Consider the following 116120-nt stretch of genomic DNA (forward strand, 5'->3'; position numbering starts at 1 on the left):
CTCTTCAATTTTTGTGCAGATTAAACAGCAGAGATGTTATGTGTTAATTAGCGAGCTTTAGGTGGATTTTGTTACCTTAGGACAGAACCAGGCTAGCTGTTTCTCCCTGTCTCCAGTCGTTATGCTAAGCTAAGCTAATTGTTTGCTGGTGGTATCCTTATTATAAATGGACAGATATAGAGCAGTATTAATCTTCTCATCTAACTCTCTGCCGGAAAGCAAAAAAGGTGTATTTACCAAAATGTCAAAACTATTCCATTAAACAAACATACACACTCCCTTTACATGGAGAAAAAAATCCAATCAATAATTTGGCAATTGTTTTGGACACAGCTGGGTAAGTGTGTCACACTGTTGGTTACAGAAGCACACTTGAAAACTGAATGTTGACTTTTCATATGCCGAAGATTAAGAATCTGTGCGAGGAAAATCGATGTGTCACGCTCTCCCTTCCTTAAGACTACTGTTGGGACGTTGCATCCTCTCCAGGATACTAACTGCCCTTCCTTTGGGGGCACGTACACAGTCCGATACACACCCCAAAAGGAAGCTTCATTTAAACGGAGAACAAACACATTCATCAGGGATGATTTGTTGGCAGTTATTTTGGAACAACTGCACCTCCGTCTATTCACTACAATGATGCAGAATGGAAAATCACTAGAGGTTCGGGAAGTGTAAGAGGCGGTGGTACCCTGATAGTAAGAAAGTCTGGGACATAGACCCTCTTGAGCAAAGCAAGAAGACAGTTCAACTTGGGTTTTTAAGTGATTTGGATGTGTTGCGTGAGAAGGGTGAAATCCCTTCACCAAATCCCCCGCCTTAACAGTTTTTTTTCTTGAACACATCCTACCTCTGTTGCTCTTACTTTCTGCATGAACAGAATTATTATCCCTGCCAGTGCAGATAAAAGAGCACAGTCCTCTGTAGCTAATGCCCGAGCTGCCGTTTGATCCTGATAAAAAAACACCCGGGCTAGATAACAAACACACTTACACACCCACCCTCTCTACCAGCGGCAGGAAGTTATTCATTCATTCTCATAAACAGACCAATGCCACCGCTCCCTGCTTCTCCCTATCTATGGTATGTGGTGGAAAGTAAAGGAAGTGTTAAGGAAAAGAGTTGCTTTACAAAACGGTGTACTTAAAATGATCAGCTGCAAAAAAGGTTTAGATTTTTTTAACAGCACTCTCATTTTTCTTTATATATATATATATAAATAAATAATCACCATGAATTCGGTGCAACTTGCAATTTTGACCAATCACCGCAACTTTACCGCAAATTTGACCATTATGACCATAATATGAACCATTTTCATATTATACCAACATTTGCAGCATCCTGAGCCTTTTTGGTAAGGTTACTAGGAAAACTCAGCTCAGAGTAGTTTGATTCACAAGTTTCCTCTTTATATTTAAAGTATACCCAAAAAAAATCGGAACTTTTTTTTGGCAATTTTCACTGTCTCTCGCAACTTCATTGCAACTAAAATACAAAAGACATCGCAACTTATATCGCATTTTTTTTACAAAAGCTTTTTGGGCCGCAACAATCTCAAAAAAAGGTTGCGAAATCCTGGAGGGACTGATATATATAAACTTAGCACAAAAAGTAAGGAAATTTCTGTTTGGTAGATTATTTCTCTGTGGTAACAATGGGCCTCATTCACCAATATCTAAGTTTTCTCTTAAAAATGTTCTTAAGAAAGTCCCTAAGAAATGTCTACGTCGGAAAAGTACAAATAACCAGAGACATATTTACTTTAGTAAAAGTAGAAGATGTCCACTACCACAAACAAGGCCTGGCTTTTAAAAGAAGTTCCTATCCTAACCAGCATAAAACAGAAATATGTTGTTAGAATCGGAATGCGTTTTATTCATGGATGTATTTTAAGACGGTTTTATTTTCTTTAACCATGCAAGTAAGCAAATAAAGTGTATGAAGCAGCGAAAATGGGGAGATGTGAAGAGGTCCAGCCAAATAAATAAGATATGAACGCGTCTTACGCTGCCTAGCGGAGGAGTAAACAACGCTGTGGAGAGGCAACTATGATTTAAAAACGGGAATAATAAAAAACAACACTTTTACCGGAGGCTGTATTACCGAAGGTCAGCAGCGCTGCGCCTGAGCTCTGGAGCACCGGAGCCGGCTTGGAAGCCGATGAAGGATCGGCGATGCCCCCCATATATCTATGGCAACCAAACTTCACTGGTGAGACAAACGTGTGATGGTCAGGAAGATGTTTTGGCAGGGGGAATAACTGATCAGAAAATGTAATGAACGTTGTAGAAATGTAGTGGAGCAGAAAGTATAGATAATTGCTGCAAAATGTAACGAAGTAAAAGTCAAAAGTATTCACTATTGATTCTACTTAAGTAAAGTACAGATACGTGAAAAATGTACTTAAGTACAGTAACGAAGAATTTGTACTTTGTTACATTCCACCACTGCATTTTGGCTCTATAAATAGCGCAATCAATCACCAAATAACATTTAATCAGTTTAATTGCTGATGTAAATTGCAGTGTTAGTGTTTCTATGCATACTATGATTTTCTTTTTTCAACAAATGATCAGAAATACATTACAATATAATACTATCATTGTAAGCAACTGTAGAATTAAATAAAATGCAGTAACCAATTATTTGGAGCAAATTGTCATCACTCAAATGTGCGTAAGAGTGCTCTTGAGTGTTCGTAGATTTTGTTCTTAGCTAAGAACAAATCCAAGATAAGAAAACATTAGTGAATGTCAGAATCTTCGTAAAAAGTGCGTAAGTGGGGTTTAAGAACACGTTTCTTCATAAGAACGGTTGGTGTGAGGCCCAATGCTTTTTGGCAATAAATCTTATACCGTTGGAAAGCCTGTTTAGTTCCCTTTCAAATTGTAAGGAACATGCATTTGTGGGATGAGTATGTGGGTTGCGCCCATGACAAATTTGCCAAATCTTCTCTGCCGATGCCAAACAGCTTATTCTGCCATTGACTCATTTGATGGATTGGATGATTGAAGTTTGAAGAAACAAGACATATTGGCAATTTAACAATTGATTCATTTCACAAACAGGAGCCTCAGTAGCGTGTGGAAGAACCATACATAGCCACAACAGCCTGGCACCTCGTCCTCATGCTGGTCACCAGCCTGGTCACACACTGCTGTGGGATGGCATCCCATTCTTCAACCAGCATTTGTCACAAGTCAGCCAACGTGGTTGCGTTGGCCACTCTGGCACGAACAGCACGCCCTAGCTGATTCCAGTGAGGGAGATGCCGCCCCACACCATCACACTGCCTCCACCAAAAGGTGTTACTCTATTGGTGTAGCAATCACCATAACGTTCTCTGCGTCTTCTCCACACTTTGACCCTACGATCCAACTGCCGTAGGCAGAATCTGGACTCATCACTGAACATAACGTTCCTGTGTCAAGTGACAAGTGTCAATAGCAACAGTAAAATAACCTGTTTGGCAATAGCAGAGAAGATATGCCAAATGTTTCATGGGTGCAACCCACATACTCAACGCTGCTGCTCATCCCACAAATGCATGTTCCTTACAAACAGGGCACCATTTGAAAGGGAACTAAACAGGCTTTCCAACGGTATAAGATTTATTGCCAAAAAGCATTGTTACCACAGAGAAATAATCTACCAAACACAAATTTCCTTACTTTTTGTGCTAAGTTTATATATCTTCTTCTGACAAAAGTATTCAAGACTGCATCTAAAATCATGGGGGTTCCACTTGAATCGCTCCAACACATTTACTGGAAACGCAGCACTAAGAAGGCACAAGGTATTATGCAGGATTCTAGTCATCCTGCATACAATCTCTTCTCCCACCTTCCATCAGTGAGGTATATGATTGATGCTGTGTAGCACTTTTTGTTCCTTTTTCTTTTATGTTCCTTTATTTGTTGTTTTTTTTAAAGATTTATTAATTCAGGTCCGGTTTAAAAGCTATGACTGTTCCTGTCACACCTGTTTAACATCTGCTATCTGTCAAATACTAAAATAGAAAAGTAAATAAAAGTGTAATTTTAGCATATATTACATGTTTCAGCATAAAGAAAAATGCATCATTTTTTTCATAAAAATGTTGTTTGCAGGTTTTTGGGAAGATGCGACTGGTAAAGGCAGAGCAGTTCAGATCATCACTGTTGTTGACCCTTCTCTTCTCCACATAAGACCCCTGGGCCCACCGGGCTCTGAACTTCGACCTGTACCTGTCGCCTCAGGGCCCGAGCAGCCTATCAGATCCCGCCCCTGAGGTGGGTCGTTGCTAAGGACATCAGTCACCTGACAGAGGTGAAGCCAATCACTTCTGTGATGACGCGAGAGACCCTCCCGCACTCACTCTCACACACACATCCTCACCTCTGATCTCGGCGTGTACACACCTGAACACCTGATACTGTTGAGTCGGGCCTTCGCTCTTTTCATCTCTTCACCTGTTTTTCTTTTTTCTTTTCCCATCTCTTTCTTTCTTTTTTTTTTTTATGAACGGCCTTAAGGGGTCGGGGAGAGTGAGACATTTGACAGCTCCTTTTGTGTTCTTACACTTTTATGAGACATAAACACAAGAAGAGGAGCCAAGTTTGAGCAGGCTCTTGGAAACACAGCTCTAAACTCTCTCACACACACACACACACACACACACACACACACACACACACACACACACACACAAAACTTCGATCAAACAAACGTCTACTGGAAAGAAAGAAAGACAGTAGCTCCCAAGACGGCGGCCGCCTGTATACGAGAACGCGACTGTCTTTATAATCTATCTTTTTAATAAACTGTCTGTACACTTACAAAGTTCTCAATGCTTTGGTTAACATTTAGGAACCCTCATTATTCTACCGTTGAAGTGTGGTGATATTTTGAACCTTTTTCGTGGTATAATAAGCGATTTGTTTTTACTTTCCCTGTGCCCCGAATACTAGCGTTGTAAGCTAATCAGCGGTCCGAACTACAAACACATTCAATTAGCATGAAAACATGTCCCAGAGAACGATCGAGTGGGTACACATCTGTTATTAACCCCTAGGTTCATTTTGCGCCGGAATTGTCCTTTAAGTATACTAGTACATATTGTACAGAGAGACAGAGAGAGAGAGAGAGAGAGAGAGAGACAGAGAGAGAGAGAGAGAGAGAGAGAGAGAGAGAGAGAGAGAGAGAGAGAGAGAGAGAGAGAGAGATAGTCTCTCTGGCTGTAAGTATCTTGTGCTGCTAAATTTAAACCGGGGCTCTAAGTGGGTCTCAGCTTTTTATGTCTATCACAGCTCTGTGTCGAGCGCAAAGTAGGTAACAAACACACACATCAACACACAGACTCTCTCACACACAAACACACAGGAACATGGTCCACTTGTGTGTGAATGATTAGGAGAAGGAGCCACTTGCTGGCGATGGGAATGTGGGCAGTGGTTTCCTAAGTGGAGCTATCTGGGTCACAGGGCCAAGGCTGCCGGGTCTCTATCTGTGAGTGTAACACTCTCCTCTGCTTCACATGGAAAAGATGCCAACATGGCAAACTCGATTTGGCCTTTAAAGGCATACTATGTAACTTTTCCCTCTTTGGTCCCCCTACAGGTTGTCTCATTGGAACTACAGCCGCGCGAGCTGATGTCTAAATTCTAAATCACAGCCTCCTCCCAACATGTCACTATGACATAAATATTTATGGAAAAAATAAAATGCTGAAAACACACTGTCTCTTATTTCGGATAAATAACTTTTTTTATGTAGTTTTTCTTCCAAAATCTCACAAGGCTGAAAGAAAATGAGGAATAAGAAAAAGTTCAAAGACACTCCCGTTCTCCCAAAAGTCACACTACCCTCCCTTCAGTGAAAAGAGAAAACACATAACCCTCCCCCTTTTCTGACTCCCCTTCCCACCAAATCATGTTTAAACAGTCCCTAATACATCAAACACCATCGCTAGAAAAGAACGTTTATGCTGGAAAATTCTGCAGAACCCATTGAATGACAATGTTTTTCTACAATATCTGCACACTGCAACTTGAGTACGGTTTATAGTTATGGTGAACATTAACTGCTGACTTGTGACAGGACAAGGTCCTTCCAGCACGATGACCTCCACACCCTCACACTAATCTTTGCATTGGATGTAAATCAGGACCTGCAGATGCAAGACTAAATGATTGTGTGATCATGTGTGTACTGATTTCACCTAAAATGTGTTTACAGCTTGCAAGCATTTTTTTAGGCTTGTAATTTAGTATTGACATGCAGATTAAAGTATGTTTGTTGTGGTGCTGCCTTTCCGAGCTAAATCTACCTAATCTACCATAAACACAACAAGATCACCTGGATAATTATATCAACAAAATACAGGATGTAATTAGATATATAATTTCCTTCATCTTGTGATAACCTTGAAGATGATCAACTAAACAGCTGCTAATAGAAACTGATTGCATTCAACTGTGATCATGTGTCAGGCAGATATTAAATTATACTGTAACCTGCTGACCAACAGACATAAATGTTGAACCTGAAGGAACAAAATACCAGTAATAAGTGTTTACTGTTTGGAAAAGTCTATACATTTCAAGTTTATATCTGTCTTTTTTACATTAAAACATTTCTCCAATAAATACTGGGTCATTGTACTTGTTAAAAAAAAGATACCGTTGGAGTTTGTTGCGCATCATCTCAAGTGCTGTGATTTCTAAGTAGACGAGGGCCTGTGAGGCGCTGCCAGCGATAAAAGTATGCGTCTGCCCTCGAGCAGAGCTCTGCATATTCACATGCATGTGGGGTTGAGTGACGGCTGTGTCGGGGCCGGGTGACAGGGACCCGTGTGAGTGGTGAATCATAGTGACAGTGCATTGGGGAGAAGAAGCGAATTCGCTCCTGTGGACGAGTGACCTCTGACCTTCGGTGTCAGAACTGAGGCATCCCAACAATAGCATGAAAACACTGAGATGCCGGCAAGTAGATTTAAAAAAATGGCTTGGGGTCTTCTCTGGCTTCCCTGATCCAGCTGTGGAGCCATATCACTGTGTCCATCTCTGACACTAATGCTGTCCTAATGAGCCTGTTGATAATGCCGGCTTAACCACGGGGATGTGCCAGGAGGGGCAAGGTGTCAGGGGTTAATGGGGAGCAGGGAAGAAGGATTTGGGTAACATCGGAATGACAGAGTGCAAGTATCAGAAGAACACAACTACAGGTGACTGTGTGTGTGTGTGTGTGTGTGTGTGTGTGTGCGTGCGTTTCGATTGCATTTTATCAAATCCACTTATGAGATCTGAATCCTTATAAAATCCTTAGCGAATCAACTTTTTTACATTTATAAATAAAACAACTCAGCAGCCATCACTGAAAATAAGATCAGCAATATTAGATATAAAATAAATTATACATGTTTTGTGAAAAAAAACATGCATAGCCTCCTTAAGGTGAAATTATACCGATGTAAGAATGTATGGCGATCTCTGGGGTAAAAACTGATTTATAGTTCAGCATTAGATTTCACCCATTGATCGACCACTGCAGCGCTTACAGTAGTAGTGACGTACGGTATGTGTCCTTCATTGGGAGGTGGTTTTGCGCTCTTATTACACGCAACAATTGTGTTTACTCTGTGATATAGAGCAACAATGTGAAGGTTTGCCTCATCTCAATACTGTATAGGAGACTACTGACGTGCAATCAATAGCCACAGTAATCCTGTTATTCATTCGGTAAGTTAAATGTGTTAAACAGCTGGCTGACAACTTCTTTGTACTCAAAACAGGTGCTCTCAACCAACCCTGCTATCTCATGTACAGCTATTCTAAGCATAGATCCATCAATTCCACATCAAAGTCTGTTTACATGTCTTAAGGAGTACTACTGTGTTGTATAAAGCCTTTTGTGGCTCCAAAGGGAGCTGCACAAAGTCTAATAAACCTCTGTAGCTCGCTCCTCATCTCTGCTTAATGCTAGCGGCCCCAGGCTACATTCGCCACTACTAGCATAACATACCTGAACTGTCAGCAGTCAAGTTGAATTGTGGGTAATGTAGGCCCCAGGTTTTGACATTGAAGAAGTATGCGTGGAATCAGAAAAAGATGATCTCTGGTTCTGCTGCGTACATTTTTTTAACTGTCCATTGAGAGTACATTAACTAGACTAGGAGTGCAAGGATTGTTAAAAGCTTCAATAAGAGATTTGTTACCAGGTTGCATGGAATGGACTACTGAAAAACAATGCTATATGTGTGCTTATACAGTACATCCCTCATATGCATTAAACATAAAGTCCATAAACACAACTTAGCATACCAAGGTTGAACTAAAGCAACCCGCCCTTTAAACCTTAACACTGCAGAATGACATGCAGTGACATTGTGTAAAAGGGCCTTTTTCACCTGTCTATCTTGGCCTCTGTGTGCTTAAAGCAAACTCATTGCTCAGCCTGGTATCTGCTCTGTCCACACAGTGCCTCTTTAAGCAGGGAGAGGCTCGCGAAGACAGACTCAGGGCTGGAGTATTGACTCACCGGCAGGCCCCTTATCACGGTGAGAATTTACACACATGACGAATGAGTCTATGGCGCGGCAGATAAGACGGCAGGTAAGCGGAAGGGTCACGGCTACAGAGGGTAGACTGCCTCGCAATAACTGCAATATAGAAAGGTGTGCATACATATCTGCTTTGTCTCACTTAGGTTTAGACAGAGGTCAGACAAGAGAGACTGACAGAGAAGGACGCAGAGAGGAAGCCTAAACTGGCTAATCTCCCTTTTAAGAGTCTGTTAACCACATACAAGCTGTCAGAAACGCGTCCAGGCACTCTGTAAGCCAACATGTGTGTGAGTGGAGAAAAGAGAGACACAGACACAGACACACACACACACACACACACACACACACACACACACTTCAAGGGGCCACTGAGTGCAGGGCAGTGGGTGTTAGATTACAGGAGCGGGGCCATCCAAAGCGCCGCCTGCTCCTATCTTTATTTAACCGCTGATTAGACCGACTCTTTGAAGGCCCCTTTAATTGCCGCAGTGATGGGGCTCTTAAAACTAGGAGGCTTTTTTCACCTCTTTTATTGATTTCTCCTCTCATGACACCAATAAAAACGCCCACACTACTGTTTCTCCCTCATTCGCCTTTTTTCTTTTCTTCCCTGTCGCTCTCTCTCCCTCTGCTGCTTGTTTTCTAGTTCACCCTCTCTTCACATTTCGTCACTTGTGATTTTTGATTCTGGTTTGCTCGTCAATGCTGAATTCATGCTTAAAACAAAAACGGGGATACAGCGAAGCCTCAAGGCAAAAACTCATCTAGTTTTGAGCCATCTTGTCGATTTCTATGGATCACATTTCATTAACTGTGTTTGAGATGAGACGTGTTCAAACAGAACTGAGAAGAAAGGGAAAGTAATGATAGATGGAGACAGACAGTGCTCTGTATTGACAGTGTAGAGTCTCAGTGCTGATCAGGTATTCTGGTGTTTGATTTAATTAGTGTCATCAGTGTGGATCATATGTTTCCCACACACCAGCCAGCGTTCACTGCGAGCAGCTCAGAGTCCGCTGTTTATTTGCAGCTGAATTGAATTTCTGTGTGAACATTTCCTGCCCTCTCTTTGCATATTCACAGATTTTTATCAAATAGAGTGAAGTCATTCATTTTTAAAGCCATTTTAACATTTGGTACATTACATAGCGTTTTACACAGCAACAAATACTCATAAAAAGAGAAAGAACTTCAAGTTGTTGCTGACAATAGAAAAACCACATCAAAGTATGACTGATTCTCATGCTGCTTTATTAATTTAAAAAAAACACACATACACAACCAGCTACGACTGCAGCTAACAATGTGTTTCATTATTGATTCATCTGTTAATTACTTTTTCAATTAATTGATTAGTAAGTTAGCCAAAATATATAGAAATAGTAAAACTACCACAGTTCCCTACAGCCTTCAAGTAGCTTTTTTGCCAAATCAACAATCCAAACCCCAAATTCACAATGAAATACAAGGTTAGAAAATCAGCTTACATTTGAGAAGCTGGTTCCAGCGAATGTTTGGCATTTCTACTTAGAAAATGACTTAACTGACTAATCAATTGTTAAAAAATGTTGTTCTTATGATCAACTAAGTGATTAATTGACCAATCATTTCGGTACTTACATCCCCAAACTGACAATGCCACTTTCTCCATTGGAAGCAAAATACTAAAAAAAAAGATTCTGTTCACTCCCCGACTACATTGTCGTTGACATACAGTACACTAACTTGGCCAACATACTGCAAGGTTCCTAAAAACTCTTTTAAAGACAAATGTCATTTGCATGTTCAGGTAAGAAATAGGCAGAAAAAGCTTATCTGATACATGTATTAAAATATTAGTAAATACTTTTTAAGTTAATCGATGAATCGTTTAAAAAAATTTCAGAAAACAGTAAAAAAAAATATATATATATATATATATATATATATATATAAATAAATCACTATTTCCCACAATCTTCAAAACAAAGGAAGAAACGAAATATCTGACCAAGAGTCCAAACCAAAAGATATTCAAATTGCAATAATGTAAAACAGAAAAAAAGCAGCAAATCCTCAGATTTGAGAAGCTCGGACTAGTGTTTGGCTTTTTTGCTGGCGATACATTTTCTGTCAACTAACTGATTAATAGTTTCGGCACTATAACATTCCATTACTACATTGACACAGACTGACACCTCACTGGTCATTGTCATAACAGGTCGCTATTGAGATTCTGCTAATGAAGGAAAGCGTTTACAGCTGTCTGGAGAGCAGAGGGCCACTGGACGAGGCCTTGACCCTTGACCTCACATCCTACTGGTCGTAACCCCTGCTGATTCAGCTGGCTTCTTCTGCCCGGCTGAAGATCATTTGCCCATGACCTCCGTCAAGGCTCAATTCCAAAGGCATGGTCCTCCCCTCGTGTCCCTCCTCTCAAAGAACTACACTTTTTTTTTCTCATTGATTACCCAATCGGGCATTAACACCACTCCCAGGAAAGCTTTGTGTTTCACGCATCATAAACTGACAGAGGAAATAAGGTTAAGACGCATCAACAGGTCTCTGTTGAGCTTTAGTTCCCTCTGCTGTCTTTTCTTATTTCCTATTATACTGTGAGAACAATGACTGGGAAAGTCAGCAGGTTATTTAGAAGTGAGGGATGAGTATTTTTGTGTATAAAGAAGGGAGGGGTTGGTTTGGTCCTTTATATTCCAGAAATCAAACCACACATAATAAAGCAGACATATATTTTGAACTGTATAACCCTTGAAAAACTTGCTCTGATTGATGACAAACGTCTCTAATACCAGCTGATTTGGTCAGACCATACCCCTGCATGAGAGCTGAAACCTTGGAGGGCCTTGTAGCGACGGTTGGTTCTGATCCCATTATAGACTCATTGATCCTCGTCTGACTCCCGTTCTGCAGCGTCAGCCCTGTTATTGTATTGATTCCAGGTAGAATCAACAGAAGCGCTGACCAGCCATCATTGACTGTCTAGGAGGATAAATACTGGGAAGCCGTGATGCTGTCAGGTGGAGAAAAACTCAATACAGTGGGCAATTTAACACTACTAATTGTTTGCTAACATCAATTATATCATTAAGCCATTGGGAGTCAACAATGTTATGAAATTAACTCAGCCCATGCTGAGACAAAAAAATTCCAGTGTCTGGAAAGTGTTCATTAAATGTTTAACACTGCATAACACAATTAAGGATAAACAAAATCATCTCGCATGAGGTCACACAAAACAAGCCTGTCCCTTAAAAACATTGCAAAGTTTATGTTTAACTTTTATTCCAGGATCCAAATGCTCAAGCCATTTTTCAAAGTATACCTCAACCTAGAACTCCTAAAACCCTCGCACTTCTTCTCCTGCCCATTCTCTCCCGCGCTCAAGGTAGCTGGCGAGACAACTAAGCTGGAGACTGGCACCCTGAGACAGATTAGAGGCATGTAATTAGGGATTTCTAAATAACTAATTTACAGCGCAATGCCTTGCATCCAGCAAGACCTCCGACCTGACCTAGAAAGCGGTACAGGGGGAGGGAGGGAGGTGTGTGTGTGTGTGTGTGTGTGTGGGTAATGAAGTCAAGCATAAAGGGGGAGCAGGATGTTAGAGTAGAGGGTTCGGGGGTCAAGGAGGAGAAGCAGGCTGATGTATGAACTTATGCCTGAAGCAAGCAAAACCGGGCACAGCGTTGAGCACTAGGGCGGGAAAATGTAAGCGTTAACGTATTAAGAATAACAGAAGTAGTGGGAATTACACTGAGGTAAGTAGTTAGTAAACTAATGCAAGGGAGGATGTAACAAGGCTTGGTTTAGTAATCCTACCAATGACCTGGTTTTATAAGGTCACTAATGATATTATGCCAGCTGACTGATCCTGCCAACACACACACACACACAAACCCCCCCCATTACTAACCGCATCAGCTGACTGACGTGACCCGCAAAATTAGCTGATGGACGCTAACCCATCACCCCTCTCAAGCTTCTGAGAGCTGACTGTCTAGCTCCCTCAACCTCCACCCCAACTGCTCACCCCAAATGAGTCAGGCAATTTCCTATCACTGGCAGCCCAAATACATATTTTTTTGTTCACAGCAAGGTTTCTAATGGCAGCAAGGTTGTTAACCCAAAATAACATCTCCCTGATGATTGCCGAGTAATCAGCGACTCAACCTTGACTTGAACATGCTCCAGGGTGAGACACAACACCCATTTAACCACCGTTTTATCCCCAGCTCAGCCAGGTTCAAATCTGAATGGTCATTTGGAGTGTCAGGTCTTGCATGCAATGTGGACATTCTTGCAGTGAAGACGGGATTAGAGGTAGAATCTGGGTTAAAGACACTACGCAGTCCATCTGTTGTTTTGGTTTTTCCCAACCAATGGCCACAAGCAACGTTACCCTCCCCCTGCCTTAAATCATTCCTCGTTTCAACGGAATAAACACGCAGGGTAAATACTGCCGCGGAGACAAGGAGAAAGAGACATGTGAGCTGATTATAGCAGCAGGAGAGACAAACACAGGAGAAAAATGGGACGTAGTGACAAACTTTGGGAATAAAAATAAGGTGTATCGCATGTTTTTGATCCAAACGCATTAACAAAATCTAAAAGTTGTAAGATTCATCATCTTTTATCTCTCCACACCAGACAGAAGAATATCTAATGGCTAATATTTCTTTGTCTCTTTTTTCTCTCTCCCTTTCTGTACCCCTTTGTCTTTATCTGTCTTCTGTGTATCTCAGTCGGTTCCAGTTTCCCAGGCTCCTAAAAGCTGATAACCCAGTTTAGTGATTTCCACACTCACACACTCAACCCTGGACACACACTCACACACAGCCACATGCAAACACACACACACACACACACACACACACACACACACACACACATATAAATACTCAATAAATGAATTACAATCAGATTAAGAGAACCCTCTCACAACCAAGGTTATAATCGTTAACAAAAATGAATGAAATAAAGAAAAATAGGTGGGAAAAAACATTGTCGTTAACTGAAATAAAAACAAAACCGAGGCATTACAAAAAAACGATAACTAAACTAAAACTGTAATGTTTGTTTGCAAAACCAACTAAAATAAAATAATCGAGTAAATGTCCTTAGTTTTCGTCTTTGTCAATGTCTTTCATAGAGCAAATAACGTTATATCTTTCCGACCATGACATTTCCCGTAGACATGTATAGTTTCCAACTGGGAACCCAGAAATTCAGACATTCCATGTCAAATTGAACACAACATGTCCGTGGCCCTCACCTAGTATCATAGTGGTACCAAAAGTCGGAAGAAAGCGGCAGAGTCCTATTTGATTATGACGGTGTCAGATAAAAGCAACACAGTCTTTGCAGTGGAAAGTGGTAAAATATGTGGACAATTTATTATAGGGAAAAATCCCACCAATTTGAAAGTACATTTGAGAAGTGCACACAAGCTAGGAGGCTAACCTAGCTTACCTTAACAAGGTAAAGGAGAAAGCAAAGCCTGCTTTCCCCGAAACAGAAGCTAACCCCGGTACAGGGCATGGATGTATGGATACAGGGCCAGGCAGCATGACAGAGACAACAGCAGGACAGAGAACATTGTAGGAGGGCTTTCACCGGCGACCCGATCGCTGCTGGTTAGTAAGGGACCATTCGGTATTTATGGAATGGACCACCGAAAGAAAATAGGGGAGGGTCATGTCTTTTATTCTTTGTTGAGGGGAGGGTCATCCAATTTTTTTTAGTCTGGGGGGAGGGTCACCCAACTTTTGTATTCGTAAGAACAGCAACATTTCAAAGTGGCTTGTTTGGTGCATATTTATCCATGTAGCTCCATGTAGCTCTCTCAGTCTTGGCCCCTATCGCTAGCAGATGGGTCCCTCCCTGTTTAGTCAGCCAGACAATTTGAACTGTAGCTTTAGAGACCGTGGGATTTCCCAAACTAAATAAATCCCGCTCACACATATAAACACAAAACTGCTTTGCTAGCTCCATCGTGTTGTAACTAAGACATCTGATGAAAAACAAATTGTATTCATTAGCATGATTGCTGTACTGTTTAGTTCAAAAACATCCCAAAAAACCATACGAAAACACAACGGACCAGACGCAAGCTTTTATTTTGAAAAGTCAAAGCTTGCGGACTGCACCAAGCCGGCAGGACATGAGACGGGAGGTCTCCAGGCTGCAGCCATACCCGACTCAAATATCCTTTCGGTCCCAGATAAACGACAGCCTTTTCAAGGCATTTGAGAAGGAAGGAGTGGTAGCATGCAAGCTCCCAAATTGACGCCCGTCTGAGAAATGGAGTTTTGGATAATGTTCAGCTTTGGCAGCTTTACCTATATGCTAAAATATACAATGACTGAGGAAGCCTAGTGACGAGTCCATAGCAACCAGTGTTGAATTACCCAGTGTGCTTTGCTAAATGGTCTCAATGTTTTATTGTTTTATTTCATGTGAATACTAGTTTACTAGATGAGTAACTTAGTATTTGAAGTAATGCAGTAATGCAGGAAGTGTGCATTTAGTTTCCATGCTTATTGTGTTTCCACAACAATGTTAGTGAGTAAATCTACTGAAATGGCCACCACACCATAACAGAGGAGTGTGATGTGTAAGATGAGAATGCAGAGGTTTAGTCACGTATGTCATGGCTGTAAAAAAAACAATAGCTATCTGTATCTTTGCCAAGCGCAAACCAGTACAGAAGGCATCAATAAATAGTTGACTAATGTCTTCTTTAGTCTGCTGGTTACTTAGTTTTTTTTCCTGGAACACGTCACTTACACATTTTGCACTTACTGCAGCGTCTTGTGTAGACTGTTTACACATTTATGACCATATGTAGGCTACATTTTATGTACTGGTGTTATTGTTGAATACATTGTGAATACATATTTCTAAAATTGTATGATGTTTTTGTTGAGTTATTATTACACAATACAAAAAAAAGACAAACTAACACTAAAACTTATAATAATAACTAAACTAAAACTAAGCATTTTGAAAAAATAAAAACTAAACTAGCAAACCCGCTTTAAAAACTAATTAAAACTAAACTGAATTTGAAAACAAAAAGTCAAAAAGAAATAAAAATAAAAAGTAATGAGAAATGCAAAACTATAATAACCTTGCTCACAACACTCAGAAATAGTCTAATCTTTTTAATCACATTAAGTAATAATTAGTGCTGTCAAACGATTAAAATATTTAATCGCGATTAATCGCATTAATGTCATAGTTAACTCGTAATTAATCTTTTTGTCCCATTATTTTTTCTCATTTTAATGCTCTTATCAACATGGAAAAGTGGATTGGCTTGCTTTGTGCTTTTGTCGCCTGGCTTTGATGAGGGGGCGGAGAATTGGCATTAGCTGTGTGCTTGGCCATCAAGTGGTATTTCAGACTGGCCGTGCTGCGATGATAGCTCAGTTCACAACGACAAAACACACAGAGCACTTTGGGCTTGTCAATGGAACCATTTGGCAACTTTTTAAAAGTAAACTTTCCATTCAGAATCTTATTGGCATCCATTTCGGTGTCTCGCGCTCATCATCCACTCAAAACGTAACGTTAGCCTACTAATCTTTGGCCGGCTCGCAAGCCCAAACAAGTGTGTGCGGCGTGCCTGTTGTTTTGTTTCCAGTCTAGCTAGATCCGGTGTGGTGTTGTAGTTTTTCTAACGTTTCTAGTTGTTGCAACAGCATGTGAAAAAAACTACAAAGTTTGCTATGCCAAAAAGAACGTTAATCTCGCGATAAAAAAAATTGACGGCGTTAAAATGGGTTTGCGTTAACGCCGTTAACGCGTTTAACTGACAGCACTACGAATAATCAATGTAAGCATAACCTGATTAACACATTCAGATATTTGTTCACTGGACTTATCTGGGCATGTAAACACATCATCTCATTTTACTTGGTGTGACTTTATGCATGCACCATAAAGGTCAGAGTGCAAATGTTTTCATTAAAAATCAACATGGTTTTCTACAAAAAAATAATGTTCTTCTATTTAGCCAAAGAAGCCAAAGTTCTGAAATAAAAAAAATAAACAATCAGTGAATAAACAAACAACATACATAGCGTATAATGCAAATCTGTGTCTTTCTGTCCTTGAACTATTTCCCATGGATTAGCTAATTGCGTTATTGCCAAAGTCACACAAGTTGCAGACAATTTAAGGAATACAAAACCCATGAGCACTGCATTTTTTTTGGAGAGATTGCTTCACTTGGAAGCATAAATCTGCTTTGACTGTCGGGATTGCAGTGTAATATACAGCGAAGAAGCACAATTTTCAAAATATTCTTTTTTCCACCTAGGGTGGACATAAACATGCAATTTTAATTTAGGTGAAAGGTACAAATTCCTATGAAATCTACATTTCACCTTTTAACTCAAGATAATGATGTCCCAACCATGTCATTTGCCAAGTTATTGCAGGCAAGACTCAAGTATGTTAAAGATCTTGTAATGTAATGTATAAATTGCTTACATCTGTGTTGGGAGCATAACATGCTCAACAGAGCCATGTGGCCCTTCAGCAAACGTGGCCCTCCCATGTGTCTGTTCAGGCACCCTGGACCCAACACAGAGGCAATCTTATACCACTGACACACAAAAAAACCAGAGGGAATGAGGGAGCAAGAGAAAGGATAAATCAAGCCGAAGAAAGACAAAGGCAACTGGCCAAGGGGGCCCAAAGTGTCATCTTGCCTCCACTTGGGGTGAAAAGAAGGGAGGGGAAAAAGAAAAAAGGAAGTCTAGAGTTTACCAGAGGAAAGTTCTCTTTCTTTTCCTGGACAGCTGAGTGTCTTATTATGGGATTAGATTCAACCAGTGCCCCTCTAGGAATGTGGAACAGAGGGCTGGTGGTAATGGGTGGAAGAGTTTGGAGGATGATGTGGGTCGGGTGCTGAGGCGTAGGGGTGGGCCTGGGTGTGGGGTGCTGTTAGGTGGTGGAAGGCCGGGTCAGGGAGGCAGTATGCGGGAGGGCTTGGCAGCGTTCCCAGGGTAGGGGGAAGCCACAGCGCTGGGGCCCAAGTGGACCCTTGCCAACAGTGCAATTACTCCCCATTCTGAACAGCTGGCACATAATGGGTATTCAGGCACTTGTAGTCCTTCGATAGGACATGGAGATCCCAGGTCGTCCCCCATCGCGTGCCTCAGTACAACATGGCAACCGGCGATCAACCCACCAAGGTGATGCTGAGGATGCCATCATGCCGATACACACACATCGAGGCGTTGTGATGCGATGGATAACACCAGGTAAAGATTTAATTAAAAATGACCTGTTGTGCCACTTTGGAAGTGTGAAAGCAAACTAAAAAGACAAACAAGTAGGTGCAAACACAACGCAAGCGCAGACACATACGCAGACACACACACACACACACACACACACACCAAAGTGCAAGAATAGGCCTCATCTGTGTTTGATCCACAGTAATACGCCAGCAGGCTGAGACCCGCGAGTTGAGTGTGGGGGAATTCTGTGTTTATAAATTCTGTCTGTTTGAAACTCATTCCAAGTTTATAATCCACCCACTGTGTGGCGGCTTTGTGCTTTTCCTCAAAGCGCTCACACAATGTAAACACAGCATTTAAAAGGGAGATTTTTTTTTAAATCTTAGGTCTAAAACAAAGGGAGCACAGGAAATGGACTTGGTCTTGAAGAGGAAAACAAACAGACGGTCTGTCAGTCAAGCTCATATGGCGCTGTGATGTCACGGAGGATGAGATGTGGGACCATGGAGTTCGTCGTGTATGTGTGTGTGTGTGTGTGTGTGTGTGTGTGTGTGTGTGTGTGTGTGTGTGTGTGTGTGTGTGTGTGTGTGTGTGTGTGTGTGTGTGTGTGTGTGTGTGTGTGTGTGTGTGTGTGTGTGTGTGTGTGTGTGTGTGTGCACGCACGCTCGGGCTACCGGTGTCGGTAGCACATGCCGAGTACATGTGCGGTCGTAATGTACACTACAATCCGTTAGAAATACAGCTGACATCCTGTGTGTGAATTCCTCTCTTTGTCAGGTGGTGATGATGATGATTGATGGCTTGTGTGCGGTGATGGAGCGGTGAATCAGCCTGGCTCCTAGGCAGCCTCGCCGCAACGACTCCAAGAGTCTTTGTGACATGCAGAAAGCCTCATCCTCAATTCCTCCCTCAGAGGATCACGCACAGGACGTGTGTAGACCATCAAAGAGGCTATGTAGGTTGAGATGATCATATCAATACTATTGTGTGCACGCATGTGTACGCACACATTACGCCTATGCAACTGTGTGGGGCACAAAACAGATGAGAGCCTTATGCTGAACATTATAAAACACTCAAGCCATCTGAGAGAGTTTAACTGGCGTGTTCCACTTCACTTAAGGAGCAGCAAACAAGGGGATCTCTATGTGCTGCTAAGTCAACACAGACTTTCCTCCACTGCACTTTAAATGTGATTAAAGATTTGTTTGTAGTTTACCTATCTGCTCTTCATTTAGGATGCTGTATAATCTCTCTATCACTAGTCTAATAAACCTCTCACAAATTCTCATACAGGATGAACATGTGTTAATCGTTTTTTTTTCTTTCACAAATGTTTATCCAGGGAAGGATTTATTTAGCAAACATACTGGCCAACCGTTGAGGAGCACTTCTGCATCACCTGGAGATTAAGTGCCTGTAAAAGTCCCTCAAAACCATCGACAGTAGAAGGGGAAACTTACTTCACTTTCACTGCTGAAATTATCTCAGTTGGTCCAACGATTCAAACTGGCAAGCTCATTGTGCCCACTCATACATCCTTTAACCTTTTCTTTGGACTCCAAAAGCAAATAGTCCCAGGAACTTAATATCAGGAGCTCAATAGGGAAGTTCCTTTAGTGCTTCTATGTTTGCATTTCCACTGTATCTGGACAACGACAAGGATTAGGCAAATTTGACCAACAGACGGAACAGTGATGTCTTTGTTTAACTTACACTTCTACACTAACAACACAATCAGCGTTGGAAAGGGGACATGCAGAGGTACAAAAGTTTGAAAATCTCAGAGGGCATGAGGCCTCTCTCCAACAAATGAAGGATGTGCCTTACCACATCAGTGCATTGTAACAAATAACCATTTCATTTGGTTTCTCTCTCTCTCTCTTGCTCAGCTTTCTTGTACGTTTCTTGTCTCGTCAGCATCATGAAGTTGATTTAACGTCAATAACATTACAAAAGTCTTTAAAATTATACTCATCACCTAGTGCTTGTTTACATTTTGAATGAATGAAAAAATCAAAGCTGAAACAATTACTTGATTAAAGTGGACTGTATTATGCTTTTTCGTCATATCTACATTGTTATGTCGGATTTTCATGTTAAACGTGGCCAAGACTTCAAACAATGAGGCAAAAGTATTTTAGACAAATCCCCGTGAGCTAATACATTCAGATTTCCAACTGTTCTGAACGCTCCGGTTTCAACAGTTTTTTTCCACTCTCGGCTGATCCATGGGCAGTATGAAAAAGAGAAAGTGTTTTTTGAACATTAAAGCATGTAAACATGTCCAAGTACAAACACAAAATACAAGAATTAACCTGAAATGCCATATAATAGTTCCCCTTTAATCTATCGGTTGACTGACAGAAAACTAATCATCATTCTGTGGTTTCAACTTCTCAAATGTGATGATGTCATATTTCAGTCGTGGCCAACCTGGGGGTCGGGAGACCCACAAGGGATTGCAAGGTAAATCTCAAGGGTCGTGAGATGACTAACAGTAGAAAATTAACACCAAAAGTTTTTTTCCAGGCATTCCTCTATTCTATTCTTCCTCTTCTTCTTTATCACTGGCTATTTTTACTTCTTCTGGGCTCTGAAAAATATATTCAAATGGAACATTAGGAAGAATCTCAACCAATAGAAATATAAAACCAGTGATGAGGGGTCACAGGTAGACATTGCTTCATCTTGTGGGGTCACAAAACAAAAAAAAGGCTGAGAACCACTGTTATATATGATAGTGAACTGAATATCTGTGGATGTTGTCTGTTGGTTGAATAAAACAAAACTGCCAGTTTATGAATGAAACTAATTGAAAGTTGCAGCAGTGTTTGACCAGTGAGTAACGTTCACTTCACAATGGCAAACTCATGCCTCAGTAGTTAATGGGCCATGAGAATGCCCTACCAAAGTAGCAAAGAATTTTGGGAAGGCAAAAACAACAGTCCTAGAACCAAAGATGGTGCTTAAGTCCTGCTGTTGACATGTAGGAAATGTTCCTAAAAAGGTTGCTGGAAAAATTCCTGTGATCAAAAGAATAGGCAGTGGCTTTAGGTCAACTCTAAACTACTCTAAAGTCTAATGAATTATCTTTCAAACACATGCAATTAGAACAAATATATATTTAATGAACTAGCAGTTCTTCGAGTGTAATGAATAAAAATAAAACCTCATCTCAACAGTTGTTTACATTCAAAAATCCCCATCATAGCTTCATTCCAGTGCAGAGCGCTGGTGGTGCAGTGCTGAGGTTAGAGCCTAACATGCGTATCAGCTGGGACCATGCCAAGAACATTAGCTTACGGCTGACTGTAATATGATTAGAACCACACAACACAAAGCACCGCCTGCCTGGGAGCATAACCATGACTCCCATGGCTAGGATTAAACTAATGTGAGGCTGCTTGTGTGTGTGTTGGTATGATAAAGAGGCAGAGTAAAGGAGATAAAAGGAAAATGCTACAGGACAAGTTTTTCTTGTCTGAACAGTAATGTTTTCTATCACTCCCATCCTCTATTGTCTTCTCACCTCTTTCTAGCTTTCTAGCACAACCCTGTCTGTAGCAGCCAGCAGAGGCTCAGCAGCCCGCTGATGTCAAAAAGACTATTTCATCTAAACCTGCTTCATTCAGCAACTCCACTCTTTGGCCTGCACTTTTACTCTGAGCCCTCTTTTGTGTGTGTGTGTGTGTGTGTGTGTGTGTGTGTGTGTGTGTGTGTGTGTGTGTGTGTGTGTGTGTGTGTGTATTTTTCCTCATAGGGTGGTCGTAAGTTAAGACATACACCTGTTGTTAGCAGTAAAGGAGCACAGACGTCCTGTCTGGGTCACAAAAGACGGGTTCAGAGAGAGGAGCTGCCAGGATGACAGAACCCAGCCTTTATAAAAGCAGCAGGAGCCCTAGTGATCATTGTAAACATTTGAAAATTACATTTAAATGTAGCCCAGGTCCAATATTATTACTAAATATGGGACATTTCTCTGAGATGCAATTTTAGCTTCATTACAAGAGACTTTCAACGATTTTGTTCTTGATAGCCTCTTCTTAGTTTTAAATAGGATTGAGTCGGTTTTACCCAAATGTATGGAATGCTTGTTTTCTACAAGCCACTCTCCTACCCTTTCTAATACATAGAGTGTTTTCAATCCCAATGACATCGCTGTACTGCAGGGCTGTTGACTTCTCAGCACAAAAATAAATGAGAATGTGTCTAATAGATAATGCAAAAATTCCCCGCTTTTCACATGCTGGTCTGAATAACTTGCTAGATTTGGCTTTAGTCGCTCTTTAGAAATAAAGTTGCTATGAGAGTCTGAAAAGAAGCTAAATCCAATTCATATATAACCACAATTCAAACACGCCCTTTCTTATTGCCTCCTACGACCTATATGAAACACAAGACATGATACAAGGAATTACTCTGCTACTTATTTTTCTTTGTCTGTCGGTTTGACCATAAGCCGATATCTCAACAAAAACAAAATGAAAAGACTTTCATGAAATGGGCCTTCTGCCATTACAAATTGATGGACATCCAGATATGGGATAACTGCCACTATGCTAATAGTGATGTCCATAATAACAAAAATAAAAAATAAATTAAAACAAGAGATATAAAGACTTCCACATCCAAGATTATGCAAAAAAAATATAATACAGTACACAAAGTCAAGAATCCATTCAAACTTCAGGAATCATTTCTCAGTGTTGGCAGAGGTTTGCACCGTTCAAGTGTCTTTTAATTTTATGATTTATATGACGATGATTTACAGTGGAGACGGTACGATACAATGATACGACCAAAGAACCCTGTCATTACGTGGGATTAGTTCTAGGTTTGTCTGAGACGTCAGGACGCCTCAATTGAATTGCCATCAAATCTTCACATAAATCAATACTGATTCAGAATTTTAAAAATGACGTATTTCCGTTGTCATAGATTAGTGGTACTCAAGGACGTCTTCACTCTTTAAAGTCATAGGAACTGAAAGACAGGGTTGACCCACGGGTGCACCCCCACCCCTTCATGCACCAAAACAGCTGCTCCTGTTCACACTGATTATCCCTGGCCTTGGTGTCAGAAATCAGCATCTAAAACAAAGCCGTTATTTGTTAACCGTTAATCACTCAGATTTTTAGTTATCCGGCTCCTGAGGTTAGTCTTTGTTTGTGCCACGCTAACGACCCAGAGACGTCCACCGAAGGGTCAGAGAGGCCAAGCCCGACACTGACTCTCAGTGTCTGGGGACATTTATGATGTCTGGGTCCCTGAGCAGGGGTGGCTGCCATGACTTACAGCACTAATCTGAGGGGTTACTCAACGCCTTGGAGCTTACAACCATACAGGCTTTGATGTTGTATACTGTTATGGCATCTAACCGCATTCTATGGCTCAGAGACGTGATTGGATTGTGTTGTTCGCTGCACATCTGTGTGTTTGCCAGGCAGGATTAATGGCTTGTTGACCGCAGTTCAGTCTGGGTGTTTTTCTATTTCCGACTCGAGTGGATTTCACATCATAAGAATCTCTGTCAATCAGACAGACTTGTAATCTATACTGCGTTTAATGTCATTCGGTCTTCAGTGCAGCTTCTATACTATTCTACATTATCAGATCATACACTCCCACAGACATGCAGGCTTGTGTTTGAGCTCGTCACACCATGACTATTTCGGGGCAGGCAAACTGGAAGTGTGAGAGACCTTGTCACCCCTGTCACAGGTGACAGGGTGCTTTCATCACATGTTCAATGTCAACTTCGTTGTGTAATGCCTCAGCTGTCATGTCGAGACGCAGTGTGTCGGCCCGACATTTTTCACCTCGCTGCCGTGCTGTTCTCCGCCTGGTGGCACAGAAACATGGGAACTCATTTCCATATCGCTCCCCAAGGAATTGTAATTAAATTTCATAATTACTTTGGGGATCTCAACTCCGCCGCTTCGGCCAAAACAGTGGGAAAGTAGGCTTTTGTGTGTGTGTGTGTGTGTGTGTGTGTGTGTGTGTGTGTGTGTGTGTGTGTGTGTGTGTGTGCGTGTGTGTGTGTGTGTGTGTGTAAGATAAAACCTTTACATTTGTTTTTTACCAACACTCCCTCTGCTCCCACTTCCTTTTCCTCTCATCTTTCTGCCTTTCCTTTTGCATCACGCTTACTTCTCTCGCTCTCTTTCCGACTCATAAAATCATAGACCTTGGGGAGTTCCACTTCTTTACCATATCCCTGGTGTTTCATTGCACCCCATTGTGCATACACTCTGCAGGTCAAAGGTCACAACAGTAGGTCACGGCGCAGCGAATGTGTCCAGACGGCTCACTTTAACGCTTTTTATTGGGGGATTCTTGAGTCTTTATGGGGCCAATGTCAGAAAATGATACGTATCATACTAGGATTAAATGGTTTTATTGCCATTACAGCGTCACGAAATTACCAAGCACTTCCAGAGAATAAAAATGATATATGAACACGAGAATTTAATACGAGTTTAACAGCAGCAAGTTAGGAAAAAGAAGCTTAGATGAATTAAATAACACTCTATCTTCATTACCAGCCCTGGAGGTGTACTTGAGTTAGGCGCTTTAGCCTCAAAATGCCCAGTGGTGCTGTTCAGTGACCACTGAAGTGTGTGTGTTAGTACCATATAGACGTGAAACATGATGGTGATGAGAAAGCGCTTGTGTTCTCAGCAAAACATTCCCCAGGACGTAAAGATATTCTACTACCCCTGAATCCCCGGTTGATGTGCAGCTGGCGGTGCGGAGGTGCCAGCGAAAGGAAGGGGAAGTGCTGGCGCAGTCGGGGCTCTACTAGATTTCCCTGTATTGAAGTAGAAAGCAACAGGGAAGTGATATAATCCTCCTCTGGACATCCGCCAACATCTTCCATCCTGTGAACAATACCTCCCCAACACCTTTCCGCGCTGTGCACGTGCGTATTGTGTGCATCTGTCGGTGTCTTCCTCTTGTGCCTGCCTTTGTGACAAGCAGGGATCATAGGGTTATATAAGAAAGATGAGGAATCATTAGAGGGAGGGTGGGCGACATTGGAGGGGGTAACCCCAAGGGACTGGGCTGCATTCCACCACTTTTTCCTCCTACCCCCCCCCCACACACACACACACACACACACACACACACACACACACACTCCTCTCAGCCAGCACGTGACAGGTACTGATTTAAGAGCTCCTCTCATGCCTCCTCACACATCCACTTGTGCCCCCTTTATGCCCATTACAACATGCACTGCCACCACCCTACCCCAAACCACTCTTTGGCTCCTCTTTTTAAACACACACGCTTCATAAACATACCTGGGCATGGAGTTGTGTTTTCATAACCACACACACACACACACACACACACACACACACACACACACACACACACACACACACACACACACACACACACACACACACACACACACACACACACCTATCCATGGCCAGCTGTTGTCAGATTGGTAGATTTATGTGCTCTGCATTATGCTCACATATATAAATATATATAAATACAAAACACTTAATTTCAGGCACACCACTGTTTCCTCCTTTACTTTCTCTGCCTTTCTTCATCTCTTCTTTCCTTTCTATTGTATTCTCACCTCATCTGTCTTCATATCAGCCTCTTGTCTTTGTTTTTCTATATTTGTCTTTCCTTGCCAGTCCCTTTCCTTAAATCCTTTTCCTAAATCCCTCAAGGTCCCAGAGCATCCTATTGTGTCTCTCTCCATTTTTCTCACTTACTTCATCATTCTATACATTACCTCCTCCTCCTCTGCATTACATTTTCCTTCTCTCCTCTTTCTTTGTCCTTTTTTTCCCTGCACACACTCTCTCTCTCTCTCTCTCTCTCTCTTTCTCTCTCAGCCAGTGCCAGACTGTTGTAGAGAGAGAGCGCTGCGGACTCAAGGCAGTTGGTGTTCCTGCCAGCCGTTAGAGAGAGACACACACACACACACACACACACACACACACACACACACACACACCAAGGACAATGTGTCTGGGCTGTGGGGGGGGGGGACGCATGGCTGCACTGCCACCCTGAGGCGACTGGGGGTATAGCTGCAACTGGGGTCATCGAGGGGAGACAGAGGATGATGAAATACTGGCAGCTTTTCAGTAACGGCTGAGCCCAGCCGGGGCTGGGTGGGCGGGGTGAGCTGCTGTGAGCTCACTGCTGCCGCTACTAGCTCACGGCCAAAGCAGCTATTATGCAAGAGAAAGAAGGGAGGGAGAGAGAGGGGAGCAATGTGAACAACAGCAGGTTCAGTGAGGATAATGCACTCGGTGAGGTGATGTACAGAATGTCATCAGTGCCGGCGCTTTAAATCTCTCCGACACGTACATGCAGACTTGGGTTTTCACGGCTCCTTTGTCTCCAAAAGTGGAGACTCCTTTCTTTAGACGGCATTCCAGTGAAGACTAGTGAGATTTCCCCTTCTGCCCTGAACAGTAATCATCACAAAGACAAATGGTCCTTAGGCACAGCAAGGACCTTTAGCAGATAAATGGCTTTAATTAATCTTGTTGAACATAGCTCCAAGATGTGTTAATCGATGAAATATGATGAGAATATCCTTAGTTAAATAGATATGCAAATAGTCAACTGCGAAGCAAATTCATTCAAATTTGCATTGTTTCTCCACATTGAGCGAAAGTTCAAAGGGGGACAATTTATCGCATGCAGAGACACCTAGGAAAACACAAGGTGACCCAGACAGGGTAGCTCACAGAATTTAAAAGGCTGTGCTGAAGTGGAAAGATTACCACGTTTGCTTCGTCGCAGCTTCCCACTCAATATCCATTTTTAAGTGATGATCTAAGATGATTAGAGTGATGGAGATGGAGATGAAGAGAGTGACAGTCAAGGACGCCCCAACACTGTGAGGGTGGTGTTACACAACTCTGACGAAGACCCTGATGGAGGCTGAACGTTATGCTGAAGGGTTCACGAGGGACAAAGCTTTGCTCCTGTTCCTCTGTGACAGTTTGTTCTCTCACAGACGAAAATGCATGCTCTTAAGTCAATAACGTTCTTCAAAATTCAAAAAGTGGGCATTCACGTATTGTCATATTAGAGAACATGAAGAATAAAAGCATGAAGTGATTGCAATCCTGAGTAATGATGCATGGAAAATGTATTCGCCCTGACTCTGGAGCTCATGCACTCCTGTCTCGTTTGCCTTTTATTTGTACCTACTCTTCATTTCTATCTCTCTCCACTTTGCACCATACTAACCCCTCCCCTGTACACACACCTGCTCTCAGGACTACTGAATGCTGAGGTGACCTTCAGGATACAGGAAGTGGAACACATGCATCTTTTCATTTCCATGTATTTATTTACCTTTCAATAGGCATTGTGAGAAATGCAAGCAAGTCTTTCTACCTTTCTGTATTTACTTAATATAAAGCCACAGCTTTACAAGCACCAAATAAAAAAATATATTTTGCACAGTGTGTGGATCTTAGTTAGACTCTGGAATCTAAGTCCGTTTGTTTTCAGATATCAAATCTTGTTACCTCTAACACAGGTGTCAAATCGGCTTTGTGTTTGTTTGTTCCTGTTCATGTACCTTCCCAGAGCCCTGTCCATCCAATCAGCACACAGTCCATCAGGAGCATGGGAAAATTGGTGATGAATATGAACCTGAAAGCACCATCAATTAGAAGACAATCAAGGACTGTGAGGACAAAAGTGTAAAGACAAAAAAGGAGAAACATTTTCTTTTCACAGCCATCTACAAGACGGTTTAGACGTGTAAAGTTTCGTGGAATTGAGGTCGACAGGCTCCTTCGAGCCCAGTGGGGTACTTATAATTTGTTGGGGGAGTAAGGGAGGGAGGGAGATGGAGAACAATGGCATTGTCCCTGTTGCACTGGAAGCCTGGGCCGCCGCCACTGCCGGCCTGCCTGCAGATTGTTAGTAGTAATTTGCTTTATGTTGAGTGGAAGCAGGATCAGGGATGAAGTGAGGCGTGCATTAATTCCTCTGCAGGGATCACATGCCCTTATCGGTCTCCAATCATAACTCCATCAGCGGGGGTTACATAACCCTTGGTACACTGTCACGGCGACCACCCAGGGCTGGTCTGCACCTCTGCCCAATTGGTGAGATTACAAGCAACTGGCATCATATACAGTAATCTGCCAGAAGCAGCATTCATGCTCGATCGGTACACAGGATCAATATGTATTGCAGGAGCAGACGGGGTCAGACTGCATCTTGGCCAGTTCTCCTGCAATGTTCAAATTACTCTTTCGTCTTTCCCGCAGCAGCAAGACAAGAAGGATTGATTATGCCTGGCTGTGATCAATAGCAGACAAACAATTGTCTCAGCGTGGCGTGGGCAAAGCAAAACCTTAATCCAACATTCAGTTAGAAAGAGCTCACATGAAATATCAAATTAATTCACGTGAGATCAATAATGGACAGTTTGTCCACTCGTGTCCAGTTAACGGACAACCTCCAGCTTCATTCAGCATGACAGCAGTAATGACAGCGGCTGGGGAAGAAGAGACAGAGAGATAGAGAGAGAAAGCAAAATAAAAATTAGACACAGCTAATGCAGCAGGACAGTAGCTTTGTACTAGTCATTGTGCTGTCCACTGTGTGATAGCTTCCCTCAGGCCTCTGTGCCCTTCGTTGGCGGTAATTTGCTGTTGTCACATTTGGTTTGTATCAAGCCTATTCTACAGGCTACATCATACGAAAAGACTTCTACAGTTTCCCTATGCTTTCCCGTGGCTCCTGGTCAGAGGCCCAGCAGAGGGGCTCAATGGTTGAGGCAGCCCAGGGTGACAGATCTCCGTTTTTGGGGAGGGCGGCTTGGTGGGGTCCTGGAGCCTCCGAAGGTTCTCAGCTGTGAGGGGGCCCGAAGACAAGAGGTGGAGGGCCGGTGGAGAGGAAGCGCATTTTTCGTTGAAGGGTGTATTGTCACCACCCATCATCTCTCATTGCCCCGTCGAGAGTTGAGGGCCTCGACTCACATTTTTCTTTTCAATTGCTTTCCTCCCTTCTCCTATATCACAGGAAAAGTTTGCAGATTCACGAGAATCTGTGTTGTAGTCCTGAAAATACCAAACGCATATGGCCACTCACACACAGCAGCCACTCATGCACTAATGCTCTCATCAACTGTGTCTATTAACTCCATATTTGAGAAATCGGGGACTCTTGGGATTTTCTTCTGTCCCTAAACACTTCAGGCTCATCATTGATATCGCAGGCCAGACACATTTAGACACAGCCGTCCATTCTCCTGTATCCCACTGGCTTTGATCTTCCATTTTCTCCTCTGCCACGATTGATATTTACATTACATTACCGGGGAAACACACACGCATGAGAGACCATATGTGCACACACACACACACACACACACACACACACACACACACACACACACACACACAATCACAGTGTTGTACTGACATCTCCCAGTGGGGTCCTAGTGGCTGTGAACATCCTGTACATCAAGACTGCAGGGTCGTTGTTATTAGTGCACTATATGGCGAAGAGCAGGCTCCATCACTCAACTAACTGTCGTGAGAGACAGGAAGAGGAGAGAGATGTGTGTGTGCCAAGGCATAGAGGGATTAAGAGACCAAGAAGGGGCACGTGTGTGTGTGTGTGTGTGTGTGTGTGTGTGTGTGTGTGTGTGTGTGTGTGTGTGTGTGTGTGGTGGGTGGGGGTAGAAAAAGAGAGAGATGGTGAGAAAAAAATAGAGGGATAGCAGAAGAAATGTGAGAGTGAAAACAAAAGAAACAAAGACAAAGCAACAAAGAAAGGTAGGTTGCAAGACAAAGGCACAAAGAGAGTTGGGGGTGAGAGAGATAGAGACAAAGGAAGATGATCCACTACCTATGCAGACTATAGCAGGAAAATCCGTCTGGCCTCCCCTCCCCTCCCCGAGCGCCGGGCTATTACAGTAATGAGTGCAACTGCCGGGGTGACGTCATGTATCTATAGCATTACTGCATTCACTGATGTATAGGACAAAGAGTGAGAAAAGCAAGGAAAGAGAGGGAGGCAGGGATAAAGAGACGGAGAAAGACGGAGAAAGACGGCGCTGAGGAGAGATTTGAGAGAGTACAGGGATGCAGGGGGATTGCAGGGGCAAGAGGAAGTACGGAATACATGAATGAGAAATATAAAGGGTTAAAGACAAAGAAAACAGCAATGGGAAATTAATTTGAGATGGTCCCTCCCTCATTTGACTTGCTTGGCTTTGTTACATCTGCAGGTGGAAAAATCAGCTTATTAGATAACAGCACCAACCCCTCCACCCTCACCTCCCCTTCTCTCCCTCATCACACACCAACATTAAATTCCCCTCCATAGTCCAGTTCACAAAAACAATCAAACACTTATTGCACACATATGCATGTTGGGGGCTCCTCCACCCGACATAATTAGGATAATGAACGCAGTGACAAAGGAGACCACCAATTATCTGGTTCTTCAATCCTAATTGGCTGGAGATTACTATCATGCTCTAATCTGATGTACAATGCTTCCAAACCGCAGCGCACAGTTAGAATGAAATCTTGTGCTTGTGGTGAAATTTTGTGACAATCAAGCTTATCCTGTATTCATGTATGGAAAGTAATTGAGGCACGCTTGAGCACATTCCCACAGTTCCATGCATTGACAACTGGGAGCTGCCCAGTACAACCAGTCCTCATTTATTGGCCACTGAGCAACTCTGAGCAGCTGGTGGTTAAGTGCCTTGTTCAAGGGCACCTTGATGGTACACTGCAAAAGCTAAATATTGGGCAATGTAGAGAAAAGTTCCCATATCAAATTAAAAAAAAAGCATGCCAATGGAGTAAGCAAAAATGACTTAAATAAAAATCATGCTGCTAGAAACATGCCTGACCTTAAAACTAAACATATGAGCAATAAAAAAAAATAAAAAATCAATATAAAAGGTTTTTTAACCTGATGGCGAGGAGCTTCACCAGGAGACTGTACTGTGAACTACAAACAAAAGGTAAGTTTATTAAGATTTCCCTTGATAGATGTCAAGGTTTTGAGTGTGACAATTATGAAACTTGTTTCTAGTAAGCCTGGGAAAACCCTGACGAACTTCTGGCAAATTTGAGATTTGCTCTGCAAGTCAGTCTGGCCAAGAGCCCATTCAAGCCCATTTCCAATTTTTCCAAATCGAGGCACCAATCACAACCGTTGAGGCGGGCTTGTGATGACGATAGCGCAGCGACGGCAAGCAGCTTTTTGTTTACATTCAACATAACGGCCACCGAAGCGCAGCGACCCGTTGATGCCGCTGTAGCTGCTACATCACCCAGATTGTTGGTGTGATTGGTTGAAGGACTATCCAATTGCGCCCAGAGGCATTTGAGCGGCGTCCATTGGTGTCGCCCCTTTGGAAATGGGCTGTGAATGAAGCTTGCCCAGACCCACTCTCAGTTACAAATGAGAAGGGTCTGGTGTCAACCAGGCTAGTTTCTAGTCAGCTCAGGCTAAAAAAAAGATTGAATATCTTAATTTGAAAAATAGGAGACCGGATATCTGGAAACACATTTGACAAGATTATTTATCATGGATAAGAAAAAATAAGACAGAATCATCCTTAAATGAGATAAAAGAACTTTCTTGAATTGCCTTTTTGCAGTTAATTCTGTCTGTAATCTTTAGGCTACTGAAATGCAAATATCTATACGTTTATTTTAAGACTTCCAGACAAACTTTATAGGAGCCTTTATTATTATTTTTTAAACATCTTAATTTTGTACATATAGACGTGTACACCATTAAAAGTTATGGTCAATGTCCGTGTTGGCAGTTGAAACACAAGCTACTTGGCTGAAATATATCACTGATATTTCCAGAGCACAAAGACAGAGAGGCTCTTTATTTTCGGCAGGCATGGCAGGGGGCGACCTGAGGAGCTATGAAACAGGGGGCCTCTTGAGTGCGACCACCCCAAAGACAGCCCGCTGCTGGGGCTGACACTGTGAGAGCTGCACAGGAATTTACCGTGACAGCGGAAACAGCCTCTCCTCAGGTGGACGTTCATAAAGATAGAGCCAGGGCGCGCACGCACACGCACACGCACACGCACACAAACACACACACAGACCTTGGTAGTGAACCCTGCCAAAACTCAACTCTCTGTTACCTCGCTGGTGGGATTCTTGGAAAATCTAAGCCTTTCCTCACCTTTTGATCCTCAAAATGTTCTCAGCATCCCCTGTACAGGGCAGCCCTGTCAACACAGTGTCAGATTAACACTTGTATTATCATATTTCTCAAAGAGCAAACATGTACACTATCTATTAAGTCTGATGTCTGCCTTCCTGCAACTTTCAGCGTCCAAACAAGGCATTTCTAAGTTGAGTTGAATGTTTATGTATGAGTGCAACCAGTTGGTTCCGAGAAGCCACGTTTCACGAGGGCATAATTAGTGGGGGATAAACACTTCCTGTTACAAGAACAAGTATTTCAAAAGTAGTGCTATTGGGGCCTTGGTATGGACCGAGACATGGCTGTTTACATCATGGTACTGTTGCTTTGTTGAGAGACCAAAAAAATGTCACGTGGCAAAAATGAAACCAAGGGAGCCATTATAACATCCAGTGGCTGTCGTCAAACTAAAGACAGGGTTAGAAGCCAGGGCAGGCCTGTGCTTGATCAGCAGGGCCCCTTAAGCAGGCGTCCAGAGCCAACCTGGTTGTGCATTAGTAACCAACTCAATCTACTGTACCTAAGGGCTGAACCATTCCGTTCCAATCCAGATCAATCAGCGAGGTATGCCTGTGAACAAAGTCTGAACTCTGATGACCTGGCTGCGCAGGATAAAACAACATGCATCCTGGCTCCCACTTCCAGGTATTTCCGGAGTGCACCTTGGGCCTATTTTACAGTGAACCACCATATCGGCTTTCAAACTGAAAGTAAGTGAATTTGTGTGGATAAGCGCACATGTATGTTGCTCACGTATGTACTATCCGCACACATGTGTTTCTGATGAGTCAATATAGATCTGCATTTCAAATAAAGATAATGGGAAGCAGAGCAAGAGTGAATGAAAGGGAGAGGGGGTGGAGTATGGTATCCATAGGTGGGGGGGGGGGCACATTCCTGGTGCCTGATGTCTGAGGTAAATTAAAAATATCCCCGGCTGCTTGGAGGGGGTCCAGGACGGCTGACACACACCGCTCAGTCAGGGAGCTCGCTGCTGATCCAGTAAGCGCTCACTCACGGCCAATTATGCTTCCTGTGATGTGTGTTCAACCCCCCTACAACACCCCCGCCACCCTGCCTCCCTGCCTTTACCCCTCTAGCAACACCAGCCAGAGAGAGAAAGCTGTCAAAGGGCCGGGATCAAACCTCCAATCAAACGCTGGCTGTCACACACCCAGGTGATGATTAATGGCTTATATTCTCTGACCCAGAGAAGAAAGGAGAACAGAGAGCGAGCTACAGATGGGAGTTTTCAACTCATTACAAAGCACATGTGTGGATAAGACCAGGCATCCTCCGTGTGTTCATGCAGCCCAGCAACTAGCAATGGCAGGCAATTACGGTGTTGAGTGATGAAAGCTTCACAGTATTAAAAAAGTAAGGTTGTCAAGGTTTTTCCTTTGCCGCCAGGCAAATTAACAAATTAGATACAAGGGGTTTGCCATTCACCTGTGTCTCACTCTCTTGTACAGATGACCAGAGGTTCGCCTTTCTCCCACACACACACACACACACTCGCAGTAAGGGTCTCGCCACTGGCATCCAACCATGTTCTGCGGTGGAAACCAAACACTGGCCTGTTTTGACTGGATGTGATCCTTGTTTCCGGGCGGAACGCTGCCAGAGGCGGATTGATGGCTCTCAACCAGAGGAGGACGTTTACAGGAAAATCTTCCTGGCTGGAATTCTCCTTCTTTTTTATATTTGACTCCAAACACAGGGTCGCAGTCATGGCTGTGCCCGGGGCAAAGTGTTCCCCAAGTGATAATGAAGGGAATGTTGTTGTTGTTGTTGCACGCACACACACACACACACACACACACACACACACACACACGATTGTACTGCTGTACTTCTGAGGGCTGTCATTGACATGATGCAGTCTCTAACCACTAACCTTAACAATCACAACTACATGCTTAACCCTACTAGTTAATCTAACCTTGACCTGCACAAGACCTAAAGTACAGTTCTGGTTTATTACAACTATGTTATTTTTTAATAGTTTTGGCCATCATATCTATTGATTATAATGACAGTGTTCACACACTTTGTGTAGCTCGGCAACATCACTACAACAAAGACCAACAGGTCAAGACACATGAGTGACCAACAGTGTAGGCAGTTTATAGTCTCTAAACCACTTTATTTGTAGATGAACTAGTAAAGTGTAATATAGGATTACAACTGACAGCTTGGGTAATAACTGTCGGCTTTGTTTTCTTTTCCAAATACGCTAACCTGGGGGTTTGCTCAAAACATGTATGATTATCTGGGTGCCCCATCTGACTTTTTTGCAATGTCATTGCATTCCCAGATATAAACTGATGTTAATATAAGTATGGCCGAAACTATAAAAATAAGTCCTAATTTTTAATTAAGCTTTAACCATAATCCTAAAACTAAGTATTAACCCTCAAATGGCTCTTTAGAAAAGTGGGCCAAAAGACAGATGTACACAAAGAAAAAATACAAATTCACATACACACATTAAAAGAACATACACAGAGTCCTACTCTGTCTTTCTAGCTTAAACACACTCAAAAATGTAGAGTACATGCACACATATATGCATAGACCTACACACAAACAAGATTTACAGTATGTGACACACACACACACACACACACACACACACACACACGTTGAATCCATAATAAAAAAGCTCCCCTGCCACATTATTCCTCAGCAGCAGGCAGACAGACCAGTTGCTTCCGCAGTGGATCGATAGAAGAGAAAGACGAACTCAGAGTAAAGTAGCAGAGGAATAAATAGAGAAAGGAAAGAAGAGAGAACGGAGGGAAGAGGTTGGGCAGGATGTGGAGAGAGGAGAAAATATTTGTGTGTGTATTGCTACTCGCACAGGAATAAATTAATGTATATGTCAATAACTACTGACATATACATTATGACTTTTTTGTTAATACTGTATCTTTAATTTTACTTGCTTGTGGCAGTGCAATTGTTTGGCAACATAGGAGATATACTGTAGATATGCAGAGGAAGGGAGGGGCAGGAAATAAAAGAAAAGAGAGTGAGTGAAGAAGAAGACAGGAAGAGACAGAGAGAGTAGAGAGGGAGGAAGAGCGAGAGACAGGGAGTGGTGACAGTGATAGAGAGCGAACGGGCTCCTGGGACAGCAGTAGAGGCGAGTCCATCGATCCAGGACAGTGAGCTGGCTCACATTTCACCTCCTCAGCAGTAACACCGGCGCTTTGCCATGGAACTGAGCCCTATATCCCGTCTGGACAGGGTCACCTCCACTCTGTCTGCGCGTGAGCGTGCACGTGTGCGAGACAGACACAGGAAAACAGATTTGAAAAAGAGATATCTGTGATATTTACTCTATTGTGCATTAAATTATCTTAATATAAATTATAAAAAGCAAGAACAACTAAATAGAAAACACAATACTAGATTAAATAATATTTTTGATACGATAGCCCTTGACACTATTCACAGTTTATTTACAATGACAGGTATCCCAGCAAAGGAACATTGTTTTTATTGCGCTGCTGTTCCTCCACATGACATCTAAACACTTTATCAAATTTGGATCGTGCCCTAAGTCACATCCCGCCCTCATCTGGGGGAACTGATAGCCTGAATGAATCACATCCATCTGTAAGTGGTGGGCTGTAAGGGGGACTAGACTCTGCTCTCAAAGCCATCCACTGTCATCCGAGAGGGGCTGAGCCATGTGACAGACGACCGAGCATGTGGCATCTCGATGACCCCTGACCCGGAAACCTTTCCCCTATCTGCCCCTGCTGTGGCTAACGGATGGCCCAGAACCTCAGCGACCACTGGGGCTCTTTTGTGCCAGTGGTCAATCACATCAGAAAAGGTCACGCGGGGGTCAGATCAGAAACAGGTGAACTTTGACCCTCCGGCGCAGGCCGTAGGTTGTGAAATTTGGGAAGGGTGTGTAGGAGCATTGATAAGATTGACACTTGTGGACAGATAACATACGATTAATAAAAACAGTTAGCAACGATAGTATATTTGTATGAAAACAGACAAGATAAACAAACTCTTTTTTTTTTTAGAGCTAACATGCTAGCAAACACTTGCCTAACATTCCTTACACATCAAGCAGAAACAGGACATCGTGGGCATCCCACTTAAGTTATTTTTTTCTCGCTACATGTTACATTCAAGTGCAGACTCCATTGCATTTTATCCCAAGTTCGGTCCAGCAACTCCTCATTTTTCCAGGCTAGGTGTTTGACTTTATTCATCAACCACATGTTTATTTTGGCTCTCTGCCATTTCCAACTGGGCAGTTAGTGTCCAATCTTTTCTGCATTAAGCTAAGGTCCACATAGGAATTTCACATGTCAAGAGGTCTGGAAAAATATAGTACTGGGGATTTTCCAGCCAATTTTTGCTAAAGTCACAGAAGCTAGAAAAAATATTTAAGACCTTTGTAAATGAAATTTAAGACTCTTTAATACCTTTTAAGGAAGCTGAAATCTAAGCTTTTTAAGTTAGAGTTCAACTTAAACAAACTGCAACTGAAATTTAGAAACTACAGACAGCACAAGAGAGAAAGACATTTTAAAACAGTTTGCCAAACTCTGCCACGACCAAAAGTGCCAATCAATGAGGCTAGTTGCATAAAAGAGATTGTAAGCAAGTTACCCATTTAAATTCTCCACTCAGTCTACCATAAAGTTGGAGAAAATCTACAATTTCCATGGCAAATATTTTTATATCTTTCCAGGAGGACCCTAAGGGCCGGCTAAGGACTTTTTTCTGGATCTGGCCCAAAACCTTTTCAGCACCAGTTGGGTTTATAACTCCACCTGACAAACATGACCACCCAGCAGGCCAGTGACATTTACAGTGAGCCGTTTCAGCCCATTAGCCGGCATCAGATCCTCATGCTGCGGCACCTCGTGAGCGACATGACCAGCGGGTCCAGGATTTAACTGAACCCCAACACCGCCATCACCACCTCCTCTGCTTCTGGTGGAACAATAACAGCTTGGTACTGTAACAGGAAGAGGAAATGCGGTTCCCCATGGATTTTTCCCCGCTGTTCCTGCTACTATATCACATAAATTCACACCCGAAATCAAGGCTGATGAAATGACAAAGGGAAACCGTGGCTAACAGCTCACATTCTCTACATGAGTGTGTGTGTGTGTGTGTGTGTGTGTGTGTGTGTGTGTGTGTGTGTGTGTGTGTGTGGTGAGAGAAAGACACAAGAGTTTATCCCATGCAGAATATTTTTGGATATGAATCAATGATTGATTTATAATATGTATGAAAAAAACAAATGATCCTTTAAGAAAGGACAAAGACATTATAAAAAAAATATATTTTAATCCTCATAACATTTCTTGGTCAGCACTGTGGACAGTTTCAAAGAGTTCATTTCCTACACTCCACAGCCTGAACTTCTGAACTTACACTGATCCAAAGTCAGAGTTAAAAACCACAAAGGAACCGTCACACAGGATCCCTAAACTCACAGTCCTCTTGTCCCAGGTCGGCTTCACAGCTTGAGGGACACAGCTACAATATTGCTAAACTAACATCTCAGGTCGGAAATTAAACACAAGAGAAAAGAGGGGCTACGGTATGATTTCGCCGCTTTTCACTGGAAGTTTATTTTTGTTCAGAGCCAAACGTCTCACATGCAATCAAAACATCCATGTACATAACTGCACATGCACACTTTCACACATAAACACACACATTAGTGATTAGCAAGGAAATTCTTCTGACCCTCAATCGCTATGCCGTGCTAATGTCTTGTACAATCCTTGAAATTATGTTTATTTATACTTTTTTCCCACAGGAGGAGACAAAAGACAGACTACATCCATTCCCTTCCTATAAGCCTCCACAACATTTCTACTGTTCTCTTACAGTCAGTGGAATAAGTTTTAAAGAACATGTTTCTGCACATTTTTTCACAGACATGAGCCCACAAGAGGTCAACTCTCTCTCTCTCTCTGACCATCTGGCTGGTCAAATGGATAGCAGCCTCAAAAGGTCAAGGCAGCTATGATCCATCGTGACCCTGTCAATATCACTGCTGCACTTATCTGTAATGGAAGACCCTTTGTGGGGCCGATAAGTCAGGTGGGGGGTCGTGGACCGTGCATGTGGGAGCGGTGACTGTGTTCACATGATTGAAAGCGTGTTATGCTAGCATCCCAGCCAGGATTGTGCCCTTGAAACCGGTCAACACAAGAAAAACCTCAGTACGTGTGTCGCCTGGCTCTGGGAACTATTACACCCCGAGTCCTTGACACACTGACTAAGTACCAAAATGTATGCAGGAGTAGCGGAGCCTATAAAAAGCTTTGTTGGAATGAAAGCTGGGCTGCCTGTAGCAAGCTGTGATAGCGTAGCCCTTCCTGCGCTGGAGCCAGATAATAATGAAATGCTGGTGTCAGACAAGAGACAGGGAGAAAGAATCAGGCCTGTGGAACAGAGAGCTAATAATAGAAGCTGAAACTGTGGTATTACCACCACTGGCTGAGGAACCATCATCTCACTTCTACAGACTTGCACACACTTCTACACACACTTCTACACACACACTTCTACACACACACACACTTGGCACAGAGTTTGAACAGTAACCTGATCAAGCCACCGCAGAAACCAAAGCAATCAAGAATCAAAGCAAAGCCAGCATGTGTACAGTATGTGCATGAGCGTGCATGTGAGCGTGTGCGGATGTGTGTGTGTGTGCAGGGAGTAGGGCGAGCGAGCCAAAGATAAATGGAAGCAGAGTTTGGTGGAAACCACTTTTCCCTCCATAAAGCGAGCAGCGCATGCCTCTGATGTGCCCTACCAGAGAGGAAAGAGAGGAAAGAGGGCCTTTCATTCAGCATGAGGAGATCTGTCTCTTCTCCTTTAGCCCCTCATTTGCCCCTTGTCTTCGCTCCTAGAGAGCATCTGAAGCCCATTCTCTCCCTCTCCTCCCCTCTCCATCACCCGCAAATATAACAACGTATCTCTCCGCGACAAGACGAAAGGCTTTTTGCTCCTAATTGTACCCAGACGTCACAGAGACGAAAGAGGTGAGCACATCGGGAGAGGAGGGGAGAAAAAGGAGAGGAGAAAGGAGTAAGGCAGGGAGGAGGAGTCAAAGGAAGAAAGAAGAAAGGGAGAAATGAAAGATGTGTTTGTTCAGTACCACAGGCTGACACATCTCTCTTATCTCTTGCCCAGCCAAACCATATGCCCCTAGGCCACAAGGGGAGGGAGGGGAGAAAGATGAGGTGTAAGTGTGTGAGGGGGAGGGTGGAGGTCGATAAAAATGTGTCTTAGCAGGATATAGGAAATCATAAAAGAGGCACATGGCCTGCGTACAGTAGGTAAAAGTTATTCGAGGTCAGCCAGAAATATAAAGATGAATAGAAATGAAAGCGTGAAGAGCGGACACTAAACAGATACATGGCGAGGCACTGACTTGAACCGAAGGGGGCTTCTGCCTCGACCCGCAGCCCTCTCGCTCTCCTACAGCGTCCCAGCTGCCTGTTGACCACACACGCCGCCTGGCACAGCACAGACGCCAACGCCACACGACACAGAGCCGCCGTAAAAGCCTCAGACACTCCAGCAGCAGGAGCCATCAGGCACGGCTGCATGGAAGAAGAAAATCAAACAGTTTTGATTATAAACAGGCATTCACTCTCTGGAAACAAAAGTGGACACAAATTGTGAATGTCAAACACCATTTTGACTGCTACTGTATTTGGGAAAAGTTCTGTTTGGTTAGTTTTGTGTTACCGGCAAGAACCCAAAGGCCTGCCAAGACATTAACATATAGCTGGAGGTTTGATTTGTTAAGTTGAATGTACACAGTAGTATCCTGACTGGGTGACCGGGGCGATGCATGGATGTGTGTGTGACTGGTCCCACATGTTCAACTCCGGCTGAACCATGCATCCGATTCCCCCGTTTATTGACTGGAAGCTGATACCTTTAAGGGCTTCATTCATGCTACATTACGTGAGGTAAATTCAATAGCCCAGGCATCATGGTTTGGTCATTCACCTTCTTGCCCTGGGTGATTTTTACATGTTGGATGTCTGCCTCTCCCTGCGTTTTCCTTCACAGAAGCCATTCTGTTTCCCAGCGCTCTGCTGCACAGCCTCATTTCACATAACACCTCCAGCTCAGGCCGCTAAACACGCCCAGAGGGCTGGTGAAATTGGTTTTACTTTATTCAGTGTGAGTTTTACGCACCTTTAATAGGCACAGAAATGTATACGGTTGCGGATTTTATCAGCTAGATTCCCAATGTGCGACTCCACATTACTGGAGCGCCATTAAATGTAAACTCCTGGAAAGTATGCTGCTTTTAGGAATCGATCCTAGAACTGTACTTCTGTGTGTGTGTGTGTGTGTGTGTGTGTGTGTGTGTGTGTGTGTGTGTGTGTGTGTGTGAAAGTCAGTGTGTGACCAGATAACTCATGATGTGGATTTACACCCACCCACACACACACACACACACACACTCCTGGGTGCGGAAGGTGCGCTCTTTATCACTGTGACATTTCCATTTAACACGCAGCCCAAGAGCTCTTACATTCACATCCATGTTTCCTGTGCCCCATGCTGAGGCACAATACCAACCACTTAACATTTGGCAGATCAGCCCCAAATTCTTCCAGTCCCAACGCGTCCATGGGAAAACTCATTATTTATCTTTGATTTACAGCGACAAGAGTTATGAAGGGACCACAACCTATACTACCAAGAAACAAAGGAAGCACGGGCTTACTGCCGGTTTATGAGGCACAGGAAGAGTTGTATCTGCTCTAAACTTAAGCGCTGAGCTGCAGTGTTATGAGCAGAGTCAAAAGGCCTGTGTGCAGAGAGTGGTTCCCAAGATAAATATAAGGGGGTCATAAGATGATTAAAGGGATAATGAAGATAAAAACACACTTCTGTTGCACACAATTACATGTATTTGTTCTGGCTTTGGTCTAATTTTATGAAATAGGGAATATTTTTACCTTTTTGCCCCCCTGAAAATCCCTCAAGTGAAACAATCAAAGAAGGGAAAATTACTCATGTTCATCCTTTGGCCATAACCTACGATGGGGTTGCAAGCAAGGCTTTTAGAATAGTTTTTGATGAATTGATTAAATCGAAAAATTCCCGTCACAATTTACCACAGGCCAATGTGTCTACAAATGTCTTATTTTGCCTACCCCTGACTTAATTTATGTGTTAGACATCAGTTCAGGCACCCAACTAAAAGGAGAGCACATGAAAAGTATGGTGGACTTCACTGTATCTCACCTCTGCCTCTAATGTGAACCAGATGTGACGGATGATGACTTTTCTCCACTCTTTCATTTGCTACCGACGGATGCTGACCCGGGGCGTCATGGCTGCCCGGGCCGGGGTCCCTGTCGGCCTGAGGGAAGCTCAGCTCCAGTATTTTAACGCGGTGATTAATCACACGCAGCGGCGGACGTGCTGTGCTGAACACGGCCAATTCCTCCATTAAAGCGGGGGCGCTCCGGCGGACACAGAGAGCACTTTGTGCCGGGGAAACACAGGTCATTGTCTGCTGCGACGCCAGGCCCGGTGGGCAGACATGAGGGTGGACTTTGTGCGGGTGTTTTGACAACCTCGGCTAGGTTTCCGAAAACCGCATGTGTGCCACATTTCCTATTTCATATACTGTCTTGGTTACCAGCATTACATGGGATTCAAATAATAGATCACTGTTTGGGCATTTTACTGCTGCTTTAATCAGTTAAGGTAACTTCACTAACAGTATGCAGCAAAATGTTTGAGTCTAATTGTCAAGTCATTTCTATCATGATGGCCTGTAAGCATAGACTATTAAGTCAATGCCTGTAAGATAACAAAGAAGGTCAATGACTTACTCCTCCATTGATCTGCTGCAGTTTATCCTTTATCTCCACAAGTGGTCTCTACCGCCCCCTACGGATTATCTTGCCATGCTGTAGCCAGTTCTGTGTTACCTATAGTACATTGCAAATACAAATCTATTTTTTATAATTTAAAAGAAAGCTATACCAATAAAAAAAAATAAAAAAAAAGCTACTCATCAGGAAACAAGTAGTACTATCAGCTAAATTCCAAAGTAGAAAAGCAGCCCTTTGTGACTGATATGATGGTATCAGTCACAAAATGATTACTGAAGGTGGAACTATAGTTTAAGATACTTTATATAGGCCTGGCCTACAGTTAGGTATTTAATACAGTGGTTACCAAACTATGGGCCAGGGCCCCTCGCAAAGGGTCAGAAGATAAATCTGGGGGGGGTCATGAGATGATTAAAGCAGCCATATTATGCTCATTTTCAGGTTCATAATTGTATTTTAAGGTTGTACCAGAATAGGTTTACATGGTTTAATTTTCAAAAAACACCATATTTTTGTTGTACTGCAGTGCTCTCTCTCACTGCTGCAGATCCTCTTTTCAGCTGGTCTCTGTTTTAGCTACAGAGTGAGACCTCTTTTCTTCTTCTTCTTCTGTACTATCTTTGATTGCACTGCACATGCCCAGTAGCTCAGATGTAAATCATGTCAGCTAGCTAGCTCCATAGACAGTAAAAGAAAGGCTGTTTCTACAACTTCGCTCAGTTACAAGGCAGGATTAGCTGGGAGACTTCTAAATGAGGGCGCACATGTAAGTAGTTCTTTTGTAGATTATGGTGAACTTGTGTGTGTTGTAGCAGTGCTTTGCTACTGAGAACGAGGTAGCATGCTAGCGTTACTATGCTAGCGTTAGCATTAGCGTTAGCATGCTAACGCTACGAGCTAATAGTTGCGGTTAGCCTGCTCGTTTCGGTTTGTGACGTCACAAGCCGTGCTGATTTTGAACAGCTCACCCAGAGACTGAAGGCAGGACACATTCAGAAACCGTATCTCACTCTAAACAGCATGGATGGATTTTTTTCAAAGTTTGTATGTGTGTGGAAGCACCAGAGACACAACATAACACCCCAAATCCCAGAAAAAGTGATTTTTTCATAATATGGGCACTTTAATGAGGTACAGTAGGAAAGAAGAGAGAAACTTGGTTGTGCTACATACGTTTAGGTTTTTTTTGTGAAATACTGGAGAGTTTTACCTCTTTGGGCCTTGAACACTTATTTGAATAAAACAATGCGTGACGTTCAGAGGAAAAATCTCTTTTTGGAGGAACTGTTAACAACTCATAGACATCTGCTTTTGTAACACACAAGCGTTTGGGAACCACTGGTTTAATATAAACTATTTATTCTATTCTATAACTGGTGATATGTATGTTTTTGTTTTTAAAAAGCTGACTAAAGCTGTCAAATAAATACAGTGGAGTAGAAAGGGCATTTCATTCTGAATTATAGTTGTGTAGAAGTTTTACGTAACATAACATGGAAAGTATTTAGTTACATTCCACCACACAACATCAAATGTATGTCCAGTTTGGGGAATTGCTGTGTGATAGTGGTTTGTAGTGATTTTCCAAGGCCCCAAACTTAAGAAGGGACCTGAAAGCATATTAACTAAAATGTCTTTGGTGGTCTTCAGGTTGATTTAACAGTCCACATGAGCATATTTTGCTTGGTTGTCGTAAAAATGGTCAAAAGCTCCAGAACACGCGAGTAAGTAGACTAAGTAGAGTTGATTGTTTTTGTAAATGCTTTTCCTAATGTCAAGAATGAACCATCAAGCTCAAGTGTAAATGTTATTTGACACAAAATGGGATAAAACAAAGATTAATCAAGTTATTGATTTTGCAGTATAATACAGCTTAGTATCTTATGCAACATAAAAATAGATTTTCCTTCCTCGAATCACAAACAAATAACTACTGCTGAAAACCACTCAATGTTGTCAAGGTAGTGTCTATGAAATGTCCGGAGGTGTGTTTGAGTTAACTCAAAAGTGTAGGATAATTCCTAGTTTCACCCTTGCTTGCAATATGCAATTATGGTTATGTATCATGAAAATATGCATACAACTTATCCCCAACACAGTACAATAATTGTTTGCAGTGCATCATCATATACTGCTGCATGAGCATTTGCATATATATCTACTGATGTGATCAATCCAGACAGTTGATAAGTGGCAGCCTGGATGCTTAGGGAGCCGAGCCAATCAAGAGAGCTGTCAAAGAGGCTTTTCATTGGCCCAGCAGGAAGCTGGACAGCAGTGTCACCGATGGGGACTCTTCAGTCTGGCAGACATACAGACGGGCAGAGCCGGGTGAGCGCCTTGGCACTGGAAGTGGAGCCGGCATTCTGGTGGAGTAGAGACTGGCACCAGGAGCAGGCTGGCCTCTCCAGTGGCAAAGAGGGAGATCACACATAGACACACTCTGCCACACTCCTGCGGAGGAGCAAACGGAGGCTGGAAGGGAGGGCTGCTCCTGAAAAGCTGCTGTTGTCTGTTGATGGCTTTCATGTGAATGGGAGTCTTAATAGGCGTTGTCTTGTGTGGCGGCTGCTGCACGCTGAGCACCGAGTGATCCTCTTCTGTTGGCTTATTTAATTAATAAGCAATGTTTGAAGGCCACAATGCACTTGGAGGGACAACACAGCGACTCCTTGGTGGCCTGGATGCTGTTTGTTTTTGAGTCATACTCAAACTCCCACTAAGGTGACCACATAAGCTGGGAGGTACTGACATTTTTCATAAACTATTTTCACTCATTGAAAAAAAACGAAAAAAACAAACACATCTAGGTCTACGAGAGTGCTGTGGCCTGTTATAATACTGAGAGTATGTCGACTCACTACCTTTTCTCAAACTGAATAACAGTAATTATGACCAAAACAATGTTTGTCAGTTAAACATGATGGGAAACTTAATCATACTCACATGCATTAAACTGTCAATCATCTAAATAAAGAGCACCGTTGTAGTCTTTCACTTCAACAGTCTTGTTTATCCTCCAGGATGTGAAGTTAGTGAGGTAGTCAAGTATGATTAAATATTCTGAACATCACATCTGAGTTTATAGTGATGCTGTCATATGGAGTGCTTTTTTTAACACTTAATCCTCATGAAAGTGATCAGTCTACCACTTAAAATTACCAGATACCCATCTGTCTTTGCTAAAGCAGTGTAGAAAGGATTGCTATATAACATAATAGTACTGTAAGGACAGCACCAAACCAGAGCTATTCATAATTGACGCATGAAATGCTCACAAAATATTTTCAGACAGTGTTAACCTAGGCTGTGCTAAAATGACCACCATCCCAAACATATTTACAGTAAAAAATTACAAAGTACAGATGACATAATCCATGAGGACAGACACAGCTGATCATTCTTTTATGGACTAAGGGTGCCACCTAGTGGATAATAGAGATCAGCAACTGAGGTCTGCCCATTAAATGAGGAACTAAATGTATAAGTAAATCTGATTTTCACAATATAAGGCATTGCTTTGATTCCTGGAATAACTCTAAAATAGGTGTGGAATACATCTTGAAAGTTGAGTCAAATCATGTTTGTCCTTGTGCAAGAAAACATGACAATATATTTTGTTGTCTACATGGTTTCACAAAATCAACCTAGGGAATAAATTGAATTATTAAAATGTACACTAAAATGTAGTTATTTTTACAGTTTCAGGGTGTGCTTGTAAATATTTTTGTTTTAGATTATTTTTAATAGAAAGTACAGATCGACAGGAAAGGGGGGACAAGCTGCCAAGGAATCAAGAGTACATGGGGCGCACGCTGTATCAGGTGAGCAACAGGTTGCTCCGGGCTGTAGGTCTTTAATCTTTATAGTGTGAAGTTTAGTGGCCTGTTGAACCCAACAGCACCTTCTGTGCTACAATTACAGGGTCACATTCTTATGGTGCCAAGGAAACCCAGACTGATCAATAACAGCACAATGCAGCAAGGAAACACTTGAGTTATTAGGACAAAGGGTAGTAGGACATCTTACAGCAAAGATCATTTTAATGGTCCCAAATATTCTGAACAACTAAGTGTACACTCATGTAAAAGGAAAAAATGAAAAGATATGACAAAATTCATCACATCTAGAATTCCACTCAATCTTTAATCAAGACGGGATTACAAATTCTCCAAAAAATCTGCAGTTTCAAAGGGCAAAAAGGGTAAAACTAGCTCACCTACTGAGGTCTTTAAAAACCTGTTCAAGTGTGACTGAAAACGTCCTGAACATTTAAAGGCAGGTCTTTTTTGTTATCATTTACAAAAAACAGGAGAAAGATTGAGAGACAAATAGAGAACAAAAAGAAAATAATGAAGAAACTGCTGGCTTTTTTTTCTCTTTAGAGAAAGAACGTCCGCTGAGGAACGACGACACTGATGACATCATCAAACGACAACAAGGACAGCTCTTTGCCACATGCTGCCTCCCGTCTGGTCCTATATACTAACTTAAAAAAAAGGGACAGAAAGCAACAGACAAAGAAAGGGAGAAAGAGCAGAGGAGAAAAAGTAGAAAGAAACAAGGAGGATGGCGAATTCTGGGGAGGGGGATGGGGGTGCGAGTGTTGGTTCTGGGTCTGAATTGGCCAACCCATTTGGGCCGCTGTGATGTCCTTCCCTGAGTGGGGGGCGGGGGGCAGTGGGTTATGGTCAGAGCCTGCAAGCTCTCTGGGATTTCAGTTTGCATGTACATGTGTTTTTGTATGTGGTCTTTTCCTCAAGTTGCTAAATAACCAAACTCCCACCTGTCTCATGCTGTCTGAGTGTGATCTTTTCTCTCCACACTTTCACACGTCTGCTCCACGTTTCAGACGGTTCTTCACCCCTGGCTTCCTGATTGGCACTTGTATGAAGTGGGCTAGTCTGAGGAGGCTTCGTATCCGTTCCAACGTCTGCTCCTCTGTTGGCCACCCGCTGACGGCAGGGGGTGGCTTTCATTCATTCAATTTGTTTACAAGTTTGATCATTCCTGTGTAAAGTCTATGCGCTGAAACTGTCCGAGCACAATACAAGCTGAGACAGTGAAGCTTCTTTAGGAACTCAGTTTGGACTTCTTCGAAGGTGGCAGAGGGTCCTCTTTACTCTCCCCATCCTCTTCCTCTTCTTCCTCCTCCTCCTCGTCATCATCATCAGGATAGTCCACCAGTCCCACTAAACCTCCCTGAAACAAACAACAACACACACATCAAAATCTAGTCACGATAGCTCAGTTACATATAGAGGTTTACTCCTCGACACAGCGGGCCCGGGTTTGACTCTGACCTGCGGACCTTTGCTGCATGTCATTCCCCCCTCTCTCTCCCCTTTCATGTCTTCAGCTGTCCTGTCAAAAATAAAGGCCGGAAATGCCCAAAAAATAATCTTTAAAAAAAATAAATAGTTCTAGTTACCCTGACCAATTAATCAGACACGTTAAGTATTATTTGGCTGGGATAATAACACTACAAGCCACCTGGTAGACCTGGTTTGGCCTTGTTAGGCTATACTAGCTGCACATTTCATAGATTGGAAACTTTAACAGTGTTGTTCTGCATCTCTTCACAACTCTACCACACTCATCTCTCTGTTGTAGAATTCAATCAATCCTGGGACAATTTTCAACATCCAAAACACCCTGCTAGTGCTCAACAAACTGTCCCAAATTCTCTGTATTTTGTCTCAATCTGTAACTTGTTACTGTTGTTTCTAATCTCTTGTATGGGTTTCTAATGTGCATCATTCTCATTTGATGTTAATTTGCCCTCCTTTCAGACAGCGATTTTGCTGTCTTTGGTAAATGCACTTATTTTAAATTGACTTGACCTGTAAATCACATGGATTTGTTCATGTGCCATTCCAGGGCTCCAGACTGCGACCACATGGTCGTATTTTGCGGCCATTTTTTGAGACACTGCGAGTAATTTAAAACTACTCGCACATGTGCCACCTGCAAATTTGAGGAGTTTTTTATTTCATGTTGAAAAGGAGGCCCATGTAGGTGAGAAGATCATCTATTTTGTTTGCTAAAGACAGTACATTTGCAAGGAATATGCTGCGTAGTGATAGCCGGTAAGGAATTAGCCTTAGCCTAACGTTAGCCGTCATCTCTTTGTTTATGGTCTTAACCCGGCTTGCCAGCACTTCCGGTCGGCGGAGCTGTGTTGATAGACCTTGGCAGAGCCGTTGTATTCGGCCTAGTCAGAAAATCGACAGCATTTATACTCAATGTTGTCTCGGTCTCGACAGGGTTTTATTTCAACACCAAAACTGCGGGATATCACTTAATTACCTGTGCATTCATAGTTAGATACTCCCCTTTCCATGGAAGTCTAAATCACCTTAGAAACGGTTGCTATTTCAGTGTAAATAAAAAAGAAGAGTGAGGGAGACCCTGTATGGGGCGGAGGCAATAATGTTATAATTGACAATAATAATAATACTTTGTTTACATTTGTGAATGTGCATTTGTTAAGTACCATTCAATTAAAATGTGACTGTGAAATAAAACAGCACATTGTAGTGTCTGTTATTTATCCCCAAAAGCATCATCAGTAAAACAAGTTAAAATGGGGGAAAAAATGCCTTGCAGGTCGATTAAGGTGTACGTCTCTAAATTTTCTGCTTGTGCCACTAAATCTTTTTTAGTTAGGGGCTACAGTGCTCCTAGTAAAAAAAGTTAGTCTGGAGCCCTGCATTCTTAGTCTCCCTCCCTCCATTTCCCTCGTGTCTAAATAAAGCTAACAATCTGTACAGTCTAATTGCACACTGGTGGCAATGACCATTCTTTGTAATACACAACAAGGATGGTGGGAGTTGTGTGAAAATTGAAAGTCTAAGTGTGAAGACTCATAGTCAAAGCTCAGTTTTCACCAAATTCTCTCTTTCCTTTCAGTTAAGTAGTGTTAGAAACATTACAGACATTGTGCAAAATCACTTTTGGCTTTGTCCTTAAAAACGCTGTCTCTCAATAGCACTGGAGATTAGTTGTCTGACTTCACACAAAAAAACAACTCAGGTTTAAGAACCACACCTTTTTCACATTTACATGCCAACACGTACCTTTGTGGTTACAGTTGTGGTGGAGGGTGAGCTCCGTGCCCCTGAGCCCGGAGAACCTGGTGATCCCGGAGAGCCTGGGTTCAATGAGGCAGATGAAGGAGGGCTGGAGAGGCTGGTTTTAGTGGAGCCAGAGAAGGAGAGCTTGAAGCTGGGGTTCTGCCTGCCTGATAAGCTTGACTTCCCCAGTACTTCTTTGTCGTCTGCGTCTTTCACTGAGGGTAGAGAGGGAGAGAGTTTTTTTTCTCCATTTAATGGGTTAACAAAATGCATCTTCTGTAACCAGGGTGGAAAGCATGCATTTCCATGCTTACATTTCTTTCGCTCCATGAACTTGCTTATAGGTTCCATGAGGTCTTCCTCACTTTTCATCTTGTCAGAGGGAGGAACCACTGCCTCACCATCCTCAAGGTCATCCTCATCGGTGTTAAACCACATCTCCTCTTCATCCTCCAGTGTCCGTGCATCACGGCGGAAACGGTGGTTCCTCAGGATGGAGCGCATGCTGGAGAGAATAAAGCACCACTTAGAGTTAAAAAACTAAATACACATTTGTGCGTCTTAAACCAGCTTTCACTCACAAAATCTTTTTAATATAACAGGGTTGTATAACCCCTTACTCAGTTTAACTAATATGCCCTCTCACAACTTGGTTCGCTGCGCGGGCAGACTGCTGCTGCACACTAGCTCACATTGTACACCCGCTCAACCTGCCACAGCGTTACAATGTGCCATAAAATCAACCAATCGGAGAACTGAAGAAGGTAAATTCTAACTGTCTGAAATACAATGGCATAATAAATATGCACAAAAAACCTATTAGCTGCGGACAGATACGCACACAGGCGCATCTACACACAACCAAACTCAGAAATATGTCCTGACATTGACACGAGTGCTTCTCAAGCTGTCATCGACACGTATTCTTCCTCAGTCACTTCAGTGATTATTAGCTGTAGTATTGTCAATGCTATATGTTCCAAGAGTAAGTGCTTGGAGAGCTCGTTTTTTGTAATTTAATAGTAAGTTAACATAGCGAGTACTGCGAGCCCCTGCCTCCACCAGCTAGCTCCATAAGTAACATTCAGATGAAGCACGAAGACAAAGTGCATAGACAGATGTAAAAAAAAAATATATATATATATATATATATATATATATATAAAAACACACCACAAATCCCTGCACATAACAGCTAGCTTTCGGTATGGGGGGGTCATTAAGGTAAGGAAGAAAGGAGAGGTTGAAAGAGCACAGCGGAGCACGAGACGGTTATGCATCAGAATAAAAATAAAAAAAACTGAGGGATTTCTCATTCTAAGCAATTTTATTATAATGACTTCACTTCATAAACAAAACCTTGGTCAAAATATAAGACAGCGTTATTTGGTTCATTCAAATTGTAAGGGCTTTATAAGCACTTTGTCAAAAAAGGGACATTTTCAGTACCTGATTTTTTCCCGCTCAAAATTTAAGTACTTAAAGCACCTTGTATGAACCCCTGACATAATGAAAATTAGTGCAAATTAGGTCCTTTATGCAGGAATTATAATTGTATTTTAATTATAAACCACAAGCATATGAAAGGTTTAAGTGAGCTGTACAAAAATATAGTCCTCACATTGGTATGAAAAGGTGCTACATAAGAAGCATGAACTATTACTGATTGGTTGCAGTGTGTAGTGGTTGATTAACAAAACAAAAAAATCAAAAGGAGCAAAGTTAAATAAAAAAATAAAAATAAAACACCTGTTGTTGGAAAGTATGCTGAGTGTAGGTTGCGGCAACATAAGTGACATGCTCTTGACTGTGTGTATTTCAGTCAGAGTCACAGATGAGTAAGTGGTACATACATTGCACAATCTCAGCCAGTCAGACAGCATCTATTGTATTTAGCTGAGAAATCTGTAGGACAACAAGTATACACGCAAAATGTCAAAAGATGATACACATAAAATAGGCACTATCTTAGGGCTGGGCGAAAACTACTAACTAAAAATCATAATGCGGTATTTTTTGGCTGAATGGTGATACACTATATCTCGGTATTTTTGACAAAGTGGGTTAAATACTCAGTTTTAAGTTAAAGCCACATGTGAGATGTCACAAGCAGTTTTATTAAAGGGGTGGTTCAGAATTTTGGACATACGACCTTATTTCCAAGTTAGCCAGTGTGTTATTTATCAGTGGAGACAGTTTTCAACACCTTTCATCCAGTCCTTCCAGTTGCAGAGTTCGCTGGTGCTAGGCTAGCGCAAGTCAACAGTATCTGCTAGCCTGCCATTAAAATGAGTCTTACACAATAAATTATAACCCCAGACTATCGATGTAAATGTCTGTTGATAGAATAATTAGTTAGTTAGAATTAAAACTACCCTTGCATCGCATTGCAATAGTTATACTTTGTTCCCTGTACTTGGTAGCATAGGCTACAGCAGCAGAGGAGTGATATTACCTAGGCTACTGAGAAAGCCGGTTTACATGACAATCACGCAAGTTTATTTACCTGCCGCTGTGAGCTCCAACTAATTCCACTCTGCCAGGCTATAACTCACATAACGTTACTGGTACATGAAAGCACACGGGCTAGCAATTTGCATGCAAACTGTCCGAGGCTACATGACGTTTCTGTCAGCAATTACCTAAAGTTAGCGGTTAGCCCAGCCAGGTATCTACCAAGAGTGTAGCTATATCATTAGCTAACATTGTCACTCTCCATAATGCATTGGACAGTAACGTTCCACTAACGTTGTCAGTCTCAATCTATCAGTAGCAGATAGGCTAACGTTATGAAAGGGGCTAGCTTTATTAGCTAGAGTAGCCTACCGAAAGTTACTACCTTCATCAGTAGCTGTTTGTGCATCTAGAAAGACGGATGGAACCGCATTCGTTGTCAGTGACTTGTGGTCCTTTAGATTGCGGGGTTTTTCAAAGGTTTGTCCAAGCCAGCAGCTACTAGATTTCCCGACTGGAGTGCGCATCTCTGTTTACTTTATGGCGCAGTACTACTAACCGGAGCTAAGTAAAATTCCGCCGCTGCTGAGAAACTAGTCCCTCAAAATGTAATGCAATCATTGAGATGCAAGGGTAGCTTTATTTCTAACATTATTTCATCAACATACATTTACATCGATAGTCTGGCGTTATCATTTATTTGCCTCGGGTGTACTGTGGAGTGGGTAAGACTGCTTTTAATGACAGGCTAGCAGATACTATTGACTTGCGCTAGCCTAGCACCAGCGAACTCTGCAACTGGAAGGACTGGATGAAAAGTGTTGAAAACTGTCTCCACCGATAAATAACACACTGGCTAACTTGGAAATGATGTCCTATCTCCAAAATTCTGAACCACCCCTTTAAAACAGATTGTGATCATATCAGAGGGGGAGTGCGCTGGACTGAAGTGTATGATACAAAAACGTTCTCGATCATGAAGCAGATTGTTACTGTACAGTTCTCTGGTTTATCAGTGAAGTGTCTGAACTACACTGCAGACTGGATTCTCTACTCACATAGTGATGCCGGCTGACTCATCATGAACGGGTCCATCGCGGGTTGAATGCGCTTCGGCGGGTCAGCAACGTTACAAACGTCTTGTGTATGAAATGTCCATCATCACTGCGCTGCATTTTTATGAACTATGATAATCTGGCCAATGGGTCACTATAACCTTTGAACTGAAGTTAGTTGCATTCAGTAGCCTAACTTCTTCCGTGTTTTTCGCCGTTGTAGCCGGCACAACAGAAAGTTACCAGCGGAAACACTGAAACAAATACAAGTTTTCTTCTCATGCTTAACAATATACAGTTGTGTTTATAACAATTAAAACTGTAGCCAAATGTCAGCAGTGTGCACCGGCACGGTGTCTCTCCATGTTGCAGGGGAGCCGTGTGTGAGTGCGTGAGTGAGTGGGGACGGCACGGGGCTGCGCGGAGAGTGAGAGGACAGATCCAAACACAGGCATGGCTTTACAGAAGAAATGGGTCATGTAACGCAACACTAAACCATATCGATATAAATGGTATCGTCTAATCTCATATCTCGTTTGAAAATATATCGATATAAGGTAGTATATCGATATATCGCCCAGCCCTACACTATCTAAAACAAATGTGAGAGAGGACACTTGACTCCAAAAAAATCATAATGCACACAAGAAACAACAGTGAGGAAAATAAGTATTTGAACACCCTGCTATTTTGCAAGTTCTCCCACTTAGAAATCATGGAGGGGTCTGAAATTGTCATCGTAGGTGCATGTCCACTGTGAGAGACAATCTAAAAAAAAAAAATCCAGAAATCACAATGTATGATTTTTTTAACTATTTATTTGCATGATACAGCTGCAAATAAGTATTTGAACACCTGAGAAAATCAATGTTAATATTTGGTACAGTAGCCTTTGTTTGCAATTACAGACGTCAAACGTTTCCTGTAGTTTTTCACCAGGTTTGCACACACTGCAGGAGGGATTTTGGCCCACTCCTCCACACAGATCTTCTCTAGATCAGTCAGGTTTCTGGGCTGTCGCTCTCTCCCTCCAAAGATTCTCTATTGGGTTTAGGTCTGGAGACTGGCTAGGCCACGCCAGAACCTTGATATGCTTCTTACAGAGCCACTCCTTGGTTATCCTGGCTGTGTGCTTCGGGTCATTGTCATGTTGGAAGACCCAGCCTCGACCCATCTTCAATGCTCTAACTGAGGGAAGGAGGTTGTTCCCCCAAATCTCGCAATACATGGCTCCGGTCATCCTCTCCTTAATACAGTGCAGTCGCCCTGTCCCATGTGCAGAAAAACACCCCCAAAGCATGATGCTACCACCCCCATGCTTCACAGTAGGGATGGTGTTCTTGGGATGGTACTCCTCATTCTTCTTCCTCCAAACACGGTTAGTGGAATAATGACCAAAAAGTTCTATTTTGGTCTCATCTGACCACATGACTTTCTCCCATGACTCCTCTGGATCATCCAAATGGTCATTGGCAAACTTAAGACGGGCCTTGACATGTGCTGGTTTAAGCAGGGGAACCTTCCGTGCCATGCATGATTTCAAACCATGACGTCTTAGTGTATTACCAACAGTAACCTTGGAAACGGTGGTCCCAGCTCTTTTCAGGTCATTGACCAGCTCCTCCCGTGTAGTTCTGGGCTGATTTCTCACCTTTCTTAGGATCATTGAGACCCCACGAGGTGAGATCTTGCATGGAGCCCCAGTCCGAGGGAGATTGACAGTCATGTTTAGCTTCTTCCATTTTCTAATGATTGCTCCAACAGTGGACCTTTTTTCACCAAGCTGCTTGGCAATTTCCCCGTAGCCCTCTCCAGCCTTGTGGAGGTGTACAATTTTGTCTCTAGTGTCTTTGGACAGCTCTTTGGTCTTGGCCATGTTAGTAGTTGGATTCTTACTGATTGTATGGGGTGGACAGGTGTCTTTATGCAGCTAACGACCTCAAACAGGTGCATCTAATTTAGGATAATAAATGGAGTGGAGGTGGACATTTTAAAGGCAGACTAACAGGTCTTTGAGGGTCAGAATTCTAGCTGATAGACAGGTGTTTAAATACTTATTTGCAGCTGTATCATACAAATAAATAGTTAAAAAAATCATATATTGTGATTTCTGGATTTTTTTTTAGATTATGTCTCTCACAGTGGACATGCACCTACGATGACAATTTCAGACCCCTCCATGATTTCTAAGTGGGAGAACTTGCAAAATAGCAGGGTGTTCAAATACTTATTTTCCTCACTGTATTGGTCATTTTAACAGTTATTTGAGTTATCTGACTGGAATGTCACACTGACATTGTTCTTTCCATGTACTGTGAGAAACACTCACAGGCAAAGGATTCCCTTAATCATTAAATCATTAGTGATGGTGTAATAGTTGTTGTAGTAGTAGCAGCAGTAGGATTAAGGCTGATTTATGCTTCTACGTCGAATCGACGGCGTACCCCCACAGACCCCTCTGCGTCGCCGCAAACCCCTCTCAGAGCCCTCCGCTGTAGCTTGACGTGTACCTAAAAAATTTTTTAACTTTGCGTCGAGGTGACGCAGACCGCAAGGACTGACTGTCAACTCGTCCTGTGTGTTGATAGTCGGTGTTTCAAGCAGCCTACTGTGGGGAGTAGCAACATGCTAGTTCACTGACATAAGCTTTGCAAATAAACTCAAGACATATTTTGGTACTACTTTTTACAAAATCTAAGCAAGAAAAGGCCAAACAAATAAGACCAATATTTTAGCATGACAGTCTATGGGGTTTGCCATTCTGAGTACCGTTTCAGTGGTGAGCGACACAGACACAGGCGACACCCCCTAGCATTAAGGCAGTGAAATGCACCGCGATGCAAAGCAACCCCAACGCAGAACTCCAAAAGGGTCACGACGCCGTAGGAGCAACGCCATGGAGTTGATGCAGAAGCATAAAACAGCCTTTAGTAGTGCAGCCATGGCTTTCTCACCTATCCAGTTTGGGGTTGTCTTGCCTCTCTCGTTGCTGTTCATACCGCAGCTTTAAGCCCTTGAAAGTTTGGACATAGTCAACATCCTCCAGAGCTTTCCAGTAGTTCTCTACTATATGAGCTGTGAGAGACTTCACGTCCTCCTAGGGGCAATGGGAGGAGAGAAAAGGAGGAGTGTAGAGACACAGTAGTATGAGAAAATGAGGGGGGGGAGTATGGAAAGGTAAGACAAGTAGTTTAGAGTTTTAGGACAAAGGCAGAGCAGAAGAGGAATGAAGTGAGGAGAAAATGAGCAAGGGAGAGAAAGAGAGGGGAGAACACACCAAACTAGTTAAAATGAATCGAGAAAATGTTTTCACTTATAGGGATGTGGTTTGAGAGCCTACAAATATTGGTTCCTTTTCACAGAGTTGATCTAGAAATTGCATAAAAAATGCATTAAAAAGACTTTCATATCAACTCACAATCAGAAGCAGTGTACACATGATCACATAAAATAATGTGTACTTTTGAGGTGTATACAATGACTGCCTGGCTGCTAATCAATTTACCTGATCACAAAAACATATCCATGTTAACTGTTAAAACTTTTGGACAAAAAAAAAAAATTCAAGAAAATACTCACCACACGAACATACTCAAACATCTCAATGATGGCTGAGTTCATAAGATTGTAGCGTGAGCCATTGTTAAGGAAGGCCTTGATGACAGGCTCGAAGAGAAAGTTTCTCATGATGTAGCGATTGTAGAATTCATCCTTCAGACCAATGATCCTCCGCATGAAGCGTAGGGCACCTGGGCACAGAAAGATAAAGATGAATATATTAAGCTCAAAACAAAATGTTCAAAATTTGATTTAAAAAGTTTAATGGTGCACACATGTTGTTCAAGTTGACAGGTACTAAGAATTAAAGGGATTATATGTGACTCACATAGTGCCAGGAAGGCGTGCTGAGACGCAGTGAGCACCAGTACCCTCCTGAGAATGTCCTTGTTGATGATGTAGTTCTTAATGTGATAGGTGTGGTGCTCAACACAGAATGTCAGCAACTCCAAAATCAAGGCCAGCAACTGGGATGTTTGAAAATCATCTAATAGAAAGGTAATGGTAGTAAGCAACATAACATACTTGTGCATTATTCTCAAAGTTGTATTTACAGAGCCAACACACACACCTCGCAGGTATTCAATACCTTTGCTTGGTTTTTCCTCCGTGGTGTTGGCCAGTAGGGGAGCTGAGAGGACGTGCATACAGTGCTTGTAGAAGAAGCTCAGGAACTCTGTTTTTTCTGTTTTCTAGAAAGAAAAATGAAAGAACACATTTTTCACTAAGTAACACGATTTTGATATCTACGGCAATTAATGTTTTTACACAACCCAACACATGTCACAATGTTCACAATGGTGAAGGTGCAGAGCTCTGTCCCAACGTGTAAATCGATTATCAGGAAAGTCCAGCTATATGGTAAAGATATTGAATTTGTTTCAGCCAATATCCACATATGGATCACATTCTTCTCTTTTGCATGTATAAAAAGCAAATGTGGCACTTGCATATTTACAACACCACCTCCCTTTGCTCCTTGTAATAATCCTGTTGTTGCAGTGCTGCCTAACTCTTGTCTTTAGAATGGTAAACTCAGTGTCCGTGTCTCTTCTCTCTTGAATCTTTTATAACGAAATTTAAGGACCATAAAGGAGTTTTTACTTGATCCAGATTGACTGAACTGAATTGAGCAAGCAATGCCACTTCACTCAACAAAAATCCAACATTCAAAAGTGCTTCTGGACAAGGTGGATCTAAGTATCAAGTACTCAGGTTTACTGTCACGTCATTGTGTGTATAAACTGACGTGTTTACGAGTAAAAACGCAAACTCACATTTGCAGTAGCCAGCATGTTCTCAGGGTCCACCAGAGTCCGAAGCAGACCCATCAGCTGCACTGCTCCACCTAGCTCTGGGTCTGTATCACAGATCATGTGTTCTATGATCAGGTTGATCAGGAGGATGTCCTGAAGGGTCAATAAATAATCAGTTAATAATAATTAGTAGCATGTAACTAATTTATATCTACCTATGTGGTGAAATGATGAACATCATTCTTTGATATTTCTGACAGACTTTGTTCATATACTTACGTCATCATTCTGCTGAGACTCCTGCATGACAAACTCTCGTACCATGGAGGGGTTGTACTCCACCAGATAAGAGAAAATATCTGTGGCTGCCCCACGCACCTGAACGTCATCCATTCCCTGTTTAATGAACATGAATTATATTTGTCAGTGGATTGTGAATGTGAATCTCCCCTCAGGGATCAAAAAAGTCTTATGTTATCTGGATCATGTTAAGCTGTAAATTATATTAGAGAGCAGATTAAGAGCCGTATTGTCTAATTTTGTGTTTGAGAGTTTTTGTGGTATGTAAGATTGTGTTCTGTCACTGTATATGGCACAACGTTACACTAGCTGAATGCTAAGAAGTGTGTACTGTCCATATGAATAGGGGAGGGTGATGGTGGTGGGGGTGAATAGGGGAGGGTGGTGTGTGGGGGGGGTGAATAGGGGGTATGGGGTTATGTGTGTGTGTGTGTGTGTGTGTGTGTGTGTGTGTGTGTATATTATATTCTTTGTTTGGTTTGTTTGTGTCTTCTACACTCCAACTGGTCTGTACAAACTGTCTTGTTTAGGGCTGAAACGATTACTCGAATAATTCGATTACAAAAAAGCTTCGAGGCAAATTCTCTGCCTCGAAGCTTCGTTTAATTCCAATCAGTCGCATTATGCGGCCCGCTCCGCTCAGAGTCATTGTTTCACACGGACCGTTATTAACGATGCACACAACATTCAGTGACGCGATGGCGGAGAGCCAAGATACCGCCAGGAAAAGGCAAAAAATGTCAAAGGTTTGGGATCATTTCAAACTAAAAAAAACAAGGTGACAAGGTACAATGTGTGTACTGCAAAGTAGAACTTGCGTACCACAACAGCACATCAACTATGATCCAATACCTGAGCCGAAAACATCCTGTTGTTAATGTCAGCTCACCAAGCCCAGCTGACACAAGGTAACGTATTGATGTTAGCTTAACGTACTAGCGCTAGCTAGAACGTGCAGTATTTTTAGCGGTTGTAGCTTAATGTCGTTGAGTTGATATGACTAGATAGATGGAGTGACCTGTCTTTCCTACTATATAGCCTTTGTTGTCGCTCAGATTCGCTGGAGTGATCTATCTTTTCAACTACATAGTCTTTGTATGACGGACCTGCCTTCCCATTGGTTGAAAGACGTCAACACAATCTCGCAAAGCATCATGGGAGAATTATGCTAGACTGTAGCACGGAGCTAACGGCAGTAATGACCGAAAACGTGATAAATTATGGACATCAAGTGGATAAATCTAGGATGTAAGAGTTTGGATTTAATGCTCAACAACTCTGAAGGCTGGATAGAAAAACTCCTCTGAAGGCTAAAAAGACACCAAAGACATCCCGTGATGGCTAACTCCTTAGCTTTTAGCAGGAAAAATCGGTAAGAAGCTACGTTTTATAACAGTTGTGTAACTGCTATAAATCATCTTATGCTTTGTATGTGGGCTTAATTGAATCATAAGCTTTCAATTGTGTCGCATGGCTGTATATTTTGAAGATTTAATGCTTTATAAAAACGTTCGTGAATGAAGGTTACAGCGACGCCACAGCCACACAGTGTGCAGTCCACAGTACAGTGATCCTTGAGAGATTAAGGCAAAATAATTTTTTATCCGATTACTCGATTAATCAATGAAATAATTGCTAGAATATTCGATTACAAAAATAATCGTTAGCTGCAGCCCTAGTCTTGTTTGTTTCAAATATAAATAAAAATTGGATCACAAAAAACAAACAAAATGGAATAAACAATCAGATTGCTTCACCAATTAGTAAATCATCCTTCCTCCAACATGCCCTCTTTTCAGGTTGTGAACTACCCACCCAACCACCACATACACACAACCACTACACACATTGCAGCTTATCTAGGATTCTTATTTTTTGCATCTGGAGAGCTAGAATTTTTTTGCAATATCTACATTCTGGTCAGATTTACATACACACACACATACGTGATAAGGAATGTGGCATTGCCACCTCTGAATGTACATATTTGAAACCGGGTCTCGAGTGGCCAAGAGCCGACCCAAGAGCATACTCCTCAGACAGATAAAACAACCAAGTATGATTAGATGAACCAGTTCACTTAGTGTTTGATAAGACTTGGGAGAAGAGTTTAGTACCATGACAACCTGCAGCAGCCAACCTGATGCTCAATGAAAATAAATATATATATATATATATGTTCAATGAATGGCAATCCTCAAGGTTTAACATACACAGACAAAATCAGTATTTGGTTTGTTTTATTACAGTACAGGTTCATTTGCTTGTTAAAGAAAAACAATGCTGTGCCATGGTCATAATGAGAAGTACTTAAATACCCTTAAACTAGAGACTACCACTTTTAATGTCATTCACTTCAAACAAGTGCTGCACACAAAAAATACAAGTCATAAAACTGGTTCCTTAGTCACAACACAATGTAATTTAATACCAAAGCCAACACGTTCTTGTGTTGTGCACAATCCTTGGTAACCGAATAGCAGTGTATGGATCAGTTACACTGCCAACACTTTTATACAACACACTGTTCGGCTTCATATTTTTCTTCTAGGAGTACGTCTTTTAATTTCTCTAGGCACATTCCATGATCCTAATGCAAAAAAAAGGGTCACCCCACTACCAAAGCTACTGACACCAGGAGTCAAATCCTTTGTATGTCTGAGCAAACTATCCAATTAACTTAATTCTGATTAATGTTAAGGTTTCTGCACTCACCAGTATGACCTCTAGTGCAGGTAGAATGCCCATGTTTGACAATGTCTTGAAGAACGCGTCTCTGTTTTGAGGTTGTAACGTTTGTGAGAATGCACAGAATTCCTTTAGGAAGTTCACCTGTGAGGAAGAAACAAATCATGCGTCTAAGAAACAAGGGACAAGGAGAAAAATAAAGACCGCATTTGATAAATAATCTCTGATTAAGGTCTGCCATACCAGTTCATGTCTTTTGTCGTCATCTGTAGCCTCATCTGTTAGCTGTGCAAAGAGGTCTGTCAGGAACTTCTCATCGTCCTGACATCAAAAAGGAAGGGGAGATGAGACGGGGTGAGTATCACATTGGAGGGTCAACAAATCAGGATACGGAAAAAATTACCCTTGATCCTGACATTTATCGAGGGTTAAATCTATCGTAACACAGCTGTTGCTGATCTTTAATGGTATGAGTCAAATACAAATAGCCAGCAAACAAAAATAACATTCACCGTATTTACCAATGACTGATTTTGAAGTTATAGTTTGACATAATTTGTCATTATAAACACTGCTTTAGATTCAATTTACAACCAGAAATCAAAAACATGTATTTTGTTCACTGTTATTGCAGTTTACATTAATGCAATCTACTTTATATAAAAAGTCTGAAAAAACTCCCACTTAACATTTGTGGGGTTTTTTTTACTGATGGGTTATGTACATTAGATTTTTTTACACAGATAACTCATAAATAGATCAAGTGTTATTTTAAATGAACAAAGACTTGTGTGTGTTTATGTGACAATACTGCCTCAGGATAAGTAAGGAAGAAAAGGTCAGTATCAGTAGTGTTTGACTTCAGAACTTCACATAGAACGATGTACTAGAGTAAACAGCGTGCCAGTTTTCCTCTAGCGCAGCATAACTGATTTACACAACACTTCTCCATCTCTATGGAGACAGCCATACATAAACACTGCTGAGTTGACACAGTACAAAAACACAAAGGTCACATGACCATAAAAGACTAGCAGACAAACTGACTGGGTAAAGCACAATCAAAAATGCAATCCTACAGATGTGTAATTTCCAGTCCTCACTGCATAAACATTTTTTTTGTTTTAAATATTCTTTTATGTGTGCCGTTTGATGTTATGTGGTATAAGCATTTGTATCATTTGCTTTTGCAATGGGAACATTTTAAAAATGAAAATGTAGTGCACACACACATTTTATATGAAAATAATAAGAAATACCCTTCACTGCCAAACCTTAAAATACATATCTGTCTGTCTCACCTGTAGCATGCCCACAATCTCCACCTTGTTGAAGAAGATGAAGGAGTGCAGGGTGGACAGCATGTTTTCCTCAAAAACAGAGGGCGTGGGCAGCACCATGTCCTGAATATACTGCACCCGATACGTCTGGTGTATTTTCTGACGCAGTTCAGGATCCAAGATGGGAATCACCTCTTTAAAGCGGGCTGTCTTAGTAAGAAACTCCCGATGCCGCCGTGGCTGTGGGAGTGCTGGATCAAACTCCAGACAACCAATGATGTCCATAATGCACTCCTCAGAGAACATAACCTCAAAAAGTGCAGTACGATTGAGCAGGAAGATGCCTTTAATGATTTCATACAGGTGGTGCAGTCCCTCTCTGTTCTCCAAATCCTCACACACACGGAACAGTTCCAGAAGCTTGCGAATGTAGCCCTCGTTTTCCACAGCCAGTGCCAGTTTCTCACGCCGCAGTGGGGATGGGAGTGAGGAGGCCACCAGCTCAGCCAGGTCCTCCAAGCGGTTCAGTTCACATGGTGGTAACTCCAGACCTGGCGACGACATATCGTCAAAGCGTTCCTCCTCAGACTCGTCCACCACATCCTGGGTGATGTCCACTGATGGGTCCTTTCCCTGCACCTTAATAACATATGAGTGATGCGATTAGTTACAGAATCTATTACCAGGAACACCCAAACACACTTGATATCAAATGCATTCACAGATAGAGCAGACAAACACACACCCACACAAAAGATAAGTGCAGCTACCTGGCATATTTTCTCCCAGATTTCATCACAGCCAGCCTTCTCCTGGAAGCTGAGTGCCAGATCATAATTTTCTGCCTCTGACCATACTATCAATGTATCCTTTCCAAAAGAAAAACAAAGCCAATTTACAATTAGTACACACAGAAGGAAAATCCATATTCTAGATGAGTATACTGACCTGTTGTTTCTGGTAGGCAGTGTTTGGATTGATTTTGGACTCCAGCAGTAGGGAACCTGTCAGGTTAAAAACAAAGGTGGCCAACAAGTGTTGCCAAAATGACATGAAGAGGGTAGGTTAGGGTATTCACTGCATACAAGTAAGGGTTACATGCATGGTTCAAACTGATTAAAATAATTATGTGGAAGGTATTAGTTACATATAGTAAGTATTGATCATCTATAACGATGACCAATACACTGCAAGTGATCTCGTAATTGGCATATGCCAATCCCTTTTAATAATTACTTCGCCTTACCATCACTCTCTGCTCGCACCAGTAGAGACGTGCCTTTCAAACGCTCCACATAGCCCGAGGAGACATGCCCGGTCCCACGGTCATCCCACTGTCTGTCCTCATTGAGGGTATAGACTTTGACTCGTCGACGAGTGTCAGTCATCCTGGCAGGTAGTTGTAACCGGTTTCCCCCTTCCGGACCTTCTTGGCTTTTACAGGGTGCCTGCTTCACCTAACGTCAGTAACGCCACAACTTCAATTCACGTTTAACACCTGATCACTTCAACAATGCAGTACTAACTTAACTAGCTAGTGTCAGGGGTCAACCAGCTCAGGTCAACAGTTCTTTGAAGGAGCTTAAAAGCGGAACACCCGGACGAGCATCCAGGAAGATTCCCCGATCGATTATGCAGTTACAACTACAATATCTGAATATTTTAACGAGCTGCCTCAATACTTACATAGCTCGTGTTAGAGGCAACGCGCCCCACAAAATCATCTTACAGATCATTGTAGCAAGCTAACGATAGTCTAACGTTACTTTACAGTGGGGAGGGCATTAACATTAGATAGCGTGTTAATCGACAAAACAAGGGATGACAGATATTGCAGAGTCCTAGCACACAGTTGAGAGGAGTGACGCTATCCAGAATAAGCCCCACCGTTACGATATCTGCCCCCCAAAACAATCTGCCAGATTATTAGTAACGTTACAGCTTGTACGCTAGCGGGCAACGTTAGCTAGAAAACCTAACGCGTTAACTAGCTAGCTAGCTAGTACGCTAACTGCATAAGCTCTATATAGTCAATGTTAACAACCATTTGAAGCAAAATGACCAGAGCTGTGCAGCGATAACATTATTTTACAATTGCGGACCGCAGACACCGTGTTTACCCTGGACCAATGTTACTAATTGTGTCTGAATAATGCGCCAGCTAGCTAGCGTTAGCGGCTATTTCTTCCCCAAGTGTTCCGCCATGTTCTGGCTCGGGGCCGCGGAGAGACCACTCTCTCCTTACTGGTATTCATGCATTCCAAAACAATATGCAAACCAACAAACTGTAGTCGTGTAATTACTTTAAGGTTACGCTTTACATTACAACGCTATTTGCCATTCATTCCCGATGTCTTGCTCAGATAATGGCTAACTGCCCCCCCTGTGAGTATTCAGCCATCTTGGGTCCCTTCAGAGTCAGTACGGGGTTTCCAGCACAGCAACAACAGGGCAGCCCGCCACATTTAAAGAGACAGTAACATAACAGCCCAGAAATTAAATTTCTAATGAATGGTGATCAGCAGAAATGACTCGTAGAGAGGTTCCAGCAACATTCAACATCATTCTGCCCTTTACCTTTTATACAACTTACCATCCTCCCACTCTGCATCATATTTAACCAGTAGTGCAACCATTTGACAGATACATGGATCCCAATGTTGATCCCTGTCAAACAGCCATTTCTATACTGAGACTCTGAATAAACAGGAAAATGTATTCCCCATTGTGCTAACGGTTGTATATTCAAGAGTTGAGACCATTCAGAAAACAATAGTTTATTTTGTTCATATCAGAGAAAACAGAAATGGGGACAGTTGAACTCAGATGCTACTAAAAACAGCATTTTACATCATGATAGTAGGATAAAGTAACAATAATAATAGATGAAACATGGAAAATAAATGTTCTGGGATCAGTTACATTAATGAGTTAGTCAGTCTGCAGACATGTATGTCAAACAAATCATCTGCATTCGAAATACACAGCATGTTCAAATCCAACTGCCCAGTACATGTATATAAAAAGTGTCATAACTTTTAAGGAAACTGAAAGCACACTACTAAAATTTTGACAAAAAAAAGTTTTTATCAAGCCCGTGGAGCATTTCTCAAAGCCCGGATCCCTCTCCATCAATAAGTTAGTCCTTGCAGCACTCTGAACTCAGTGTAACAAATTACAGACATACATATGCTGCCGAGCATGACTCAATTTTTTTTATATAAAAAGGCCCACATTTCTGATGTTTCCCCAGTTTGACAGCCCCTTCCTTTCCCAATGTATAGTATACGTAAACTCTTCCGTTGTCAGTCTGACAATGTTGTTCTTATACACAGATCTTCAAGAAACATAGTGCAGCATAAACTCCTTCCAAGTGTGTGTAGCAGAACAACTCCTCACTTATGCTTTTACTTTGCTGCCTGCTGAGCCTGACGCCGCAGCAGGACATATATCTTTTCCTTGATCCAGTCTTTGTTGTATGGTTGGTATGTTTGAGTGTCAGCTCTGTACCTGTATAAACATGTAATTGTTATATTTACTGGAAGTAATCAACACTTCAATGCAAGGTTGATTTGTATTCAAATCGATAGATATTGACCAACTAAATCAGATAAATCATACTTACACAAGACAGCTCAGATCTGCCAAATCGTCAATAAAGTCAAACAACTGACTAATGTCATAAGTGATGGAGGGACTGTTTGGATTCATCCTCTTGAGATGCTCTTCATACATTTTGCAAACACCTGGAAGAGAGGTGCAGGACATGCTGAATGGAAGTAAAACTATTTCCAAAAGTGTGCATCAAAAGAAAATGGCTAAAATTGTGCATATAACAGTAAACTTGATTTAAAGTATATAGCAGCTTTTGCAACAATGTAACAACGTTTGAGAGACTGTAAAGTAAATAACAACATTACAGATTTCACTAAAAAGGAGAGAGAGAAAGGAGAAATAATAGATAAATAAAATGAATAAAATTCCAAAACTATTAATGAAATATATTCCAGTTGATTGTGCTGTGAGAAATTACAAAATAAATGTAAAAACATATAAACTTAATAGTTCTATACACAAGGACATTACATGGCTGCAACGTTTCCTCACAGATCCTAAATGGTAAAGGGTCTTATGTTTTTTAAATCCGAGATAAATAAGATATTTAGTGAGTTTACCCCCACACGATGACAAATGAATGTTCTGTGGGTTTAGACTACACTCAATACACCAAAAGGTAAAAAACAAAACAGCAACGTGATTTATTAATTAGTGTAAACTATTTTAAAACAGCTGAAGACTCACCTTCCATACATTCATTCACTGACTCATAGTCAGCGTATGTGCGGCCCTCGGGTCTCTTGGTTGGTTGGACAAGCAAAATTGTGTGCGACTGTAAAGATGAATAATAATATTAAATAACGTTACACAAAATAATGCCAGGTTATTATATCACACATTACCTGAATTATTGATGCGGTGATTTATGTTTTGCTCTGATGCATCTAAGCATGACGAGTAACGTTACGCTTCTCCCAAAGGTTTTCAAACAGGAGATAAACGCTTGTTATTGAGCAACACTATCACCTACTGAGATATCCCGCATAAGTTACTTTATTTAGGATTACAAACAGAGACAAGTAAGGATAATTCAGAGTTGACCTTAAAACTAACGTTAGGTGTTTATAGCAAGGGAAGAAACTAGACAAAATACATGTTTGACTGAGTAACGTTAACGTGTTAACGTTAGTAAGCATCGTAGCTTGTTAACGTTAGCTTAGCTACGATGGACTAACAGGAGCTAATATAGCGAATACTGCATGTTTTCACCTCTTAAAACGTAAAACAAAACACTCTTACCATTTTTGTGCTGACTGCAGACCCTGTCTATTTATTGAGGATGCAAAACTGCAAAAAAAAAATCGTTGATGATTGCTTCTCAATTCCCTGTACGATATAACGTTAGCTAGTTGTTGGAAAAGATTTCAGGGGAAATGAAATACGTTTTTTTTCCGGTTGTAAAGTAAGGTGTTTTCAAAATAAAGTGTTTGTTTCAAAATAAAGTTCTGGCCTTAAAAAAAAGGATCAATGTTATTTCTAATCTGTTTAGAAACGTTTTGTCTGTGCTGGAAAATGTATTCATATACTTAAGGTAGCAATCCCATAAAGTGAAAATACCCTATTGCAAGTAAAAGTCCTGCATTAGAATCTTATTAAGTAAAAGTACTTAATTATCAGAAAAATAAGTATCAAAAGTAAAAGAGGCAATGTAGGCTATAGTAATGGTTCCTGTCAGTGTTATATTGCTGCATATTTGGATTATGATTACCAATGCATTAATGTGTAAATAGTATGCTAATATGATAGCTGGTCAATGCTGCTGTGTAGTTGATAATACTGTGCAATTTCATTAATGTGCAATATCTGTATACTGTGCAATATCATTCCTCCACACTGCATATCACACTGTATATAAAACCATACTATCTTTTTATTTTTTATATAAACTTAGCACAAAAAGTAAGGAAATGTGTGTTTGCCAAATCTTCTTTGCCAATGCCAAACAGCTTATTCTGCCATTGACTCATTTTGCGTTTGGTGGATGATTCTGCCTACGGCAGTTGGATCATAGGGTCAAAGTGTGGAGAAGACGCGGAGAACGCTTTGCTGATTGCTGCATGTCCACAGTCTGGGACCGAACCCTATCCTCCAAGATGACAACGCTCGCCCCCACAGGGCGGGGTTTATCAGAGACTACCTCCAGAATGTGGAAGTGGAGAGGATGGAATGGCCTGCCAGCAGTCCTGACCTCAACCCCATTGAACACTTGTGGGATCAGCTTGGGCGTGCTGTTCGTACCAGAGTGACCAACACAACCACGTTGGCTGACTTGCGACATATGCTGGTTGAAGAATGGGATGCCATCCCACAGCAGTGTGTGACCAGGCTGGTGACCAGCATGAGGACGAGGTGCCAGGCTGTTGTGGCTATGTATGGTTCTTCCACACGCTACTGAGGCTCCTGTTTGTGAAATTAATAAATTGTTAAATTGCCAATATGTCTTGTTTCTTCAAACTTCAATCATCCAATCCATCAAATGAGTCAATGGCAGAATAAGCTGTTTGGCATCGGCAGAGAAGATTTGGCAAATTTTTCATGGGCGCAACCCACATACTCAGCGCTGCTGCTCATCCCACAAATGCATGTTCCTTACAAATGGGGCACCATTTGAAAGGGAACTAAACAGGCTTTCCAACGGTATAAGATTTATTGCTAAAAAGCATTGTTACCACAGAGAAATAATCTACCAAACACAAATTTCCTTACTTTTTGTGCTAAGTTTATGTATATAGCGTCTTAGAACTGTGCACCTTACCCCCACCCCTTTGTTTTTTTGTACTACTTATTTTATTCCATGTTGATACATTTTTTTTACGTACATGTTGGCACTGGAAAAAGGAGTTGCTTTTAATCTCGTTGTACATGTGTATAGTGACAATAAAATGCATTCTATTCTATTCAATGTCACATATTTATACATCTAAGAAAGTACAATATTTGCCTCTGATATGTAATTGATTAAACGTATAAAGCAAAAGTGTAAAATAACAGAAAATGAGTTTCCTCAATACTATTACCTCAAACTGTATTTAACTACCTTACTTGAGTAAATGTAGCAAGTTACATCACACCACATTATTTTGTTTTGTCAGAACAGACCAATAGTTTATTTAACATATTCAAATTAAAGTAAAGGGCATTTTTGGAAATATTGAAAAAGCAGATGAAGACAAAGATAAACCACACAACTTTTATTGATTAGGTCGATGATTTAACTTGGGTAATCACATTGACATTATTTTATTGTAGTCCAGATCTAAAAGTAAAAATATATAAGTGAATATATACTGAGCATCACAAAAAGATAAGAAAATCAGAACCATCAGCTGCAATTACGTCACTTATAATGTGAGACTATCTAGATCATTTTTTTATGTAAAGTCTGATGCTTAAACAAAAGGCAGGATGTGGTTACTTTTAATACATGTTTGTGTGTGTCTTCATATATGTAAATACAAATGTCACGTAATAGCTTCATAGAGACGGCCATGATTTGGAGGCATTAGTGGTGAGCATGGTTATGACCTTGCCCTCAAAGCACCACTGGTTGACCCTCTCCTTGGGGTCCCTCTTGGGGTCGCCACACCCCCACACTCTCTCTGGCATGCTTCCAGGGACACAAAGTTATTAGCATTTCCCTGGCAGCTTCCATACCAGAACTCAGTACATTTGCCAGTGCCTGAGTGATAGTAGAAGCGGACCATCCAAGTATCACAGGGGCCCTCATCACGAGGCATGGAGCACATATTACCAGTTGATGGAGGGGCAGGAGGTGGTGGTTGTTGCTTAGAAACAAGGACAGAAAAAGAGAGATAAATCACCCTGTATATCCAGTAAATGTAGCATACATATTTACATGTATATGTAGCAGGGACAATTTACATGTAGAGGGTCAGTTCTATTTTTTAAATGAGGTATTACAGTGATATAGCGTTGCGCTTCCGTAAAGTTGGGGGACTTGTGAAAGACAACTTAAAATAATAATGATCAAAACTTGTGCAGCAGACACCAACATATCTTCATTTTTAGTCGTTAATATGGGTCAAGCTCTAAAAACACTGGATCCTACACTTCCCTTTATACAACTCAATAGTGTCTTTCATCAGACCCTGCTTACCTGAATGCCTACATGTTTCAAACTCCACACCCGCAATTTGTAACTCAGGCTTTCGGTTATGAATTTGTACTTAAAGTCAAGATAAACCTGATGACATCACTTTGGTTATATTCTCAGATATGCCAAAGCTTTTCCAGAGCCAAAGAAGACACTATACAACTATTTTTACTAGCTGAATAGCACTTTCCATTAAGAGGAAACTAATTTTGATTTGTAAAGTTAGTGGAGAGTCCCTTTAATAAATCTGCATTATTTAACAACTTAAATGAGTTTATTGAAACAAGATGAGAAACAAATGTGATTCCTACCACAGCTGTCAGGTACTCAGGACATCCAGCCCTTCCAAATCCTTGAGCTGGAGTCACACCATCCAAACAACAGCCGTACCTAAGGAAGAGATTTTTTTTCTTCATGTTGGACACACTTAAAATTTAGCCAATATGCAATTTATCAATTTAATTTATGTGATATATTTGATCCAGGGAGCCGTGTTACCTAGTGCGAACACAGTCATCTTGGGAGCAGCCTTCGTTCCTGGGCCCTGTGGCAGAGGTTTGGCCGTCAGGACAGCAGCCATAGAATGACTGTGCACAGCGAGGACCAATCACAGGAGGGTAGGTATCAATGTTTGTCTGTGGCCTGGAAGCTAAAGCAAGTAAACACAGACGTGGTCAAACAAGCATGCCATAGACCTGTGAAAATATGTGTTCATCCTTTTTAAAGGTATAGGATTAAATTTAGTCGTAGTTAGGTTTGGCTGGATATTTTTTTAGAATGTAAATATGACTTTCAGTGGTAAGGTAGTAAAATAAACACTTGGGGTTTTGTGTTTGTGAATGAGAAACAAGAAATCCATGAGAAAGCAGTCCAATCATGGTCTAGATGGCAATAATTACAACATAAGGGCACATTTCCTTTACTGCTCTTGAATGCATTCAAAAAATGCATGAAAATAATCTCAGCAATACCTGGGCTCAAATAACTAGTTGCGCATTCATTTAAAAAAATCTTTTTATATCTTCTTAACTATTGCTTTGACTGCACATATAAAAATAAGTTTATGTTCAATCACACATAGAAAGAAAATAACGTTTCAACAAAACATCCTCCACATGCTCTACATACCTGAAGGGTCTCCTGGAACATGGGGCACAAATCCTCTTATGGTGCTTTCATCTGCCCTTGGGTCCTGTACACTTGGGACCACTAAACATAAATTACATTGGTTAAATACAAACAAGCACAGACAATCAAACCAAAAGAGTGTTTGATTGGTACAGATTTGGCTCACTCTGTGCTCTGGGACATGGCTGTGCATTGCATGTCTCCACAGAGAGAGGTCTGCTAGCTGTTCCACAGCGGGCCTCTGAGTAAGGGTTTAAATCTGTATCAAAACAGCCCACTCTCCTCTCCCTCACACCACCACCGCAGCTTCTGGTGCACTGCAGAGAAAAACAGGAGAGGATAAATAATGTGGAGATAAAGGAGAGGCACGAGCTTTCTTCCCAGTGCACAACACTTTTTATGCTTGATTTCACCTACCAGTCCGTAGTCAGTCACATGCCAGGTGATGTGTGTGTGACAGGCAGGTCTGCGGCAGGACTGGACAGAAGTGGGTCTTGCCAGTCCACTACAGGCATGGTCAGCCAGACGTTCACCACCCGACCCAACACAGGTCACCTCCCTTGTCTGCTGGCCCTCCCCACAAGTCACCGAGCACTGACCATAAGATATTAAATTAGTTTTCAGTCCCACAAAAAAACTACAGTTAAAATATCATTAACAATTCAATTTGGATTCCTCAGCCTAATGAGCCTAGATAATTGAGACCACAGTCAAGACAGTTGGTACTGTACCAGTTAAAACAAAATCTTCACTCCACTCTTGGACAGTGCAAAAATACAGCAAAAGTGAACATAGATTGATACACTTATGTTGCATGTTCCACTGTGCAAATATATACCAGAAGTCTACTTTTGTTCGGCCTTCTTCCCATTCTGTAGTCAGAAACAATATGTCCTTGCCTGTCTGTATGATACTCAAAATGTAAGGTTCTCTACTGTAGGGTACAAACCACACTGAAGCTGGAGACACTGTACTCCGCAGCACACGGATGCATGTTGCAGGGCTGCTGGCTGTGTGGCCTCTGCAGGCGCTGGGTGATGCAGTAAGACTCTTCCACCACACGGGGGTTCACTGGGTCCTGAACCCAACACTCTACCTTGCGATACTGCATGCCTCCATTGCATGAGGCAGAGCATTGTCCATAGACACCGGTTTTGTAGATATATGTGAGTGTCTCCCTTGGGTGAGGAGCAACAGCAATGGGGGCAGCAGAGTGTACAGAATTAGTGTCCTCATCCAAGCCCATAAACTCTCCCTGGATCAGTATCTGGAGAGAGACAAATTATTTTCAATTACACTACTGTTCTTGTGCACTTCTGAATATCAACAAAGCTACTAATTAAGTAAAGTAGACAATGATATTCTACAGATGAACAGTACAAGAGTTCTGAAAGTCTTTCATTATAGTTTGGATCCTAGTTTTTTCCCCACCCTGCAGATGCCGTCCACACAGATATCAGTGCGGCCCACATAGCATGGTGTCCCATCCACCACTGCAGGTCTGTGTCGGTAGAAGAAGTTCTCTCCTCTTGGGACACAGGTCAGCTCACATGGATTGGATGCTGCAAAACAAATAGTAGATTGATAGATCCATTAGTATCCACACTAACTTTTAATATGTTTTGACTGCCATGAACCAGGGTTTTCTGTATAGTGTAGTGCAACACAGATAGTGTCAGAATGTCTATTATGTAAATATAATTCTTATTCGATTAACACCTACACCTCTAATAATCAAAGGAGGTTAAATGAAACACCAAGTAATGTGGATGTACCGTACATAATAGGTCTTACCTCCATAATAAGGCACCCATGTCTGCCGCTTGCTCTGAAAGTCCATTCTGTCGAACTGGGAACACTGCTCCTCCCTGAAGTCCCTTGATCCAACTGGACATTCCTGTAATGACACAACTTGTTGGATTATTGGCATATTTTAGGACACATTAGTACAGGTTGTGGGTGGATGTAATTTAATAGGAGGAGAAAAAATAGTTTAAGGATAATTACATGTGTGTTGCAGGTTCGGAAGGACTTAGAGGAGCCTATGCAGTTATGTCCCCCATCTGTCCTTTAAGAGAAAGGAAAGAATGCTTTACACTTGCAATCCAAATATCTCTCTTTATTTTTAAATGTGTTTGGCTTTATTGGTCATGTGTGCAATAGATCATGTGCATAATTTTATAATTTATCTTATTGTGATGTTTTATAAAGAACAACAAAGTAGTAACTGAAAATCAAAAGGCAATGCAAGATAAAGGAGAGCGATAGGTATGGAAGATTTAAAAAAAGATGATTTAAAACACAAGTACTGTGCTACTTTTATTCCTAATAAAATCCTAAGGACCCTCATTGTAAAATCTTTAATAGATAAGACATCCCATCCTATCACCCTACGTCTCCATGTCCTACCTCGAGGTGATACATTTCCTGGTTCGCATTGCCACTCCTGTGCCACAGGTGCGGCTGCAGGGTCCATAGGCTCCAAACTCTCCCCAGTAGTCATGGGTTGGCTGTGTCAGCTGAAAAAAACAACAACAGTAAAACTCTGATTCTACAGCTCAGCCTCTGGAACACACAGTACTCTCACACACCATATCATAACCCACCACGAACCACTAACACACACTGAGGGCATGTTAGAAACACCAAAAATAGAAGCTGGAACATTTAACCTCAAACTGTCCCCTACAGGTTGCATAAACCCGCTTTGTGGCATATGAACAGCATCATTGCTGGCACATGTGTCAGAAAGTACATACTGTACTAAGTGTTCTTTGCTATTTCCATCTGTACTAAAGTACTTATTACTGACATGAACATTCAAATAGTACAATGTTATTAATATTGTTAAAGTGAGACTCACAGTGATAGCAGGTACAGCCAGCAGCTGTAGGAGAACCAGGACTTGCAGGGTCTTCATTTTCACCAGAAGCTACAGCAGAACTACTGATGAGGATGGCTACAAAATAATTCAACTTTCAATGCAAGTATGTCTATTCATTATGAATGACAAGTACATTAAGTCAAATACGTTTCATGATATCCTTTTTGATTTCTTTGCTTGTGTTTAATGCATGCATTAAACACAAGCACCTGGATCACCTGGATAGATTATGTAAACAGCGAATAACATCATCAGATCTGGTTTTGTCTTACCTTCTTGAAGTGAATTCCCAGCTGGTCGACCAGCAGTCCAGAGGGATGTGCACCTCACTAGTGAAGGTATAGGCACTGACGCCCAGCTTTCTGTCTTCTCACCCTCGCTGCTCACCAACACCACATCCCATAAAGTGTCAGGTTTCACCCACACAGAGAAACTGTTTCCCCCCACCAAGAAAACGTGACTTCTTTTTTTAACGTTGAATATAGGCTGTGATTTCATCTATTTGGAGCACATAGTTTCCACTTAAAACCTTCAGGCTGTGAGACTACTTATAGTTTTATATCAAGTCTGCAGCCATGAGTTTTAGTTAAAGATATCAAAATCAAAAAAGGGGTTTCGTGCAACAATTGAGTGAAATTATTGTTTGTTACAACACAGAGGAAGAGAGATTTTTTGGGGGGCTTTTTTCCCTTCATTTCAGAGTGGAGATAGTGGATAGACAGGAAAGGTGGGAGAGAGATGGGGGATGAGACGCAGCAAAGGGCTACAGGTCGGATTCGAACCAGGGACGCTGCAAAGGCCTCAGCCTACATGGGGCGCACGCTCTTACTGGGTGAGCTAGAGGTCACCCCAGAAAGAGAACATTTTGATAAACAAATTTAATGGTTGCATTTATACATTGCAAATGTTGAAGAAATAATATCCATCACATCAGAAACCCACTAAAATGAGATTGAGGGTAAAAGACATCTTGAAATTACCCGTTGATTGATTTTTTTCTCCTGGTTGCTGGCCACTGATTGTACCTTTCACACATCCCATAACCACTAAATACAGACTAGTAAGTCAGCAGAGGAGCTGGTGGGAGGTAAACATCACCCCAAGGCTCTATTTAGGTTTATTTTAGTGAGAAACCACAGTAGAGCCTGGATGGGAAGGGAATATTGAAGATGTACCAACAGCCATCGGTGAAGAGCAACATTCCTGTGCCATAAATTCAACAAAGAAGAAGCTGGAGGAGCCAACCAGGCTGACGATAGTAACATATATACTTTAGACTGTCAACAAAGTATACGTTGGTGGTGGAAGGTGTGTATGTGTGTGTGTGTGTGTGTGTGTGTGTGTGTGTGTGTGTGTGTGTATGTGCGTGCGTGCGTGCGTGCGTGCGTGCGTGCGTGCGTGCATGCGTGCGTGCGCTCATGCATGTGTGGCCAGAAAAAAAACCATTTATGACAGCAGAAGTCATAGTAAATCATTTGTTGACACGCAGCACAGATCTTGGTGTTGATTCAACTTTATTCTTTTTCTTAGGTTTTATGCATTGTAATACTGGACTAAGTGTAGTGATACAGAATCACGCATTTTACAAGCTCATTGAATGTGTTTGTCAGATACAGACCTAAAAAGTACAATTTGCACAACAAAAATTGTTATATAATGCCATTCAAGAATCCTATTAAAGCAAACCTCAGCATCTCACCCCACCTCCACATCCAGAGCCACACCCCTCACAGTTTTGGTTTTCTCCTCAACAAGAAACCTTACAGTCTTTCAGTCACTTTCTGTTCTGCAGAGCTGCTGGTCCAGTTTCTCTGCTTGCTTCTCTGTGACTTCGAAGGCACTCTTGGTGTTGAACAGGTCGTCCACTGTATCTATGATCCCCTGCATCTCTCTGGACAACTCAGAGTAACCCTCCTTTAGCTCTTCTTGCTGCTGCCTCAGGTCCACCGCCGCACGAATCAGTTCAGTGGCCTGGTGGCTGCAGTGGCTCCGCAGCTTCTCCACGTCCGACAACAGCACCTCCATGCTCTTCATCAGCTGCTCCAGCCGGTCGGCGGTTACCTCGAACCCGGATGTGTCCAGGGTCCCGACCTGGGTGTTGTCTATAGCCTGGGCCTCGGACTCCAGGTCCGCCTTTGACGCCATCTTCCAGTTATAGCAACTCTCAGGCACCTGATACTCAAGTCAGACTTCAATGAAACAGATATCTGGAAGAAAGAGGAATCATTTAGCAGGTAGCCAATGACTGTAAAAGGTCAAAGGGTAGAAAGAACTCAAATATTGAGAGAAAGGCAGAGAAATGTCAAAGATGCGAAGCTGCTCCAACACCTCTTGTCTCTCTCAGCTGGTTAATGACATTAAGCTCCTTGCAGGGGGTGAAAAATGCACTTCTGACTAATCCCCTACGCTTGTGCACCTGCACGTACAGTGTGTGTGTGTGTGTGTGTGTGTGTGTGTGTGTGTGTGTGTGTGTGTGTGTGCAGGTGGCCTTTCACTGACTTATGCTGTCCTGTAATCCATTTAGGGAAGCTGTCCAGAGGCACACCCTCCCCAGTCCAGACCATTGCTGGCTCAAATGAGCGGCAGGCGGGACATCAGATTACGTGGTTCTTCCTCCTCCGAGCCTATTCACTGCCATGGCTGTCCGACTAGACAGATTAACCCACATCCTTGTGAATTTATCTGCGGGTGGCCTTGACGCTCACATGCACACACTCATACATGCAATATAATCTCCATTTTCTATTCTCTCTAACCCCTCTGTCTTTCCATCTCCCTTTTTACCTCAGGTATTGCTCTATTATTGAACTTCTCACTGTATGTTTGGGCCAAACTCTTGTGAATGTGTTGAGTATTTACAGTTGGTGGTATCATCAGTTGGTTTAAGACATACTTTGACTACTTTGAGGACACAAAGTTGATGCACAGCAGCAGTTAAACAGATCTATCAAAGATGACTTTTCCACAGTGCTGCTATGTACACATATTTAAAACTTATTCAAAATATTTGACAACCAAGCTATAGCCACACACATGTAGAGCTTTCTTTCTGCTATCTTCTATCAATACCTTACACATATAGTTTTGAGGTAATTTAAATGGTCTACTCAATCAAACACAGACAATGATTACAAATAATTTCTCTGGATTCTCAGTTTTCAAGTTTTAGAAAGAAGATTGTGAGATGACGCCCTCTAACGGCTTTATTTGTTTAAGGGTGCTCCATTAAGAATAAAGAAAAAAAAAAAGTTAACATTTGATAGAAAATTACGACATATATTCTCTCACATGTCAAACAGCATATTCCAACAGTTTTTCTTCAGTCAATGAGAAAGTGATGACGAAAGTCTACGTGTTTAAAGACAAGTTAAAGAGCCAGGATGGGCACCAGCCCTTTAAATGGCTGTAAAGATAAGGAGTCGAAATGGTGACCTCACCACCTTCAATCTCTTATCAAAGCAAACCAACTTGCTGCAGCGAGGGCCGGTGTCAGGGGAAGACTGCACTCTTTCTGAGAGGTAAACACAGCAGTGTAAACACTAGCTGTATCAGAATGGACTTAAAGGAATTAGTCATTTGGGACTAAGTTTTGCATCATTAACCATAAAACCACCCAGAGGAACAATTCAATTAATTAAGACAAAATATATAAACATGAGCATACAGTAAAGCAAAGTGTTAAAATACAGGACAAAGTGTTAAAATACAGGACAAGAACAAGAAAATAGTAGTTTTATATATATAGCACCTTAGATCAATGCAGAGACGTAACGGAGAAGTTTACATTTGTTTTATATATATATATATATATATATATATATATCTCACAGGGACAAACAATAGCTTCAATACCAAGAAATATGGTGTGGAATCTCTGATCTCTTCCATATCAAAACTTTAGCTCGGCGAAACTGACACATAAAACAAAAAATGAGATTAATAGAAAGAAGCAAACAATAGGCTAGTTATTCAGTAAAAAGGCATCAGCAATAGACACACAATCAGCACAACAGAGCAAATTAAAAGGAAAACTGCAAATATTTGGATTTAGTAATGTTGTAGACTATTGAACAAAAACAATTTTTTTTGCAGATATAATTGCCTATAAGGATACAATAAGAAAAGAAAGTCTTACTTGTTCCTGTGGTTGTTTACTGTCCAGGATGTTTCAACATGCAGGCTGAAGATCAGATAGTGTGCGTCCAGAGCACAGCGGCTCTGCCCACCTCACAGCAAATATATTCACTCACTATGACGATGGTCTTGATTGTTTCTATTTTAGACTGAACACTAAATGGTGCATATCAGCAATTCACACAAAGGCTTTAGTCGTGCGAGTGGTGTGACAAGCGGCAACTGTATAATTCCTGCATCCTAAAGGCATCTTCAGACTTTCTATGATGAACTATTAATCCAATCAATAATGTGTATTACTATTTTTGCCTATATATGTTCCTTGAGTTTGCAGAATTATTTTACAAACTACATAGTCACTATTAAATGTTCACAGATGAAGACACAAATGCCTGTAGGGCAATTGGACTTTAAACACACTAATGCAAATGTGCATACATGAACACATGTGATCATACCTTTCTCACTGATAGTGAAATTAACGGTGTTCTTTCTCTGCCAGCTGTTATTATTCTGCAGCTGACCTGTCATTGCTGTAGAGGTTTAGCAATGTACTTCTCAGACATCAAACACATATGCCCAATACTATGCCTAACCAGGGACCAAGGCTGCAAATTAACTTCAGCTAGATGTCCTTAATATATTACATGTGAAATTACCTTTTTTACATTTGAAAGATTGCATTTAACGTTTGCTTTAATGCCCTTTTTTCCCTCTCTCAATTGTATTTTTATCCTTTATTTGCAGTCTTATAAGTTTAATGTTTGTGGGAGTTTTGCCTTTGCATTTATTGTCCTGTGTAACAGGGCGCCTGTGCAAAAGAGAGTGAACTACTCTTATTTAACCACACTGTTTAAATAAAGTAGGAATGTAGGAATAAATCAATTAATTAATCTAAACATTACAAACACACATGCATGTCTTTTTTTAATTGGTCTGGTTTATCAACAGAAATTGTGGCAAATGATAATTGTAATTGGCAATAGTTTGAAATACTGTTTTAATACCAATATCTTTTGAAGCAAAATGTACTCTAAATACTTATATGGAATCAAATTGTGGATTAGGTTAAAAATCACACAGATGTAATATACTTTTTTATTTTTTTCAGACTGCAATACATAATTGTTTCCAGCAACAGCTTCCAGTTAGATGAACACCACAGTGTCTGTTTACAGTTTAATACAGTGGACATGTTGCCACATTGCTGAAAGTTAGATTTATGTTTTCATTTCTTCAGTTTGAAGAATTCTATGTCCCCATGCCAAGAGTGGACACTGTTAGGGTACTTTATTTAAACTAATTGTGAAGAAGAAAATACATGAAGCAAATCATTTGTATTTCTTCAATGTCTCCACATGAGGGCAGTGTTGTAATTTTGAGTTTTCTGATTCTGATTTGCGCCCTTGTACATCAACGCCTCGGTGTTCCTGTGTATTGTCTGCCTGTTTAATTTGCTGTGTGAATGTGAGCTGTGTGCTTATCCTCAGAGTCTGAGGTGTGTGCTTGTAAATTCTACAAGAAGTGAGACTTACGTTTAAATGAGCCCCCCAATACGTGTGACCGTTTAAGTGCCAACATGTGTATTCATATGTGTGTGTGTGTGTGTGTGTTTCTATGTATATGTGAGTGCTGTGTGGGGGTTCAGGGGTATGGATTATGTCGCCCTGGGTCGTATTCAGAGAAGCCAGCCAAGCGTGAGGCAGAGAGGAGAAAGAGGGCATTGTTGTGGTCCAGATGAGTGTCATAGGTGCCTCAGAAAATAGATTCAGTCATGGGGGTTTAACAGAAACACACTTCTAACAACCGCCTGACCCCTCCGACTATGCTGAACCCCTTTTTACAATAGTGAAAGTGATTAAATGTATCAATTCTTGTGGGCTAGCATCTGTATGTGGTTCATGTTGGCTGTAACTGATTGGTTTTACAGTGCATTGATTACCAAGGAAGTGTTGGAGGAGAATTGACAAGAAAACATATAAAAAGTGTATTTAGTCTGGTCTGAAATAAAACTTAATGACTAAAGGGGGAATTCTCGAGTTTGTTTTGTTTACTGAAAGCATCGGGTGGTTCAGGTGTGTCAAATCAAGGAAGCAAAGATAGTATCAGGTCAGTAATAAAAAACCTTTCAGGCACCTATTCCATCCTACTGTGGGCAAAAACTCAGTCGTCTGGTATTGGTAAAAACAATCCTATGAATAACTTGAAAAATACCTTGTCCCAACCTCCCTGTCCCTGTCTTCTGCTATCTCTGCTTTTCTTTGTCTCACACAATCTCAACCGAGACATCTGGTTTGTCTCTGCAGAACGCTTCCAGACAATCCACCATCATCACTGGCCGTAGCTGAAGAGAAAGTGCATGGCATGTGTTTCCCCTCTATGATTTACTCACAAGTAAATGAGAGCATTTAAAAGGCTCTCTGTCATTGAAAGAACGGGAGAGTTCTGTGGCTCACATGCAGCCTTGGCCCTCTGGACCCTTGGGGGACCAGGGGCTCGCCACAATGTCTTTACCCTCAGAACTGTTACACTATTTATGGACTCTCTTGGGTGTGCATGGGGCTGTGATTTATGGCTCTCCATCTGGTGCTGTGGGGGCATTGTTGTCGATACTTGTGACATGGAGTTAAACATGGAGTTTCTCTGCTGGGAGGTTTATGGGTAGAAACATGGGGATCAGCGTGTGGTAAAGGGGGTAAGTTGTTTTTTTTGACTGGAGATTGGGTAATAAAGTATGTATTTATAGATGTAAAGTGGTTGAGGCTGTTAAAGGTAAAGGCTTAAGACATATAAAAGCTTGAAAAGATATATAGGAAAGCCATTTGGAAGTGACCTCTGTAGACATAAAGCCCTTTGAGAAAAATATGTGATTTTGGGACAAGGTGAGAGAAGTCAAGTTTATTGCCTTAAAAAAGAAATTCAATGTGCTTCATATAATGCATTAAAAACATTAAAGCTGCACTAATGAAACTGTTTACATCAAAATTAAATCACACTACTATGTGTAATGTTAAAAGGCACACTTGTAGTGATGAACCCACACATAATTATCAACCAACACATTTCTTTGAAGCATTTTAGCATCTTTAAAGTCATTGTTTTGGTTTTACGGCCAGAAACTTTACCGTTTGGTTTCACTGTCAGGTTGCTTGAAACACCAAACAAAAGGTTATTTTGCTCTGTGTCTGCAGATGTCTAAATAGGAAATAGTTTGCCAACACGTTCACCAACTTTTTAAGGTGATAAATATGTCTGTGTTTTGTGTTTACAGCGTGTTGTGCTGCCCCCAAGTGGCCAAATTAATAAATTACTGCCGGTTTAAGTAAACAGGGCTTTGAAAAAACAGCCACACAACAGCCTCTTTACCTCAAAGATAAGGAAAAGGGACAAACTGTACATACACACAACAGGGCAAAAGTTGAATACCATTAACACAGAGATGTTAATTATTTATATCCACATGTTCATATTCCTGAGAGAGGATCACACGGCACCACCATGACATGCTGTTTGAATGTGTAGGCCTTTACACACTGTCTCATGTTTTGAGTCAAGGCCTAAGTGTCGCTGATATTCTCTATCTATCTATAGAATAATGAATATGCTGTGTGAAGCAAAAAAAGAGAAATTCTCTGTGGATGAAAATGACGCAACAAAAACAAGTTGACCTTCAGAAAGGGGCCATTTTTACCTTGAAGATTTGAGAGGTATTTCTATTTAAACTGTCCTTTACAGTTTCTTTCAAATTACAGTCACTCTCAATAGAAGTGACAGTTAAATCCCTACAAAAGAAAGAGTTAATTCCTTTATAGATAATGTTGAAAAGCATTGTAGAAAAGCAAGCAGTGAAAGAAAAACAGCTAAGCAGCGCTCCACCCAGATCCCTCAGATCTGGATCAGTTTCCTTGAGACGTTGCCTTTTTCTCGTAAATGGGTGGGATTCCTGATCTCGTCCCTCCAGGGGAGTACAAGTGCATGAATAGCTAATGTTCCAACGAGAACGCTTTCATTTGGTGCCATAGAATTTCTTCTCCACTGTCAGACAAACAACAATGTTAAATTTACACTGCTTATTGGTCAGAAACCCAATTCAGAGGGGAAGTTAAAATATTTCACCCCAGATTCCTCTGGAAGAACAGGCCCAGATTGTTGAACATGTGGGATTTATGTTCCTATTGGCACCTATTGAAAGAAACAATGACTCATCTTCCTGTTACAGTATCGGTTGTACAGTATGGGTTGGATACTTTAACATAAGTTAAGCTTATAAAACTTACTCACTTGATCAGTGGACGAGGCCAGAAAAAAGAAACACTGTGCAAACAGTAGTGATCCCGAGTAAAGACCTTGGAAGATAAGCAGGAGTATCCTTTTCAAATTACAAGAATGTAACTTAAGGTGGAATGCATCAAGTTGACCTTCTCGTGACTCGTGTCCATTATGAATGTCTAATGTGTCCAGAGTGTCAGTCAAGTGAAGCATTTGGCCCTTTTCATGATAAGCAATACACATGACATTGACCTGCTCACCAGCCCAGAACACTCCATTGTTGGGTCTCAGTTGCACCTGATGTGCAATGCCTGCCAGTGCTGTACTCCCTTAACAGAGCTTTAATTGTTTTTATATCTATTCAACATTCTTAGGGTTTGAAATGTGGCCTTCTCAGGAATCGCTAGTCTTTAGGACTAGGAGCAAAACCACATTTTATCCAAGCAGAGTTGAGTAAATATGTTAGTATGAGAGACATTTACTGTTAGACAAATAATATTCCAGCTCCCCTGATTGCAACACCCAGTATACTGTGGATATATAATATGTAAATTAGTATATTAAATCTATGAACCGTTTGCTCTTCTATAATAGCGGTTCCCAACATGTTTGGCTTGTGATCCCTTAAAAAGGAACTCAGCTGATTTTCACACATCATAATTTGTTTACAGGTCTTAATGAGTACAACTTCATATGTGACAAAAAGCTGTGCTAGAAAGTATGATAATTTGCCTCAAGTGATGTCACTTGAGTCAGCGTTGGTTGAGGCTGATGACAACGAGTTTGGAAATGATAAAAATCTGTATGTGTTAGAAAGAAGTTCCAACCTCTTGTGGTTGGGAACCAATGTTCTATAAAACAGAGAAAGTCATTCTAGTAAACACTGATTAGGCAATGTGAAATATTTTTCCTTGTCATACTACACAGAATAATACAAATTTCCATTCCCATGCTCCATAACTAAACCACACTTACATCAACTGTTAGCTAAACCTTTATGTATCACAGGAGCTGCCATGTTTTTCTTTTTGTATATTTCCTGCTGCTGCTGCCAGGACCTCATTTACTCTTTTTCAGGGCTGGGAAACGGGTTTTAGACACTGGGGAAATCTGGTATGCCTCTGCTCCTCTCACAGCTAATTAGTGTGTGAACTAATTGCATTGCTAACTTTAGCAAAGCAACAGCCTAGTTCCATCTGTCTGCTATCTATAAAGTAGGGAGGGAGATGGAGTTGAGGCTACTGGTGACATCCCAGCACCTTTTAGAATATTCTAGCAAGAACTTTTATCTCGGGAGCCTTCAAGCTAATCCAGTCTGGTTCAAATTATCTTTTTGTCAGTTTAGCAATACACTTAAGAAGACGGACACCTTTTGCAATTTACCATGCATCTGTTTACTGAGACTCAACATCAACTTTCCAAATGGTGTTGTGTCTTGGAACATTGGCAAACTAAATACTTTAAAACACAGCTGCTCTGAGCATCCATCAGGCTGTCAGACCGCTAATGTATTAAAGAAATACATTTTTGGAGTCACTGCTCCCAGCCAAGATAGGTGTTTCCCCTCATTTTATGTCCGTCCTAATGCTAATCTAAGTTAATGTCCTGTTAGCTCTAGCTTCATATTTAGTGTACAGCGATGAAGAGTGGTATCAATCTTTTCGTCTAACTCTCAGCAAGAAAGTGAATTTGTGTATTTCCCAAACTTCACTGTCCATGGTGTCAGTTTACCCAAATTACAAAAAACACATCTTCTCTTCTGCCCTTTTTGGTATTTAGCCATGTAGATAGTTTGTTTGTCCATTTCTGAGATTCCTGCCTTTCATTTGTGTGCTCATGATGAACCCTTTAAGGCCTGCTCCTAAAATCATGTCTTTGCTCAGTTGTGTTATGATGTTGTATTTTGTTCTAACTGCTTGGACTCACCAAGTGATACATATAAAATTGCATACTGCTGTAGGCAAATCAAAAAAACATTGCTCTGTCACCAAGTCTTCAGATTGAAAGATTTCACACAAATTCTCACTTTCGCACCGTGATAATAATGGCCCTTGTTTAAAGCTTTAAACACTGCTCCCTTTGTGGCAGTCAGACGAAACCAAAGTTTGTCTGAGGTGAGCCAGAGGCTCTTGTGGTTTGATGACCTAGACTTCCACTGATGAAGAAAACAGACGACGACTTCCAACAGACCCCCCACCTGCCTCTCGCCTTCCTGCGGTTAAGGTTGGGTGGGTGGATGAGACTCAAACATGATATGTAACACAACAGATGACAGGAGAGGATTTAAGTCAAGGTTTGTAGCAGTGGATCAGCTTTCTGGGAAACTGAGGTGCAGGTTGTATGGGGCTGACTAGAGAGGAGATGCGGCACAGTGGGACTTGACGTCTAACTTACTCTTTAAAGTGAACATGTAAATGTATCAGTCACAAGAGATGGTGGTTTAGAAATGTCAATACCAGGTCTTGAAAAGTATAATGTGAGATCAGAGGTCAGGGTGTGGGATTGCTGCTGCTGTACAGTGATCCACAAGGAGAAAGGAGAGACATGTTAACCCTAATGTTCAGTTTGTTTCTGTATTTTGTCACCTTCAGGAAATGTGAAAGCCCAGTTTGTTGCAAATGAAAGGGTTATCACTTCAGTATTGTTATTTATATATTAGGTTTTTAATAAGGTCAGAAGGTGTGATAAAAATCTGAGATAAAATTTGTCTTGGTTTTGGGTTTCTCCGCTGTTTCTGTAATATATCTACAGCTAAAACAAGCCTGAGATAAGTACTCATCATGCATCATCATTTTAGTTAAAGCATTTTTAACTTTTGATAATTCATTTCAATCATTTAAGTGATTGAGCAACAGATTCTAGAGTTATTTGTATGAACAAGCTGAAGGGATAATCCTTTCAGTGCAGCCAGGTCCTTCACCCAGATGACATCATCATATCTGTACAACTTGACACCAGGTAGTGATGTAACAAAGAAAATGTTAAAAATAGAAGAAAAGGGTCAGGACACCAGACATGATACACAGAAATATTATCTATTTAAGGTTAAACACTAATGGATTGTGTGACACCAGGTGTGTCTGTGCTACTCTTACACTGATGTCTTTTACACAACACCTCTTGTCATATTTCTTCACAGGGATGTTAAATTTATCATCCAATCTTGTGTCATTGTTGGCTAACACACATGTGGGCATTACTGGCCCACAAAGTAGGATAACCTGTACAAAGTATATTTATAAAACATGTCCTAAACATTATCTGATTTCCTCCTGATATCATAATACTCATGCTGGCACCTGCCAACCAGCTGCTTGGATGTTCACCTTTATTATTTAGATCATTTCACAACTGCTGAGCCAAAAATAAAAGAGTTTCATTGTCAATCAGTAAACTCAGTAGAATAACAAAGTGTGAACCTGTATTTCCTGAGGATTTTGTATGAGTCTGGCGACACTGATGACAGACCCATGGTAGTTTCTTCCTGTGCTGATTAGATAGCAACTCGCTGTCTCTGACTCACTGAGTGTGAAATACACACATAGGGGGCGAGACTGGGCTCAGGCACCTGTGAGATATCGAACTTTCTGTAACATGGATTTCGTCATTTGCAAGTATACTGTACAAATAACGCAAACAAATCATACAATAATAATAACACAGAATGTATATAATGAGTTGATTCTTGCCTGAATTCAAATGTAATGCTACTATCTCTGAGGCTCTTATTTAGACTGAAGAACAAGTCTTTAAGTCTTTTCTAAACAAGATGTTTGGTGGGGACAAGCCAAAAGCAAAAGCACTGTACAAAGATGTACAATTTTGTGTTGGAAAAAGATAAATAGTAAAACCTACCTTTAGCGTAATGCTATGTAATATTACATATTAATGTAATAATGCTCTTTCTTTTGTTTTTCATTCAACTAAAATTCTATAATTTGAGACCAAAATGTAAACAGTTACACATCCTTACATAATGATAATTTCTTCTGTTTTAAATTATATTTCAACTGAAGGCAACTACTGTATTGTAAAACATACATTGCTAAAAATGAATGTATAGAATAGGGTATACACTCTTTAAAAATCATTAGAATACATAGTGTCTTTTTTTTCAAGATATTTTTTTTTGGCATTTTAGGCCTTTATTCGATAGGACAGCTTAGACATGACAGGGGAGAGAGAGTGGGAATGACATGCAGCAAAGGGCCACAGGTCGGAATTGATCCTGCAGCCGCTGCGGTGAGGACTGACTTTCTGTACATGGGTTGCACTCTCTACCAGGTAAGCTATCTAAGTGCCCCGGTGTCATAGTGTATTATAACAGCAACGATTCAATCACTTTTTCTAAAATATCTCAGTATATTTAGCATCTCAATCGTGTGCTAAACGTACAAAAGCCCCCACTATTTTCCCACCGCATCAGCATACATAATGCGGGAGCCACATGGGCAGCGATCAGAGATAGCATTACACACCCTCTGAGGCATTTCCTGTGGCGTTTCCTGCTTTCTTCACAACTTCATGTGCTAATGTCCATTAATCCTGGCAAACTCTCGACAGCTCTGTCTGTCTCAGGGTCTGATCTCACAAAGGCTCTCTCTCTCTCTCTCTCTCTCTCTCTCTCTCTCTCTCTCTCTCTCTCTCTCTCACCCAGTCTTCGCATTGAACTAAAAGCAGCAGACCGGGGTTCCCAGTATTTCACAGCCGATGGAGGAGATAAGCTTTCTAATGAGTGTAGGTGTACAGTGTACTTTTGTGTGCATGTATGAGAGGCAAAACAAAGATATACGGCGTATACAGCCCTGGAAAAACTGTCTGGGAAAATATAAAACAGATGCCAAACTGTACAGAATCTGTGTCAAAAACGTCTGTAAGTGAGTGCTAATCCAAACGGATGTATTGAGGTTAAAGACATGGGGGCATGAGCAAACCACAGTGTTTGAACCTGCAATGCATTTTTTTCTGTATTGTTGTGCCTGCAAGGCTGTGTTAAAGAGTTTTTCAAAACCAACATTGTGTGTCATCTAATCATATCTAGCATGCACAGTTTTCTTTATTATGGCTGCCCTCATCTTTCTTTCAGTTACAGCCTTTGTTTGTGGGAGAGCAAAATCTCTATTCCTATTTTTGGCTTCTCATCTGTCATAATGCCCTCTGACACCATAAACACCAGACATCATTTATTTCTAGCGTGACTCAATTCAACAGCAGTCCTTGCTATATCTCCTCCTCAGTCTGCCTCAGATAAGCTTGCCCTTAACCTCGTCGCCATCCATAGGCTTTTGCACAAGTCAGCTGAGTCACACACCAATATAAGGATTGGAACTCTAAGGCAATGCCCTCACATCTGTCTCTTTCCAAAAACAAACAGCTGTAATTGACGATGGGTATGAACGGCAGAGATTTAGATCTTTCATTAAGATATAATGTGTTTCTGCATCCTTGTCTTCAATAAAACATAAATAACATTAATAAGATCATAATATGATGTGCTCTTGGAGTTGAAGCTTTACAGTAATACTTGCACATCTCTGTGTTAGTAATGATAAGGCTGCTGTTCCAAATGTTTTCTTCATATATGTTGTGACTTTGTTTGGGGAGAATTTTACTACCACACAAAGCGTGTTATCTTCTGCAAAACTGCTACTTCATTGCCCACCTGGCCAATTTGCATACCAGTTTATATGATGCTATCATCTTACTTCCTGTTATACAACTTAGATAGGAAAGTGATTTTCTTCTGCGATGTGTCTAGCTATTCAGTGACCTAAGAACACTTCAAATAAAAGTTTAGGACAAGATTTGGTACCATACAGTAAACAATAGCTAGTTGAAATATAGGTAGTCCTAATTTTAAAAAATAAATTTGTACAGTAACAAGGAAACTGAATTCACAAAAAGAGTTTGCAAGAGTAAAAAAACACAAAGTTAACCAAACAGTAAATTAACAGTTTGCCTACTTAGAATGTTGAAATGGCATAGCTTTGGATAGCTAAAATGGTTAGCAGTAGCCTACACAGAAAGACAAACTACATTAACAAATCAAAAATCAACATTTACAAAAACAACTGTAAAAAGAGTACCTACATATAATGCTAGTATTAGCATATGAGGAGTAGATAAAAATATGACAAAATACAGAATGGTCAACAGCAAAAAAAAACATTAATATCCACTTTTTTAGCAGAAATGGAAGCAAGTGCTGTAAACAATATTCTTCAGAAATACATTACAAAAAAGTATATAATACTGTAAAAATATGGTGGGAACAAGTAGACAACTATGGCTGGAAATGACAACAACTTGTACGATATCAGACGTACATAAACATTGTTAAACGCAGGAAATATCTATCTTGAGGTCAGGAAGTCATTTTGTGTGTCTCACAGCCCAAGTCATCTGAGATAAATGCCTGTTTTCAACAACACATCATTTCCTGATGTTGCAGAGTGCTACTGTACATGATACAAGTCACTTTGAAATTGTAAAGTTACAACCAAGTGAAACCTATTTCATCAGAATCTCCTTTATTTTGGAAAACCACAGTTATGCCTTAATGACAGAAAATGCAGGATGGAATTCACCATCAAATGATTAATCAAATGGGAATAATCATGTTATCAAAACAGCAACTGAACCAAATTGATATACTTTTTTTAATCTGATAACAACTGAATATATTTCTGTGAAGTCACCAGCAGTATGGTGGTAATTGTTTTCAGGCTAAAGGTTCATGACCACAACCTTTTTACTTGAACTCAAAACGTTTTGGACTGGGACTTCCATTTAACTGAAAATGGCCAGGCATGCCTACACACGTATGGAGAACAACAGTTATCAGCCAACTATAATTTCTTTCACTGGAAGATTAGACACTGACATGTTGAGAGGACAGCAACATTAACAGACAGCTTTGGCATTGTTTGTCTGTTCAGCTGCTACCTGAGGGGAAATCCTCACCACTTTCAGGATTACAGCAGTTTCAGTTGACAATGAAGTCATCTTGCTGTGAGAAAGATGATATTGTATGGAACGGCTGTGGGGCCAAGCCTATCCTCTGTGGGACAATCATTTAGTCCACAACCTCACCAGTGCCAAAGGTATTACTCACCAGTCGGCAGAAAGCATGAGACCGGTAAGTCACAATGTGAAGAAACTGTGTCAATTTTATTATCAGTACTGTCCAGACAAAGTTATATGAATGAGTAAGATGAAAACACAAGCTGCAACTTATTTTACAATAAAACAAGATTACAGTGAAGTGTGAAGACAATAGGAAGGAGGGGCAGGGATATGACTCGAGGAATAGGTACAGGACTGTTTTCCATCCTCAAGGGTTCCTTACAATGATCCAGTTTCCATTCAGTAATCACAGACACGTCTTGCCCCTACACTGTGTTTTTGTGCCCTAATGATAGGCTATCAATAAAAACGAAAGGACTGAGTTTGGTTTTGGGATTCCTTTACTTTCTGTTTGCATGCTGGAGGTTTCTGGAATCAATTCCTGGTACTGTATGCCTGTGTGACAAAAAACTGTTTTCCAAGGTGTTACATTTAAAGCAAGGATTCAGATGAGTGATCTTCAGTCCAGCTTGTCCAATCTTGAAATAATGATACCCATTTCTGCCAAATGATTTGATCTGAATCATTCTAAGTCATTGCTTCATCCAATGCAATGAGAAGAGATCAGTAATATAAAACCAAGGAAACTATCTAGAAACAAATGGAGGACAATGATATAAGTACAGAAAGATCACACCTAGCAATGTAATTGGGTTGTTAGTCACTAGTCTAAATAATTCATTGAGCTTATATAAGGAGATAAACAGAAAAGAACTGCTTTGCACAGAATGTTTTCTGTGCAAAGACCTTCAGGGACTAATTCTCCCCCCTCCCCTCGAGCCAACTGTTAGAGAGAACATTAAACTATTAAGTTGAAAGCATAAAACAACATTGTATACTAGGCTCAGTGTGGAGACTGTAAACAGGTTCTGTGTTTTACTGCCCAGTTCAGCTCAAATCCTATGTGTCATTTGTAGGCTGCAGAAAACATTGTCATTTTATTTAAGAGTGAATTTCACTCATACCAGTATCTTGCTGTGTCATCTTTGTGTTTAGACTTGTTTTCTACCACAAACTAATGGGTTCTGCAGTATGTATGGTAATAATGATGTATTGTAATACAAATAAAATATTGTACTCAATTGAAGTTAAAGTTATAAGTTAATATTATTGCATAGATTTATGATTTATATAGTATATTTTTTGTATTGAATTAAAGGATAATGCCAGAAAACTGCCATGTCTCCACCCCATATCAATAGACACACTCTAAGTAAGTGCAGTAACTTTATAAACCAACCTAGGATTTTTATTATGTTTTTAATCTTGTGTGCCTTTTCTGATTATATTTGTTTGCAGTGGTGGAAGGTAAGTACATTTACTCAAGTACTTCATTAGCCAACAATTTGGAGGTACTTTACATAAGTATTTCCATGTTATGCTACTTTACTTCTACATGTACTTTACTACAACTTAGAGGAAAATATTGTACTTTTTACTCTACTTCATTTATTTTACAGCTTCAGTTGCTTTGATTTTACAAACAAAACATTTGATCAACTTATTTAACATGATCATATATAATATCCCTGGGATAGTCCCTAAGGTCCCCCGTTATATATATTTTTTATTTTGTAGCAGACAATTATTATCTTGCGTGCAAGATTAAAAAATATATAATCTTTGGGGACATTGAAGGCTCCAAAATTAAACACTCTAAAATAGGCCATTTTTCATTGTGAGGACCTTTGATGGCATTACTTTTATTCAATTTCAAACGCAGGACTTACGAGTATTTTCACTGTGTGGCCTATTGTTACTTTACTTAAAGCACTTTGAATTGTACCTGATGCTAAATAAAGATTGATTTTTGATTTGGGTTGAAAAAATAGCGTTTGTAATTGACCTAAAACTTATTATATAGTATATTATATAGTATTGTTATTAGCAATTACTGCGCCTCTGAGGGCAACTTTGGACCCCTAGAAGTATCTCAAAGTCAATTGCAGACTCCCCACCTATCCCTACTCACATCAGTGTAATGATGACGCAACGTAACATGGATCTGTGCAATGTGATTGACAGTTTAACAGCTGGCAAACGTGAAAAGTGGGTCAACATGAGAGCAGTTTAGTGAAGCGAAAAGGAAAACTTTTAGGTGCTTTTAATGAAGACTTGAATGACTTGTCTCCAGTAGCCGCAGGGAGCCGACGATTTGCTCATGTGCCCTCTGCAAAGACATCAAAGAAAAAGAGTGAGTGAAAATTGTCTAATGTCCAGTCCCTTTTCTGTGTGTATGAGTCGGCCCACTAGCTTAGTAGAAACAGGCGCTTTGTTGTTGTTCAATGCTGTTGTGCCGCTCAGGTACGGCGCACGTGTTCCGCCTGCAGGTCAGACTGCAGTCCTGATGGACAAGAGAAGTAGCCTAACTGCTGACAGATGGATGCTGATTGAAGATAATAGAGAGATTGATGGTGGAACAGGTTGCATAAGAGGGAGACGTAATGAAGACCATGGGGCAGTGAAATTCATTCTTTGTTATGAAATGGCATGTGTGTAGGGGTGAATATGGTGGACAGAAGGAACATGGCGTTATGCCGAAGATTGATGTTGTTCTCTGGACACAGACAGTATGTCATAATTGACAGTTTCAAATTATGCTTTTTTTACTTGGACAGACTTCAGGATGTTATGCAATAACAGCAGATGGAGGGAGGAGGTAGAAATTAACAGTTTTGTTTGGCATTCAAAGGTCACTTTCACACTTCTGTGTGAACACCATAAAACCACATTTTGAAGTTTTCCGTCCCTATTTGACAAGACCCCTTTGCCACCTTGACAGACACTCCTGCTGTTGCATACTAAATTAAAGTAGGCTAATAGTCTGATAGTTTGACATATTCACTTAATTGCCGATAGTTCAGGTTCAGATGAGAAGATTGACACCACTCTCGTGTAGTATATTAAGCTACAGCCAGCAGTCCGTTATATTAGCTTAGCATAATAACTGGATACACGGTAGGCCTGAAAAACTCGATTCCTTTTAAGGATTCAGGTTATTCTGAGTCACTCACTAAACTGATCTGGGTTGTGCGAGTCACTTGAGTCAGTATTGCTGGCTTGCAATGTTTCAGACTGTCTGCTTGACCTAATTGCATTTAAACATACTACATTTATACACCAAAACTAACTACATTTATACACACAAACCTACTGCTACAGATCCACTCATAGCCGGCTGATTCGCACGATTGACTGACTCGCGCGAGAGCTCGTGAGTCGTCGACGACTCGTGAGTTCTCTACAACTCGTGGGTTGTCGACAGCTCAGGAGTTCTCGAGTTAGTCCCATGGTCTGTGAGCTTGCAATGTTTCCGGCTCTGAGTCTGCGGGTTGGGAAGTTCCTATAACTCGGACTATCTCTGCTCACTCAGTCGCTTGAGTTGACTTGTGGAGTTGTCGTTGCCTACGAAATTGTAAGTTATAAAGCTTTTGGCAGCTAAGATGGTTAGGACTAGTAGTAGCTAATGTTGCAAGAGGTTTGTGTGTGGCACTGTTATCATTTTAGATTGAACTGTAGTAGGACTCAACTGATCCAAGTTAATGATACTAGGGACTCGCGATTCATGAATCAATTTAAAGACTCGGGTGAAAGATCCGAGTGAATCACGACTCAAACAGGTTTAATACACGGTGAAACCGCTAGCCTTGATCCAGTTGCCAGGAGATGAGCTGAGACTCCAGGAAATTACTGGTGCTGAAAGCAGGATTGTGTTACCCCTTGTTTCCAGTCTGTATGCTAAGCTAAGCTAACTGGCTACTGGCCTTTATGTGATACCAATGTTCACATTCATCTCTTGACAAGAAAGTAAATAAACCATGCAAATGTCTGCAAAAGTATTCCTTACGATTATATACCTTATTCAGGGATCATCATTGTGTGCTGTGTCATATTAATATTGCTATGAAAAATAGGTCATCTTTAAATATTAGGCTAAGCTGTGTGTGTTTACTCTGATTCTTCCCAGATTAGAAATAAATTAGTTTCCTTCCCTTCAGTTAGAGAAGGATGGCAGGTGTTCTTCCCACTTCTAAATCTCGTGAGAATGTAATCTGAGATAGGACGACCTTAGCTCCTTCACCCCCCGGTGTGCCACCCTGTAACGTAAAACCCAGTACAGACCAGACTCTCCTTTAATGTCCTGTCAGTAGTTCGGTCGTGGTGAATTACAGTCTTCCGCTTGTCTTCTAATGACGTTGTGGCTCTGGGTTCATAGAGCATGTGGCTATAGGTTCTTCTTTCCTTTTTAAGATGAACTGTAATCACTTTTTAATTTGTCAAATACTTTACTTTATGACCACATACCTGCCCAACTAATTACATTCACATTAGCTGTACTTTGTGTTTAGTTCTATTTAGGAAATGTTAGCATGCTAATACACTAAACTAAGATAGTGAACATGGTAAACATAAAGTGATACTTTTAAAAACGGTGCTGGTGCCTAAACGGTGCCTGAACCGATACTTAAAAACAAAAACAAAAAAAAAAGCACAAAATGACAGTTCGCGACATTAAAGAATGGCTTGTAACTAACTTATTTCACCATCAGTCAATTGCTGTCAAACAACTAGAGATGGCCCTATACCATTTTTTGCTTCCCGATACCGATTCTGATACCTGAACTTGCGTATTGGCCGATACCGAGTACCGATCCGATACCAGTTTGTCATATATTTTATTATGTTTTAACAACTGTATACTACTATCCCTGTATGGATGTGATATTATTTCTATCGTTGTTGTCAGTCTGGCTTAGGTTAAACTCTTTGTGAAACATGAACAAACACAAACAATGAACGCCCCAGAACTTTCTTTTATTATCCAGTTTGACAGTCAGTTATAACAGAAAAAGAAACTACATTTTAACGTAGATTTTCTTTAGGGCTTTATTACGTGGTATCGGATCGGTGCATAAACTCCAGTACTTCCCGATACAGATACCAGCACTTTAGGCAGTATCGGAGCACAACAGCTTGAGTTTCTTGAGTTACACTAGAATGCACCATGAAAGGCCCTGAAAACCAGAGGTGTCAAAAGTATTCCCATTCATTACTCAGGTAGAAGTATAGATACTAGGGTTTAAAAAGACTTCTGTAGAAGTTGAAGTATCAACTCAAGCTTTTTACTCAAGTAAAAGTGTAAAAGTACTGGTTTTAAAACTACTTAAAGTATAAAAGTAAAAGTAATGTAAGGAGAAAAAAATAATATCAATATACTTTTTTAAATTAGACGGCGAGTTTTGGAAACAATTAGCTTGTGGTACTTTGGTGCGCAGAGCTTGCAGCGCATTCAAAAGGAGTTGTTTTTCCATCCAACCATTTCGAAAAATTCTTCCAGGTACGGCCAGGGATGTAGAAGGGTTGGCTGGTCTTCCTGGCTATCAACCTCCTCACTGATGCTTGGTTGGGACATTTTGCTCGAGTTCTCTTGAGTCTCTGCCACGGACATCTTCGTACTAGGCTACATACGTCTGCTATTTCCTTGCTGGAGTGTGACGTGATTTGTGTCATGTGCAGGTGCGATGGATCTTGTACAAACCAATAGGGTGTCGGAATTATATATGTTTATACTTCTCATCCAACCACAATCAAATTCACTCTATCCGGATAGCGCAATTTATCTGGATAGGTTTTTTTTTTTTTTTGTGTGTGTTTTTTTAACGATGACGAGCCGGAATGAAAACAAGCCGAACTGAAATAGGAGTAACAAGGCTATTTTTAAAATGTAAGGAGTAGAAAGTACAGATAATAGCGTGAAAATGTAAGGAGTAGAAGTAAAAGGTCTGCTGTAAAATAATTACTCCAGTAAAGTATAGATACCCAAAATTTCTATTTAAGTAAGGTAACAAAGTATTTGTACTTTGTTACTTGACACCTCTGCTGAAAACCCACACAGTAGTTTTCAGTTAATCTGGCTGATTGAACATCTTCAATGGTTTAAGTCCCATTGGTTTTGTTTCTTCTACAACTACGGCAGTGGCCATGGTGTCTCGTAAAATGCAGCTATTCTACACTGAGTCTTTAGCTGCAGACTGTTGCGTGTCCCAACGTTGGGATCCTTACAATTAAAATAAAGCTATGCGTTAGAACGTGTTTAAGTCAGCTACTAGCTAACGGTAGGCTAATGTTACCTGCTGCCTGTGTAATGTTAACTAGCATCACGTGCAGTGATGCTTCTGTTGCCTGTAATGTCCGTTTCGAAGCACCAGAAGGAAGTGCGTGCATTTAAGTGCCACCGAAATGAGGCAACGAAATCTGCGTTGTCATTCGGTCAGGTAGATACCGGTCATTTATGAACTATATTAGCACAGGGGTTTTGGTAGCCAACCATCATTGTCATTGTGAGCATGTTAGCATGCTTGCCTTTGCATTTTGCTCAAAGTAAAGTCTCGCAGAGTTGCATGGCTGTAGGCCCTGTGTGTGTGCATTTCGAAATACAAGAGTCAGTCAAATGTATGCAAATATATTCTCACAAGATCTTACCATGTAATTAGGATATCATTTCTGTGGAAACTCAGAGGTGACACATGTCCTTGTGTACCATTGCCTCAAACCGCCTACTGTACTCATTTTGTCACATTGAAACAAAACCGTATTTATGATAAGCTGCAGCTGTCAGGTAGCTTTCTCTCTCTGTCTTCTGAATGATGTTTTAACTGGAGGTCTTTCAGACTGATGGCTCCACAGGATGTATTTGGTGCCACGCTGTATCACGTTACTCTCTCTTTAAGATGATCTTAAATCACTCCACAACCTGCCCTATTTATATTGAGGTCCAGGTGGTGTGTGCGCAAGTGTGCAGCACTGTGTTTGATGGCGATGGTTTGTATGAAAAACAGTTAAGTGTGTATGTGTGTGTATGTATATACATATGCCTGTGTTCAATGAATATATATATATATATATATATATATATATATATATATATATATATATATATATATATGGCTTTTTAATATGTCATCCTGATGTCCAGTGTGATCCAACCCTTTTATCTGTTCTGCCTAAAGCAGTTCCAGATAGCATGCAGAGTTCAAATACACTGCATGCGGAAGAGACCCAACTGTGCTTTCAGATGTGGCATGATACATATCTGGAGCATATTGGATGACTAGAGCAGTTACAGTACGTTTTGTGAGACTCATACTACAATAACAATAGATTGAAAGGAGAGTTCACAAGAAAATTATGGTTTATTTTAAGAGGCAAACCGGAAATGACTTATTTTCTCTATTGTTTCCATATCAGCTCTTCAGTTTCAGTTCATGGCCACCTTAATTGTAGTAGCAAAATGAAGGCAGTTTGATGATGGGATTTGCTGAATCTCCTATTTTCCACAAAAAGCTACCTGTTGATGAGCTGCATCTCATTTTGCTTAAATTGCCTTGTTGAGTCCTCCACTTGCCTCCCTTCACGGGAGGAGAGAGGCAACGAGCAAATGAGTTTTGGAAGGATGAGACGTCCTTTCCTCTAAAGTGTCACATTAATTTGTCAGCTGTTTGGGCGGAGTTAGCAACTCCTTCAGCTGCACGGCTTCTGGGAAGGCTACGTTGTGTATCCTCGCCTATAGCTCCTTGATGATCACGCCTCGATGCTCGCTTCTTGGTCCTCGGGGCAGAAATAAGAGCTTTGAGATGGCCTTCACCGAGGAAGGACAGAACAACTTCCAGTTCAGCTGAGGACCGTGGAGTCAAGGAGCTATCAAATAAGGGCCATTGGATGTACCCTTAGTGTTTTGAAACCCTCCCTGATAAACTATGATGTGATATCCCCGTTTTTCTTATCCCTGCTTGAGGCTGGAGCTGAGCTCTCTCTGCCCCGCAGGAGGAGGGTAGTGAGTCTTTGTGTGGGGGGTCATAATCTTTCACCTGCTGCTGGCAGTCCTCCCTGCTGGGAGGTCACATCTAGGAGCTGAGGCGTGAAGGTGTGGACAAGAGAGGGGGAGCAAAGGAGGATGAGAAGAGAGGGAGCAAGAGGAAGATTGGAAGAGAAAAAAGTTAGTCGAAACAGACTTCATTTTCTGCTGTTTTACCTTCAACACATTACGTAGAACTTAAAGCATGATGTATGAGTGTTTGTAAGCAGGGCTTTAAATTAACTTTTTTGATCACCAGCCAACAAGGCTAGTAGGGGTGGTACGGTTCACAAAATCCACGGTTCGGTTCGTATCACGGTTTTAGGGTCACGGTTTTTGGTTCTGTACGGTTCTTGTTATTTTTTCTTTTAATCTTTAACACTCCAGAAATATACTTCAGCATATAATATATAGCTAAAATTAGCATATTGAATGCATGTTGCACAATACATGCACACAGTGGCAGTTCTATCTATTGTTTTATTTCCACTGTCATCATAGGTAACATGAAATCCAAAATGTTCCCACACACCAGACTATATACGACGCTAGCGCATCCTCCAACTCTGGGCAGCCTTCCTCATTTCTCCCACTTGACATTTCTGCATGTGACCTGACCTGCAGCAGCAGCACTCCACACTCCACCTGAGGAGCGGTCGGCTTGGCGGCTCTCAAAATATGACGAAAATATTTTAAACTGACCTTTGTCGATCAAAAAAGCAGACAGATTCAACAACTGTATGGCCTATTTCTCGCTTAAAATGTTTTCAGAAACATGTTTCGGTGAACTATTTTCGTAAAATACGAGATCGTATTCAGAACGAGACGCCATTAGAGTCTGTTTTGAAATTCGGGAGCAGCAAGAACCACGTGACACGTTCGTCCACTCAGCTGCCACGTGTTGCGTTCGTCACGCTCATCCCCCTCGTCGTTTATATACTGTCTATGGTCGTTTCCAGTAAGTATTTTAACATAGGTGTCGAAAGTGGGCACTACGGCAGTAAGTGGTTAGTGCACATTAACAGTGTACTGACGAACCGTGCGATACACACACGCTTCGAACCGAGACCAACCTGCATTTGGCAGGTTGGCGGGTGTCAATTTAAAGCCCTGTTTGTAGGGGTATCAACAATGCTGTAATACTAGTGAGACGAGCAGGAATAAAATGCAGTCCTGGGAAGCCGCCACATTATTGCACATCTATCATCACCTTATTTAGTCTCAATCAGACAACCCTGGTTTCAGCTGCACAGCTGAATGACCCTTTCCTGCTCGTCATACAGGAAAAGGAAGTGAGCTGTGCTAACAAGCAGGTCATCCAGCTTTAAATTTAGCTTCTTCATAGATGCATACAGACACAGGACGCACACTCCTTTACAAAATCCCTGCATTGTGTGAGGCGTAAAAGTTTTCTCTATAGAGTGTTGCTAACCTTGAATGAAAAGTGTGTCAGAAGCCTTAGCACAACCCTTCTATTAAAAGCTTTTCATAGAACTTGTCTCGGTAGAAATGTCTGCATTAAGACACGTACTGCCGCCTCTATCAGACATTAAAACACCTGTCATTTTCTCACTACCTGTCGTGAGTGGAGATGCAAACAATACCGCCGATCTGCACCGACATGCAAAGCAAGCCCTTTCACATGCAAAGCTGTGTGGCAGCCATACAAGGTGCAGCCCGGCATCATAGGTAGAAATGTAGAGACGAGGTCTGCAGTGTTTCAGCATCATTCCTGGTTAAATTCATTGATCTGTGACAAGGTGCAAATACATTTTACTGAAAAGATTTTATGAAACACACATTTTTGGTAGGTTCTGATCAAACATGTATATGTTTTAAAAATATTGCCTAGATGGATGAGCTGCTGTGCTTGTGCTTCCTGATATAATTTCCAAAATCAACGGTTTATCGCCACTTTACGTCTGTGTGTGTGTATGATGGAGGACAAAAGGTTGATGTTGATATCGCCATGTGTTTCCTGTCATATACTAAGGTGCGTGTGCGTGGATGCACGTTTGCGGTTGCTCATGTGTCTCCAGGTCCAGCCCATATTTCCGTGGCCCAGACTGGAGCAGCAGACAGACATGCAGAGACCTGCTTTGTGCTGCACAGATATTTTTGGACTGTTGTGTTACTGTGAGACAGGCTGTTGGAGGAACTTCCTTTTCAAAACCCAATTTTTTTTTCCAGGTCTTGAAGGCTGGATTGCCTACATAGCTTCAGGCTGCTAAGTTTTTATTTGAAGTGTTTAACTACATACAGCATTATTGTTCACTGCAGTTATGAGATTAGAGGATAAACAATTCTCTCAAAGTGAAAAAAGGAGACTGTCCTCTGCCAAGACCTGATCTAGATGTAAAACTAACCCAACCTCCTTACCTTGGGGCTAAATACAGATAACCCACATAGGGAACCTTGGCCTGATCTGTACTGACTCTCATGTACACACGCACACACACACACACACACACACACACACACACACACTCATCTAATGAACTTGCACATAAATGGGAACTACAAATTTTAAAATATTCGTCAATCGTCATCCTATACTCCTAATGCCTTCTGCTTTCTGGCCACCATTAGTCCCACAAAACAGAGGTGACTACCAAGCAACTACTTTCAACACAATTTTAGCAGACTTAATCTGTTTTTGGGATTTTCTTTTTTAATGTCTGGTTTTGCATCGTGTACCATGTTTTTATACCTTGTTTCAACCCATTTGACGCTTGTGTTGACAGTGGGATTTTTGAAAACTATTTTTTCTAAGTGCCTATGCACCACCTGTCTATACTTTGTATATCACATTGCACTTTTCTGCTTTTTTGCACTTCTGGTTAGACGCAAACTGCATTTTGTTGTCTTTGTACTTGTACTCTGCACAATGACAATAAAGTTGAATCTAATCTAAAAAGTTACATTTTTTAGTACTGCCCTGTACTTTCTATTGGAGTGAACAGTGTGTGTGTGTGTGTGTGTGTGTGTGTGTGTGTGCGTGTGTGTGTGTGTGTGTGTGTGTGCGTGTGTGTGTGTGTGTGTGTTGGGGGGGCGGTTTGAATCAGTGAAAATGGCTAGACTTGAGCTGTCAAAGGAACACATATGAAACCTGCTGATTACATGCACACATCCCCTTAAGATGTGAAATGAAGCGTGTGTGGGTATAGGCATATTTGTGTGTATGTTACGACTTATCCTGCGCCTCTGATAACACACTGCTGTCAATATTTGTTTAGCAGGGAAAAACATTCCAGCAGACATACCTATAGGCTGGGCTTTAAGTGCATATGTGTCCTCAAGCTTTTTCTATACTACTACCCACCACTTAAAGTACTTTAGAGATCTGCTGTAAAAACATGTTTCACGTAATTACAAGGTTTGTGACGAGGACAGGGAAAGTTTGGCCCACTGACTTTAACATTTAAAATGGTAACCTTAGAAAATATTTTAATGAATGCTTTCAGAATAGCTTTTCATACCCACCTGGTTGAACAAGAGCTGTTCTTAAGAGAAAGATTACCAAGATAGTAGTTGCTTAGATTTGTTTAAGTGCCACTCTGCAAAGATTTATAGTTGTATAAATTACAATACCCATAGGTAAGATACTGCTAACCACTCGGGCATGTTATGCAGTGTCAGAATGGACAAAGCTTGTAATGCAATTCCTCTATAGTTGCATTGTATTTGCCTGTTTTCCTGCATATTCCATGTTTAATTATTTTAAATGTTTTATCATCTCATAACCTGTCATTACTTAAGTATTTTGCCCTTAGGGGTATGGTTGGGTACCGTTTGAATTTTTACGATTCCGATGCCAAACCGGTACTTTTAAAACGATTCCGATTCCTAACCGATTCTTGAAAAACTGAAAAATGACATCAAAGAAAGTCTCTTTTATGGAGTTTTTTTTTAAATTGAAAATGATTTCAATTTAACAATATATTAACGTTTTAAAGTACTTAAATATATAATAAGTAAACCTAAGTCACCTAACACATAACTACAATAATTTAACAAATAACAGTTACACTATTAACAAGTAACAACAAAATAAATGTTGTTGAGTTGGTATGCCAACCAGCTTCAAACTTTAGCAGTTCTTTTGCAGAAAAATGACCATACTTGCCTTCTCTGGTGAGATACTACACCTCTCCTGACTTATGGCATGTCCTGCACAGGAGAAAACTCTCTCAGATGGTGTCCAAGAGGCCTGGACACCACCAGGCTACAGGGTCTTGTCCTGAACGATAGACTAGCAGAGCAAGTGTAATATGTTTACTAGCGATCACGTGCAGTGAATGGTTAATATGCCTTTACGTCCGTTTTGGTGAGCCCAGAGGGAAAACATGGCATTTTAAAAGTAGCCTACATTTACGATAGCTAGCTAACAGTAGACTACAGAGAAAGTGTGATATTTTTATGTCCGTTTCAGAGCGCTTCACACCGCGGGTGGGCATGTGCGCCACTCGGCAGAAAAGGGAGAAAGAAAAAAGAGTCTGCCGCTGTCCGGAGCGACAGAGAGAAAATATTTCAGTCGGAACCGAAATTTGCGTTCTAATCCGGTCCAAATACTACCGTTTGCATAGGAACCGGATCCATAATGTAACCGGGTTTCGGTACCCAACCCTACTTAGGGGGGAAGTCTACCAATTTTACGCTGATTAGCCATCAGCCGCCACAAGTATAAAACATCAGAAAACTTCAGGTCGAACTGTCAGCGATCGAGGTTGCATTGTGGGTAATGTAGGCGCCAGGTTTTCACAAAAAAGAAGAATGTGAGGAATATTCTTTTAACACATGTGAGGAATAATATAATATTCTTTTAACACACATTTGTTATACGGAAAGCACATGGGGAATCTGAAAAATTAAAAAACAGGGTGATGCAAAGAACCAAAGCAACTCTTTGCATGGTGTCACTGCACCCTCCTTGAGACGTGTTTGCCCATGCACTTGCCTCTCACTGCTCCCTGCAGGTTGTGGCCGTGTAAACTAAAGGCTAAAAGGTCGGAGGTCAGGGGCAGGGTGAGACTGAAATACTCCTGCTCTTAACCCAGCAGGCTAATTCCAGATAGCCTGAAAGGAATCCTAATAGTAGTGGCTATATATGAGAGTCTGATATTGTGCTGTGGCTGTAGACGCTATTACTAGCTAAGTTTCCATCCACTTGTCAATCGAATTATCTGAAGTTCGGTAAAAAAACTCATGCGAATAAAGATGGTGAAAGTGTGTTTCCATCCAACAGCTTTAAAGCAAATAAAAACCTGTGCGTAATGACGTCACATGCTGTTTTGCGGTCAGATTGGTATATCGAATTGATTTGAGACATTTTAAGGTGTTTCCATTCATTTTCGCACTGAATCGCACAACATTCAAGCAAACATTTGCGAACAAAGTTTTGCTAGACAAAATGGATCGCGCCATCTACCAACAAATGATCAATATTGCACAAGTTGTAATAGTGCTTATGTGTCAGCTGATAGCGACATATCAAGCTATAATAAGAAAACAATGACGCTATCAACACATTGCTATGATGATGCAGATGCACGTAAATGCCGTTATATTTTGCTCATAATTTAAATTCAAAAAGTCTCTCGTCTCCTCGTTCGTCCACTTACATCTGTCTTTGTTGACACCCGCCATGTGTGCAAACAGAGCGGAAATACTGGGCGGAAATTAAGTAAAACTTGTTCTTCTTCGTTTTGTGGCGGGTTACAACCATAAAATGACCTAAAACTTAATCACAATTCATTATTTATTCAGCAAATAACTTTTCCATCAGCGTTTATCGCATAAGCCGTATATCGATCAAGATAAAATCCGATGAGACCGAACGTATTTCCTTTGAGTCGATATTCATGAAAATCAATCGAATTTTACTGTTTCCATAAGGCATTTTTCATTCGATATCACTTAATTCGGATAAAAACGTGTGGCTGGAAACATAGCTACTGCCCACTAAGAGTCTGTAAACATTATGAAGGGCTGAATGTGGTGCTCTGTGTTTTTTGCTGAGTGTATCCCAACTGCCATCAGAGCTCCGGTCTGCACTCGCTGCACAGTGGAGAGTTAATTCTGTATAATGGGCATGTAAACACCTGCTTATCAAGTGGCTAGTGGTACTTTGCTGTGTGTGTGTGTGTGTGTGTGTGTGTGTGTGTGTGTGTGTGTGTCTGTGTGTCTGTGTGTCTGTGTGTGTGTCTGTCTGTCTACCTTTTGTCGCCTTTCTGTTCAAGGTAAAATCTATTCATCCCTAAAATCATGGACATTACAGTGCTTCCCTTCTAATCAACCAACACTCATTACAGAACATAACATAGATAAAATGCCTATAAAAACAACATGAAACATATTTCATATCTTAATGCTGTGATGATTTTAGTACAATTTGACTTATGTGAAGGACGCAAGCAATGCAAAGTTTTCTCTTTTTTTATTTTCTGTGGAATGCGAGTGAATCAGCTCTCAAAGAATTGTGAGATAGAAGAGGACGTGGAACGGCCCAACAACGTGAAACAAAAGGAAGGCTCATGAGAGAATTTTTTGTTTTATGCAAATGAGGGTGATATTTGCCTGGAAGATCTTTCGTGAAGACAAAATGATGGGCCGAGAAGTTAAGTCTTGTAAAGAAGATTATTGTTGTTGTAGTTTCTGGGATCCCTATTTGTACGTCCTTTGCCTCCAATATTACAGATATAAACACAATGTGGTGCTTGGTTAAACGTTAAGTAAACGGACTAGTGGCTAGGTTGTATGTAATGTGTGATGGAGGGTGCATAGTTTCGCTTCCAGTCTTGAATATAATGGATGACCATCTACCTCACCGCAGCCTTACCGTGTTCACTGACTTATTTCATTTTCAATTGTCATTTTAATTTAATAGCTGTTCTTCTTGTGCAATAGAGCAGCTTAAAGTCAAATTCCCAAGTCCATATTGAGAACTGACCCTCATGGGGCTTTTTTTACTCACTTAATCACGTTGCTCAGTGAAACAGTCCTGTAACGATGCATCGGATTTTTCCTGCTGGCTGAAAAAGAGAAGAAGAGGAAGAAGAGTGCCGGGATGGGTCAGGGGTCACCAGTTCACTAAAGCCAGAGAATGTCCCATGACAACCAGTTGCATTTTTATGCCAGTTGGGCAGATTCCTTGCTAAGATTATCAGCTTGATAAAATGGGAAACTATGTGGAGTTGAATTTTGCGGTGGAAAAATATTCCTTTAGTTTTATTTAGATATCCCCTCAGCCCTACATTGGCAGTGGGAATCTTTTGATAAAGACGAGGAGGTTAGGAAGAGGGACTATAGTCGCCATTTCTTTCTTTTCAAAATCTTAGCTCTTTCCATTCTGTGATAATTTCGTGAATTATGAAATCCCCCCTGTGTTCTTCTCTTTTCGGGCAGGTCAGTCACTGGTTAATCTATATCCTTGACGTTCCACTTCCGAGATTGCTCCTTTGTCGCCGGAAAATCCGCCGGATATCACTCATTTGCATTTTTGCACACCTTTCTGCACTACCAGACCACATCATATAACAATGTTTGCTGCTTGTGACATTCTTGTGTTTTTGTCTTGTGATCTTGTCTTATGATATTGTTGCCGTTTATTGTTTTATTGTTTTGTTTTAGTGTTATGAAAAATCTATCTGTCTATCTGTTGAGCACTTTTTGTGGTAGGAATGTCTTGTCTTATCTGTTGTGCATTTTTTCTTCTTCACCGTGGGATGGTGAGAAACGAACTTTCAATTCCTCTGCATGTCTAGTATATGTGAAGAAATTGACAAATAAAGATGATTTGACTTGACTTGATTTAGGCCGGATATCCTTTGGCTTGGGCTTCATTTGTGTTGCCATTTTAAACTCCAGTAAATTTATGAGGACTATGGTTAACCTTTTCTCAGATCTCTGCAGGGTAAATCCAGACAGCTAGCTAGACTATCTGTATCTAAAACAACTTTTAAACGTACACGTTCCACCAAAACAAGTTCCTTCCGAGCCTATTTTGCAGCGGCACCGTGGCTTTTCTCCGGTGCTTAGCACCGCACAAGACGGTTGTGATTGGTTTAAATGCCAATAAACCAGAGTGTATGTGGAGTAACCAGACTCTCCTCCAGCGCACTTTGGAGGAGGGTCTGGCAAAACGAGGCTAGTCACTGGTTAACCTCAAACCTGAGATGTCATCAAGTATAAATAAGACAGATTAAAGTCCGATGACCCACTTCTGAGATGAAGCTGTGGGAGGGACATGGGAATTTTAGTGACTCATAACAGTGCCAGTGTTTGGTGCTAATGCATAACAGCCAAAACACACCGGGCGCATAAGCGTCGCGTATAGCAGCGTAGCGCAGCTATTTTTATTTCATGTTATCCAATCTGTCTGTTCATACCGGGCGCGTGCCCGCTGCAGCGATAGTTTCGGGTCCCCTCTATTTCTTCCGCGAGATGCGAGTGCATGTGTCAAGCCAGGCAGGTAATATCACATACAGGAAGACCACGGTGCAGCCGGATACTTTACAAAAATAAAACACATTAAAAATGAAACACCTAGGTGCATGGTGATTGATCTTGATTTCACAGAGCGAGACGCGATCAGGCACACGGATAGAGACAGACGGACGGACAGGGATAGTGACACACACACACACACACACACACACACACACACACACACACACACACACACACACACACACACAGGAGATGGATTGCTTTGTGATCGGCGTGTAGAAAAACCCGTCCGGTATGAATGGCCAGGCGCACAATCAGGCACATATCTACGCTACGCGACACTTACGCGCCCGGTGTGTTCCAGCTGTAAGATGCCACACTAATTCCAGTTCCCAGTCACCCATCTGTTGTTTATGCTACTCATGATGCAGTTCATTTGGTAGAGAGTTTTTCATATTCACTGCACCTTTTCATTAATTTGAATACAAGAATTGAATTCTTGCACCAAATGGTGTTCCACTTAGGACTGCTAAATAATGAGGTTGAACCAGAATGTGAATGTGTGCCATTGTTGGCGACCGCGCCGCTCTCCCTCCTCCCAGTGTACTCCCCTAGGCCCAGTTTATGTGGCTGGCTTCTTTCCTCCCTGATTTTGTTATGTCTACAGTCCCCCCCAACTACACTGCACTATTTATGGCCTCCATTCATTTTAATGTACATGTGAAAGGCGCTGCCAAGTGAAAGAGGCATAGGGCAAGAGAAGACGAGTGAGAGCGGATGAGAGTCATGCAGCCTATTAAATGCTAACAAAAATAAAAAGCTGTGGTGAGCATGTTGGTGAATCGCAACAAACTTTTTTAGCTTCGGTATTAAAATAGAGACTAACCAGCTTGCCTTATGTAACCAAAAATATCCCAAATAAATTTAGTTTTGGTCCTCCAGTTGCAAATCTGTTTCCACTGTCTTCCTTTGCTGACTGGTGTTATAGCAACAGGCTGAGTTGAGTGAGCAGCTGTATTTGGATGTCGCCAAAGGCTGTACTAACGCAAACATCCACTCAGACCAACTGTCCATACAGGATGGGTGTATGAAGTGTGCCTTGCTGTGTACCCCCTAGCTTGCATACTTGTACATCATTGCTTTGTTTCTTAGAAACAGTCAGGTAACTAGCAACAAGTTGTCAAAGGTAATTGGGGCAATGGAATGAGGATGTTGTTTTATCACATGTTAATGTCCAAAGCATGAAAACAATAATGATGATGTAAATTTATGAGGTAACATGTTCCTGAGAATTAGCCTTGAGCGCTAATGTGTTAGCTGCCATGATGGGTAAAGGACGACACCGCTTTTCTTATTGACTTGCAAGCGTAATTTAGTTTTATGAATAGATTGAAACAAAGGTGAATAAATAAAAATGCCTATATAGACGTTGACAACCAGTGTGTCGCTAGTAGTGCCCTTTTGGAAGTTTTTGAAGCAATTTTTATGATGATACAAAGAGAAGTTTAATTTATTGATATGCAGCAGGCAGCTGTTTTCAGCTAAAACGCTCTAAAAACCCACTGTAGACTGCTACTTACCAAGCAACAAACAACAGATGGACACAGTTAGTGACTAGCTGGTGAACATAGTGGAGCATTTAGCAGCTAAAGAGCCAGATATTTCCCTCAGGTGTTGGTGGAGACGAAAATGAGCTCTTCATTTTTCTTGGTTCATTACCGCCAACAACTGTTGTATAACACGAAAATAATCTGCAAGAATGTATATTGTGCCACCTGCATGCTCATGCACTTTCCAGAAAAGCTTAAAATACAAACATAACCGGACCCCCTTATCAAAACCTTGCTCCGTAGCACCACTAGTGGTTAAAAACTCCACGGGGTACCTTTTAAAGAGCCAGTGTTTCCCACACATAGACTAATTTGTGGCGGTGTGACATACAATCAACACTGGCCGCCACATATTGCGTTTTTTTTAACGCTATTTAAAACACACAGCGTATTCGTTCAGCTGCAAGAGTAGGAAAGGAGGACAGCATCCAACAGTGTGTCCTCCTCAGTTTTTGATACGTGATTGTTACGAAAATAAGTATTCCCCCCCCCGCGTGCCACAAATTGCTTTCTAATCTGTGGGAAACACTGAAATACACTTCTTTTCAGCGTCATATTTGTACTCTTGGGGTCTACTAGAATAGGTTAACACGGTTTTGTGTCTCATACTGCCCATTGCTGCAGCTCATTTGCCTGAAACACTCTGTCTGAGGTCTTGGCCCGCCTTCCCGAAAAGCCCAGTCTGCTCTGATTGGTCAGCTGGCCCACTCTGTTGTGATTGGTCATCCACATTCAAAGAAGCCACTGGGCGGTCACTCAGGCAGCACCTATGGGCAGCACATATGAAAAATTGAGCTGGCTTTTTCAATCAGTGACATCACTAATTAAGGAATTTCAAACAGGAATGTGGGCGAGGCGTTTCAGGCAGTTGAGAAAAAGTGCTGTCTGTGGGAGAGAAAGCTCCATTTGGAGTGAAATGTGTTTTTTTAACTTTATACATCTATTACATACACAAAAAACTATAACACACTAAAAGGTGGGGAATATCCAAAAAAAAGCATAATAAGATAATAATGAAAAATTAGCTACAGAAATGAAACCTGGATTTAAAACAGGAGTAAATGTTAAAGTCTGACCTGTAGCACCTTGTCACCCACACACACTAACACACACACTGCCAGCCTCCAGCTCTTGACTTAACAGTAGCTCCTAGTTGTCATCTCCATCGCTGTGTTTAGCAGGTCTGTCAGCACTCTTCAAGTTCAGCCATGGAGTGAAACACTGGTTCTAATAAGGAGAATTCCTTAGAGACGGAGGGACAGGAGAATCTGTAAAAGTAAGACATTTAGACTGTGAATGTTTGTGTTGAGTGCGTGCACGTTAGTATGCCAGCAGGTCTGTGTGGTAAAGCGTTTTGAGACAAACTGAGCCAATATTGTGGAGAGATATTTATATAGCTATAAACTGTGTCATTGTGCGCTTGTCAATTTGTGTATTCCTAAAAAGACCAGAGGGGGTTCTTACCCTAACGGTAATATAGCCTGAACAGGCCGCAAACATAAAAGTAATTTATTTGACTGAAAGAGAAAAGAGAGAACTTCCCCCTCCTTCCTCCGGCTTTCTTTTTCTCGTGTGTCCTCCCCCTCATTCAACTCTCCCACTCAGCAGCTGTTCCTCTCACTTTCTGCCCTCCTTACACCCCACCCTGCACCCATGCATGCTCCCCCAACATCCCCCACCGGCCCCAGTATGATGGCTTTGTTTCATTGCTGTGCAGCGTATGGCAGGGAAACCCCCGTCTGGAGTGGGGCAGGGGTCTGACCCCTTCTGAATGCTTGGCTATAGCAGTGTGGGTGCCCAGATAAGCAGAGGATTAGAAGAGATGGTTAGACATTTGCTTTCTGAATGAGCTTCATGATGTTTTTATTATGCTATTAGTTTTGGCTCTCCCCACCCACACCCACTTCTAACACCTGTTTCAGATGTGAAACTGAATTGAAAACACATTTCTGCACTGAGGTTGTGTTAAAAGTGCAGGTTGATTTGTTTTACTGTGTCAAAAAGTGTTTGAATGTTAAGTTTGTGTTTTTCACACCTGTTCTTTACCCAGAACAATTTGTTCCTGGGTAAATGGGAAAAAAATCTCCTAAGCTTAAATTGCAGCCATTGGTGTGTTTAAACTGTTCTGTAAATATCAGCTCCAGCCTATGTTTTTTTTAGTTTGCTTGGCTAAGAAAAACATGTATCACATGTCTGCTCCAAGATCTGTCACGCTGCTGCCAAATGGACCGAAAAATCCCCAGTCAAAGACAGGAAACAAACACCATTTATTTGTGGTGATGACAAAAAGCCGTTTCCTGTACAGAGGAGAAAATATGTAGAGAGAGGAAAAATCAGGAGCAGCCTCTATTCTGCAGTATCAGCTACATAGTACAGCAGCCTCATGAAAACACGAAGGATGTGTTTTTATCCTCAAACCACCAATCAGCATTAATATGGCCCGAAGGGAGATAGGAAGAGCCCTGGTGTGTGTTTGTGTTAAAGTGTGTTTACTGAGGAAATGTTATATACACTGCTGTATGGATTATTCTCTCCTCAGATACTTCATTGCTCATTTGTTGTTGATTTGACTTCAGCTTATACAGCAGTCATTTTAAGATATTTCCTGCATAAACCATTGCTGAGATTGTATTTGCTTATACTGCACATTTATTTTGAAGGGTTTTGTGTCTTTTTCTGACATTGTCGCTCTATTCCACTTTTTAGACTAACTTTTATCTCAACAATTTTAGAAATAGGCCTATAAGTAAAGTCAAATTTGTTTGCAGTTTAATAACTTGTAGAGGGTGTAAACTACTGTACCTAAAATTGCAGACTTTTATTACATGTTACTGTGTACCTGGAACTAATTTACGGATATCTGTGGTGGTATGGTTGAGTTAGTGGTTTGAGAATGAAACCCATAGTGGTTTCCTGTACCCCTAGTCTGCCCCACCACTGTACCCCTGAGGCCTGCTGGTGGAGAGTTGGGAAGATAATGATCTGATCTGTTTACCCCGCAGGGGCCATTTTGGGCAGCTCCTGTCCTCATAGGAAATAACAAACAGTAAATGGCTAAAAGTGACAGCAAAGTTTTTAGAATTACGGGAATTGAAGGTCATTGCATGTCTTGTGTGTGTTTTTATTAGGAGCTCAGTCGATCCTACAAGATTTATGCAGCGAACAGACTTGTTGTTTTATGTGTATGTGACATGTGGTCTGATGTGCTGTGCTTGCTCTTCAGCTGTGAGCCGACAGCCTCTGGGCCATGGAGGTTATGAGCTGTCCAGTGGCTTTTTAAAGCCCCTAACTGGTTTCCTGTTGTATTAAAGCTGACAAGAAACAGACAGGCTGTAATGAGCTGTCATCTCCAGCACTTAGCCAAATGTCCAACTGTGCCAATAGGACTAACATACGGCGTCTATGCAGGTTTGTCTGCAGGCGTGTGTGAATTAACAAACAAATTAATGCATGTGTGGATATGCGTATGTGTGTGTGTGTGACTTGTGTTTGTTTGTAGGTGGGTGCTCCTGTGTGTGTGTGTCTGTGTGTGTTTGTGTGTGTGTGTGTGTGTGTGTGTGTGTGGAGGGGGTGTGGGTGTGCAAGAATGTCAGGCTGTGTAACAGGTGGTATCAGCTTTTGGAGTTTGTCTCTCGGACTAAGAACAAAAGCAGTGGATATTTCTGAATGCTGGCTTGTGTCTGACTGCTGCCTTAGTATTTGTGCTGCAGGGCCAAACTGTGTGTGTGTGTGTGTGTGTGTGTGTGTGTGTGTTCTTGTTTAACTATATTTGTGGGGTCCAAAAACTGGGAGTCCAGTATACTTGTGGGGTCCCGACAGCTTTGTGGGGCCAAAATGCTGGACCCCTGTATGGTTAAGGTTAGGGTAAGGGGCTAGGGAATGCATTATGTCAATGACGGGTCCCCACAAAGATAGTGCAATGCAGTGTGTGTGTGTGTGTGTGTGTGTGTGGTCAGCTATATGGACTGGCCATTGTGCCCTTGGCCCTCAGCAGATGTGGTCTGAACAATGAGCTGGGTAAATAAAAGGAAGTGATGTATAAATAGCCTCTTACATCTGCATGAGTGGAGTTCTTGTGCTGTGTGTGTGTGTGTGATCCTGTTTGATGTGAATGAATTGTACTTTAGGAAGTTGCACTGTATTGAGCAGTCCACAGGTGCAATTTGGTAAACTATCAGACAGTTGTAAATTCCAGCACTGCAACATTCTTTTATATGGCTTTGTTTTTGTAACTGGTGTCTCTTAAATTTACAAAGATATTTTTCTTTTGTTGTGAATTAATCTCAGTTGAGAATATCAGTTGATCCAAAGCTGTACTTTCAGAATTTTTCATCTGTATCCGTCAGCAATGCAATGTAAAAAAACTTTACAGTGCTTCATAAGCCTCACGACAGGTCTTTATGAGCAGTGAAGCTCAGCTAGAAATTTGTCTCTAAATCACATCCTGGTGATAAGTGCGCAGGGGAACAATGCTTAAAATAAAGAACCCTCCTCCCTCTTCATCCAGCTTTCTCCTTGGCTCTCGTGTATCCAGGCCACATATAGACCTGGGCCATACATTCTCACCAGCGTCATCTCACACATGTTCATACGACCTTTGTTTTCTTGCTTAGTCAGTGTCGACTTATCCTGGTTTTAAAGGCTGCATCACAGTTAAGTGATGTAATTTTCTGAACCCACCAGACTGTTCTCGCAGTTCTATTATTTGCCTTTACCCACCTAGTCAATGTATCCACATTACTGATGATTATTTATCACAAATCTCATTGTTTAAATATTTTGTGAAAGCACCAATAGTCAACCCTACAATATCGTCGCAATATCGATATCGAGGTGTTTGGTCAAAAATATCGTGATATTTGGTTTTCTCCATATCGCCCAGCCCTAGACTTAATGACCAATTAATTAACTGTAAAACAATTAGAAATAACCATCAGTTGAAACCTTATATCAAGAATAATCCATAATATATATAGAAGGTTAATCGATAAACTTTATAGTTTTAAATACAATGTATTAAGCTGTGTTTAAGTTGTAAACTATTGTAAGTAATGTAAGTATTGTAAGTTGTAATCTATTTTAATTGAATAATTTTAATATCAAATATTGCAGACTTGATGTGATGGTTTTCATTTCAAGCCATTTCTCTCTCTCTCTCTCTCTCTCTCTCTCTCTCGCATATCTTAGATCTGGAGTTCTGTTACAGCTGTGTGTGTGTGTGTGTGTGTGTGTGTGTTGGGGGGGCCGGTCTCGGGGCAGCTGGGTGTTGTTACTAAAGTCACTGATGGCCTATATCAGCAGCACACTTCAGCTGAAACATAATACAGGTGGCGAACACTGCAGCAAACCTAAAGACAGATAGGAACAGAAAGAGTTGGAGGTAGATAAAGAGAGGTAGAGTTACAGTGGAATGAAAAAGATGTCAGTATCTCAGGCTTTATTTATAATTGTTAGACTTGGGCCTGTGTGACTTTTCATGTGTTGAGTAATTATGCAGATCAGCTTCAGCTTTAGGTCCAGCACAATTTCAAAAGCACATAGAAAACAGTTGTTTGTATCAGTTTCAGCAGCTGATTTTGACCTGTCGCAAATAAATTGATACATTTTTTTTTTGGTTCTTGCAAATATTTGGAAACCGCTTCTGCACTTGTGCAATAAAACTGCGTCAAATGTTGCTGTGTGCACTCGTTACCAATTAAATGAAAAAAACTCCAAATATAGGAATGTAGTTCTCCAAAAGTTTCCAAATGACCACAGCTATAATACTCTTTTATTGTTATATATTATTCCTAATTCATCTCATTTCATTTTCAGCAATTTGGGTCAGATACTGTGGATGCATACTATCAGCTTTGTTTTCTCCAGGGTGTAAAAAGTGCTGTCTGGGTGTTGAAGTGTTTATGGGGCCCATCTTCCTCTTGGTCCCATCTGGGTCAAGTTAAGACCTGTCACTAACATCTGTATTTTCTGTAAACACAGGGAACTTTTTCCAGTTCCAATTCCCTTTAACAACTTTATTTAGATGGACTGTAGACATATTTCTAGTCTTGGTGTCCATCTGTTATTAAAGTGACGTGTGACCTCATACTTTCTCTGTCAGCTGGACCACAGTTTGGACTCCTGTTTATACAGTAGCTTGTAGTTGAGAGGCTGCAGATTCTTAAAAAAAACACTGGCCATGGATCATGTTGCTAAGCAACTATTCAAAACCTGTTAATACCTAAAATGAATATACCTCAACAGTTTCTCTTCATGTGTAAGCCAGACTTCATCTGTGAAACATTCACTTTAATGAATATGGATGGATGATTATGCCTGGGCTCAAACGTATGTTATCAATTGTCATCTTTCAACACAAATGTCCTTGTAATTTTGATTCATTAATGAGATGTATTCATAACAAACTTCAAAGAGTGCCAGTAAAAAGCAGGGCAACATTTGCTTTTAGGTTATACTGGGTACGGCACATCTAATGCATGCACCTACATTGTAACTGTATGGAAACTTTCAGAGAAAACATTACTTTTGAAGTTTGTAATGGGCCTAATCTCCCCCTGTCTTTAGCCAGATTTATGATGCGTCTTTACTTCGTGCCTAGTTTTAAGTCTATGATTTTGTGTGCAAATATTAATTTCCCCGAAGGAAGAAATGTGAGGCTGCTGTGTAAAGCTTTAATTTATTTATATTTGAAGTTCACCAAATGGAGTTTTTCCTCTCGCAGGGATTTATATGATCAGTGTGGATTTTCTGCCTGTTTTGAATGGCTCAATGAAGATAGGCAAAGCCACAGTTTAGGGCTTACTCCTAATTTTGAGCTTACTGGTTACAAAACCCACTGTTTACTTTATTATGGTTGGGCGAGAGAGTTAGAAAGAGAAAGAAACACAAATGGAGGAAAGTGAAGCTATGGAGAAAAAAGTTAGACAAATGAAAGGAAGGGATTGGAAAAGGGCAAAATAGGGGAAGCATTACAAGAAGACAGACGGCTGACGATCGGAGGAGGGTGGGGGCGTAGGGGGGAGGTTACTGTTTGGGAGAAGAGCGATTTTCTTTTGGTACTGTAAATAATAGCCCCTGCTTGAGTTGGACGGCTTTCACAGCTCCTTTTGTGTGCAGTGACATCTTAGGTTCCCTAAAGAGAGGAGAGGGCCGGAGAGGGCTCGGCTTCCAGGGTTTTCACTGGCATGGGAAAGGCAGAGCATTAGCCCAATATGAATATGAGAGAAAATAAAGCCTCCACAGGTCAAAGGGAACCTGCCAACACGCCCTCCTGGCTCTTTGTCCCAGTCAAACCCACATAAGCAGACATGCAGGCATTTACACACACACACACACACACACACACACACACACACACACACACACACACACACACACACACACACACACCAGCACTCCCCCCCCCCTGCTTTATCTTAGTCTGAGCAATAATGTGTTTTGGCTCCTACTTCTGACAACAGCAGCCCAGTGGTTGAGTTGTGGCCTCCTCTCTGTTTCTAACTATAATGTAAAGCTTTTAATCTTAATGCCAAACACATGCACTTACTAAGATGCCCCATTCATATTTATAGCAGTGGAGGTAGTATCAGTTACACTTTTAAAACCACACCAAGAAATATTATTTTAATCTAAGTGTGTTTGTATTTCAGAGCTGCGAGTGATGACCTATTCAATAAATCACTTTAATGCTGATGTCAAGGCTTCTCTACACTGCAACACTGTCAAAAGTCAGTGCCTCCCACCTTCAATATACTGACTCTGGTCCGTGTTTTAAGATTGCAGTTATTGTTACATTTCTTTCCCCCCTGCTAGATGTTTGGCACAAATAATGCTTGGGGCCTCTGGTGTTGAGCAGTGAGGCATTACGTACTAACATATTACAGTAATGTGATTACTTTTCTCAGGAACAAGAAATAAAAGGGATTACAATTTTAAATTTAAGTAATAACATTATAGTTATTGATCTCAGTAACGCTTTTGTTACTTTGACAATTTGGGGTTCAACTTGTTTGCTTTATTTTCAGGAGTTTGATGGAGGGTTTATCTACATTTCTTCAAATGTGTCCCTGTGTCAATTGTTCAGTTGTTCTTAGTATATGAGAAATCTGTCAAAAAAAGACTTAAAGGTTATTTATTATTAAAATGTCCCCATTTCCTCTGTAAAACATTACATATTTATGATAACATATCTTGAATTCAGGGGTGGTTACATAAATTTACCCAAATGTGATTTGAGGTGACTCCTACCCATCACATTACACCTCATCTGATAGTTAGCTAGGTGGTAGTATCTAGCAAAGCAATATCACGGTTTGACATGTGTTTTTTGGAAGAGTGTGGTTGAGGTCTAATGTGTTAATTTCTCTCTCTTCCTTCTGATCTAACAATGCAGGTGAGGCAGGTAAAGGTGGAGGAAAACTCTTCTACAGCTAGGTATCTCACTACAGCACTGAAACTCTTCGTATTTTCAAAATAATTGATTTAAATGTGTGGATGTGGAGGCTTTGGAGTTACTTAAAGGCAGAGTAATGAAAAAAAAGTAATAAGTAATGTCACCAATGAATCCTTTGCTGTTCAGTAATTATTAGTAAAGTACTTTTTCAGTGAGTCATATGTAATGAGATTGAGTGATAGCAGTATGAGTAGAACCCTAATGACATCAGAGAAACAAAGATCACGTCAAGAGAATAAACAAACAAGAAATAAGTTGTGCTTATAAAAATTTCCGGGTGCTGTCAATTCGATGCTTGGGTGGAGGAGATAAAAGCGTAATGTTTGGTAACGCTGTAATGACAAAGCCATCACATGAGTATGATTCACCTGCCTGATGATGTCACATCCTGTTTAATTCCTTCATCAGTAAACAAGAAGCTAAAGACGGGCAGGTAATGGTGGTGGGGAACGAAGGAGGGAAGGGGGGGGGGTCTTTCTGTTAGTTGGGGAGCTCCTGAGCTGCTATCTAATTCACATTTCCACTTTTATTCTGTTTTCCTGTTGGAGAAAACACACCGTCCAGTTGCTTCAGACAAAAATATGTTGACCTATTTCCTTTTTTTATTACATACAGCTATTTAATTCTAAATTTCAGGCTTTTGTGGAGAGGCAAGTCCCATTTATTTGGATTAGGATATGACCCGTTTCCTCCTAATGATCACACAGTTGAATGTAGCATATGACATCAGTGCAGGCTGGATTTTGTAAGACTGCAACTAACAAAATCATTAACGATCAATTTGCAATTTTTTTCCCAATTAGTTGATTAATAATTTGGTCAGAAAATAGTGAAAATGGCTCCCAAGAGTCATTACAACTTACAAAATGCAACTTGACTTATTTGAAATATTATTTTGAATGCCAGAACAGATCTTTCTAAGAAA

General features: G+C 41.2%; 3 protein-coding genes and 2 long non-coding RNA genes across 11 annotated transcripts; 2 read left to right on the forward strand and 3 right to left on the reverse strand.

The window, feature by feature from the left end:
* Nucleotides 1-38901: 38901 nt before the first annotated feature.
* LOC116065990 lies at nt 38902-52049 on the forward strand. The gene is made up of 3 exons (XR_004108869.2): nt 38902-38913; nt 39276-39282; nt 51927-52049. It is a non-coding gene; the product is annotated as an uncharacterized LOC116065990 (long non-coding RNA).
* On the reverse strand, nt 45917-64026 carry smek1 (SMEK homolog 1, suppressor of mek1 (Dictyostelium)). 6 transcript variants are annotated; one of them, XM_031321693.2, is made up of 15 exons: nt 63862-64026; nt 62805-63015; nt 62507-62562; nt 62329-62427; nt 61580-62197; nt 60522-60599; nt 60306-60422; nt 57570-57686; nt 57312-57443; nt 56363-56726; nt 56056-56225; nt 55431-55573; nt 49282-49472; nt 48971-49182; nt 45917-47093 (listed from the first exon to the last, which is right to left on the reverse strand). In XM_031321693.2, exons 2-15 carry the CDS (start codon nt 62944-62946, stop codon nt 46965-46967), a joined length of 2568 nt encoding a protein of 855 aa, XP_031177553.1. In that variant the 5' UTR covers nt 62947-63015; nt 63862-64026; the 3' UTR covers nt 45917-46964. The 6 variants fall into 6 exon arrangements, with proteins under 6 accessions (XP_031177553.1, XP_035851407.1, XP_031177556.1 ...); XM_035995514.1 differs by having other exon boundaries at nt 63880-63998; XM_031321696.2 differs by having other exon boundaries at nt 56363-56521; nt 56624-56726; nt 62805-63998.
* A 637-nt stretch (nt 64027-64663) lies between these two features.
* On the reverse strand, nt 64664-66575 carry erh (ERH mRNA splicing and mitosis factor). The gene is made up of 4 exons (XM_031321700.2): nt 66416-66575; nt 65861-65948; nt 65184-65304; nt 64664-65068 (listed from the first exon to the last, which is right to left on the reverse strand). The coding sequence occupies exons 1-4, from the start codon at nt 66416-66418 to the stop codon at nt 64966-64968; spliced, it is 315 nt and encodes a 104-aa protein (XP_031177560.1). The 5' UTR covers nt 66419-66575; the 3' UTR covers nt 64664-64965.
* Nucleotides 66576-68352: 1777 nt separating this feature from the next.
* On the reverse strand, nt 68353-73897 carry paplnb (papilin b, proteoglycan-like sulfated glycoprotein). 2 transcript variants are annotated; one of them, XM_031321698.2, is made up of 13 exons: nt 73575-73897; nt 73282-73350; nt 72828-72937; nt 72426-72486; nt 72213-72315; nt 71850-71980; nt 71368-71685; nt 70836-71012; nt 70585-70735; nt 70419-70499; nt 69789-69939; nt 69602-69680; nt 68353-68961 (listed from the first exon to the last, which is right to left on the reverse strand). In XM_031321698.2, the coding sequence occupies exons 2-13, from the start codon at nt 73336-73338 to the stop codon at nt 68695-68697; spliced, it is 1686 nt and encodes a 561-aa protein (XP_031177558.1). In that variant the 5' UTR covers nt 73339-73350; nt 73575-73897; the 3' UTR covers nt 68353-68694. The 2 variants fall into 2 exon arrangements, with proteins under 2 accessions (XP_031177558.1, XP_031177557.1); XM_031321697.2 differs by having other exon boundaries at nt 73282-73377; nt 73575-73895.
* On the forward strand, nt 69258-92256 carry LOC118493868. Its single transcript, XR_004895918.1, has 3 exons — nt 69258-69270; nt 87814-87823; nt 92104-92256. It is a non-coding gene; the product is annotated as an uncharacterized LOC118493868 (long non-coding RNA).
* The last annotated feature ends 23864 nt before the right edge of the window (nt 92257-116120 follow it).

Source organism: Sander lucioperca, chromosome 19 (assembly GCF_008315115.2).
Source record: "Sander lucioperca isolate FBNREF2018 chromosome 19, SLUC_FBN_1.2, whole genome shotgun sequence".
Taxonomy (NCBI): Eukaryota; Metazoa; Chordata; class Actinopteri; order Perciformes; family Percidae; genus Sander; species Sander lucioperca.

Coding starts and splice junctions, on each gene's coding strand:
- smek1 (XM_031321693.2), bottom strand. CDS start 62,946: ATGACTGACACTCGTCGACGAGTCAAAGTCTATACCCTCAATGAGGAC. Junction 60,423..60,521: donor ACGACAAAAGACATGAACTG/GTATGGCAGACC, acceptor TCTTCCTCACAG/GTGAACTTCCTAAAGGAATT. Junction 49,183..49,281: donor GTTCATGGAGCGAAAGAAAT/GTAAGCATGGAA, acceptor CTCTACCCTCAG/TGAAAGACGCAGACGACAAA.
- erh (XM_031321700.2), bottom strand. Junction 65,305..65,860: donor AGTGAATGAATGTATGGAAG/GTGAGTCTTCAG, acceptor CCTCTCTTCCAG/GTGTTTGCAAAATGTATGAA. Junction 65,069..65,183: donor GCAGATCTGAGCTGTCTTGT/GTAAGTATGATT, acceptor ATGTTTATACAG/GTACAGAGCTGACACTCAAA.
- paplnb (XM_031321698.2), bottom strand. CDS start 73,338: ATGAAGACCCTGCAAGTCCTGGTTCTCCTACAGCTGCTGGCTGTACCT. Junction 72,938..73,281: donor TGGCTGTACCTGCTATCACT/GTGAGTCTCACT, acceptor TGTTTTTTTCAG/CTGACACAGCCAACCCATGA. Junction 69,940..70,418: donor TGTTCCAGGAGACCCTTCAG/GTATGTAGAGCA, acceptor TACTTGCTTTAG/CTTCCAGGCCACAGACAAAC.